The sequence below is a fragment of the Sceloporus occidentalis genome, unplaced genomic scaffold (genome assembly GCF_023333645.1).
Source record: "Sceloporus occidentalis isolate IW3139 unplaced genomic scaffold, rSceOcc1.0.p SCAF_158, whole genome shotgun sequence".
In the NCBI taxonomy this organism is placed as follows: domain Eukaryota; kingdom Metazoa; phylum Chordata; class Lepidosauria; order Squamata; family Phrynosomatidae; genus Sceloporus; species Sceloporus occidentalis.
The window spans coordinates 1495045-1639223 of NW_028317138.1; the positions used below are offsets into that span (position 1 = coordinate 1495045).

Sequence of the window (144179 nt, forward strand, 5' to 3'; positions counted from 1 at the left end):
CCCACCAAAAGCAGAGTCTTCCGACTGATGGAGTTTAAAGAAGAGACGTGAAGTTCAAGCTATTAACCCATCACTGCAGCAGCTCTCATCACACCTAACACCGCTTAACCCCTTGGCTCCGCTTAACTAAGATGTACAAAGAAGGGAAGCGAACGGGAAGCACCGCTGCCATCTGTACTGGAGGATCATGGGAAATTGAGGCAAATGCCCCTGCTATATCATATAGGAGGCAGATGCGGAAGCCGGACTGGATTCACTTATATGTTTGTCCCACACGTGTCAGCTACCCTCTAAATACCCCAATGAACCCTTCAAACCCCCACACGGGGAACATGTGTTTCTTCAAAGGCTTCAGTATCCATCATTGGGACAGCGAGGACATGCGTATCCCCGTTTGATGTCAGCGTTCCAGGGTCCGATCATGTGAAGAGACCCCAGACCCGTGTAACACTGTATCCGTGTCTCCTTACGCAACACACAATCACCTCCTGTTTTCTGACTACTTCTTGTTTATTGAGACGATGCCGTATGCGTTGTTGGAAGTGCAGATCCTTGTTCCCCAGGGAGGGGTAATTTATGTACCCCGCATGTACCCCGCATGTACCCCGTCCCTGTAACTAACGCAGAGATCTGTATTCCGCCCGCATTCGGCGCTATTTTGAAATCTAGTTAAAGACATTTTCTTTAGCAAAGGGAAGAAAGCGCGTCGGGTAACGGCTTTTCTCTGTTCATGTTGCTGGTAAAAAGTTGCTGGTAAAAAGTATTCTGGGCTTAAAAAAAACTTTTAGAATAAATGTGGCTTCTTTGGAACTTTTGGCTAAAATAATTGTGATGAGCATTATTGAAGCCCGGGGGTAAATAATTGTTGTATTCACTAAACTGGGACTTCTTCTGTATAAGAGTTGAAAAATATACATTCCCACTTTCCTCTGTATTATAGGGGCATACCTCCCAACAGTCCAGGTTTTCATCAGACAGTCCCAATTGTAAGGCACTGTCCTGCGGTCCTGGGTAGTTGCCCCCATGTCCCACTTTGGTGAGGATCAAGATCTTCTGACTAGACCTCCATTGCAGGTCCCACTTGGCCGCTTTGCGACGCTGCAGCCAGGAGGCTCTTCAGGTATGGTGGTTGGGTTGCCACGCCTCTAACCTCACTCACACCTGCCTCAGCCCTGCCCACTTCTGACCATGACCCTGCTGACTTCCTCCTTAGCCACACCCCCAACACAGGTGCCCCAACTTGGATACCAGAAATAGCTGTATACAGTGCTAGGGGGTTATTATTGTATACAGCGCTGGGGGTTATATTACTGTATACGGTGCTGGGGGGGTTATATTACTGTATACAGCACTGGGGGTTATATTACTGTATACAGCGCTGGGGGTTATATTACTGTATACAGCGCTGGGGGTATTACTGCATTTTCTTCCCATAGGTCTTCCCCTTTAAACTGTACTTTATTATAATCATTGAACACGTTTATTATATTCACCCGGGGTTTTTTTTATAATCACCACATGCACAATATATATAATGACGGAGCGGTAGCAGCACACAGCTCGTATATATATAATTTATACAAATTATGTTGCAGGGAGCTCTCCCCCTCTCTCTATATAATTGACAGACACTGCATGCTATATACTTATGAATTACAAATGAGCTGCATTGTGCAAAAACAGCTATTAAATCCTTATGTTATGTCTCCGTTCCTCTGCTTATTTTATTACCATCTGCATCTACACTCGGTGATGTCATGCAGTGATGTCATCGATTACAATCACAATGCGACAAGCAGACTTTTATATAAAAGTAAACAACCTTGTAGATTTTTTTTTACCTGCTTATGGACGTCGTGCTGTTGGTACGACGAGTTCTTTAATAAGAATTTGATCCGATCACCTTATCGCAGCTCATAAATGTTCTTCCTCCATCCGTAATAAATGTTAGCATTTAGAACAAGTGTAAAGGTTACAACATGGCATTTATTTCACGCTTTGAGGCACTTCTGAGACGGCACTCTCTTTGCCAAGGGTGGGATGGGCAACACATATACGGCTGAGGCAGCCGTCAGTCTGAGTTTTAAACATGCATGGGATAGGCATACGGCTCCTGAATCTAAGACGAGACCAACGACTGATTAAGGTTTGAGTCTTTACAGCAGGAGAAACGGGTCTGATAACCCAGATCTATCCTTAAACGCCGCAGCTCCTGCATTGTACAAGGGTCAGCCCCAGCGCGCTTCGCTTCTCCTGTAAGAAAGGCTTCAAAGCATTGATAAAAGTTCTGCGATGACATTCGAGAAGCCGTCATGCGGGGCCACGTTACGTCTTCTCGCGGTTTAACAACGTTGGGCTTTTGCCCTTCAGAATGATATCACAAACCTTAAATAATAAACTCTCGCCTTAGTGAAGACGCCCCACTGTCTACCGGGGGAAATAATGGAAGCTGAATGGAACGTAGAGATGTCTAGTCCATCTGTTCCACAGAGCTTGCAATCAGTTTCATAGGGGTTGCTCGGAAAGATCACCTTTATAATAGCTCTGCTCAAGGATAAAGCTATTGTTTTGAGTCATGCACTTTTTTTTTTTTATTGATTCACGAGACAAGTGGAGAAGACAAGGATCGTGTCTGCGAAAGGCATTTTGATTGCACATATTTTGATTTAATGAGGTTCCTTGCGGGTTGTAGAGCTTTAAAGGAATGCAATAATCCAAGGCATCCAACAGCGAACAAAAATAATACTCCTTCCGAGTTCCGACGCTATTCTATTCCACGATCAACCAGAGCCGTGGCGTTTTAATATTCAGACTGTTTTAGAACCGTTTATATCTGAATTTCTGGGTTCCTAATATCAGCCCCGGCATCTCCGTGCCAGGCTCAGGTGGTGGAACCCTCAGAGTCTCCAAGAGACGCGGAGACGTAGAAGAACACTACTTCTTCTTTTGTCTGCCAGGAATTGAAATGTAAATTATTTTCCAGGCGCCCACAATACATTCCGAGCGAGCAGCCAAGTCTCGTGTTCCTCACCGACTTCATTTGTTTGTCTTTTTTTTAGAATTTCTTGCTGATTAAATGCGAGCCGAGAGACTCTCTCACCGCTAAACCTCGCATCTGCTCCCCTGTGACTGTGTCAAAAGGCGTTTTGCAGCTCGGAGAGGGTAGGATGTTTGGGCAAAGCGTAATAATGAAAAAGGGAAAAGAAAAGTACAAGAACATAGATGCTCCTCTGCCAGAAAGACTACAGTATAACCCAACAACATGTTCTAAAGAAGAATGTTCTGGACATCAACCAAAAAAAAAAAAGTTTCAAAAATAAAACCCCAAAATTGAATAAATACCAAGATTTTCAGATTGTTCGGAGACAGGAATGGATGTCGGTCACCTCATCTGAGTGAAATAAGAGTTTATAATGTCTCCAGAAAAGCAAAGGGGTGCTGTGAGACCATTTCAATGAAAAAATTATTAAAAAAAAAAGTAATTTTTGCATAGAAATGGTGGAGAATGAAAAAAGAGAAAGGATGGAATGGAGCTTGCAAGGAGAGAAGGAAGGGTAGGAGGTTCAGTTGACTGACAGAGAGGACAGAATGGAGGATTGGGTCGGAGAGAAGGGATATGATGAAAGAATGGGTGAGAGAAGGGGTAGGATTGAGTGAAAAAGAATGGAGTCAGAGAGAAAGGTTAAGAGGAATGATTGGGTAAGGATGAAAGAACAATTCAGAATGAATAGACAATGAAGAGGTACTAGAACTGTCCTGATTGGATGTTGGATTTAATCACTTTTGTTTGTTTTGAGGATGAAGCTTTGAGATCTCAGTTCAAAAGTTTCAGTTCTAAAAAAAACCTCTAAAGGACCAGATCTCAAGGACACCTCTGTGTGAAATCAGTATCTGTCATGCTCTGGAGTTGCTGATTGGTTGTTAAGGCAGCCTTTGCAGGGGTACAGAACGTAAACGGTGAGATAACTTTAGGATATTAACCCCATGACATGCCAGGCACGTCATTGGTCCTTACCTGTATGTTTTTCCGTGACGTGCCTGGCACATCAAAGGTCGTTAAGGGGTTACATTTTTGAGGCTAACTCTGCTACATTTAACTATCAATCTCTGCTTCTTTAATGTAATATTACCCATTGATTTAACCATTCTTTACAATGATTAAAGGAACAAAAAGGTTATAGGTATTTGGAATAAATGAATGCAGTTCACGTGAAATGCCATGAAGATGACAATTCCCTTTTAACACATTCTAAACGGAGCTGATGTTTTCCAGCTAGCTAGAGGAATTTCCCTGGGCATATTTTCCGTTCTTTTAAGCCTACGAACATCTTTATATGTGCACGAAAGTTTCACGGCAAGCTATTCCGTTATGCTCACCTTTTCTGAAACGCAACCATTCTATAAATAATAAATACACCGAGAATGAACTAGGATGGCTAGGAGTAGTAAGAGTTGCTGTTAAGCCACAGGTTTGCTACATCGCTGATCACATAATGGTTTTACGATGGACACGTAGCATTACACTGCCGTTTGGGCTGTAACAATGTTTTTAAAGAACATGAATACGTTGAATAAGACATTTTTCTTGACACTTCTTAAACTGGATTTTTAATCGTTTCCACGGGAACAGTTTCTGGGCTCCTGCGCGGGATGTATTCAGGGGACATTGTTCAACGGAAATGGAAGACTTCCACACAATCGGCTGCTGTAAAGAAACTCTTTGGTACCAGATTCAACAACACCGAGCACAGTGTTGGCTTATGGTAATTTTCCGAACGCTGAGCCGTTATCAATCACAATGTCTGAAGGGAATGAAAAGGTTTACACGCTAGGCTGGTTAACCCTTACAGAACCAGCCGAATGCTGAAAACACTAAACGTATCACCATGAATCTGGCTACAGTGAAGCAACCAAGAGCGGTCTTAAAAGTAAACGAGAGCGCTTTCTGCGCATGTGCACTATGGTCTCCATAAACCGCTGACTGGCAGTAAGTATATCCCGCGGCAGGAGATGTGTTAAAAAAACATCTCCTGCATTGGACCTAGCTGGGGTAACTGCATATGGGGGATTCCATGAAAATTTAAAAGGATGATGGCTGGAGCGTCTCTTTAAACATGTAGAATGATAGAGGGGTAACCAAGGCACTCTTGACATCTGACACGCAGAGGGTTAAACCTAGTTAGGGGATGATGTTTAACATGACACATGTTCCCTGGCTGACAGTAACATGTTCCACTAACAGAACGCAGGGTCGCGTGAACATAAAGTCGGAACAATTAGAGGCAATTAACTCATCCAAGAATAAGCCCAACACCAGTCATTAATCTCTTCTCACCATAGACGGGTCTTCCGGGTTTAGCAGGGTGTGAGCCGAACTTGATTTCCAGAGGAAAGGCAGGGCGCTGGGAGACGGATACATACAAAAAAACCTTTTATTATGGAGCCGAGGGAAAGGTAACATTTTAGGATTTGTTAGAAGCTCCAAGGACAGCAATGTCTCGGGGGGGGAGGGGGGGTCACTCTTTGCTGCCTTTGGATTGATTGGCTGTCAGGGTATTGGTTACATGTTACATAATTAGAGATCTGCCAATTATATTCTTGATCCAGAACCCACCTTGTCTTGATCAGTGTTCAGTTGAAATAACCGAGCTGCCTTAAAGTGCATTGAGTCAACAACTCACAAGTCGAGCTGAACATTTTGAGTCCCCCTCCATAAGAAATGCGTAATCAAAGAGATTATAACATGACTTGTTCTACATTAGTCTTTATTTCAAAATATTATTTCGTGAATGTGGTTCCTGGATCTTGAGGAAGGTCTTCCATCATGTAATTGGATGTGAAGACAAGACGTCTGTCTTGATCCGTACAATGTGATTGATCATTCCATTCTCCCCTTGTGAGCGTTGTCTTGGGTCAAGGCACTATGTTGTACGTTGTCTTTCTCTGTCAGCCGTAAGGGACTATGGGGTACGAAGTTTTACAAGAAGCCCCCGGAGGATCATTTCAGAGAATCGTGCTCATTCTTGGTGTCCAGACGCAACAAATACACAAACTTAAACCGAAAAGTAAAGTATCACAGTTTAACCTGTAATAAGTAACAAAATTCACACAGCTGATTATTGGAAACGTATTGACAATATCACGGCTTGCATAAATCTCGAGTCCCCAAAGTGCCCGCAAGTGTTGGTTTTCTACTCTGGAGCTCTAAGTCCATCTCAGAAGATTATCTTCCTTTGCATTTGAACAGTTGACTTAAAAGGACACAATACGCAAAATAAGACAGCTAGATAAATAAAGGCATCTTACCTTAATATATGCTAGACAAAAACACGCAAATATAACACACGTCAGAACTCACTACTGGAGCCTAACTGGGCTGTCGGTGCAAAGATACATTGTAACAACCGCATGAGAACATGAAGGGCTATAAGACATAGGCTTCCATAGGCCATCAGAGCGAGAGAAAAGGCACAGGGTGTTCGGGTAGATGTCAAGTTCTTTCGTTTCTCTGATGGTTGGCAGAAGACACAGCAGTCGCTGATCATTCGGTTAAAGGCTGTATACGGTAAAACGGCAAAGGACTGTTACCAGAAACAGATGACATTTGGAGCTCAAAGCTCCTGAGGCTGACTAGAATCCCTACGGGAAACGGTGTCCACAGAAAGCCGACCAGCGGAGGTCGTCAATTCACACTTACAGCGTGTGCTTCTTCTCCAGACTTCATTACATCAGCTCCCTTCTCCATACGTATAAAGATACATTAAACTCCATTTCCCGCAAATACTGTCGCGCTATGAATATTTACAGGTCTAAACGCGTTTTGTACAAATCCTGAATATTGAAGGGAAACTGTAACCGAGCTTTCAGAACGGTGTTTGGTCTTCTCTGCCTTTTCTCCCGATATCCGCAATCTTCTGATATTTAACGTGAAGATTACCGAAACGGCGAGAAACGGGGGCAGCCACGTCAAGAGGCAGCTGTACGGGAGACGCTGAGAACGCGTAAGAATGTAACTGCTTGGGTCATCGTCATCACAATTAGAACTTCTTTTGTTCTCATCTTAATAATAAATAATAGCGATAAACAGAACAACTCGTCTCTTCTACGACTGGAAAGTAGCTGCCCAAAGCAGGTTTTACTAGCTATATAAAAACTGTATATATATATATATATATATCAGAAGACTGCAATCCCAGCCAATAAAAAAAACTTGGGCGCTACATAGTTTTCTAAAGATTATTGTCCCCTAACATTATCCGGGGCGCACTTCTCTTCAGCTAGCTTATCTCCGACTTTATCATTTTGGTTTGGGAGGTTCCCATCGTCAGGTGATGTAAAAATTCGCAGAGAAAACCTCAACTGTTATAAATCATTTCTCAGTGCTTCGTTTATCAAGCCGTGACCCCAGATGGAGACCAGCGGTTGATCGTTTAGACTTTCTCTCCTCCACGGGTCTCAATCTTAGAGCAAATATAAATATGTTCTGGAAACATAAGTTATCTTGCGAGTGAGTCTTCTGTGTGTAGAAAGAGACAAAGTGTGGGAAACCAATGGAAACGAAAACAAGAGTCAAGAACATTCCTACAAAAATATACCTCTGGAATCTATAAAAAATATAAGTACTTTTCGGCAAGTATCAAACCCATGGGACCAAACCCTGATCCGTATCGTGCTCAGTCTACATTCAGGCAATGGCTCGATGGACCATCTGTTTCGTTGTGAGTGTGAGTAGCCAAGGGCTCCAGTTCCGTGGTAGGTTGGGAATCACCTTGCGGTGGGGCAGTTTGTAAATGTTGTGTGGGGCTGATGGAGCCTCCTGTGCTGGATGGTGTTACCAGAGAGTTGTCCATGCTTGAGACACTGGCAGACCGAGAGCGATAGGGCGGTAGCTCGGTTTGGCTTGGAGTTTCCGTGTCCGAGGGGTAAGGAGGTGGTGGCAGTGAAAACCATGGTGGTCGGGAACTGGAAAAAAGATATATGTTTGTGTTATTGTGATGTGTCATATCCCCCCGGTCCTTATGTGTTGCCGCTGACTAGACCTGTTGTAGGCTCAAGCCCAATCCCTATCTTGGCCCAACTTGCCAGGAGAGAACGGTGAGTCTGACAACCCCCTGACCTTCCATCTTTGTGTCTAGAAGGGAGAAACCCCTTCATATCAGGCAGATGAGTCCAACATTTAGCCCTCTATCTCTACGGCTGGCTCTGTCATAGCTTACACACATTTAAGAAATGAGCCCTTGATTTTGGGCTGTTACAAAGTTTTATACAGGTACACTTTCCCCGGTTCCTCATCAGCTCGGTTGGGAACACCATACCACGTTGTCCTTATAGGCAACAAGGATGTCAACCTGGTGTCACCTCTTCTGAAAATCATCACCTTGCTTCTGCCCCTTTCAAATAAATCTAAAAAAGCCCCTCAATCAAACCTCACTACTTGAATCGCTCATAGGTGCCCTGCTTCACCATTTCCCATCTTGATGATAACAGACGGGTAGTTTGTGTACTATTTACCAGCTATGTTGTGCAACCTCCTCCAACCCAGACACACACACACACACACACTCACCTGTTTTCCTGCACTGCTTCGCTATACGAAGGAGGAGACTCAATGTTCACTGGCTGCTGGAAGCCCTCATTAGGCATGTACGGGATCTCATTGTTGACGTTGTAGGCAACGCGACATTGATGAGGATGGTCCAACACTACCAGCCTGGAGAGGAGCAGAGGATGCTGGAGCCGGTGCACAGGGAGGCTCATCAGATTGGTGCGCTTTCTCTGATGGTGAAGGACTAGAGCCAGCAGTCCTACCACCAGCACGAAGATGACCGAGCTGCCGATGATGGTATAGGTAATGCTGGGGTAATAGAGTAGCTGGTTCTCCGATGACACGTACTTCTGTTCGCTACCTGCTTCTGCGAAGAGATAAAGGACAAATACAATGTACTCATAATTGATGGACGTAGACATCGAGTGGTGCCAAAGCATTAAACAACACTAAGAATAAGTTTAGTCATTTTATTTGTATCCATCCACACCAGGAAAGATAGAAATTGAGCTTTGATGTCTATTCTTCCATAGAGCTGTCCCCTTAGGGGTGTATTACTGTCTAAACTCACCATAATAGAGAATATGTTAAGGACGCGGGGTCAGGATTCTACTTGCAGGCATTTCACAGAAAATAAAAAAAAAAAAGATGAGAAAAACAGCTTTAACAGAATCGGTGATTTTGATCTATTAAAGGATCCCCCAGAGTTTGGCTGCGTTCTGACTCATGACAGTGAATCTGTTATAAGGCAGTCTGCCAGACGCTGAATTAAGGTCACGAGCTGCGGAAAAGAAAGCGCGCTTGTACACAGATTCCCCCAGAATTTTATGCTGTGACATTTACATACGAGGACACCGAATAATCGTTACCTGCGTCCCTTAGCTTATAAAACAAGTTCAAACTTTTGATCTCGGATACCTATTAGCCAGAATCAAATATGTGTACACGCACACACACACACACACGCTAACACTAAGACACAGTTTGTATTTCAGTTATAAATGCCAGAAAAGCAGGTATCGCTTTAATTGTTAGAAGAATCAAAGTATGTCTTGTGTTACAGACCAACATATATTTTGACATATACAGTGTTTTGTAGACTTTTGTGTCACGAGACATCTTTGGAGGACAAACGTAAAACGTAAAGAAGCAACAGACAATCCAGCACATTGCCTGGAGACGATTGCTACGCACAGCGCCATTGTTGGGAAATGCCTACCGAGTCGTTCGAAGTCTTAAGAGTATTGCACACGCTAAGAAAATCTTCTTTTACATTTGGCTACAAAGCGACAGCAGCGTTTGTTTCCATTTGTCCACTTTTGCTCCTCGGCGGAAGACGTGACAGTCACTTAAAACGCTGCTCGGAATCTCTCTCGGAGGACGCGGCGCCATCTGCTCTGTGACACGGTGACATTTCGCCGACATGATGAAGTCAGACTTCTAATCCCAAATTTCCAAAGCAATAAAATGAAACCGAAATGGAAGTAATCTTACGGTAAAGCAGATAAGTGGGGCTGAAATATTGTTACATTGATGTGAAGTGGAAGACGTGGTCGGACCTCATCTCTTTGGCCACTGACAGGGGAACGCTGGGACTTATCTGCTCTTGGACTCGTTGACTTGAAACATTGTGGCAATTTTCCTCTTTTATTTTTTTTTTTTTTAATTATTCTCTTTATTATTTTGCTTCTAAAGATCACACGGATGCTTTAACGATCACCGGGAGGATCCATCACTATAAGATAGAAGACACCTTTTGTTGACCTTCTAAGCTCACCGACGCATCTCCTTTGCAAACGCATTAAAGGAATATCGGTTCCTTCTATAAGGTTTTGGATGAGGTGGGCAGCTTGCGTTAAATCTTGGGGTCCAAGATTTTCCTTTGGGAACCCATGGAGTCATCTGAGTAAGTCGCTAGCCCTTGAGCCCTCATTATTAAGGCTTATGGGTCCATGTATTTCAGTGGATATGCCCATTTTCACTGGGTCAGAAGAATATTATATCCCTACGATGGTTGATTAAGCTAGGGTTGATGGGTCGCTATATAACACGTTCTTTTATAGCGACTAAACAACCAGTTTTAAAATATATAAGAAACTGAACAATGGCACATCGCTAACAAAAGGTGTAAAAATATACCAACAGCTCATATTCTATATATATCTTTATTCACACATGGAATGGTTGATACAAAATAACACAGCTTGCTAATCCAATTATTAAGGTTAATTATTGTTATTATTACTGTAATTATTATTAGGACTTTCGTCTTTGTGCAATCTGTCTCTATCCCTTGGACGGTTTATACTTTTGCCTCTATAGGTAACCAGTTGCAACCCATTTAAAACCGGAGAGGGTTTTGATGGCTACTGAAATAAAAATCTTGGATCAACAGTCAATCGTAGAGATTCTATGGGGTTCATAGAGAGCCAACTGATTGAAATACAGATTTAAAGGGACATGATCAGAAGTGAGTACTCTGGGGTTATTTTAATGGCGGCGTGATGGTGGGATGTGGATGTTTGGGGTGGTTGCCCCATCTTTGCCCAATGCCATGCAAACTGTGTCCAGGAAATGTTGCCTTCTTTGTATCATTTTAAATATCTCTAAAAAAAAAAAAAATAGTATTATAATTATGATTTGTAATATGTGGATAAGGGCTATAACTCCATGAGTTCCAGTAACACATTTCATAGCACATGTTCTACAGCGCATGCTCGATAATAATTTACCCTAAACATTCTGTATCCAGCGCAGGCACAACGTTATTTCTTTTGCTGCTTGCAGGTAATGTTGCATTCGCGGTGTCCAGCGGATGGGTTACTGCCTGTCTTAAGATGTCCTTACTTTATTCTTTGTCCGTAGAGCTGGATTATTCCTTAATCGCGGTATCGGAATAATACAGCAACATCACATCTCTGTGATTCTCGGTGTCGGAGGTGATAATGCTTTCAGAATCCGTGTAAGTTCAGAAGACGGAGGTTGAACAGAGTGCAGGGCAACGTCTCCGTCTCCCCACCCAGCCAGCCGATTGCTGCCCTCCGAGTTTGCCCTGAGCCGGTGTTGAGGTAGAAGGAGGTGATAAAAAAAATCACGCTGGAAAATGAGGTTTTTTTCAGTGAAATCATTCAGTGCAAACCCCACTGCGGCGTCACCGGGTTCCCTTCGGAGGGCTCTTTGGCGATGGCTCCTTCAGTGAAAATATACTGAGATACTAGGCTCAGAATAATACGCCGTGATCACAAACGCTAATGGTAGTCACTTAAGATTTGTAAATGAAGGATATTAGAATATAATGACTTTTAATGTAAGGAAGGAAAGGACTTGCGACATGTATTTACATTCCGGAGCCCCCAAATCCCTGATGCTCCCCTTTCCTCCCTGATGCCCCTCTTTCCTCCCCCGATGCCCCTCTTTCCTCCCCCGATGTCCCTCTTTCCTCCCCCGATGCCCCTCTTTCTTCCCCTGATGCCACTCTTTCCTCCCCCGATGCCCATCTTTCCTCCCTGATGCTCCTCTTTCCTCCCTGATGCCCCTCTTTCCTCCCCCGATGCCCCTCTTTCCTCCCTGATGTCCCTCTTTCCTCCCCCGTTGCCCATCTTTCCTCCCTGATGCCCCTCTTTCCTCCCCTGAGGCCCCTATGTTCTAGGAGGTCAGAATGTTTGCTGGGTATGGGGGGGATCGCAGGGTTCTACAGCCCTAAAAGCCCCGATAATGTGCATAGAAACAGCAGGAAAATTAGTTTATACATTAAAATTGTGTAAATAAAATGCAATTCTTCTTCTTCTAATAATAACTGTTCTTCCCAGGATCACATTAACCCTTAACATACACAGGATAGATGATTCTGGCTGATGACGTCGATGTAAATGAGAGAATTCTAATAAAGGGGCAAAATGTAATTCTTTATATGTTGAGGTTCTGCACCAAAATATTTTAAAATACTAATAAAACGTATTATATGCCTACCCACTGCCCTTCTTGGGTCTGGTAAGTCTGCTTTAGCCGAGGTGTAATTTTATTTTCGGGGTAGTGAAGGAAATTTAAATGCTCTGCTAAACGGTAAATCTCAGATCCGAATTCCAGATCTCTGCGGAGATCTGCCGGTCTAATCCAAACAATTTGCAGAAAGCCAACAGGACAGCGGCTCTCTCCGCAACGGCCGATTGATATTCCGAATCAAGCTCCGGGCGTTCAGACAAAGAGAATTAACCCCTCACACGCCGGAGGTTTAAATCCCAAATCCCGGGCAGTTAGCCGCACGATATTAATCAATACGTAGCTATCTGCGCTGTGATTAGACAAAACGGAATTTGGCGTTTGGCATCACCGGCTTCGGCAGAGAATCTTGGTTTTGTTCGTCTGTAACTTTACCAAAAAATGATGGTAGAGCCCTGCGGCCGGCAGCTAAAGCTGATACGGACATTGGGCCCGCTGTACAGAACAAAGATCATTAAAGGGCATCCTCCTGAGCAACGGACGAACAATTAAATACTTTGCAATAACCTCCATATGAAATTCATTAAACCTGCAAAAAAACTACTTACGAGAAGCTGCAGCTCCAGAGCTGCAGTGCCCCGCCTCCACTGCGGTTCTGGTTCATGTTCCTATTGAAATCAATGAGAGAGGTTTCTGCGCATGCACTTGGGGAGTCTCATTAGACCTTCCCCAGAGAGCTCTGAATGCTGGCAGGTGGTAAGTGTATCACAGCTGGGGGGGCAGGGAAGGGGCTTTTGGGGCAATTCTGCAGAATCTATTTTTCAGGGGGCATCATGGAAATTCAAAGCGTTATGCATTACAGGTGGCTGAGGGGTCCCTTTAAATAACACGGCGGCAGTGATACAAAGGGGCGACACGGAGTTTATTCCTGAACGTTTGGATTGATCCTTTGGGGGCAACGACTTCATATACAAGACTACTTCATCCCAGCTTGCCCTTAGGGTTTATGGTAGTAATTCGTGTGGTCGGTCATCTTCGCTGATATCACGATCAGTTTGTATCCATACAGAGAGGGATGTGACCTTGTGAGCAGCACGCCGCGCATGTTTCTCCACTGTCACGTTAGAAAGTCCATCTGTTCGCCGTACACGAGATCTGATTAAAATCTGCTGGAAACGCCACACAGCGACGATACACCGGGATCTTAAACGGATACGCAGAGGAAACCAGCGGGAGCGATTTATTATGGAAATAACACAGAAGGGAATATATATTTGTTATAAAACATGCTTTTTTGCTATTTAAAAAACCCAAGGACCCGCGTTCCCACAATAAACCTACTGTGTGGCATAGCAATGGTTAATATATGTCAGATATAAAAGGAAGACCCATAGTTTACTCTCAGATATCTTTCTGATTTATTAAATGGTAATAACCCCCCCCAGCGCTGTATACAGTAATATAACCCCCCAGCGCTGTATACAGTAATAACCCCCCAGCGCTGTATACAGTAATATAACCCCCAGCACTGTATACAGTAATATAACCCCCCAGCGCTGTATACAGTAATAACCCCCCAGCGCTGTATACAGTAATATAACCCCCCAGCGCTGTATACAGTAATATAACCCCCCAGCACTGTATACAGTAATATAACCCCCAGCGCTGTATACAATAATATAACCCCCAGCGCTGTATACAGTAATATAACCCCCAGCGCTGTATACAGTAATAACCCCCAGCGCTGTATACAGTAATATAACCCCCAGCGCTGTATACAGTAATATAACCCCCAGCTCTGTATACAATAATATAACCCCCAGCGCTGTATACAATAATATAACCCCAGCACTGTATACAGTAATAACCCCCCAGCGCTGTATACAGTAATAACCCCCAGCACTGTATACAGTAATATAACCCCCAGCGCTGTATACAGTAATAACCCCCAGCGCTGTATACAGTAATATAACCCCCAGCTCTGTATACAATAATATAACCCCCAGCACTGTATACAGTAATATAACCCCCAGCACTGTATACAGTAATAACCCCCCAGCGCTGTATACAGTAATATAACCCCCCAGCGCTGTATACAGTAATATAACCCCCCAGCACTGTATACAGTAATATAACCCCCAGCGCTGTATACAGTAATATAACCCCAGCACTGTATACAGTAATATAACCCCCCAGCGCTGTATACAGTAATATAACCCCCAGCGCTGTATACAGTAATATAACCCCCCAGCACTGTATACAGTAATATAACCCCCAGCGCTGTATACAGTAATATAACCCCCAGCGCTGTATACAGTAATATAACCCCCCAGCGCTGTATACAGTAATATAATCCCCAGCGCTGTATACAGTAATATAACCCCCAGCACTGTATACAGTAATATAACCCACCCAGCACTGTATACAGTAATATAACCCCCAGCGCTGTATACAGTAATATAACCCCCAGCACTGTATACAATAATATAACCCCAGCACTGTATACAGTAATATAACCCCCAGCGATGTATACAGTAATATAACCCCCAGCAATGTATACAGTAATATAACCCCCCGCGCTGTATACAGTAATATAACACCCCAGCACTGTATACAGTAATATAACCCCCCCAGCGCTGTATACAGTAATATAACCCCCAGCGCTGTATACAGTAATATAACCCCCAGCGCTGTATACAGTAATATAACCCCCCAGCGCTGTATACAGTAATATAACCCCCAGCGCTGTATACAGTAATATAACCCCCCAGCACTGTATACAGTAATATAACCCCCCCAGCGCTGTATACAGTAATATAACCCCCAGCGCTGTATACAGTAATATAACCCCCAGCGCTGTATACAGTAATATAACCCCCAGCGCTGTATACAGTAATATAACCCCCAGCGCTGTATACAGTAATATAACCCCCCAGCACTGTATACAGTAATATAACCCCCAGCGCTGTATACAGTAATATAAACCCCCAGCGCTGTATACAATAACAACTCCCCAAACATAACCCCCCGTGTTCAGTTATTACTGAATACGGAGTAATGACCCCCCAGCCCCCCCCAGGGTTATTCTGGTAAACCCCCTTTTATTTGCAGACCTGGAGGCTGCCATGTGATATTTTGGGTGACTTTCTTAGCGTTCGGCTTAGTGGTTAAGACTCAGCCACTCTACTGTTTACTGCGAGGCAGCGTGATTTCAGTCAAAGCGTAATGCCGGCCGCTGTTGGTACTACGCTGCGTTGGGTACATTTAAATCGTTACACAAGGGCCGAGACATTATTCGCAGCAGCAGCAAAGGGTCTCAGAATTCTTACAGCGATCGGATATCCGCCAGCGCCAGGCAATGCCTACAAATCAAAATTTAGAATTTGAATACAATTCCAGGGGAGGCGTTTGGATAAGTCTCTAACTTTGCTGCATTTAATTAATTGTGAGATGTAATACGGCGATAATGCTCCGCTGGAAATTAAATATTATTATTATATATATTATAGGAATGTAAGGTGAGACTGCTCGGTGGATCGCGGCGCTGGGGTTTTTTTTTTGCCTTGAGAAATGAAAAAAAACAGTAATATTTTCTAGATAACGCCAGTAATTGAATTCCATTCATCAACATCCCAGATTTGAATCAGCCAATTCAGCTTCGCTGACGCTCCGTGCCTGGAGGTTTTTTTCTGTTTTTTTTTTGTTTTTTTACAAAAATAACACTTTCCTGGTTGCTAAAGTAACAAAAAAAAAGTCTGATTTCGTGAAACTCTTCCCTTGGCACAGAACATGGACGACGAGCGATTAAGAAGATTAAAGCGCTATGATTCCTATTACCTAATAAAAATGTTGCTTTTATGATGCCATTACTATTAAACCCCAGTGCTTGTGGGTTACACAAATAAACGGCTACGCGTCATCTACCCCGGAAAGAAAATTGTCCAGAATTCCATAAAAAAAACAAAAAAAATTACCAAATAAATGTTCAATAGATGTCACAACTAAACAGGGCCGATGGCAGACTAATGAAGTATATTTTATTTATTAATATGATTTATTTTATATTTATTTAAAGAGGACATTGTAATGTTCTGAACATTTTCCGAGTTATAGTACTATAGAGTTCGCTGAACATATCAAATTGCATGAATCTTTTTAGGGGGATGGCATTTTTGTACGCACACGGCACTTCCTGTTGTACAGACGAGCTACCCGCTGCGCAGAAAGTGCTTTTAAGATCGAGTGCAGAAGGAAAACAATTCCCCCGTACGGCTCCAATTCAACAATGTGAACTTTAAACATGGCAGTACTCAAAGACATAAATTGGTGCAACTTAAAATACATTCCTACAACAGAGATATTTGGTTTAGCGATAACTGTTCCTTGAAATATTGAATATTAAAGATTATAATTGTTAGATCAAATTCTTCCCTACTTTGCGATTACCGGCAGACTCGTCTTTTATATATTATTTTAGGTGAAGGGTCTGCCTCAAAGGCACTCGTGAAGTTCTCTGATTTACTCCAAAGTAAGTAATTTCACGTCTACACATTTTGGATAAAATGATAGATTTTCGCGGAGAAGGGAAAATCATTTCATCCCGTTGAGGAGAAAGATTCCTAAACGCTGATATTTTGTAGCAAACCTATAACTAGTTAGCGTTGAAGAGAGAAAGAGCCCATGCCGACTTCAATGAGGAGAGCAGCGGGGGGCAGCCAGAAATCTCCTGGCATCGAAGATAAAACCCGTCAGCGGCCGCGCTGGAAGTGGGACTTGCAAGGGACACGGAACAAAAATATAATGACGCTCGGATACACAGAGACTGGAATGGCTGCCAACGGCACTCGAAGGAGAATAAAGGAGCGTATTAACGTCTTCCATTAAAATAATTCAAAGTAAATATTCATGCGCTCGGCTTGAGCCTTGACTACGACGGAGAACGTAAGGACATTCCAGTATAGACTACTACCTATGGAGGAGACCAAGATGGCTTCTCGTTAGTAATGTTCCCGAGGGACTGGATAGTTAATGAAAGGTATCCAGGCCCTGATTACACCTGCAGGAGCTCATTATAAAGACCCAGCAGGGGTAACCCTGCAACCCCGTTTGGTTTAGGAGATTACGCAGTGATGGTAACCTGGGGGGTCAAAAACCATTACAGCCCCGCAGCCAAGAAACTCCGCTATCCGGAAGCCTCGACATTTCGCTGCCGTTTGTGCGCTGCGTTTTAAGTCAACATTTTCCAAATAACGTAAAAATACATAGAAGGCGTGTTTCGCTTCTCGTTGGAGTTTAATTCCTCGAAACCTCAGTCTCCGTCCTGTTTCCTCTGCGGCGCAAACATGCGCGTCTTCCCTATTCTTTGTGCCCATTAGTCCTTGGAATTGAAATCTTGCCTTGAATATAATTCATAAAAATCTTGAAACATGAATGATTTCTAAGGAACAGCATCACTTGGGTGGGGGGAGGGGCAGAACTGTCATCTTCACCCTTTTAGTGCAGGTAAAAAAGTAATAATTTCCTTCTTATGTAGTTTTTCTTCCATTTTTTTATTATAATTTTTTTCTTCATTGTTTTAACAGAAGCTCAGTAGGAACGGGTGGCAAAACACATTTAAGATGATGTTTTTCTGTCCTTAAGTATCCCCCCCCCCCCGCAAAGGCTGCTTGAACCAATCAACAACGACCAGCAACTTAACAATTGGGGAGAGCTAATAATAATGGGGAGGAATAATCATGAAGAACAGGAAGTTGAGACGGATGCTCCCGTACATAAGGCGGGTTTTAGGGCACGTGTACTGGTTAAATGCCATTTCACGTGTTTACATGATATACTTAACCGTAAAAAAAATGCTAAAAACGGAGAAACAATGAAAGGGTTAATAGTTAAAGAGACTCCGTCATCTGCTTCTGGGATGCCGGCGGCAATTTGTGAGCGTCGGGATTCTGCAACAGAGTGATTTGTCTATCCTGGCAGAGCTTATATTAATCCCAACGCACAATACACGCGGCACAATAGGATCACGGCGAAACGCAAGCTCAGCACTTTGTAACCGCGCGTGCCCAGAGAAGACAAAAGAGTCATCCTCCCGCTAAATACAAAGACGGGTGAAAAAGAGCAAAAAAAAATAATAATAACGAATAAATAATAAGAAATAAATCATGGATTTGGTTAAATCTGTCCCTTTAAGGACCGCCGCCGAAGACGCACACCCCTTCCTTGCCGTTATTAGCATCTTTGCTAGAGTCTTTGCTTTGTGTGTTTTAATCTTCTCTTAATGCTTACGGGGTTAACAAGTCATCGGGGAAAAAAGGCAGCAATGGAGGGGAAACATAAAAAAAAAATAAAAATCATAAATTAAAATAAATAAATAAAATAATAATAATAATAAAAGAAATTCCCGTAAGCTTCAATAGAGATAACGCGAACTTCAATTAATTTCTCCGGCAGTTATATGAAAATTCCGGGCATGCGAAGATAGGTCTGAGTGCGGCATAATTATTGGTGTTTTTTTTTTTTCCTTCTCCGAGTATAATTATGATGAATATGCATGAGGCAGGCAGGACCGAGCAAGCAATTGTGTTTAATTAAACTTTTAGCAGGCTTTGGCTTTTATGACGGATCCGTAAGAAATGATTTCGGACATCCGCAGAACGTTCGTGGATCGGAGGACGCTCCCAGCCGGGGGATCTTCGCCATGCCTTAATTCGCGCCGCAAATTGGCCCTCAAAAGCGTGATAATTGGAATAACGCAAAAAAAAATTAATAAATACTGAACACAGGTGGCGGTATTAATTGGGGCCAGGCACGAAAACAAAAACATTTCAGCACTAACCATTAGCGCTACGAATAATATCTGACTCGACAAAATTCCGCAGCAACTGTTTAGCGGCTGATGTTCTTAAAGGGGCAGTAACACCATTTTTTTCTTAGGTAAGTGCTTTTTTTTTTGCGGAAGCCTTTGTTCCAACTAAACGAGTCGCGGTTCACTTGAAATCCATCTGAAGAACGGACCTCTGAGGTCCCGGAAGCTCACAGGAGGCCGCTTGTCTCCTAGACAGGTACCTGGATCACGCGTGCTCGCAGCCATGTCCCATGCAGTATATTGGCACGCTAGCCTGTATAAGAAGGCTAATGGGCCATCGAGCTAGATGGTGGCAGGAGACTCTGCGGAGTGTTTCACATAAGAAGACTCTGCAAGAGCAAGGAGATATTGGAGAGGGTACAAGCAGACCTTCTCTAAAGGAAGAGATCCAGAAGATCCCAAGGAGTCAATCCCCGTTCTTGCCCCCTCGTCCTACGCACCATTAAGTCATGGGAAAGGCTGGGACCCATAAGAAAATGCTCCTGGAGATTTGGGACTGTTGTCAGCTATGGGTTAGCTATCATCTCTGCTGTTTGAATTGTTCGAATAACTCACTGGACCGAAGAGCAGGGCATCTTCAGAGCAATTTATTAATAAGACAGAAGTGCAGCAGACAGGTCTCCGTAACGTACGCGTTTCTTCCAGCGCGGTCGACTGCTTCCTAATATATAGAAACAGCAAAGTGAAAAAATCTCCGAGATAATGTCTGTCGGATCTCCTGCCCGGCCATAAAAAGCACATTTATCGAGGCTTTTTGTTGCCAGTAAGCAGCCGATGCACTTACAGAGTTTTCTGTAACTCCCCGAAAAAAACTGTGAAATATATCTATTGCCAGACCAGCTCGCTCCGTACAATGCGGCCGTAAAACCGCGCGCTCCATCTTCATTTCAGATAGTGTCAGCTCGGGCCATAAATGCTATTGATACCCCCTGCCTGAAAACGCAACCCTTTAGACATCTAAACACTTTCTCCGCGGAAGAGATAATGATAGATTTGTGTCGGTGTCGGTCGGCTCGGAAGGGCGGAGGGGGGGGGTTATTCTTGCGGCTTTCGCCCCCATGCTGGGCAGATTCCCCCCCTTCTGTGAGGTCAGAACAAACGGCGCAATCACTCTGTTTTACGAGGTTCAGTTTGCAATCTGGACGCATTAAAATGAAATGGATTAATCGATGCACTTATTACTTGTCCAAAGCTTTAGAAGCATATATCAGAAGCGACTATTCAATAGCTGGACCCAAAAGTCAGAGAAATTACTGTATTTGCTCGATTATAAGACGACCCCCCTTAATAAAATAAGAATATATATATATATATATAAATATTTCTGCACCTCTCTTTCCGTGAATCGTCTCAAATGTTCTGGCTCCTGGAGTACTTCCGCGAAAGGGCGGAGCTCCAGCGCGCAGCCTTTCCCCCGTTCCTCCAATCAGAGCAGAGGGAGAAGAGGGTATGCGCAGAGTCTCCGCCCTTTTGCGGAACTACCTGGGATAAAGGAGGTGATACCGAGGAGAAGCAGACAAAGAAGGATGACCGAAGAACAAGAAGAGGCAAGAGAAGAAGCAGGGCTGCGGGAAAGGAGAAAGGGACACAGAAGCGGCGCAGCGGAGAATGTAGCAAGCCATTAGGAGAGAGCGTGAATGAGAGAATGAGAGCGTGAATGAGAGAGTGAGAGAGTGTGAGTGATAAGTCGGCGGTGCCGTGTATCTGAGCTCTGAATAAAAGATGACCTAGATTAAAAGAGAAAGTAGTTTTTCAGGTGATTTTTTTCAGGAAATAATTTGCCTTATAATTGAGGAAATACGGTAATAGCTTCTGATGGGTACACTTAATCCCCATGTATATACCGCCCAACTGTCTCTGTTTAGGATAGTGGTCCTGTGTGGCCCAAATTCCTCTTTCTTCCTCTGATGCCCCTCTCTTTTGCTCCATGCTTCTTTTTCCTCCCCTGATGCCCCTCTTTTCTAGGTCAGAATGTTTGCTGGGTATGAGGGTATCGCAGGGTTCTACAGCCCTAAAAGCCCCGATAATGTGTATAGAAACAACAGGAAACGGCTTTATAAATGAAACTGCGCAGATGAAATACATTCTTCTTGTAAATGACTTACTTAGTTACATAAATGGCTGTCAAGGGAAATGAAGGAAAATCTGCATGAGATGCCCCGGCTATTCCTTTGGCGGAGGCAGATGAGATGGCTGAGCCGGAAATTATAATAAATACGTTAAAAACGATACACAAGTGATAAATTATGGATTCGGAATGTGGGAAAGTGTAATTAAATCCTGTTAACGATGCGGGGTGACCCGGTCCTTCTTGCAGGGGAAATCTACGAGGGTCAGCCTTTAATAATATCTAATTAATGCAATGAAATACAATTACATCTGCCTGCCAATCACCTCCGACGCAACGTTTAGTAAATAAGCCCCACTTATTACTAATTGTATATTTAATAACATTATAGGAAGATAAATATTTTATTCTAATAAATAAAAAAAATCTAAAAAATGTATCTTGTTAATTATTGTAGTCTAAGACGTCTTCTTCCACAAGGAGCTGACGATTAGTTTGGTGACGGTAACTTAGAGGAAGTAGTTAAGAGCCAAATATGTTCGGATATTAACTCTTGGGGATACTGTTCAAAAACATTAATTGCACTCTCTGCCATGTTAAATAAATCAACTTTTGAATTTCTTTTATTTTCTTTCCTCGGAAGGTTTAATTGCGGTAAAAAAAACCCACAAAAAAAACGCTCTATGGCAACTGCTTATCAATGCCTGCTTTTATGTCACATGACTATTAAGCATTCCCTGAAAAATCAGAGATTAAAATCATTATTTCTGAGAAGGGTTGGGGTATTGAGAAGTACGGAAAAAGCGTGTTTCTACGCGGCATTAATTTATAAAAGTGTTCAGCGCTGTGGATTATCCCGGACAAATTGCAGCACCAAGAAAAGCCACAAAGAGTTACATATCTTCTCGTTTCCAGACAATGGAAATTAAGCCTGTTGAGAACACGGAGGCTCTGAACAGCTTTTCTGCCTTTACTGCTGTATTTAATTACACTATTAATTATCTGAGAGATGCTTTCTCCACACCGCTCGGATCCCACTACGGCTCGTAAAAAACATTTCTCTCCCGGTGATATTGCAAAGCAAATGTTAGTTGGTGGCATGTCGGAGCCAGTCCCAGACCGGAACGGGGAGGAATAAGCTGTAGAGAGTATTTGGGCAGAAACAGTTATCCTGCCCTCAGCAGAACAAAGCAAAAAAGAAGACAGCGCGGGGGTAACAATGAGCTCTGTGCAGAGCGGAGGGCGATCAGCAGCACGTTTCAAAGCGAAACCCTATGTTGGGTGGGTGGACAACCCCTTCACAGGGTTAAATGTTTTCCTGCACCGACATCAAATGCAAAATAAATAAAAGAAAAATATTACATAAAGAGCAGTCAAACCTAACCGAGTTATTTTTCATTATTTATTCCACACACAAAAAAATGCTGAATCGGCGTCACTCTCTGTTTGCGCTGCATTGTGTTTCTTTCTTCTGGAAATATTATACAAAGTATCGGAATTCTTCGGGTCTTCTGGAGCGTACCAGTATAAGCCAGTAAATCACATACTCATAGAGATCACGATATACAATGGCACAAAAAGGTCGGGAGCCGGGTCGGGAGCCGGGTCATGCTCCGATTTAGAGATCTTGCACCCCAACGCCTGGTAGTGTAAGAGTAACACAGAAACACAGAACAGACGCATAGGAATCTGTGTGCATTAATGTTACCAATTTATCAGGCTGGCAAGCGATGCATTGAAACATAGATTGCTCACTCGTATGGGGTTTAAATGGTTAAATGCACTGTGTTTTGTACCGCGGATGCACGTACTGGATATTCATGGCATCTCCCTGGAGAAGACCAGAGGCCCCCCCGGAGCAGCCATTATTTGCTAGCTAAATGTCATCCTCTCCTCTCGCTTGTACCAGGGGATGTTAGTTGGCTGGAGCTGTGTATTAGCTAATGGGATGTGGGAGCCTCGGCGGTGAGGCTTCGTTTAAATACAGCAAACCCAAGCTGCCTCCAGCCGCGAGAGTGTCACGTGGCCTTCCATCCACCCACATATTTCAATTTCATACCAGAGGTCTCTCAACAAAGAGACCTACCTTATCTGTGGCTTTAATCCTGTGAGGACAGGTGTGGGATACATTAATGTAGACTAATGTTAGTTAAACATGGTCTTCATGGCCAATTATGAGGCAAACTCTCAGCGTCACTTTGTTGAACCTACTGTCCCAACTCTCATATACACAATGCTCCACCATGAGGACCTACTGTCAGAGACACGATGCTCAACCATAAGGACCTACTGTTAGAGACACGATGCTCAACCATGAGCACCTACTGTCAGAGACACCATGCTCAACCATGAGGACCTACTGTCAGACACTATGCTCAACCATTGGGACCTACTGTGAGAGACACCATGCTCAACCATGAGGACCTACTGTGAGAGACCCTATGCTCAACCATGAGGACCTACTGTGAGAGACCCTATGCTTAACCATGAGGACCTACTGTCAGAGACACTATGCTCAACCACGAATACCAAATATCAAAGAGACTCTGCTCAAGGGTAAAAAGCAACGGCCAAAACGCTGTACCCAACCATGGGATCCAACTGTCAGAGTCATTCTAGTCAACTCATTGTCCAAACTGTCTGAGACACTACAGAACCAACAACCACTACTCTCAGACACGCTGAGCTTGCCATTGAGTACCTGAATGCTTATAAAGACTGAGCGAACCAGCTCTCAAAAACACCATGTTCTATGTTCTACCTCTCCAAGATACTCAACCCGCTGTCCAAACTCTGAGATTCCGGAAGTCATTAAGACGAGGACCAACACTTGGATACATCACATCAAAAGCAACCATCAAGAACACAGTACTCAAAAATAACCCCAACTGTCAGAAGCATATTGCTTGACTATAGGTTTCTACTTCATTTCTGCGTAACAGCGGATGAAAGCAGTGCAGAACCATAGAGGCATACTCTGTAAATGGTTTATCCTGCAGTATTGACATTTTAACTGCTTGCCTTGGGACAAACTCCCTTCCAGAACTGTTGCTCAATATTGACGATATATTTAATTGTTCCTATGACACCTCGGTGTGCTCCCTGCACTGATTCAGAAGCCGCTGTAATTAAATGGTGACGTCGCCCCCAGCCTCTTCTTAATCAGCATTCTTTGGCCGGAATCCCAGGATTGTTTGTTTCTGTCTCTCTTTTATTATCTTTCTAAGAGAAAATCGTTCTGGCACAATGAGCCTCCAATCAAAGGTTTCTTTGTACCAAGCCTTGTAGGGCCCAAACATTTCCAGTTAGAATGGTTTGGCCCCAAAAGTTGAATGTGTAAATTATGTTCCTTACAGTCCCCCCCCCCCCAATCTGTTATAGGGGCTCAAAGGGTTAGGTTAGGAAAGAACAGGAGGCATTGGCTGAATGGGAATGTTTAACAACGAGTGAGTACAACAAGCTTTGCGATTAAATCTGGTTTCCGGCATCTGATTACTCGAAGTTACCAACCCGTTTCCTTTCTAAGGGAGCGTTCCTTAGGAATTACAAGTGAAAGATGTTTAGAGGTGCGTAAAAACCCTCGCCCACCTCGGAAAAACGGTGGTGCCACTTTACGCCCTGGGAAAGCTCATGTATATCTCTTCTGACCACTTGTGACACTTCAGGAAACGATGAGTTTCCGCCATATTGTGTTCTCATTGACGTTCCAACGGACGTTCCCATGGAAGTGGACGAAAAAAGTAAGCTTTTCCTAAAATTCCTCCAAACTCTAAATACCTTTGTTTATATGAGTACCGTGTCTGACATCATCATACATGGGACCTCAGTGACATCACAGGTTTTTTTTTTAATGGTTACATTGTATCAGTCAATAGCTTTGTCTCTTTGCCCAGTCTACTAGGCAAACAGGCTAAGCCCTTAATCATCGTAGCAAGCAGTGGAATGCCTCGGTCTTCAACATCTAAAGGGGACTCTCTGACTAATGGGGAAGAAACAGAATTAGCTCTGCCGTAAAGCACCAGCTCTTTGTGGTGTGTCTGTAGGGAACGTCGTCAGCCATCACCTACGACGTGACCTACGGGTCTGCGGATAAAGGAAACGTTTTGGAACGACATAAAACCCAATTTCCTTCGGTAGTTCACAACATTACTGTTTCCAACCCCGCATTTCATATTTATTCTACCCGTCGGGACATCTCCTTTAAAAACGGCTAAACAAATAAACGTTATTATAAGATCTAAACATTTTTATGCTGCTACTTCAAGCCGAAGGTGTCCTTTAATCGGTTTGTGCGCACATAAACGCGCGCCGTTACACGTTGGCAGTCACGTTCCGGGGGCTGAATGCAGAATACGGAATATTCCCTTTACGGCTTGTGATTTCATATAGATAGAGGCATACGTCGGCAAGGAGATGCAGACAGATGGGGAAGCGGAGATGAAGAGGAGGGTGTTTGAGGAGCGAGAGAAAAGGCAGCTGAGTAAAGACTGTTGAGCTCTGTACGATAGCGCGTGATGTGCCTTTTTTTTTTTCCCTCCCCAAATGCACGTAATTGTGGCATTTTTTCTCTGCGAAGCACACACCTCGTACGCCAGATCTCCGTTATCATAAACCGGAGCTGATGAAGGATCCGGGCCGTCATCCAAGAGATTAACAGCCTTGTGGTTCGGTTACTAAACATGAAAGCTTTAAATTCCGAACCATGAAATAAAAAGCGCTCTAAACGCCTTGGTTGCCAGGTGGCTCGGGGGGTATATAACAGGCATAACCTGTGAATAGGAGCTTATTATGCGCTGTGCAAATACGATGCTTAATTACAGACCGGGCGGATGCGAGGGCGCATCTGTCTCTGCTATGGAAGCATGCGCGGACAGGGAATCGGACGGGAACAAAGAGGGACTGGGGAGGTGGCCTAGATCAGCTTATTGCAGCCAAAACACTAAAGCCTTTGGAAGCGCGATCATAAAGCCGAGCGGTCGCAATCACAACACAAACGTGCTCAATACAGCCTACAGCTCGTCCGTTTTTAAGTATGAGTTTCCCTTAGGGAAGCAGGGATTGGTGGCAGCCTGTGGCAGAGCCAGCATTATCTAAGCAATCTTCTGCCCTAAGGTTCTCTCCCTTCTTCTCCCCTTATCCTTACGTGGGCTTTCTGAACCCGTGAACACCAATCAGCAACTTAACAATATGGGAGAGATGACTTGATGGGGAGGAAAAATCACAAAGATCCTAGGTACAGGAAAGTATACACAAAAGGTGGGTTTTAAATACAGAAAATCTTATCAAAATAAAATACGTTATTCTTCTTAATTTTGTGACCCGGAACCCCCGACGATGGAAACGGGCGAATGATAGGGTATGCCGCAGATTAAGCAGGGGGGCTTCAGCGCTTGCATTGCTCTTGTTTAGGCAAACAGGTGTTTGCAGCATTACAATGTATCGTCCCACGGGTTTCTGCTCCTCTGAAAAGCTTGCAATTATTATACAGATGGCACGAGGAGGTTTTATAAAAAAAATATATATATTAAAATTCCATAGTAAAAAATCTTAAAAATTCCATCAATTTCAGAGGGCAGCAGCTTTTACACTCAAAGGACTAGAAATATGCGTTTCATTTCATTTGTATGATTATTATCTTTTATACCGTTTCTACAACTGCCATATTTATTCTTAGCATAATAATAATAACAACAATAACAATACTAACATAATAATAATAATGATGATAATAATACTTACATAATAAATAATAATAATACTAATAAAACTAACATAATAATAATAATAATACTAATAAAACTAACATAATAATAATAATAATAATAATAATAATAATAATAATAATAATAATAATACTAACATAATAAATAATAATAATACTAATAAAACTAACATTATAATAATAATAATAATACTAACATAATAAATAATAATAATACTAATAAAACTAACATAATAATAATAATAATAATGATAATAATAATACTAACATAATAAATAATAATAATATTAATAAAACTAACATAATAATAATAATAATAACATAATAAATAATAATAATAATGGTATTGTCTTGTAATAATGTTACTCTCTTATAATTGTGGCAAGCTATTGATTCTAATGCTTGTATTGTGAATGAATGAAGTCACCTTTAATTATGTAGGGGATTCAGCAGCGACCGATATAGATTGTTACTGACGTACACTGCAAATATTTTCATTAATATTGGATAAGGTGGGTCCTCTAACACCCGGACTTCGGTGCTTTAAGCCCCTCTGCCTGAGATGATGAATAACGAGATGCAATGTAGGATCCACTTCTCTAGCAGCCGAGGGGTTAATGAAACGGGGCATTATTTTCAGAGAATCAGAATGCCAGAAGCCGCCGAGCGGTATTGTTTTATGGAAAGGGTCACAGATAAAATGGAAGGGGCTCCCTGCAGAGCTCCTAACAGCTCTGGCTATAATGGAAATCAGACCGCCTGGGACAGGCAGAAGTTTACATTTAATGAAAAGAAGGGCTGCGTTCGCACACATCAGCCTTAGCAAGCAGGACAGGGGGCCAAACCCCAGCCAGCCCAACCGCTGCGGGTGACAAATACTATAATTCTCATCCACACGAAAAGCAAATATGTTAATACCTCCTAAGTGTCCCCCTTCAGCAGGGCAAGTCCCTCCTTGGCAACCTAATCCCTCCACCCTGTTTTTAGGAGCTGTATACTGGGGTGTGGAAATTAATGCTGAAGATGTCCCCACGTATATTTCTCCCAAATGTTTGTGTTTAGAAGGGTCCGTCCTTCTTTGCTACCCAAATCCCTGCATCCCTCTCTCCTCCTCTGATGCCCCTCTTTTCTAGGAGCGCAGAATCTTTGCTGGGTATGAGGGGATCGCAGGGTTCTACAGCCCTAAAAGCCCCGATAATGTGTATAGAAACAGCAGAAAATGGTTTTATAAATGACATTTTATAATATATGATTCTTTTTGTAAATGTCTTATTCCACCTGATTACTGTTAATAAGTCGCAGACTGTTGGGACTTCTTTTCCCGTGGCTGGGTGTTGTGGGAACTGAAGATTTTGGGAAACCTCGGTTTCTGGCCACATAACTCCTTATTGGTGTAAAAATCATAATTTATAGCCCTCCGCATCCTCCTCTGCTGCCCAATCGTCCGGCATCGTTCTATATTGGTGACTATTTTCAAGGAATCCTTAGCGGTCTGCTCCTCGAAGTATATAGAGACGGGGTATAAAAATGACGTCTCCTTCGAGTCTGTTCGCTTTAAGGACTACTTCACAACGGGCTCGTGCTGCGCTCTCCGAACACCAAGGGGAAGGGATCTTAATTAATGCAGTTAAGCTCAAAGAAAGGCAGTTTAACCCTCAGCCGCCAGTCAGGTATAAAAAAGAAAAAAAAACTTGGATAAAAGGCAAGAATGAAGAACGAAGTTGAAATGCGCGGCGAGGGATCGGACCACCCTGGGAAATCACTCGGCTCTATGAGCAGTAGGGGCTTATTCACCGGCGGGGAAGCACCGGAGTTACCGCACCGCGCTGCAAAGAGGAGTCGACTTTGCCAATGACATTTAGTTTAATTTTATCACCAGGCTTAATGTGGTAACTATAAAATAACTGAAAAATTATCAATTTATATATATATATATAATGGGAGTGTTTCAGGCTCATTTTAGGAAGAACTGATTTTCTACCAGTGGTTTTAGAATTCAAATTAACAGTGAAAACCTATGTGCGTCATCATTATATTCAAGTCAAGACCCGGGCTTACGCTTCCCGTAAAATATGGAACCTCTAAGCCTTTTGAGATCGATGTATTGTATTTTTTTCTGAAGATGATCTTAACTTGTATAGAATCTTTAATAAGAGGCTTTTTAACAAGGCTCTCAGATCTTTCTAGATCCAGATAAGGCTTAATATGACTTAGGTTCTTCTCACCCCTCCCCCCTTCTCATTCCACCCTAATTGAAACTGTCCAATTAAGGGTTAATGTTTTAGAACGGTCCAACTCATTTAGTTCTGTACCAGTCTGTCTTAATGTGTGTTGATATTACTGTCAAGCAGTTTATTGTACGTTATAATAATAATATTACGCAACTGAATTGGTTGTCGCTCTATAAAGAAATGGAACCAAATGTATTTATTGATATCTGAAATGTAATTTATATATTTTTTATTTTTTTTTTGCTGATAATCCATTATTTGCATTTCTTTACTCGAAAGTTCATAGAATGACATTTCAGCATTCGGTAAACGTACGAGGAACCCGCTCCAATAATGCATTCTCCGGCTGCGCAGCGAGTATCCCGAAGGACGCGCCTGCACTGGGGTCATTAATGATATTTTTGCTTAGATCAACGATACCTGTAAACGACATCAACGATACCCTGATACAGACAAACGTTTTATTATTACAAAATAAAGCTTCAAAGGGGAACTTCAAAAAGCAATATAAACTACCGTTCTAAAGTTTGGGGTCACAGACATTTCCTTGTTTTTAAAAGAAAAGCATATTTTGTCCATTAAAATAGCATGAAATGGATCAGAAATCCAGCACAGGCGGGGTTAATGTTGCAAAAGACTATTGTAGCTGGAAACGGCTGATTTTTAATAGAATCTCTTCATAGGCGTACAGAGGCCCTTTATCACTCCCATCACTCCTGTGTTCCAATGGCTCTTTATCACTCCCATCACTCCTGTGTTCCAATGGCCCTTTATCACTCCCATCACTCCTGTGTTCCAATGGCCCTTTATCACTCCCATCACTCCTGTGTTCCAATGGCCCTTTATCACTCCCATCACTCCTGTGTTCCAATGGCCCTTTATCACTCCCATCACTCCTGTGTTCCAATGGCCCTTTATCACTCCCATCACTCCTGTGTTCCAATGGCACTTTATCACTCCCATCACTCCTGTGTTCCAACGGCCCTTTATCACTCCCATCACTCCTGGGTTCCAATGGCCATTTATCACTCCCATCACTCCTGTGTTCCAATGGCCCTTTATCACTCCCATCACTCCTGTGTTCCAATGGCACTTTATCACTCCCATCACTCCTGTGTTCCAACGGCCCTTTATCACTCCCATCACTCCTGGGTTCCAATGGCCATTTATCACTCCCATCACTCCTGTGTTCCAATGGCACGTTGTGTTTGCTGATCCAAGTTTAAGTTTAAAATGCTTAGAAAATGTTTTTTTGCAATTACGTTACAGCCAGAAATCTCCTTGATTTCCATGAAAACAGCTTATATCTAAGTCCCTAAGGCTAAATGCACCAGATCTTTATCTTTAATACTGACATTCTTTTTGACGTGTATTTAGGAACATCTGGGAAATATAACAATTTCTTGTTCCCACGCTGCACAGTTGCATGTACCGCAATGTTAAGTGGCCATGTGACCCCCCTCGAAAGGCTAATTGCATAGGTCATGTGACCAAACAGGGATAATCACAGGGTATTTCTCTGATGTAATATTTTGAGGTTACTTATTGCTATTATGTGACATAAAACACGTTTTAAAAAAAAAACGGAAGGAAAACCAAAAGGAGAATTGGTAAATATATTATTTTATTCTAATGATTTTATTATAATATTTCACTTTATTAGTGCAAACAAAAATTAGTGCAATTGGTTTGTAAAACAGCACCTTTTAAGTAAAATGGGTGCTATTTCAGATTGTGTGTCAAATAAAAAAAAATAAAAATAAAAAAAAATAATCAAAGTTGCTTCTGCATGGATATCGGGACTTTGCGAAGCTCCTGATCTCTGCGCTGCATTAATTCTAGTTTTCTAAGATATATTAATATTCATGAATCGTAACCACTAGCCTCGGAGTCACAAGCACACCGTGGCCTCTGATCCTCGATGTAAAAATATCTCAAGCCACGTAAAACCCCCTTAGAAAGGAATGATCTGGCTGGGTTTCTCTGCTCTCAAACGATCGTCACCTTCCCCACATTTCTCCTGGCAAATAAACACCCCACAGTTGTACATGAACTACAAATCCCATCATCCAGGAGGCTGGTTCCCTTAATTCTTGTTTAGATCACCCATTCTTAAATTCCACTCTAATAGCCCCATGCAACACCAGCATTCACCAAGAGGGGGCGTCAGTTGCTGCCTCCCTATAAAAGTATTCCTTATCAAGCCATATAGCAGAGGGGTTATTCTTGCTAATATATATATTTTATATATTATATATATGTGACCGATGTTATGGTAGTTTCTAAGGTAAATGTAGATTAACAATTAATAACCAAAAGATATTGATATTTCTTCAGCGCAACTGATTATCTAGCTTCTTTTTTTGTTTTGATCCTTTTCTATATACATGTTTCATTGTTTTCTATAGCGCCATCTTATTCCATAGCGCTGTACAATGGGTAAACAGGACAAAACAGGTACTATATAACATAACAATTTGACTTACAGAAACAGGAGGTGAGGGGGGGTAGGGGTGCTCAAAGGAGCTTACAATCTAGAAATAGGTACAAAACGCAATAGTTACAGCGGCCGGAAACAGTATTTTCTTTCTAGTAAAAAACCCAACTTTTTCCTGCCGTTTCTATACACATAATTGGGGCTTTAGGGCTGTAGAACCCTGCAATACCCTCATACCCAGCAAACATTCTGCCCTCCTAGAAAAGAGGGGCAATAGGGGAGGAAAGAGGGGCATCAGGGGAGGAAAGAGGGAGCATCAGGGGAGGAAAGAGGGAGCATCAGGGGAGGAAAGAGGGAGCATCAGGGGAGGAAAAAGGGGCATCAGGGGAAGAAAGAGGGGCATCAGGGGAAGAAAGAGGGGTCATCAGGGTAGGGAAGAGGGGCATCAGGGGAAGAAAGAGGGGTCATCAGGGTAGGAAAGAGGGGTCATTAGGGTAGGAAAGAGGGGCATCAGGGGAGGGAAGATGAATAAGGGGATCTGGTCATTAGGAAGAATTATGGGTTTGTGCTAAATTATATATATATATAAAATGACTTTCCTGTAGGCTATAAAATGTAGCAGTTGTTGAGTGGGAATTTATACCCACCCGGGACCCGCTAGATAACTCTGAAATAAAGCAGCCGAATGTGACCCGTTTGCAGTGATGTGTAATTATGGCTGAATAATTACATCAGCTCGAGTGTGTTACGAGAGACAAAGCATTTGCATTGTCACATGGGGCAAGGTGCAATTACTTCCCATAAAGACGCGTCTCATCGCACTCATAAAATATTAAGGAGCCGGAGAAGGCTTAATTAGAAAAGACAAAAATAGCAGGGAATCGGGAAAATATATCTACGGGGCTCCGTCTGTTTGCATTACGGAGGCCGCTTTGGTGAGAGGGCCGGCGGATCGGCGTCTGTGGCAACCACCCGTTGTCTTGTGAACAGAAAGGAAGGACTACAATGTATCCGAGCTTCGCGCCGAGCGCTCGGCTCCAACCGGTGGAGCGGCTGGTGGGAATAAATCATCTCCGCGTCTCCGAGATCTTTTATTTCTCCCAGTCCGAGAGACAACATAAAAAAAGAAGAATTTTACCATTTTACTAGGGAGAGGGGGGATAATAAAATGGAAAAGAGTGGGTATTTTTTTAACACAGCCCGCAAATCTCTTTTCTTTCTGATTTGCTGACGTGCGGAGATATCGGGAGGCGTTACTGCGATATATTTGTGTACATTCGGTAAGCATATCCGTGTCCTCGTTTGCAGGAATAAATTCTCTTTTTTGTTAAATATCAAAATGCGCAAGACGTGATACTTCTCGGGTGAGATAATTCTGTTTCGGGGAATAAGGGTTCTGGAAGGGGTTTGGATCCCTTTTGGATATTGGACCCCAATGTAAAATAAACAGAATATTATGAATATTATGTAAATAGACAACGCGAAGGCCGAAAACGGATTGCTTTTTTGTAAATGATAGTTGGATGAAAACTTAAGGCAGAAGAAATAGGACTGTCTCTGGAAATCCAGGGCGGTTGGCAGGCATATGTGATGCGTGAATACCAAAAATAGTTTTTTTTCGATAATCAAAACGTTCTATGGGCTTTCCTCTTGGCTATCGTTAAGTCCCTCAGCAGAAATGTTCATCCGGAGGGATGTTCTGCCCCTTCGCTGACGCCGCCTGCGTTATCGGTAATTGGGTAACCCCGGGAATGGCCGCCGCGGGGGTTGGATATCCCGCAGATACATTCCTTATAGCCCGAGGGGGGAGATTGAAATCAGCTCCTGCGATGATAATTCATGTCAAGAATTCTTCATGGAAACTGCCACGATCACCTACGGATAAAGCACTAAGTTTAACCCTATGAACGCCGCGGTACATAGTCAACTCCAGCTTTGTATTGTCCACAGTAATGGATGGCAGAACCAAACTAAGGGGATCATGTATGTCGACGAGGGATGCCGGGAATAATGGTTTGTGTGAACGTTAGTTAACAATTTCAGATGATTTCTAAATGAAAGCATAAAAGGATCCGGCACAATTAATTCTTTTAATGACCTCTGTACTCTCCGAGAGTTATGCTGGCGCGGTGTGAGGCTCGTCCGGCTTCGGAAGGGAAAGAGCCGGAGTCGCTCTGCTTAACGGCGCGCGCGCAGCGGAAAAGCTTTTAACGCCGCAGGAAGCCCCGCGTAAAACGCATTTCAGTGGAAATCAGAGTCGGTACAATTGTTTGCGCCGAGGACTAATGTCACGCCGAGCCTCTGGGAAGAACAAGCAAACTGTCAGGCTGTAAAAGAAATAAACCCGCTCAACGGGAGCTCGTCCTTAAAGGCTGCACAAACCGTGGGGACCCGTTTCCAGGCGGCTTAGTGTCCTTGCCCCGCATGCGCAACCTTTCCTTGCTCCAGTGCCAGAAATGATAATAACAGCGACAAATGATACTCTGGTGTGACCCCTACACTGTGCCCCCCCCTCCGGACCCCCGTTATAAACCACTTCACTACAAGGGCAAAGTCATCCGCTAATGACGTAAAATAAGGGATTTAAAGAATTGCTTGGGTATTAATGACATCAAATTCAATGTTACCAATACCAGTTAGCTATGCTCCTCCCTTGCCTCCCCTGATGCCCCTCTTTCCTCCCCCGATACGCCTCTTTACTCCCTGAAGCCCCTCTTTCCTCCCCCGATACCCCTCTTTTCTAGGCGCACAGAATGTTTGCTGGGTATGAGGATGTCACAGGGTGCTACAGCCCTAAAAGCAACAAAAATGTGTTTATAAAGGTTATTTGTTTACAAATACAAATGTTTAAATAGAACACAACGTTATTATGATTCTAAATCACTCAGTTACAACGATCAATAGGGTCACATAAAAAGTCCTGGTAAAGCTCCACCCCTAGCCACGCCTTTAACCACACCCACATATTAAAGGTATCCTGGTTTGACTGCTGGAAATTTTGGGTGGTATGGGGTATGTAGCTTCTCGGCCCTCCTGTGCTGGTTTTTACTGGAAAATGTTTTTTTCCCCCTAAAAAACTGCACTTAAAAAAAAAAACAAAAAAAAAAAACGCTAGCTCTTCAGCATCAGAACGACTAAAACTGTTTTGTTTTTTTCCAGTTTTCCGGAATAGGGGACACGCGCATGGCTGCGCCCCGTACGCTACGAGAGACGTACTTTGGTTGTTTTACACTCTCCGCAGGGAAATAGAAACGAGGTAAAAAACAAAAAAATCAATATCATCATATACACAGAAGACGCCGTCGGAAGGCAAGCGACTTATCCGACGGATATTACCCCAAAACAGCTTGCCGTAGAATTAATGAACATCTAAACAATCAGGCGGCACAATGGCACTGCAGCTTTATGGGTGACCTGGCAGCCTGCCAGAAGACCCCCGAGAAGCCAGCTTTATTTTGCACGTACTCTAAAAATGATGTTGCCATAGAAACTGGGGCAATTTGGACGAGTTCCAGCAGCATTGAGAGAGAGAAAAAAGGATCCCAGTGGTCTGGAACACGGCACCCCCGTGTCACACGTATGAAGAAACAAAAAAAAAAAAAAAAAAGAACACGTTACAATTTAATAAGGTCGCCGACAGACTGGAGGTTGGAAATAAAAGCCGAATTTAACCCTATCTAGGCTGCAACATCTAGAGCTTCGCACGGTAACACAAATCTGAATTAAGGCAAGATCTGGGAAAACAGAATCTGAAACAGAGCACAGAAAGGAGTTTTTTTGGGGGGGGTTCTTTTTATCGGCTTCCACTGGGTGGAGATTCCATGTATTGAAAACCCACGGATTATAACTTAGCGAGCCGAGCCCTCTCTATGTAATGTGTCGGCGGTTCTGGTTTTGTCGGACCCTTTGGATGTATCGACTGTAAGAAGTGCTGCGGAAATTGTGGGCACCGTATAAATAAAAGATAATATTATTAATAATAATAAACAAATAATAATAATGGATAAATATCTATGATGCCCCTCTTTTCTAGGAGGTCGGAATGTTTGCTGGGTATGAGGGTATCGCAGGGCTCTACAGCCCTAAGAGCCCCGATAATGTGTTTTTTTTCCGGGAGAACTTCTCTCCATAACTTGACAAGAGGGGGGCTGCGGGAGACGGGGCTGCGGGAGACGGGGCTGCGGGAGACGTGAAGGTCATTCCTTACATGACGGTGTAAACTCACGTGACCCGCACCTACGCGTGTCCACACATTGGCTTGCAGTTAAGAATCTGGCAAGTCCGCATACAATGTGCCCGGGGAGGGGGGCTAAAGTAGGCGGCGGAAGTCCAGCAAGGACCACCTCGATTATAAAATAAGGTTGTTTTTTCAGATTTTTTTTTTCCTGGGGAAAAAAAAAACTAGTCCTAAAATCGAGTGAATATGGGACATATACTAGGATTTTGGGGTGTATTGCAGAAAAATGATACATAAGCGCAATTGAATGCGAAGAGCAAAGGGCATGACAGGGCTCGAGGTGTGATAAAAGTGATAATGAGGAGTCCCGAGGAGCCGAGTCGGCCTTGGAAAGTTACGGATACCAGGTTTGTGCCTCCTTTGGGCAACGCTCTGTACGAAAAGACATCCATCCCTACTAACGAGCTCTCCTACCGCTTTCTATGATGATTCTGGTGCATTCTGGGTAGTGGCCGGCCTTTTAAATCATGCGCATATATCTTCCTCTGAAGCTGTGTTGGGGTCTGGCTAATGATCTCTCTATCTGCGTGCCAGGCAGCCAGGGGGGCCGCCAGTAATGACCCGCGTTAAGGCGTGATTGCTCGCTACATTAATCTACCATCGCAGCCGGGAATTTGTGCCATATATACGTCCCCGTCATAAATAACGCACTGATTGCGCAATTTGTCTGATCGGTAATCAACAGAGCAAAAAGGTCACCCGAATCGGAGTCATTCCACCGCACCGAGGGATTATGGGTAACGATGTGCCACGGCTTCACACAGCTCCGGTAATGAATGCAATGCAAGGAGGGATTGTGGATAACGCCTCGGCTCGTAATATACATAGCAATGCAGCAAGGTATTCTGGGTAAGAACACGGGTGCTTTTAATTAATACCGGAACATTAATCAGTAACACGGAGTTCCCGGGAGATCGACATATTTCCCACAATCAATAAAATAAATGCACGGGGAAGCAGAATAACGCTTCATCTTCCAATTTCATTCTACCCCCCGCGATCTTTCGGACCACCACCTCCTTAATATTGACCGAGGGGTGGAGGGGATTCACAGATGACAAGTTAGCTTCTAAAGGTTTCTCTCCCGATTCAGCATTTTTTGGCACCAAGTACTTCTCCGATTCGTCGTGAAAACAGGCAACATATTCAATATCTATAATTATCGCAGAAATTAGTCTCTATTCTTTCGTCGCTCACTCGGAGAAAACAAATAGAGCCGCTTGGCAGGGATGAACCTGACGGATGCGCATTGCTTTATCGGGGTAATTAACCGGGTAATTATGTAGCGGAAGGTCAGGTGTAATGTATATAATGACGATATAAACATTGCATTTGTTACATTACGCTCCGGGGTCTCACCTACCTTTGGTGCTTCTGTTTTTTCAATCCCGGAGATAGAATTAAGGGGGTTGTGATACCTGTTTAATATGACCAGTCCTTCATTGGAACCCAAATCCCTGTGCCCCCCCCATCTCCCTCCCTTCCTCCCCCCCCCATCTCCCTCCCTTCCTCCCCCCCATCTCCCTCCCTTCCTCCCCCCATCTCCCTCCCTTCCTCCCCCCCATCTCCCTCCCTTCCTCCCCCCATCTCCCTACCTTCCTCCCCCCATCTCCCTCTCTTCCTCCCCTCCATCTCCCTCCTTTCCTCCCCATCTCCTTCTTTTCCTCCCCTCCACCTCCCCCTTTTCCTCCCCTCTACCATCCTGCTTTTTCCTCCCCCCATCTCCTTCTCCCCTCATCTCCATCTCCCTCTTTTTTCCTCTCACCATCTCCCTCCTTTCCCTCCCCCCTTTCCCCCTCGTTTGGCTCCCATCAAAACAAGTTGCTTTATATAGCTTCCTTTACCTTTTCATATAAGGGTTTTATGAATACGGACTAGAATTCTAAACAATTTAACATTGAAAGCAATATTATAAACGGAAAGGGAATCTCATATTGAGAGATGTTGCGGCACAAGAATAAAGCAGCACTGAGTGTCACTGAAAATAATGCAGAATTAGGGGGCCTCTCGTGTGCGAAAAGCGTCGGGTACACCGTATGCTGCCGGCTGCCACGCAGCATTATCTGAATTAAGACCAGGAATTAGAATTTCGGCTGATTGCCTGATTTTGCCACTTTGGTTTATTTGTTGGATGGATGGGGTTGGCGGACCCTTTGTTGGTGGAAGTAGAATGGAGACTACGCTCCTGGGTCTGCATCATGTCTTTGTACCACGGCCCACCACGGCCCGCCAGGAGTCACTATTCGGGATCTGAAACCTTACCTTGCGGGTTGGGGCAGTTCTCTTCGTCGCTATTATCCTTGCAGTTGTTTTCCCCGTTGCACACGAAGCTCTTATGGATGCACATGTTGTTCTTGCAGTGGAATCGCGATGTGGAACAGAGCAAAGGGTGAGCAGCTGGAAAAAAAGAAGCAGACGGGGTGTCAGGGGTCTGTGGACAAGGATCCCAAAATGCACCTCCACTCCCAGCATCCCCATCCAGCATGAACCAGTAGAGTACTCACTGCAGTTGTCTTCGTCGCTGCCGTCCGGACAGTTTTCGAAGCCGTTGCACTGGAAGCGCCCGATGATGCAGTGGATGCCGCTGGCGCAGGGGAAGAACGTGGGGCCGCACTTGGACTTGGCTTTAGCTGCAAGGGAAAGAAAAAAAAAAGTCAAACGATGAGTCTACAGAAAAACGCAAAGATCGCAAACGCTTAATAAAAAAATGGGGAGAATGGGAAAACATAATCCCAACGTGAATAGGAAGAGATACAAGGAGGAATATCACGGATCCACGAAGGGTTACCGCGAGACGGCGTCACCGGGAAAGAGTTTGAAAGGGCAAGTTCTGTCACTATGGAAACCAGAGGCATATTCTTTGGTTTGTGTGTCATTAAGCTCTACAATAAATCTTTGTGCAGACTTACTTTACTCTGCAGTATAACATCCGCTATTTCCCATAACCGGTTAGATTTCTGTCGGCACCCCACCCCCACCCGGCTGCCATTGCGGGACGCGGCGAGGGGCTACGTTCGGTTAAAACATAAAAGCTTTCAACAGAGGGCCGTTTCTTTCGCTTACAGATTTCCTTTATACAGGGTCGGAAATCTTTGTTAGAGGCGTTTGGGAAGCGGAATAATTGGCATTAGATGCTATTTCAAGGGTGTTGACCCCTCTCTAGGTGAAAAGAAGCCAAGGAAGAAGCGATCCGACGCCAGATCTGCTCATTCCGACCCGTAAAAGGATGGATTCCCTCTGACTGTGCAGATGAAAGGAGCCACACGTGCCAGCATTCCTGGATTTCCAGAATCAGTCCTAGTTTTCACTCTTTGCCTTATCCTCTTTACAGTTATGGAATTTGTTTTCTCTTTGTTTCGTCCTGATTATGATGTCATTCTGTTGTTAATCTTGTAATGACAACATTCATTGGAGTAAAAAAAAAATGTTATTACAACAGAAAAAAAGGAGAGCGTGGAGCAGAAGTGAGACGGGGATAACCGGGCCACAGAAAAAGCCTTGATTCACCCTATTCCTCGGACAGCCCCAATTCCAGAAACAATAGTTCTAATCGAAGAGCATTTATCATTCTGTAATAAGAAGCAGCTCTTATGAAACGTATGATTGGGGGGGGGGGATAACTGAGAGGTCGTTACGTTGTATTTTATATTAAAAGGAGAAGCGGGCAAGCTATGAAAACTGAAAACACCCAAACCATCCTTTAGAGGAAACAGAATTATATAATAAGGTTTTGTCCTTCCAGAACATGCCGCGGAGAGTCCACCAATGCCGATAAATTTGATACAAAGTATCACAAAGAATATGTTTTATTAGTTTGTAGCGATTACAATTAAATCGGAACGCAGCCCGACGCCGATACGACGTCTGCGTCGTAAACATATAATGGCCGGGACCGGCAGTTACCTGTAAACAAGGATCCCATTCTCCGGTAATGTCCGCCTTTCTCTGACCCACATGAAGACAAAAGAGGAGGAAAAAGAACAATAGGACGTGACAATGAGAGATCAGATACAACTATCTGTTACAGATTACATTTCAAACAGTCTGATGCGTCTGAGGAAGCGGTATCTGGTGATGATGGGACTGGAAGAATAAAGACGTGTTTTTTATGTATAAACAGATTCCACCTGGACAAGAGACCTCTGAGGTCTCTAAAGCTTATATAACTTTACATTGTTTTATATCTTGGTCCAATAAAAGGAATCAACCTTTGCTATAGACTTTATTTTTTCTTGGGCTAATATGGCCATATTCATGTTTCTTATCATGTAATGACCAACATCACAAATAGAATACAACCAGGGGGGAGGGACTCTTTAATATTACTTATATTAATCAATATTAATGTCCGACAAGTTAGAACTTCAATTAAAGAGTAATTCACACCAAAACAACAATGGGGGTGTCCACAGAGGTGCTAGAGATCCACGTTATACCCAAATGAAACAAATGCCTCTTCCGGGTTTAACGCCAACATTTGGGAATTCTCTGATGACAGTTTCCATGTAATTGCCTAATTATCTATAATGGCAATGATTATACAGTAAATGATACAGTTTGATGTGAATAAGAGAGTGGGATGAATGAACGAAGCATGAAATGAGTTGAGGAATAGCTCATTGAGTGGCTGGGGGTATTTAGGATGGATCGGACGACATACAAGTGGTGTATAAGGGTGGTGTAAGGGTTTCATTTGTTAGGGATGATGAATAAAATTATGGAGGCCTTGACAGTTCCCTGCATGTAATACATTTTAATCCATCTGCTTTAAACAGAGTGATCTGCCGAATTCACAGCCTCTATCAACAACACTGCGAAACGGTTATTCTGATCAATGCAGTTCTCTAGCTGGCCAGAGGAGGCAGCAGAGCTTCACCCGGGTGATTGTTAATGGACCATACCATTGTCTATGAGCAAAAAGCAAGAAGGTTAGTAAATGTTCGGGTGTGTGATATACGGAATACATTGAGAGTTTTGTTACAAGTCCAATAGATCTTTGAATGACCGACATTCCATTTACGATGGAATTCCAAAATTCTGTTTTGAAAATGTCTGTTTGACTGTATAGTTAACAAAAACTCCAACGAAAAGTCACAGAGTGAAGTTTGTTTCTTTGTCTGCTTGGGATACTGTGTAGAACGATTATCTACATCCACCCATGAATTGCATTCTGGGTGATATTTAGGTAACTTTGGAACCCAATCAGCTTAGAACGTGTTTTTCTATCTGTATCCTTCTTCATTACAAAAACTCTCTACGGCCTTACTTTACCTTCTTCTAAAAGCAGCTTGCACCTAGACAAACACTACTGAGTGCAGGTCTGAAATACGCTTAGGTGATCTTTTCTGTCACTAAAGCCCACAAGGGAGAGCAAGACGCAGGAGGTAGAAGCCCTCAAGATCGTTTATCTGCTAAACCTTAGTAGTTATTACCTAGGAAGGACAACAAATACCCATTACTCCCTCTTTAACCCTACCAATAGTGTTAATGGAACGCATCACTTCAAAGGATACCCTCTTATAGATTCGTTCGGCTAGCTTTTGCTTTGGAATTTCCTGTGCTACAAAGTAACAAAGCTGGTTTATTCCTGGGTTGTCCTGCTCAACGGCTTATTAAACAAGTGCCCTTGGAGCAGAACAACAACTCTACCTCTGGGTGCTCGTGAGCTAAAAGCTTCCAGCGGGGAAAAGCAGTTAAAAAATAGGATGAATGCTTAAAATGGCAGAGGAACTTGATGATGGTTCTAACGGAAAAGTTCTAAGCAGGAACGGCCATTCAAAACATATGAGTGGGACGCTTGCCAAAAACAAAATTAGGAGGAAGGATTGATTAATGAAGCTGTCCAAGCAAAGACGATGCATACACGCAGATTAAATAAACATATTCTTTAATAAACCCAAAAATTGAATTATACCAAATGGGACCTGTGATTTCCAATAAGAGAAGGAGGTAGCAAGGATTTTGGTGGATGGGCTATAATTTCATGAGATAATAATGAAGACCGTGCCGTCTTTAAAGCTAAAGAAATCCAGATCTTATTATCCTCTATAAATATTAGGAGAGTTATGGTCGCCACACCAAGTACAGCCAAGATTCTGTTTAATCTTCTGAAGAACGACGCTAAGAATTTATAGTAATTTCTTGGCAGACCAAAATTCTCTGTCGCACGTATCCTCACAGGAGGTCGCGCTAAATTTTTAAACCTCGGAAAGTCACGGTGGCAAAGCTCTGCAGCTTGGTGGACCTTCATGGATAAGGCAAATCTAAATTTGAAGACTTGCGTAACTTACGGCATTCTTTCTCGTCGCTCTCGTCAAAGCAGTCGAGTAACCCATCACATTGCCAGGCGCCGGGGATACATCGCCCGTCACTACAGCGGAAGCTGCCGGGGATGTTACATTCTGTGGTGAAGTTGTTTCCAGGTAGGAGCTGGCTCTCCGCTGCAAAATAGAGAAGAACCCATCACTTTATAATCAAAGATTAACTTCAGTACCTATATGTGTCAACTGGTTACAATGTTGGATACAACCCAGAATTCAGTATAATCCACATGATGGGACACCTGCCAGTAAAAAAATCTAAAATGGGGAAACTGGTTGAACAGTATAGGATTTCTAGAGAGCGGTCTGAATGGTGGAGCCTACGAAGAGTCTGAATGGTGGAGCCTACGAAGAGTCTGAATGGTGGAACCTACGAAGAGTCTGAATGGTGGAGCCTGTGAAGAGTCTGAATGGTGGAGCCTACGAAGAGTCTGAATGGTGGAGCCTGTGAAGAGTCTGAATGGTGGAGCCTACGAAGAGTCTGAATGGTGGAGCCTACGAAGAGTCTGAATGGTGGAGCCTACGAAGAGTCTGAATGGTGGAGCCTACGAAGAGTCTGTATGGTGGACAAATGCCTACATTGGCCATTGAAGCAGTACTGGCTACATACATGATTAAATGGGATATTTTACAGGAACCAAACTCATTTATTGTATAAAAATGGTACTTCCATTATCGCTATGGTCCGAAGTTCTCCGAGTGCAGTGTTTTAGAAACTAACAATCTTCTAGCTGCTGTCAGCGGCCCAAGTCCTGCTGTGAAAAAGAGTTGCCATATTCCTCATATTGCCCTTGTTCATTGCTCCGCGAAAGTGAGTGGCTAAAAAAAAGAAATCCCAAAGCTCCGGAAGTGGGGTCAAAGCAGCATGAAAACCATGAGGATGATGGGCGAGAGCAGATTTAATTTTTAAATATTAAGCTAAATAAAAAAACATTTTCTAATCATTTGTGTAACACTGGCATTGAGGCCCGAGTGTGAAAAATCTGAAAGGAACAAAATTGGAGGAGCAAGAGGCAGCACAAAGCTCTGCATGGAAAGATGAGGCCACGTGAGGCTTCAGAAGTGCAGAGAAGGCCATGCGAGGTTCCGCACAAGGATCTGCAGAGAGCCACGAGGCTGTACGGGGATCCACGGGGAGCCAGGAGGACCCACAAAGCCCAACTGGGAAAGGCTCCACGGGAAGACATTTCAGGCAAGGCTCTATAGGCAAAGAGGAGGCTGTACAATGCTCCACCGGGAGAGAGGAGACATTGAAATGGTCCACGGGGACGGAGGAAACCACATAAGGCCCTGCGTGGGATAGAAGCCTCCTCAAGGCTCCACAAGGAGAGAGGAGACCGTGCAAGGGAGCGAGGAGGCTGCTTAAGTAAGGCTCCATAGAGATGGAGCATGTATACAAAATAATGTACTATAACAAGGTCAAAAGAAAATATGGATAAAAAGGAAAGTAAGCGTAAAAAGCATGTGCTAAAAAGTACTTCCATGAATCACTCTGCCTCCCATTCCATCTCCGCAGCTAATTAATTAAATATACACTACCACTGATATATGGTTTTTATTACTTTAATTAAATATATAACTCTAGGCTAGTAAAACAGACTGAAATATGAACTGTGTTAAATAAAATTATGGCTTTTAATTTGCCAAGTACAAGGGTGAGCCATGAGTTTAGATACAGGCCATAAAACGCGCGGGGGAGAGCAGGGCACAACGGCAGGCTTGCTCTGCTGCGCTTCTACTACTACTCAAACTATCCGAGTATGTGGGGTGGAAGATTTTTCATTCAAACTACAGTAAAACTAGCAGGGCTTCGGAAGACACGGCATTCGTCTTTAATGTGGTTTAGTGAAGTGATGCATGTATGACATCATTTGGCAAGAGGTTTGCTTCCTCCTGCCGAACATGCCTACAGGACAGGGGTGGAACAAAATGGAAACAGTCGCAGTAGTTTAAATATATTAGGGGTAGAATCAGCTGTGAGGCTTCATCACCTGTCTGCCCCGTCAGCTTCCAGTACATGGAGTAAAAGCAACACTGTAGCAAAGTAGGGGTGCAAAAAAGTTTACAAAAAAAATCTCAAAAGTATGCCAGTGGGAAATTACTATTTTTTAAAGGGGTCTGAAGATATATCACATGCAATGTATCACCTGCACGGAAATAGCTGGGGGGGGGGTTTACATGTTGAAATAAGCAAGGATAACCCCCCCTTATGTGTATGCAATGGAAGAATCCGTCTTAATTTCCTGTTCTTGAGATCTGCATATCTCTACCTCCCCATCTCTCCCCGACGGTAAAGTCGCTGATTGTTGTTGATTAGTTAAGGCAGCCTTTAGAAGGACGGAAAAGAGGGAACGTGTGGATAGGAGATAAATTAGCGAATGCTGTCTCTGCCACGGGCTGCTTCTGGTCTACTTGTAACGTAAATCTTTAAACTATATCTCAAAGCCATTACACCGATAAACAAATAAAAATTATATGAGAACATTAAACTGGGTCCTAAGCCGCAAATATCTTTTGAAAGATTAAATAACTCAATTATCAGGATCCATAAACCCCATTCAACAATTCCTTCAAGTTATTATGTATCCACATCAACGCTGCTTTTTCAACTATTTACTATTAAAAAAAAAACTGTATATTACCTTTCTTCTGCTTTCTTTTAATATATTTTTATATACTAACTACCATTTAAAAGTTTGGGGTCACTCAGCTTCTTTCATGGAAAACAAGGCAATTTCTGGCTGTAACGTAATTGCTAAAGGGTTTTCTAACCATCAATTAGCCTTTTAAACTAAAAGTTAGATCAGCGAACACAATGTGCCATTGGAACACAGGAGTGATGGGAGTGATAAAGGGCCATTGGAACACAGGAGTGATGGGAGTGATAAAGGGCCATTGGAACACAGGAGTGATGGGAGTGATAAAGGGCCATTGGAACACAGGAGTGATGAGAGTGATAAAAGGCCATTGGAACACAGGAGTGATGGGAGTGATAAAGTGCCATTGGAACACAGGAGTGATGGGAGTGATAAAAGGCCATTGGAACACAGGAGTGATGGGAGTGATAAAAGGCCATTGGAACACAGGAGTGATGGGAGTGATAAAGGGCCACTGGAACTCAGGAGTGATGGGAGTGATAAAGGGCCTCTGTACACCTATGAAGAGATTCCACTAAAAATCAGCCGTTTCCAGCTACAATAGTAATTTACAGCATTAACCCCGTCTGCGCTAGATTTCTGATCCATTTGATGTTTTTTTTTAATTGACAAAAATTGCTTTTCTTCAAAAACCAAGAAAATGTCTAAGTGACCCCAAACTTTTGAACGGTAATGCATAGTGATAACAAACAAGCCGCTTTATGCCAGCCGACTCAGAATAATATTCACTCCTGCCGGTTTGGTTTTTTAATGTGGATTAAAATGCAAATTAAATTAGCAATTTTTTTGGAGTGATGTGGAGGATCTTACGGAATTCTTAGCTAAATGGTTAATCAAACAAAAACTTCAGAAATGCGGACCAGAAAGTATTGCGATAATTGCTTTTTTATTGCTTCTGGGATTTTATTTTTCTTAAGACGATCGGCACGTGAGATTCTCAGGTGGGATTTAACCGGCTCCATGCAGGTATATACATATATATATATATATATATATATATATATATATATATATATATATATATACACACATAGCTGACTGGCTTCTAGCTACCTTGTGCTAGCAATTATGTTTAGATTTTTTTTCTTATTTGTCATGTCTTTATCTTTTCAGCGCTCAATAAAAAGAGCAAAAAAGAATAAATGAAGCACAGAAGATGAAAAATACGCCTCATTTCTCCATTACAGTACAAACCGCTACATTTTATGGAAAATCACAGATGCCGCCGCAAAGAAAACAAAGTGTATGAATTTTCTTTGAGACGCATTTAAGATACATCGAGTCCATCTGTCGCTTAATGGGTCCTGCGGTTCTCCTTGGTTGGCCCGCGGAGAACGGAGCGATTCCGTGTGATAACGTGAACGAAGAAAAAGGAAAAAAAGTTACTTTTTTATTATTTTTTTTTAAAAGCGTAAAGGCTGCTGTTTTAATATCCTCTTTGCTTCTGCTTCAGTGGATTGTCTGCACACAGAGGAATCTCGATGAAGCTTCTGATGGGTCTTCGCGCATGTATCCGTCACCTATGATGTGACCCCAGTTAGCGGAACCCAAACCACGAAAGCCGGGGTCTGAACATCGGGTCAAACGCAGATAAATGTCGTTATTTACAGGGTCCGTGACTCGAGCTTCTGAGACCCGATTAACCCAACAGGATTACACGCCTCGTGGACGTGACAGACGCGTTTCGCACGAAAGGCCAAAACATCAACAAACGCATTAAAAGCATACGACGGAAACAAAGACTCGTAGAAGACGCAGATTCTGTCTGCAAGACAATTAACTGGCCGGGCCGGCGGCCGTATGCAGGAGCGTCGCGTGCTTTTAACTTGGTCCTGAGAAAATCGCACTAGTGGAAGGGTTTTTTGTAACCTGTGCGGGTCAAGGCTGTCCAGACGAGTGCTCGAGGGCCAATATGAGAATATCAAAGAACCAGCTCAATGTGGAGATGAGAGAAGGGAAGGATAGTAGGGCTGCAATATATATATATATATATATATATTATTTTTTTATTTATTTATTACATTTTTATTTCAAATCTAAAAAAAATAGGTGACTTTTCAAAATATTACCACAATCTATAAAAATCTGGGGGGATAAAAATGACTAAGAACCGCTGGTGTGAAACGCGGAAGGGGTTTGGTCCTTTCCTCTCCCTGTATTACGTACACAAAACAATCAATTAATATAGTCGTCGATTCAATTAAGTCTCCATCAGGTGGGTTTGGCACTTTCATTGTGTGACCTTTTAAGATGAAATATGTAGATATTTCCTAAAAATATATTTAAAACGCGTCACACTGTACTTTCCCTGCACGTCAGGTGACCTGCGGCAGAAATATTTTGGAACATCTAAAGACAAAAGGACTCAGACTTTCTTTACTCTTCCCTTTTTGTTTTGCCTAATTTTTTTTTTTTCCATTAATAAGATTATTTCTTTAAAACCTCTGACGCCGTGAACGCTGGCGGGCTCCTCAAAACAGCTTAGTGATAAATAAATTCCGCACTTTATTGTTTTGAACCCTCGTGATATTAACGATCCAAGCCTTGTTTGCTCTCGGGGCTCGCTTTTCCCGGAGAAGACGGAAGTAATGTTTCCGGCAATCGCCCCATCTCCGTGCCGTAGCGAGGTCCCTGTGACGTTGTGCCCTTCAATGGCCGCACATCAATAATTTAGCCGTCGGAGACTTTTTTCCTTGGCGCTTGTGTTCATTATAAAGCTCCCTTTCATACCCTCCTGATAAAAAAAAAAGAAGCCAAAATTCTACTTCTAGTTAAACAAACCTCCTCTGTTCCGAGCGCAGAACGTGTTTGAGTCCCGATGAGGTCCTCTGCTCGCCCCTCCAGCTTGGTCTTGGCCACTCCGAAAAGACGAGAACGTCAGGACCAAGCGAGCTGCGAATATAATAATTACAAACTAACCCCCCGCTATGGAAACTTTTAACAACCAACTATTTCACTTAATTGCCCCCGTTTTAGATTTTTGAAGGAGGAAGACTGGATTTTCAAGGACTCTCCGTTGAGGTTAAACTCCGTCGGAAGATAAACGCTTCTCCCAGTCTTCGGACGGCGAACGTCCCCCGGAATCGGCAGATATACACGGATATAATGTTTAATATTTTAATAGACAGAACGGGAGTCCGGTTCACAAGAGAGATCGCAAGCTTATTAAACTTGACAGCCCACTCAAGTCGTTACCTGGGGGCATCAGCCTCATCTCCTGCATATATTACCAAATTGTGCTCTCAGAGCGGCTTAACCCCCTGCTTGCCGCGGTTATCCTCACGGTCGGCTCGGCAAGAAAGGAATGGCTGCGAAGATATGAAATCTCTTATTCCGGGTTCTTTATTTCTTCGAGCTGTGAATAGTTCCGCGTCAAATATCGGCGCTGATTGCTTTTAGGGAAGATGAACGAGATACGATGGTTCGTGCCAATGTTTGCAAGAGAGAAGCTTTAAAAGCCAGACATGGAGAAGAAATCAAGACCCGTTAGGACAAGGGCGTCCAACCTGCGGCCCTCCAGCTGCTGAAGGACTACATCTCCCATAATGCTCTTTCAGCTAAGGGGCTGGCTGAGGAGGATGGGAGATGTAGTCCTGCAGCAGCTGGAGAGCCGCAGGTTGGACGCCCCTGTATTAGGATATTAATGGAATAATGAGGATATATGATGATGATGATGTGGATTATACCCGGGTTGATGTTTTATTTGGGGTATGGATGGGCTCCTCGTTGAGACAGGAATACTGAAGACGCGGCTCTGAGCTCTTTATATGTAGCGACAGATTACTTTGTAGGTATATGCCTATAGTCCACTACCTTCAAGGGGTCCTGAGCCCACTGGATAATTTGGGGGATAGTGCAGTATGCTGTAGGTTAGCAATCCCTTAAACGCTTCCATCTTAACCCATTATCGCATACCAACCACATGCTCCAATATATGACATCATATACTGCCATGTTCCGCAAGTAAGTCCATCGTAGACTTCATGGGATCACTATACGTGGCTCCCTCTGTACCTAACCAAAAGGGAGTAAGATCCTAAATGCCGCGAGACGTAACCTCATGCTGCATGCCTGGCAGCTCGATAAATAGTTTAAAGGCGTTATACAGCTCCATCCGGAGCACTGCAGGTGCTTTAAATACGAGATCCAAGAAGAAGAGTCACAAGAGTCACAAAAGAAAAAAATGGGAAAAAGTAGAGGGAATAGTAGGGAGTGTCTTGTTACAGAAGGGGTTGTTGATGCATGGCGCAGTCTTTCAGCAGAGGAGGGGAAGGGGGGAAAAAAAGAGTATCTTCACACTGAGCACAATTAACAAAAGATTCTGTGCTTCGAATACAGGTGATGTGTAATCTTCAAACGCATGTCAATCAAAACCCATTGATGATATTCACACAGATCTTTACTGGGGCTAATTATTGCAATCAGCAAGAACAATACATCAGTCGCTATGGCGATAGCACCAGTTTTTTACCACTATGCACTAGCTTTTTTTTTAATATCTTGCAACCATAGTGTCCCCAGGCCACGGAAAAGCTGCTACATTATTAAAAAGAAAGAAATCTAGATTTTTCCCCCCCGTTATTATTTACATCTCCATCTTTAACCCCATTCTGCCAGCGCAATCAGGAAATTATTGTTGCCGGCTCTATTACTTTTTTTCTTTTTTGCCTCCGGCTAGCAAAGTGAATTAAAAAATACTCAGCGAACGGCTCATGTGATTCCCGCCAAGACGAGAGACTGCTTTAATATTATAAAGCGAATCCCCCCTAGGACTCCGTCCGCTCTCAAAACATAAGCCGTTTGGGTCTTTTTTATTATTATTATTTTTTTTATTTTTATTTTTTTTAAATTGCAACGTTTAGAATTTTATCACCAAATAAAAGCGCCAAGCGTGACTGTAAATCACATCATGCACGTAAGCCGTTTCACAAAAAGCCTCTGCTATTATACTAAAATTAAAAAAACAACAAAAAAAAAAAACACTATAGAACACGGAAGGGAAAAAAAGGGACATATATCTTAAATGTGGGCAATTTTTGTAACAGATGCTCCATTGCGTTCGGCAATCCCGCTGGCCGTGCCTCGTTTATAACGGACGCCACGTTTTAACTTCGTAAACGCGTCTCATCAATTTTTTTAATTTGGCTAAAAAAAAATTACATTTAAGAGAAACACAGAACTTGTTCTTGATGCTGGTGATAAAATATATATCCCATTATGGGAGCTATAGCCATAGAGTGTTAAATCACTGAGACTTACACATTTATTGAGTTTCTTACAAAGAGGAATTGAAGATCGGGACAGTGCGCACGTACTAATACCTCAGCATATCTTAGCATTTCAACTCGACTCAACAGAGAGAGCGTTATTAATCACCAAACATCTCTCAGGTTCTACAAAATGTTTCTAATGGGAACCCAACGCAGAAATATTAGATTTTCCTAAAAGCTGGGAAACTCTTAGACATTTTGAACAGATATTTTGTTTCTCCAACTATAGAGTTGCCCTCTCCAGGTGGCCTTTAAACTTTAAATACCCCAAGACACAAATGACCATATCAACACTATATCGACCCCAATGCCGGGGGCCAATTTAACCCAGAATCTGCCTATGACTACTGGGTCTCAGAGGAGAATGATGTCTTCTCCAGGCACTGGACGGCCAACAGAGCTCTGCTCTCTACCCTTTGCCTATCCTGATCTAACTTCTTTACTCTAAGATCTCACTGACTTTCCAAACCCTTCTCATTTTGACCAAGACCCATTCCATTTACCCCAATATAAACGTCAATGTCTTCACACGTGGTCACTAGCGTCTACGTCTAAAGCGTCTTGGGTAAAGTAAGTCCTCCATCTCGTCGATCCATCAATATCTCAGATGTTCTGTTTTGAATGTTCCTTGTAGTTAGAAAGTGGAGTCTACGATAAGTTGGAAACCAGTCGGACACAAATGGATCCGTAATGAGCCTCCTACGCAGTCCCTTTTAGTGATCGCGTGTGCGTTCAGCGTGCCGTCTGGCAAATGTGTTTTCGTCAGCCATACCTGGGAACGTTCTGTAAAGCCGATTACCAGAACTCCAGGTTACTGTATTTAATGAAAAGGCAAGGGAGCGGCATTGGACCGTGTCCAGGTCCCAAAATATAAGGTTCAGGAGTGAAAGGGGTCCAGGGGCCAGCTCTGGGAAGAAGATCCCTGGTATGCCTATGCAAATTGACAATTTTACCTCTAGGATGAGCCACCCAGACCATCTGTAGTCAGACAGATGTATAAGTCCTTCGATACCATCTGTACCATGTAACACTCGGCTATTGTTACTGTATCTATTAAAACCTGATTAGATAAATGCATATAGCTACATCAGCCCAAGAGAAAATTGAGTCTTTAGTTAAAGTTTCAGGACCTCGGAGGTCTCGTCTTCAGATGGAATCAGACAACCTGACAGAATCCGTGCTAATCAGTTAGGATCATTAGGGGACACAGTGTTGTGCGCCGCATAAAGAGCCCCCATACTTTTTAACGCTTCCTACAATCCCTGCTGTCTCCGAGAGCCCCGGTGACAGAGGCTTTATGTGAATGTGTAGCAGATTTAATTAAAATAACAATGGCTCACAGTCGTCGTGTCTTTTAATGGAAATGTTAATGCATGAGGTGTTGGGATGGAGAGAGAACGGGAGGGCAGGGGAGAAATCTGCCTGCAAGTCAGGGCTGGGGAGGCAGATACGTTAACCCTTCTAGTGCCTGAAGGGTATATAACAACATGCGGACCACCCTCCTCGCTCTCAAAAGGCTAAATGCCACTCGCAAAGGAGAAAACTTGGAACTCATTACCATCATAAACACATTAATGTATATGTAAGTAATGTATATATGTAAGCTGCGTGGTCCCTTTAAATGCCCCTGGATATGCATTTCCCCCCACCTGCACCCCAGCTATTCTGCACGGAGGAGATCTATGCGGCCGAGAACATCTCCATGAAAGCGATACACTCAGCTCTTGTCAACACCACCGGTGAATGTTGTAGCGGGGGGTCTATGCGGACCTCTAAGAAAACACGCAGAAAGCACCCCGATCGTTTTCAATGGAGCTTTCCTTCCACTGATTGGCAGACCATGGATGAGGAGGGCAGCTGCAGCAACAGGGCTGTAGCTTCTAGGTCAGGTGTTTTATTTTTATTTTTTTCCGTTTGAAAAATGCAGACACAGAGCGCCCGCAGACTGCTTTAATATGAATTCTCCTTTCATGGGAATGTCAGGGACATTAAACATCCTTAAACAAATTTAAAAAATTAAAAAAACCTCACAGAATAAACGTTTATTGCCTATTGTTGACCTCGGTAAATACCCATAAAGTGACCACAAGCCTTCATGTCTACAAGCAGGTTTATATTTTTTCTCTCTCTCTCTCTCTCTCTCTAAAAATATATATATAAATATATAATTATAATTAAATATATATACACACAAACACTTTATATATATATATATATATATATATATATTGCTACAAATAAGGGTAAGGAAATCCACCCTTACTTACGACCTTTCATAGAGATTATTCCTCGGCTGCCTCTTTATTGAACATTCGCCATGGACTGTGACTTTGAAACGATGATCGGAACGTTCATGCAGAAATATATTTGTTATTACTATATGAATGGCCCAGAATCAGCCATACATGCTGTTATGAGAAATCATTTAATGGTCCTTCAAATAAAAAAAAAAATCTAATACAGGTTTTTGGTACGATGTAGTTTTCAGGATTATAATTTCTTCATCTTTACATTTATTGTATTTATGATGGTTCATTTTTATATGCATACAACTGCGATACGAATAATACAAATTGATGCGGGCTTATGTGTCTCTTTTTGTAGACGGTAGAAAATTACTTTTTAGTTCTAAGGGGACATCATACGTTTTGCATCATAGCGAAGTGTTAAAATAATCTGATGTGAATTATGACATTTTTACTAAATAAATGAAACACCTATAGGGCGTCTGACAAGTAAAGCACTGAAAGGCTGATTGCCTACAAACAGTCTTGTTTTTTTTCAGCAATCTAGGGAGAGTCTTACTTTAACTGCGAGCAATGAGCGACCAGGAACCTACTCATAAAACCAACACCTTTCAGGTGCCCCTCTTTCCTCCCACTGGTACCCCTATTTCCTCCCACTGGTGCCCCTCCTCCCCCCCACTGGTACCCCTATTTCCTCCCACTGGTGCCCCTCCTCCCCCCCACTGGTGCACCTCTTTCCTCCCACTGGTGTACCTCTTTCCTCCCACTGGTGCCCCTCCTTTCCCCCCCCCACTGGTGCACCTCTTTTTCTCCCACTGGTGCACCTCTTTCCTCCAACTGGTGCCCCTCTTTCCCCCCACTGGTGCTCCTCTTTCTTAGGTGCTTAGAATGCTTGTTGAGTGTGAGTGTACCCAGGGCCGGCCTTTGGGGTGTGCGACCTCACAGGGCCCCACACACCAGAGGGCGCCGCCGCCGCCGCCGCGGGGTCCGCTGCTGCCCCCTCTGCACCTAAATGAAAACATTGTTGGTTTATTTTGTTGTTTTTTTTAACTTTATTTAACATCCTCCATGTTAAAGTTTTTTTTTAAACTTTATTTAACATGGAGGATGTTAAATAAAGTTAAAAAAACCAACAAAAAAAAATGTTTTCATTTATGTCCCGGGCAGGGGCGCCGAGCGGTTGCTCGTAAAGTTCTCAGCAACCGCTCAACGCCCCTTACTCTCCGTGACTCCGTCGCGGTGCCGGCATTCCGGCGCTCAACATGAAATCCCGGCAGGACTCCTCAAGGTAAGTTAGGATAAGGAGAAGTAGGGAGGGGGGGGGATAGTTTGAAGGAAGGGGCAGGGGGGTTAGTTTGAAGGGGCAGGGGGGGGGTAGTTTGAAGGGGCAGAGGGGGGGGTAGTTTGAAGGGGCAGGGGGGGTAGTTTGAAGGGGCAGAGGGGGGGTAGTGAGGGGGGGGGGCCAGAGGAGTAGTTCGCACAGGGCGCCGGAACACCTAAGGCCGGCTCTGAGTGTACCGCAGGGTTCTATAGCCCTAAAAGTCACAACAATGTGTATAGAAAACAGCAGATCTCAGTGAGCTTCTTCTGAAAAGATGGGTGAGCTGACCATGCAATATGAATTGGTATCAAGGAAAATCGGGTACAAAAAACGGAGATAGGGCCACATGGAGTGGAACAAGGACCAGGTACAAGACGATGAACCAGACACCCCGCAAAAGGTTTTATATTGATCAATGATTTGGTTTTCACAGCCACTGATGTGGTTACTGATAGTAAAACATGAAGAAACTGTTTGGAGGTTCTAACGCGTCTACTCCTCACAGCTCACCTAAAAAACCTTCAATGTCAGAAACATGCCTGGGCAGAACCTACTCCGATGAAGAAAGAAGGGTATTGTACTGCGGGAGGTAGACGGATGTGCCGGGAATCCCCTGGTCTGCCGGCGGAATGTGGAATCTAGAAACCGCCAGCTAGAGGCTCAAACTGAAATGTAAGGAGAGCGTCTGAATGTCAAAGTCTATCCAGCTTTTTCAGCTTGGGAAGTAAATTTGGTAGCTGAAGGTTCCTTCTCACTAGAAATGATAATTTCAGCTTCATGTAGACCTAACCTAGAACACTTCAGTGTTCTAAGATTTAACACCTTTAATCATTTACCCAGGAATCAGTGTTTCTTGGCTATTCATTATTTTAACCACCCAACTATCAATGGAGAGCACACTTATGTTTTGACATATTACATACGTAAAATGACCCGAAATAGGTTTCCAGAAGCAGACAGTTTGTTCAATGATCAGACTACATCAAAAGCAACCGTAAGGAGGAAACCAGTAATACTTGTTCGTGACAGACCTGTCACCATGACTAAAGTACTAAACCATCCACCTGCACGCACTTTCAAAACAACGTAATCGCCCAAGCGTCTGCCCACCGTAGACTTTGGGTTTTTTGGGTTCTTTTGTACCAAATCTTCAATTGACAATTTCCAAAATATGTTATCATCCATCAAAATGAACGACTGCTGAAGAGACACAAACCACAGCGGCGTTCACATCAAACCACAGCCTACAATGTACCCCGGAGCTTGAGAATTGCCGATTTGGACCTTGAAGGAGCTTCCAAGGACACGGAACGGATGTAGAATATGGATTTTATCTCATCTCTAACAGACGAGGCGAGTCATTCTAACCCATCTGACCCAGATGACACCATTTAGGAGAGGAGATTGAAAGAAGAAAAAAACAGATTCGAAGGACGACGACACAAACAATCAACATCAGTGGAAACAAGAATAACGAGAGGGGAACAATTTCAAGAGCTTCACTTTATGAGCTATTCTAACGGACACTTCTGAAAATGCTCAGACGCCTATAAAGACACAAAAAAGCAACAATACGAACTAAGGAAATATCCAGAGAAGCCAAAATGTAACAAAAATATATACAATAAAAGAGTTCACTAATAATTAGGGATCGGACAATAAAAAACATTATTTGTTACTGTGTAACAGAATTACGTTCCGGGCGATCCATTCGTTCGCGTGACCGCTATGGGTAATATAAATAATAATACAAAATTAAATATTATTAAATAACTAGCTCTATTTAGAGTGTGTCATATTTTAGAATTATATTTTATAACTCCCCCAAAAACAGATAACATTATCGGCCGGGTGAGAATCCTCTGCTTCACAAAAGATACCAATCAGAAAGCGAATGTCTAGAATTCTACTTTTAAATACAAAATATTTTATTATTTAGGTTGTGGAATAAAAAAGATATAAATTTAACCCACTAACATATCTTTGTTGCAGCATTTGATTCACCTTGCAGCTATAGACTGGGAAAATAATTGGTTCTCCTTGGAGCAGCTATCTATCTGCATGGGTGCCGGGTCTGTATTCAGTAGCGCGCATGCACACGCTTCCACCAGGGGAACGCATTAACGGCACTTCCTGCACAATTGTGCTTTTTAAATCCTAGCGACAAAATATTAAGTGCGTCTGTTTACTTTATGCCGCAAAGGAAGAGATGACAGACGCCAGGCGAAGAGATGCGAGGAAACGAGCCAGTTACAGAGCGATTGTCAATTTTATGATAATTCCAAGAGAACGCTGTCACTTCTGCGCGGCTCCGATGCCGAAAACGTCCCGTATAAAAAAATGCACATAATTTATAGGGAATGATTGCTAATTTTCATGTTACAAATCTGTGGTAATGAATAAACAAACCCGGCCTCCTTTTCGATTTCTGGATCATTCATATGAGATCTAATCTAGATCACATAGAATCAGCCGGCAGATCGGCCCCCTTCGGCCCCCGTCTCTCCTGCTGTAAAGAAGAGAGAAGAACAAGAAGAGAAAAGAGAACAAGCGGAGCTGCAGAAAAGGAGACGGTGACTCGGAAGATGTCAGCAGAGAAGGTAGGGAGACACTGGAAGAGAGCGTGAGATAGCGTGAGAATGAGAGAGCAAGTAAGAGTAATAGTGTAAGAATGAGTTAGAGTGTGAGGGAGTAAATACTGTTTTACCCTTCTACTAACGTGCATTTTCTCTGAAATGGCCCCAAACTATAAGGGTGCGGCCTATAATCAGGACAATATGGCGTGGTCCCTTTTCACGGTGTCCCTGGATGTCCCGATGAACGGAGGCGATTCTGGAGAATCATTCGCTTAATGTTATTAGACGCAGCGTATGCCTCGTTCCAAAATCTTGCAAGAATCACGTGATTATCACTCGGCATATGGCACGGATCGAAAAGTGGGACAGCTGGCTTGAATTCACAGGCAAACACGTTAACTTATTAGCCAAGAATCTTTCAGCTCATGTAAATTATTTTTTTTTATTTTTTTTTTTTATAATCACTGATTTATTTTAATGGTTGATTGACAGAATAATTTAAAAAAAAAATATATATATATTTTTTTTAAACTTTTGCCCCTACCATAAAAGATAACAATAATTAAAAACACAAAACGCAGATTAAAAGATAAAGCCCAGAAAACGTTCTACATTCTATAAAATAAAAAAGTCAAATTTCAAATTAAAGTTAGAATTTTTGGCCAATAGACTAAAAATAAACTCCAAATAAAAAACAAGTAGTATAGAATTTTTTCCCCGCTGTAAAGACGCAAACCCTAATCAGTCGTTGGTCTCGTCTTAGATCCAGGAGCCATATGCCCTCACTGGATTACCCTCTACCACTTTTGCTGGGAAGCTGTTCTGTGTATCTACCACTCTCTCAGTAAAGCAAAATATATTTGAACTTTTATAAATCAGATGTTTCTGGTAAACCCGATAAAGACTTGATGTCTCTTTACTCCCTCTGATCGCTTCTTAAGGCGATTCCGACAATCTGTTCGTGGCATCCGTAACCATAGCAACGGCAAACCGGCATTGCTTAAATGAAATAATAATAGAATGATTCCGACCCGCCTATAAGTTAAGATCCCTGCCTATTTCTTAAACAGACGGTGATTAGAGGCAGTTTGGCAACAATTCCGCGAGCTGGGCCAACGCTGGGACCTTAGAAAGATGGTTGGAGCAAGCAGCTTCTTAACGTAACGCTCAAACACCAGACCCCGGAGGGTCCAATTTAACGTTATACAAGATAATTCTAGGAGATGCCACCGTGGGTGGAACTGGTGAATAAGAGGTGGAACGGCATTGAGGTCCAACCTTTGGCAGGGGCAAGAGGGGCTCCATTCCCCGGCGCCATTGCTTAGTGCCCTCCCTGGTGATGTGGAGGGCTGAGTTATGATGTCATATCCCGACCCTAACTTTTCCCTCAGACCTGCAGAGACCACAATCGCTCTAAATAACACCCCCCCGTAAAGGCAAAAGAGCCCCCCGTATATTCTTCTTGCCCGAGCCCCCCGCAGACCCTAAGGGCAGTCCCGGCAAATCTACAGAATATAAGATCTCAGGCGCCAGGGTCGTCGCCACCAACATGGACCTTCCTACGCCAAGACCCACAGGTGGATAAACACAAAAGGTTCACTCAACAAGACCAAAGGCAATAAGGAACACCTGATCGCAAGCAGCCGACAACCCCGCCGTTCACAGTCGGGAAGCCCATCATATGGTGAGGGGACACAACGCGTTCTGGAAGCTTCACTGGGAAACCGGGGACGGAGAAATGAAAAGATAGCGAAAGAGATTAAATACACGGAGACAGAGACGGGGGATGGAGACAGACAGGTCTATGAGGGGCTCTACTCAGTGAGGTTCAGGGGGTGACCCGAGTTATAGTGATAACACCCCGAAAACACTCAAAAACGATGAAAAAAATTCAGAAAAGAAAGAAGTGGCCGTGGAGCTGCGAGACGTGCGGACCATGAGACTGCCGAGGTCCGTCTTCTGTGACTTTGTAGTCACGTCTCGCCGTTAAATTCGGGGGGTAGTAATCTAGCTCGGGGTGAATCTGCCTTCTCCTGGGGTAAATTTTTTGCAGAGTTGAATTATTGCGGGAAGGCTTTGCAGCCGTCTGTAAGTGAGCACTCAAGCTGACTTGAGTCGAGGTGACCTGAAGTGGGATCCGTCTGCCGGCCGAGTCAATGAATCCGGCCCGAGCGAGACACCAAAATATATACGAGACCCCTGAGAGACAGATGTATACAGAGGGGGAAAGAGACTGGAGGCGGAGGGGGCATGACCCCCCCCCCCCCCACCACAGAATGATAAATAAACCGACATGATCCACAAACAATAACACATGTACCTCTCGCACAATTACCCCACTGTCACCCACTAGTGACAAAACAGGAGCCAGAGACAAAGTATCACCCAGGGGCAGGAGGGGGCTGAGGGGCGGGGGGTGACGGGCTGGGGGGGGGGAGGGCAGAGACACCCCCCCCCCGAGTACCCCGCACTTTAAATATGTTTGTATTCCGGGAGAGGGTCTGTCCGCCCTCTGCAGGGAGGGGCTACCGGGCCCTCGTCGCCTGGAGCACGTGACCACACAGAAGCATCAAGCGGGGGCAACAGATGGGGGACGTGGGGTAACACGGCACTTACCCACGGAGCCCAAGAGCAGGTACAGGAGCCACATGTCCCGGAGTAGGGCGCGGGCCAGGCCCCTGGCTGGGTGCTGGTGAGGAGCCGGGCCCCTGGCGGGGTTCGGGGGAGAAGCCGCGTCCATTCAGCGCAGCCGCCGGGGACTCATTCCTGCAGCCGGGGACTGAGCGTGTGACACGGGCTGAGAGGGTGCGGAGCATGCGCAGAACAGACGGCCTGTACAGATACAGAGCACGCATAGACGGCCTGCATACACTGCACATACACACACACTGCATGCACAACACGCACACACACACACACTGCATGCACAACACACACACACACACACACTGCATGCACAACACACACACACACTGCATGCACAACACACACACACACTGCATGCACAACACACACACACACTGCATGCACAACACACACACACTGCATGCACAACACACACACACTGCATGCACAACACACACACACACTGCATGCACAACACGCACACACACACACACTGCATGCACAACACACACACACACACACACTGCATGCACAACACACACACACTGCATGCACAACACACACACACTGCATGCACAACACACACACACTGCATGCACAACACGCACGCACACACACTGCATGCACAACACGCACGCACACACACTGCATGCACAACACACACACACTGCATGCACAACACGCACACACACACTGCATGCACAACACACACACTTCATGCACAACACACACACTGCATGCACAACACACACTGCATGCACAACACACACACACTGCATGCACAACACACACACACTGCATGCACAACACACACACTGCATGCACATCACACACACACACACTGCATGCACAACACACACACTGCATGCACAACACACACACACACTGCATGCACAACACACACACTGCATGCACAACACACACTGCATACATACAGCATGCACAACACTCACTGCATGCACACAACACACAATCTGCATGCTCAAAACACACTGCACAAAGACACACTGCATGCACACAACACACAAACTGCATGCTCAACACACACACACTGCATACACACAACACACATTGCACATACACAAACACTGCATGCACAACATACAGTATACATTACATACTGCATACACACACACAGCACGTAAACACACAGATAAACACACTGCATGCACAACACACACTGTATACACAGACACCGCACATACTGGCACTGAACACTCATACACAACACGCTGCACATACACAACACACAATCACACTGTATACACAGACACTGAACATACAAACATGTCCTGCACATGCACAACACACCGTATACATTACATACTGCATATACGGACACTGCACATAAACACACGGATAAACACACTGAACATACAGACACTGCATACATACACAGGTCACACACACTGAATGCACAGACGCACACATGCACATTCTGCCCCCCCTGCGAGTTTCCACCTGCTTTATGCAGTAACGCTCAGCTTTACTGCGCACACTGCATTCACAAAGGCACTGCGCACACACACACACCGACACTACATACACACTGACACTGCACACACACTGACACTAAGTAGGGCAGGGACATTTGGTGTGTATCTTGAATGCCCCTTTTATGATAAGTTATTATTAATCTCATAAACACTGCAGACCTTCCTTAAAATATTTAATAAATCAGATTAATATCTGGCTGCCGTGCCGTGTGTCTCGGAGCCGTCTTACAAGTCCTTTCACTTTGTTATTGGGATGAAGAAGTGGATGCGCATGCCTGATTTTTGGACACGCTCCAGCAGTTCTTCGTAAATACACATACATGAGCAAAGAATCTCCAGTACAGACTCCAGTGCTTTCAGTTATAAATCCCTTCCCATGCGTCATATGTTCTGTCTTGGAACAGCACACGCTACATATGTTGTGGCAATTAGCGTACAGCCTTTTGCCTAATTCTATGAGATATTCCGCCAACGAATGCAAAAGTATCAGCAGCGTTCACACATCTTTATTTTACACACCAATGTTCAAAGTTTGGGGTCACTCAGCTGTTGTCATGGAAAACAAGGACATTTCTGCCTGTAACATAATTTTCTAGCCATCAATTAACCATCATTGGAACCCAGGAGTGATGGGAGTGATAAAGGGCCATTGGAACACAGGAGTGATGGGAGTGATAAAAGGGCCATTGGAACACGGGAGTGATAAAAGGGCCATTAGAACACAGGAGTGATGGGAGTGATAAAGGGCCATTGGAACACAGGAGTGATGGGAGTGATAAACGGCCATTGGAACACAGGAGCGATGGGAGTGATAAAGGGCCATTGGAACACAGGAGTGATGGGAGTGATAAAGGGCCATTGGAACACAGGAGTGATGGGAGTGATAAAGGGCCATTGGAACACAGGAGTGATAAAGGGCCATTGGAACACGAGCGATGGGACGCCTATGAAAAGATTCCATTAAAAATCAGCCATTTCCAGCTACTATGGCCATTTTCAACATTAACCCCGTCTGCACTGGATTTCTGATCCGTTTCATGTTGTTTTAACTGACAAACTTTGGTTTTCTTTCATAAACAGGGAAATTTCTAAGTGACCCCAAACTTTTGAAAGGTAACGTATGTGCAGCTTCCTCCGTGGTCCGTGTGCCAAGATGTGACATCATGTGCTCTCCAACATGTTGACCAGGCCACCACCACACTATGGTGGCTGTTGAGGTGGCCCAAATGACAGCTCAGGCCCTACTTTAAAGATGGCCTTGATTTATTTACGTTGAAACAACATAGTTGCAGGCAGTTCAGGATTTGGAAGCTTTGTCCAGTGGGGAGAAAGATTGTGGAATCGCTAGATCCAGTGTTCTCATCACACTTCTAGGACAACCATTTTGGAGACGTTTCTGGAAGCTCCTCCATAAGTCTTCTTGAAGCTGGTGATCTAGATAGTAGGAGACCTTAATGATCAAAGTAAACAATCATCAACCATAAACCAAGCCTATCAAAACCTGCAATTCAAGGTGTGACTAGCAGAAACTGAACAAGCGCTTAGTGATTATAACATAATTTTACGCACAACAGCTTCTTATTAAAAGGTTACATTGTTTCCAAGATGACTACGTTCCATTAGAACTGTTTGTATGAAGATACAAGTGATTTTGTCACAGAAACGATGACCTCTTCTCCATCTCAGGTTTATTTCTCCTAAAGTTCCGTGTCAGCGGTTTCCCGATATCTAATGGAGCGGAAACGCAGGACAAATCACTAGCTACACGTCTTGGCTTCGCTCGCAACGGTTGCGTAAAAGCAATCAAGGAAAGTTGTTTGCGAGAAAGTGAAAGGATGCTCGTGGGATCGATAAACGGCCAGCGCCATGAATCCACGTCTGCGAGTTACACCGAAGACTGTAGCTTCTAGAGGCCGTTAGCCACAAATATCTAACCAATAAATCCTGCGCGGGCCGAGTAACTTGTCACGTGTCAATAGATCTACTGCTGCGGAAGTGACCGGAGCCCGAGGATGAGACACACTCCAACCTTATTGGGGTTCTCCATCGAGAAGACCGGGTCAGAATTCTTCGATGAATTGTGAATGAGATGAGCTGAAGCTTTTCTTTATTACAAAACACTACAGTGGAACTTTGTTACATCTAGGGCTGCAACTAACGATTATTTTAATAATCGATTAGTTGGCCGATTATTTTTTCGATTAATCGGATAAAAAAAAACAATATGCAAATTTTTTGTTTATTTAAAATTTAATGAACTGAATGTTAAAAAACAACTTAAAATTTACATTAACATTTTTATTTTGTTATGATGTAATAAAAAAACAATATGTACAAAGTACAAAAACCCAAACACAATATTTATGAAACAAAATAACCCCAAACATTCTGAAAAGAGGTGGACTATTACTGTTCAAGAAACTTTGCACCCACCCCTGGCACTTTGCACCCAGCACTTTGCACCCAGCCCTGGCACTTTGCACCCAGAACTTTGCACCCAGCCCTGGCACTTTGCACCCAGAACTTTGCACCCAGCCCTGGCACTTTGCACCCGGCACTTTGCACCCAGCACTTTGCACCCAGCACTCAGCACTTTGCCCCAGCCCTGGCACTTTGCACCCAGAACTTTGCACCCTGGCACTTTGCACCCAGCCCTGGCACTTTGCACCCAGCACTTTGCACTGTGCCCCTGCACCCAGTCTCCAACTCTGCCCTGCACCCAGCCCTGCCCCCACATTCTGCCCTGCCCCCACACTCACACCCTGCACCCACTCTGCCCTGCACCCACACTCACACCCAGTCTCCAACTCTGCCCTGCACCCAGTCTCCAACTCTGCCCTGCACCCAGTCTCCAACTCTGCCCTGCACCCCCAGCCCCACTCTGCCCTGCACCCAGTCTCCTGCCCCCACACTCACACCCTGCCCTGCATCCCCACCCCCACTCTGCCCTGCACTCAGTCTCCTACCCTGGCCTGCCCCCCCACCCCCACTCTGCCCTGAAACCCCACCCCCACCCCCGCGAACCGCTCTGTGCGAACGGAGCCACACGCAAGCGGAAGCGGGGAACGCTCGCGGAGGTAAGTAAAAGGAGCCGAGTGCTCCAACAACGAATCGATCACTCGATTAATCGATAACGGAAATCGTCGACAACGATTTCCGTTATCGATTATTATCGATTTTATCGATTTGTTGTTTCAGCCCTAGTAACATCTTTCTGGGCTAATACCCAGTTCTTCATGGGTTTAAAAACCAGAATTTGTACATTTTGAGCTTTGTGACTTACATAGAAGCATATGCCTCTATAGCTGGTACAAAACATTCCATTTTTTTGGCCATAGAGGCCTCAAACCGCATTCGTTCCTCTGTCTTGTCTTCAGAAACCTTATTCGTATACCGTGTATGTTTAACTGGATTAACCTCTACCACTTACGCCGGGAGGCTGTTCCATTTATCTGCAACGTCTCAGCAACATAAAACTCCCTTACGTTTCATCTAAGCCTCTGACCGAGATCTCTTGTTCTAACGTGGTCACCTTGTCTTGTTCCACGTTGGGCATAGGTAAGGAAAAGTCATGCATTAGCACAGGGGCGTCCAATGTGCGGCCCTCCAGCTGCTGCAGGACTACATCTCCCATAATGCTCTTTCAGCTAAGGGGCTGGCTGAGGAGTATGGGAGATGCAGTCCTTCAGCAGCCGGAGGGCCGCACGTTGGACGCCTCTGCATTAGCATTCAATTTCCCAGGTAGACCACCGAAACCCCCCAAAGTAGGTTTGATAAAATAATTTAGTTATAGTTAAAGCTAGAATGGCCAGAATTCCCCCCTAAGCCCTTAAAATATAAAGAATTTATCGACTTCTTAGAATTCCGTCCATCGATTCTGTCGATAAATATACGGGAACGTTTCCTTCTATATTGGTGAATGTGAAAACATTTGTTTTTCACATTGCTATGGTTTCTACCTCACCCACAGTTTGAAATTTATAATATAATCGACAGCAGGAGAGGAATTTCCGCTGGCAGGTTTGTAGCAATGTTTGTTTCTTTCAGGAACGTTAACTATGCATTTAATCCGCGGGAGTCCAGAACATCTCTCTGGGACGTGGGAACGGCACAAGGACGGAACGCTCTCGGGTAGCTTTTATTTCCGGCGCTTTTCGTTCTGTGTCGGGAAAGGTATGAAGGTATCTGTGTGCCCACGCAGACCTTGGCGATCCGTCTGGCAGAGAAAGCTGGGCCGTTGCCCGCGGGAATTACAATGTCAAAGGAAGAAAGAGTCTGAGTGTCTGTTTCATCTAATGATAGCACTGATGTAAATCCAGCGGCGAGTCAAGGACAGGCAGATTAAATTACCTTTGGCGTGGATCTGTCTCCTTCCTCTCTGCCTTTCTAGCTGTACGGCAACACTGCCTGCTGTGCTGCATCAACTTCAGGTCTGCCAAGATAAAAAGTAAAGAGTCTTGTAGATGTTCAAGACGTTTCAGGCACCATATTAACGTTTTCTGTGCTTATTGGGAAGGTGGCCTCCTTGTATCACTCGTCAGCACCTCTAGGTCTCGCTCCTCAGGACAGCGTTGTAAGGTCGCTTCTTATGCTCTGACGGGTCTTTGGCGCGTCCCACATTGTTCATGCGCATCTTCTCCCCATGCGTTGGTCGTCATGTCTGGCATCTTTTTGATACGGACACCACGTCCAAGCGCCTTCTTAAGCCGGTGTAGTGAGCCTTTGGAGTGATCAGTGGTGTACGGTTATTCTAGAATTAATTCTACATCTCTCTTGCTTTGTAAATACTTCACCTGCCCCACCCTACTACCAGTCTTTTGGACTTCAATTTAGGTTTGTCCTAAGCTTCATCTTTCCAAGAGAAGATTCTAGGTCCTGACGGTCCCAGTACCTAGAGACTCAACTGGAACATGAAAGACATAGGTAGAACGCGTAGGCTTCCAGCAGTCATCGTCGACCTGGGGTCCAGTCGCTGACCAAGCATCGTAACAGAGCACTAATGATTGTAGTTGGGGAACTCTTCCAGCTGGAATTCCCAAACCCACACAGTGAATAGTAGGTGTAAGGGCTGGCTGAATCAGTAGATTATTTTTTTTCTTCTTAAATACCGTAATACATTTTTAGGCGCCTATACAATGGGCTGTATAGAGAGTTTCCTTGCATCGCATTCCTACATGTAGCATGCTTATTACACAGTATGTATTATACCCAAGATTTTACAGGACTTCCCTTTCTCGGCTATCGATAAAAGCAAGTTATCCTTTATTATTTACAGTTAACAGCTAGACTCAATGTGTTTTCCAATAGAATAATAATAATAGTGGGTAATGGGGGGCTGTGATAACCGGGGAATGAAGTTGGAATCCCGTGTCCTTGATGTATAGTATAGTTCATGTCTTTCACCCCTGGAAGCCCTCTGAAGAACCCTCTCCTCTATGTCGCTACGCTGTCCGGATCTATGAATGAATCCTTGTTTCTTCTGAGAAGCAGCTGATTTGGATTAATTCAAATTGTCAGATTCTTTACTCCAGTCAATGAAATCATCCTAATGATCTTAAAGGCAGGACTTTTGCAAACGCCTCCAGCGTCTACGTCAGTTTTTGCCTTTAGTGAAAAACTATACATGGAAACAACTTTTTTTCCCCTGATTTAACCTATATTTCACTTTCGGTTATATCAGTTATTGTTACAGTGTTGCAGTTTCTCTGCTTACCGATTGTTTTGTATGCAAAGGAAACTTATGGGGGTGTCCATATCTGTTTAGTTAGTCATTGGATTGTTGGAGGAGACAGCTGCTACTGGGTGTACTTCCGATATGGCCTTTTTTAGGGTGCCTGCCAGGGCAAATTTGGGTATTAAATAAAAAACCGAAATCTATAAAAATGCAAACAAATCTGAAAATAAATAGTTTTTATGTGATGGCTTCACCCTCTTTATGACATTTGTGAGCATAATGCAGATGATCTACCATCATGAAGAATGATGCATCATTGTTAACAATGAGTGTTGAGGTCAATGAATGAGTTCCAATGAATAGAATTACCAAACTTCTTTGAGAATATCATTTTAAACTTACCATTGTTTGAGTGGCACTGTGGGCATGCCCAATGTCACTCTCCTCCATGCTGAGCCTTGTTGAGTGTCTACTTACCCAAATGACTTACTACACAATGACACAGTACAGTTGAAGCGCAAAAATGATGGATTCGCAAAGGTTGTAGGCCTCCATTGAGCCACTTTAACCAGCCGTACTTACATATGATGCCAAACGCATCATCATCCTCATTGGTGACATCACGACATGTGCTGTTTCTGATCACACTGCTGGTAACACAAATGATCGCAGAGGAAGCAGGCAGAAAGTGCTACATTATAACATTTTTTGGATATGGATGAATATTTTTGGCCAGCTACTCCTATTAAAATAAATTCCTCTTTTTGCACTAAAGTAGATGGGATGCTGACGGGTTCACAGAAATAACCTTCTTAAATGACGCTTTTTAAATGACCTTCTTCGTCAATAGCTGGGTGTTTTATTTTATAATTCCTCCTTAGGTGGAAATTTATGTAAGAAAACCTGAATATTAAACTCCCATCATGGGGTAAATGGCTAGGATAAATGGGCTCTTTCAGATCATCCGTTGACAACTTGATAGTATAATTGACCCAAATATTTTATTCCCGGAAGACTGATGGGAAATAATGGTATTATGATCATTTCAAATTCTTTGCTTTTTTTTTTCCGCTACTACTGATATATTTTAATGGAGTAAAAAAAAAAACCTGCCCTCTATTAGAGCCCTAAAGATTTTTTCTCCTAATGTTCTCGAAGCTCTAAAGGATGTCCCATGAATGCAAAACCTCCAGGCTTCGGTAAAGCATCACACTGAAAAATATATTCTTTCACGCGAGTAAAACAACTCGTAAAATCCTTTAATAATATCAACCATATATATCCTAATTTATAAAGCAGCTTATGGACAGATATGCGGATTATGTCAAATTGGGCTTTTGGAAGCCGGAGATAATGGAACATTTAGAATGCATATGTATCTATTTTGGATCCTTTTTTTTTTTTTTAAACTGGGATACGGATTTTTATTTTTAGGGTTTTTGAAAGATATGTTTTATTTCTTTGGAGAAAACAAGAACCTTGAAACTTCCGGTACTTTCTATTTTTGGTGGTGAAACGACCACATCTGAAATGAAACCAGAATTAAATCAGGCACTGAAACCCATTAATCGCTGTTGCGTTTATTATTATTGAGAATCTAAAGATGAAAAAGATATTTTTATATTAATACTTTCGTGGAACACACAAAAAACTCCCACTTATAATATGTTGTTTGTGAATTTGACTTCAATTAATTTGTCACGATATGTGGGTTCACAGCTCAGGGAAATACAAAGGAACCACATCCACAGTGAGACTTCTTCCAGAATATAAATCATTTTTGATGTTTACTAAACTTTTGATCTCAGAAGGTCCTAGGGGAGAGGCCTTCTTTTATCCTTGGGCGTGGAGACATTGGGACTACATAGTAACGCAATCCTCGTGGACGAGTGTGCTTCAAAATAAACCGTGAGATAGCTCCAGAATTATTTCCAGCATGGGAACATCTCCTTGAAACCACAAGCAAATTAGGAAAATGCAGTTTCTTGTCCTCAACTTGCCAATTCCCAATACACAGAAGTCCATATTAGACCAGAGAAGCCAACACTTGAAAGCTTGAAGACCCAGAAACATGTAATGACCTTCGTTAATGTTGTAAAAGTAATGTATTGTTTGAGACCCCCTGCCCAGGGCTGCCATCATTAGAGGATGCTTCCATGTATTTTTTTGCAAAATCCTGTATTTTTTCCCCAAAGCTTAAACAAGTTAGAAGAACCCAATCCAGGGATTCCTAACCATCAGCACTTCAGCTGTTCTTTAATAGCTGGCCAAACCTCATCTGAACACTGGTCTAAAAGGTGATGGATCAAGGACTATCCACTACTGCTATAGTCCCCATTGCTAAAATATATTATTTTCTGTTTGTTCAGAATCTGTGTGCTCCTTTCCCTGTTCAGTTCAGACAATAAAATAATATTATTATAATACATTTTGCAGCCAACTATTTCTAAAGAACTTTTAAGCTAGGTTTAATGCTCTGCTGTGTCTTTGTTGTCTGCATTATTCATGTGGTGCTCCCTAGAATAGAGAATACAATCCAATTTGAAGGACTTCTTTACTTGGTCTGAAGGCGCAACTCAGGCTCTCTACTACTGGGTTGTACACTTAATGTACTCTGGACTATCTATAAACTGAGTTTAGCCGTTGGATCCCATAAAGGCCACTGGCAACTTTGTTGAAAGCTGTGAGTAGGGAAAGTTAGGAAGACCCCATCCAGGATGAGCTCCAAGGACCATTCCTCAAACCAAAGCTGATCTATCTCAACAGAATTGTTAGGTACACCCATTGCATGTACATAGTACCCCCTTCTTTAATTGCATCCCTTTGTCTGTATTGGAATGTCAGGGGTCTTTAGTCCTAAAAGGTCAAAAACAATGGAGGAAGAGGACCTCTCCCAGCTCTGAAGAGTAGTAGATGAAAGCAGCAGGATACAAGGTTACATTAAATGCATGACCAACAAGATCTGCACCGTCAAGCCAGACCAACTTGGTAGAACTGGGGTCAGACCACCCAAGCCCCTTGTGGCACTTGGTCAAATCTGCCGCTCTTTACGTTTTAAACCCATCACCCTGTTTTCTCTCGTAGCGACCTAAATGTATAACCAAGTATGTCGAGATTGCTCTCTTTTAAAATCACATGTGCGTATGTTAGTTTTACCGTTGCAAATTTCGATGCCTCGCTGGCAATTATTTTTTACTTCAAAGCTTTGTGATTTCGATGTATCCACGCAACATTTGCAACAGTAACAGCATCCATGTAGCAATAAATGAAGATGTTTCTGCAGAACCCGAATGTTCCGTCAGCTTCGCTGTGTGACTCGTCTAAAAATAGTCCTGGCAATCTAATTAATTTCCTCTCAGCTATTAAAATCTATTTGTCAGTCTTGTGTATAATGAGATATCCGTCAGCTACGACAACAATATGAAATTAAAGGATTTGGGCTTGTTTATTCATGTCGTAAACTAATCCCGAGGAAGACCTAAGAATAGATCAAAAGGTAGATCCGTATTAACAGGCTGTGTCTACAAGGGGCTGCCTGCCGCACTTTCTATATTTAGAATGCGCAGATCTTAAATTTTAGTTATCCGACACTTTGTATCCCCTGTAAACAATTACCGAGCTGGGCTTTAATAGTCTTTATCAAACCGGTCTTTTCTTTCCAGTAAAAATATGTTTTGATGTGTGTTTCTTAACCCCTTAATGACAAAACCTGTACAAAATGCATTCTTTTCAATGGATTTAGGGACCGCCCATTGTCCTTAAGGGGTTAAACAAGGGACAGTCAACAGAGCTGCCATCAGAAATCTTGGGACCCTGTACCAACCTAAAGATAGAGCCTCCTACCCCCTTCACACCCCATACCCTTCCTTCCCCATGCCTTGACCCATGCGTGCAACAGGGCCACCAGGCCCTAAAGCTCACAATGACGCCCCAAGGGCCCAGACACAAGTAGTGGACAGAGAGGGACCCAGTTCTGGGTGGAAGGCAGAGGCGGCTCTCTCTTGGGTAGCTGTCCACAAGGGATAATGGGCGGCCTCCTTGCTCACCCAGTCCCATGGGTACTGGTTGACCCCCCCCCCAAATGTTGGCATTTACACTTTAAGACGGACTTTTAAGACAAGGATGTGTAATATGGAGATGTTTTTTAACCAGAACTGGTGGATGGTGGGGAGAGAAGCTACTGGTATTCTTATATATGGATGATGATGAAAATGTGTCTGCAAAACCGCAGCAAACGATGAACAGAAGGCGATGTTTGGATGCATGGAGCCTCCGGCAGGGACGAGGGTAATCTTGGGTCATTGCTCTGGGAAGATCACAATATCTGGTGTAATAAAAAAACTCCCAGAGCTGCTGCTTCTTCCTTGGGCACCTGTAAGAGGTCGTAATATCCGATGTCTGGGAGATGAACCACTTCGCCCCAAAGCATCACAACACAGGGAAGGTTATTGAATTGATCTCATATTCACCACACAGCAGTTACGTAAAGTTGGTGAAAATATAATGTAATGTAAACCTTTTTTTGAATTTATAAACACAAAATCTCTTAACAAAGTTCAATTTAAAGAAAAAAGGGATGCTGGTCCTGTTCTATACGAGTCCTCACTCCAAATTAATTTGGATTTCAGACCAGATGGTGTCCTAAATGAGTCACTTACTTGAGGACGTTTTTTCTCTTATTATACAGTCTGTTGAAATTCTACCATCCTAATGTCCAAATTAAAATACTCTAAATACATGGATACTTTGTAACAGGCTCGTGAAAAGGGCAAGGGCGAGTTTAAAAGGGACAATTTATTGTCTCGTGCTGCTCTACCCATGAAGAATAAATTAGTACACGTTCTTTTAACCTGTAGGGGGGGGAAATACTTTTAGGAGAAGCTGCAGCTCCAGAGCCATAGTGCAACAACCCCTCTGCGGTCTGGTTTTCGTGCCACTTTTGGCTACATGAAGCGGTGGCAGGAATGGGCTTCCATTGCAATCAATGGGTGGGCTTTCTGCGCATGCGTAGAGCGGGTCTCGTTAATAATGGCTGGAGTGCCCCTTTAGACAGAGAGTGTGAAGCGTAAATGCTGCCTTTTGAATAATGGCTGGTAAATATCAAGAGAAAGGTTAAGACGTTAAAACAAAAATAGCTGTCTCAGCATCTGTAATTTTCCTACCATATAATGCGATAAAAAAAATTCTACTAACAATTTATTTACAATCCATCAATTTCCAAAAGTTCTATTTAAAAATGTAGCCAGAAGTCATATAATAAATAAACATCACTGGATGATATAATGAATATAGCGCAGAGAAAATCCAAATGTTCCCACAAACTGAATCAAGAGCTCAGAGGTCTCTTCTTGTAAGATGTAAGGATGTCTTGTAATCCTCTGCAACTCAAAAATATGCATTTTGTGTTAAACTGCGGTATGAAAATCTGTCTCTCTGTAGAGTTATATACAGCTGCCTTATCTCTAGCCATCTGTGATGTCACCATGACCTCACATGCAAATTATATTATATATTATATTATATAAAGCTTGCGAGCCGGGCCTTCTTTACCTAATGTATCGGTTTGTCTTTGTCTGTCAGTTTTACTTTTGTCAGACCCTTCGAATGTATGGAAAGAAGTGCTGTTGGTGCTACATAAATAAAATATATTATTATTATTATTATTAATAATAAATAAATAATAATAAAAGGTAAAACATTTAAGCTATTTGACCTACGTACGCACTTATTGCTCTGCTTTCTTGTGGGTACATATTTAATATTTCTTAACATTGATCTTTTTTTTCACCTTCTCATCCTCGGGAAGAATTGGCAGACTTTGGGTTATTTTAAAGATCCTCTTTTATATTCTTTAACTTTTGCAAATGATACCTTGGAATAAAAGCTTTTTTTTTTATTATTAATAACTGTATAAGCTATTAAAATTTTGTATCAATTCTAAACCCCCTATATTTTATCCTTAGCTTTTCTTTATATTTTTTAGTATAATGTATAGGATAGCTTTTAATGCTCTCTGCCCTTGACCCATACATTTGAGCAATCTTGGAAACATGATAGTTGTTGACTTGTGAATTGAGATTTGTACTAATTTTAATTTTTTTTTACGAATTTTGCTAGGTTTGTTGATTTGTACAAATGTCTGAAAACGTGGAGGGAGTCTCAACAAAATAAAGGTAAATGAATGAGAAAGCTCCGAATATATGTTTGCTCCATACTCTCTCTCACTTTCTCCAGCTTCTGTGTCTCCACTTTCTTTCTCCGCTTCTCTCTGGCGTCATTCTTCTCTCCTCTTTAGTGCTCTTCTACAACAGAGTGGAAGCTCTGCACACACCATGGAGACGGGGTAGTGGAGACATGGAAGCGGTTGCTGGAGAAGGTAGCGAGACAGAGTAGGACAGAGTGAGAGAGTGTTCTCTCTTTATTTTTGTACCCATACAATAATAGCATTTCTGATTCAAGGTCTCGATCCATATGGTGCATTAATAATCATCTTCATGTTGCCTTTGGGGTAGATTTGGAGAGTTTTCCCCTCTAGAACACACTGCCCTTTGTAGGTTTTGCTTACACCGCAGACGTACTGTGGTTTGAAGCCAACAGACCCATTCCGGGGTTCTTCTGCTTTCCAAGCACCCCCTCGCTGTGTTAGCTGCCTTGTGCACGACAACCAACCTGAAAAAAATTAATGAAAAACTGGAACATTTTCACAATTTCAGGACAAAATGTTAAATGTGGACCCAGTGTTACTGATTGTTACTTTTACCCATAAGTACTGTTTATAAATAAGCCAAATGGGTTGTAAAAAACATTTCTGGAGCATTTAGTTGCTATGGAAGCATTGATTCTAAAATGATTTGGGAACATGACTAGGACGGGTGCAAAGTGGTACAGCCTGTAAGAATGTAAAGGTTTCTAAGTAGGACCCCGGACTTCTATTGTGTTATTTTGTGTAGACTGAGTTTCCTGCAATGACTGTGACCCCAGGGTGTATTATGGGTTGGCGGCTCTTTATAACCCTCGATCGGGGTCATCCTGTGACACTTTCTACAGAGCGCACTGAGACCTCTAGTGGCACCCAGGGGTATTGCTCTACCATGTGTTAAAAGGTCTTCAATATAATTGTTATTATTTATTGATTTATATGGTGCCATCATCTCAAAATAGATTTGTCCTCATATGAGGATATGACATCATCAGTACATGACATCCTCAGTAAAGCTGCAAATTTTACACCTACCCTCAAACACCCTGACAATAGAGGTGCTCTGTCTTAATCACCCAACAAGACACTCTGACTAATGAAACTCTATGAAGGAACTGACTTCATTAGCATTGCCATAAAGCATCAGCTCAGTGTGGTGTCTGAGCAGGAAAGTCACCCAAAATATCACATGACTGATAACAATGGCGGCCTCCAGGTCTGCAGATAAATGGAGTTTATTAGAAACAAAATGTGAGAAAACCAGTTTTTTGTCACCAACAGGCATTACCGGAGGGGGGGGGGAGATATTACTGTATACAGCGCTGGGGTTATTACTGTTTGCAACACTGGAGGTTATATTATTGTATACAGCACTGGGGGTTATTACTGTATACAGCGCTGGGGGTTGTTACTGTTTACAGTGCTGGGTGGGTTATATTAGTGTATACAGCGCTGGGGGTTATATTACTGTATACAGCGCTGGGGGGTTATATTACTGTATACAGCGCTGGGGGTTATATTACTGTATACAGCGCTGGGGGTTATATTACTGTATACAGCGCTGGGGAGTTATATTACTGTATACAGTGCTGGGGGGTTATATTACTGTATATAGCGCTGGGGGGTTATATTACTGTATACAGCGCTGGGGGGTTATATTACTGTATACAGCGCTGGGGGTTATATTACTGTATACAGCGCTGGGGAGTTATATTACTGTATACAGTGCTGGGGGGTTATATTACTGTATATAGCGCTGGGGGTTATATTACTGTATACAGCGCTGGGGGGTTATATTACTGTATACAGCGCTGGGGGTTATATTACTGTATACAGTGCTGGGGTTATATTACTGTATATAGCGCTGGGGGGTTATATTACTGTATACAGCGCTGGGGGGTTATATTACTGTATACAGCGCTGAGGGTTATATTACTGTATACAGCGCTGGGGGTTATATTACTGTATACAGCGCTGGGGGTTATATTACTGTATACAGTGCTGGGGGGTTATATTACTGTATATAGCGCTGGGGGTTATATTACTGTATACAGCGCTGGGGGGTTATATTACTGTATACAGCGCTGGGGGTTATATTACTGTATACAGTGCTGGGGTTATATTACTGTATATAGCGCTGGGGGGTTATATTACTGTATACAGCGCTGGGGGGTTATATTACTGTATACAGCGCTGAGGGTTATGCTCAAGGAGAAAGCATTTTTCCATGAGATTTCCCCTTTAATTATGACTTCATGCAGCTCTCTTTTGCTTGCTGGGCAGAATGTGACCTTCTGCTCTTTGCAAGGTCTCTTCCCTGAGAATTCACACATAATCCTCATAAATCTGCACTAAAATCATCAGCTGTCAGCCCCTGGGCGCTAAGGGAGGGGTGGTTATTTCAGGGAACCCATAATAATAATAATGCCCGGGACATTCCAGGAGTGGGGGTGGATAGAACATGTCCATTACTGACATAAAAATAGCCGATATTTCTCCCTGACACTCGTCTAGAATTACTTTGTTACCAGTAAGGAGAACATCTGCTGGCTTCTAGGACCAAAGGGGTTAATCCTCTGAAAAAGTAACTTGCTATTATGAAATACCAGTATAGCACCAGTAACTGGCACAGATGGCGCAGCTTATTAACCCTTTCCATTACAGAAGGGTGATATTGTTTGATACAGCTCACCAAGGGGTTAATCTACTGCTCCCCAAAATCAGACATCCCATTAATTCACCCTAAATCAATAACGGTGATACACCAGAGAGAAATATTAATTAGCGGGTGAAAAAAAAACACCTCTTTTTATCAACTGTATCACAATCTTACAATTTGGAAGTGAAAAGTGGAAAATAAGAATTGATATTTTTTAGTACAGTTATTAATTATTCATTTATATAGCGCCATCATATTCCGCAGCGCTGTACACCGTGTATAAATATATAAGTATATATATAAAGACCTGTTCCATTGTCTGCACACCTTAGAATGACTCAAATTTTTAAATAATGCTTAAAACATATCATATACGATCATTCTCGCCCCCAGATTCCCCTCTTTATCTTTGCATCGTTTGTAATTAGATTTCAGTTCCCGACGATGCGATGTAACGGACTTTGTAGAGAACAAAAGCCTTTCTTTACTCGTTCTTTCCTCCTCCTGCCGTTCACATCTGCAGGACCCACAGTGACGCAGGACCCACAGTGACGCAGGACCCACAGTGAGGCAGGACCCACAGTGACGCAGGACCCACAGTGAGGCAGGACCCACAGTGAGGCAGGACCCACAGTGACGCAGGACCCACAGTGAGGCAGGACCCACAGTGACGCAGCACCCACAGTGACGCAGGACCCACAGTGACGCAGGACCCACAGTGACGCAGGACCCACAGTGACGCAGGACCCATAGTGACGCAGGACCCACAGTGACGCAGGACCCACAGTGACGCAGGACCCATAGTGACGCAGGACCCACAGTGACGCAGGACCCACAGTGACGCAGTCACTTACCCATTCATGCTAACACACACTGATTCACGCTAACACTCAACACTATCTCCTGGTTGTCCATCTATGGAGCTGATGGATTTATGCTCCAGCAATTTACACCAAGAGGCCGTAATCCTAAACTAGAGGGTTAGATGGAATGTAAGGAAGTTTTACTTTACTGAGCAGGTGGCAGATAAATTGAACAGCCTCCCAGCGGAAATGGTAGAGGCTAATACAAGAGAGGCATTTAAACACGCATGGGATAGACATATGGCTCCTAAATCTAAGGTGAGACCAATGGGGCCGAATGGGGCCGATTTACTGGCAAATTCTATGTTTAAAATGAGAGATAAATTCAGTAGAATGACAGGAGGTCACTGATTTCACCAGCATTACACATAAACATCTCATTAAAATAAAGGTCTACAGATCCTTGTTCTGTCCAGAGTCCAGTTTTGTTACCCCTTACCGTGAATTCCACTTTATGGCCTCCTTACTGAGCCAGAATCGTTCCAGCCTCACCATGGTGGTTCCTTCAAGTAGAAGATATGATATCTACCTTGGGTTTTGGGTCTAGACCTTTCTTCTTGGTGGGATTAGTTTGACGTTTTCATTGAGATGTCTCCTTGACAATGGCACAAGTGATCACAACTGCGTCAGACTTCCCATCATGGGGACTTACAGGTGGACTGACTATTTATTGACCGTGACCCGTTTGGTCTCTGAGCCACTGACATGTTTCTGAAGACTCAAAGGAATCTACCCAAAAGCCAACAGCAGCCCAAGCGTGGACCTTCTAGTTCTCCAGGGTCACAGCTCAATAAAGTCTGGCTTTGTTGGCTCGGTGGCGCAGACAGGACTTGCCTTACATTTTGGGTCTAGACTGTCTTTATGGGCGGATTAAGATCTTTTCCTCTATAAAGGAACAATTAGACAAAAATATGAGTCCGGTTTGAGCAGAAACCCACCGCGGGAGAAGCTTCACTGGATTGGCTGCTTGTCCTCGGCTGAGTTGGCCTCGTTTGAGTTTTTTGGAGGTTGCTCCGTACCCCTGAGCGCGTTTAATGCCTCCGGAAAATGAAAGTTATTACGGATATGAGAAGCCGCTCGGTCTGCGAGGGTAATTACTACGGCGTGTGTGGTTTCTCCATCCAAACCGGACGGCGACTGACACCGCGTGATGGGAAGGTTATTACCTTCCGAAACCTGTGTGGGGTCTTCAGAGACTTACGGAAATGTATGGGATTTATACGGCTTTTGGGGTAGCGGGGGGGGGGGGGGGGATGTTATTTTAACTTTTAATGCTCACAAAAATATAATAATAAGAATTCTATTCAATATAAAATTCCTGGTTCGTTAAATGTTTGGCCGGAGTCCTATAAATATGATTTTAATGCTTCTGTGCGCATTTTACATAATTTTATATAAATAGGGATATTTTTCTGGTCTGAAAAGCGTTTTTATAGAAATGGCCGTAAATACAAAACGTGTTTTATGTAAAATCAACAATAACGACAATAGGAAGGACGTGGAATCTGCTGATCGCTGCAAGAAGCCGTGAGGCTGAATTACATCTCAGAAGGCAACCTGATGTAAGTTGAGTCTGCGATGATTTATCTTAAGTTCAGGTCTAATATGGGAGAACTGCATAGACGGAACTCATAGAAACAAAGAATCTGCCGGCAGATCGGCCCCATTCGGCCCCCGTCTAGTCTGCCCGTTTCTCCCGCTGTAAAGACTCAAACCTTAATCAGTCGTTGGTCTCGTCTTAGATTCAGGAGCCGTATGCCTACCCCATGCATGTTTAATCCCCTCACTGTATTACCCTCTACCACTTCTGCTGGGAGACTGTTCCACTTATCTAGCGCCTTCTCAATAAAGTAAACCTACTTTACATTGCATCTATACCTCTGACCCTCTAGTTCTAGATGATGAACTTTTGAATCACTTAAAATGATGCAAAATGGGGGCCCTCGCTTGAGCCGGGGATACTTTGGAATCCATATAGGGCTTTCCTAACGTTCTAAAATACCTGCTTGAACACAGGTAGGTCATTTGAGCTTTTATTTTATTCATACCCCTGCAGCTCTGGGCAAAATTCCATTGGGTGCTTTACGAACTCGGCATGATGGGAGTTTAAATCCACAGCTGGAGTGAGGGAAATTCCCCATCTCTTGTAAAAGACAGAATCTGACCATGCGCAGGAAGCCTTTCCGGCCCCCCTGGGGCATTCAGTGCAATTATTATTTTTTTATTACCCCCATTGTCCTAAATATCGCACGTTATATTGAAATGTCAGATACTTTGGGGAATTTTTCATTCATTTAGGAACAGACCTTTTTTTTGGTGTTTTTTTTTTTTATAAAGAAGACTCCAGTGACCTGTGTGTGCAAAGCACTGGTTACAATGGAATTAACCCTGCGAGGGCTGTTTATTGTTCGTGTCCCGACAGTTAATCTGACGCCAGGTGCTGACTCTCTGTTTCATTATTGGGCTTTAAAAATGCCGGCGGCGCATGCTGCGAGCTGCTGTCTGCGCATCGCCAGGAATCTGCGTAATCCTGCAGCTCGGCTCCGGGGCGAGTCGTCTCGTGTCTCTTGTGTCTGACTGCCGGAGAGGAGCCGCGGGGGCTAATGTTTCCATAGGGCACAGCTGCCCCGTGGCCACCTCGAGACTCAACAGAGACAGAACGTCTCCCTGGGAGCCCTGATAGAAATATGTTTAATGTCGTTACCACTCTGTACATGTCTGTTCACTAGCTTAATAACTTACATAGAAGCATGCATGTTTAAATTCCCTCACTGTATTAGCCCCTACCACTTCTGCTGGGAAGCCGTTCCACTTATCTACCACCCTCTCAGTAAAAGTAAAAGGTGCTGTATGTTGATGGAATGGCATTAGACATACAGCTCATGGCCGTTCCGTACAGGAAGGGAAAGCCATTGTACCCAAGATTGTAACTCATGATTAAAGATGCAGTTCCACTTGAAGTGTCATTTCCTTCCGAAACAACATAGAAACGTTAAAGGAGCTTTTCTGGTTTCTATGGCAATGACCTGTCAGGGCCTGCTTTTGTGTCACATGACACTGTATACAGTAATAATCCCCCAGCACTGTATACAGTAATATAACCCCAACACTGTATACAGTAATAACCCCCCAGCGCTGTATACATGAATGACCCCCCAGCGCTGTATACAGTAATATAACCCCCAGCGCTGTATACAGTAATAACCCCCAGCGCTGTATACAGTAATAACCCCCAGCACTGTATACAGTAATATAACCCCCAGCGCTGTATACAGTAATAACCCCAGCACTGTATACAGTAATAACCCCCCAGCGCTTTATACAGTAATATAACCCCCCAGCGCTGTATACAGTAATATAACCCCCCAGCGCTGTATACAGTAATAACCCCCCCAGCGCTGTATACAGTAATATAACCCCCCCAGCGCTGTATACAGTAATATAACCCCCCAGCGCTGTATACAGTAATATAACCCCCAGCACTGTATACAGTAATATAACCCCCAGCACTGTATACAACAATATAACCCCCAGCGCTGTATACAGTAATATAACCCCCAGCGCTGTATACAGTAATATAACCCCCAGCGCTGTATACAGTAATATAACCCCCAGCGCTGTATACAGTAATAGAACCCCCAGCGCTGTATACAGTAATATAACCCCCAGCACTGTATACAGTAATATAACCCCCAGCGCTGTATACAGTAATATAACCCCCAGTGCTGTATACAGTAATATAACCCCCAGCGCTGTATACAGTAATATAACCCCCAGCGCTGTATACAGTAATATAACCCCCAGCGCTGTATACAGTAATATAACCCCCAGCGCTGTATACAGTAATATAACCCCCAGCGCTGTATACAGTAATAACCCCCAGCACTGTATACAGTAATATAACCCCCCAGCACTGTATACAGTAATATAACCCCCAGCGCTGTATACAGTAATATAACCCCCAGCACTGTATACAGTAATATAACCCCCAGCACTGTATACAGTAATATAACCCCCAGCGCTGTATACAGTAATATAACCCCCAGCGCTGTATACAGTAATATAACCCCCCAGCACTGTATACAGTAATATAACCCCCAGCACTGTATACAGTAATATAACCCCCCAGCACTGTATACAGTAATATAACCCCCAGCGCTGTATACAGTAATATAACCCCCAGCACTGTATACAGTAATATAACCCCCAGTGCTGTATACAGTAATATAACCCCCAGCGCTGTATACAGTAATATAACCCCCAGCGCTGTATACAGTAATATAACCCCCAGCGCTGTATACAGTAATATAACCCCCAGCGCTGTATACAGTAATATAACCCCCAGCGCTGTATACAGTAATAACCCCCAGCACTGTATACAGTAATATAACCCCCCAGCACTGTATACAGTAATATAACCCCCAGCGCTGTATACAGTAATATAACCCCCAGCACTGTATACAGTAATATAACCCCCAGCGCTGTATACAGTAATATAACCCCCAGCGCTGTATACAGTAATATAACCCCCCAGCACTGTATACAGTAATATAACCCCCAGCACTGTATACAGTAATATAACCCCCCAGCACTGTATACAGTAATATAACCCCCAGCGCTGTATACAGTAATCTCGGTCGGTGATGTTGGTTTTATCTCATTTTTCTCCATTAGACTCCCTTTATCTGCAGATCTGGAGCCGCCATTGCTGGCAGTCATGTGATATTTTGGGTGACTTTCCCGGCTCAAACACCACACTGAGCTGATGCTTTATCGCAATGCTAATGAAGTCCGTTCCTCCATAGACTTTTATTAGTCAAAGAGTCCTGTGGGTGTTTAAGACTGAGTCATTCTATTGTTCCCCACAGGCAGTATCATAAGGAATCAGGGGGGGCTCAGATAACAGAACGAGAACTCATACAAACGGCTAATATGCAGCTGCCTGAAAACATTATATTGAGGAGCAAAAAACGACAACTGGTTTAAAAAAGAAATAAACAAATATTTTGGAAAACATATTCTTAATCTGATTCTAGGAATAAATAAATAAATAAATGGTGGGATGAAATACTAAGTTGAAACAATGTCGCCGTTCTTGATAAACATGTGGAGTTTGATTGGTCGGGATCCTCTTGTTTTCTGGATCTCGGTATTATTTTGTATTAAGCGTCCCGGCGAGAGGCTCTCACGGCAAGCGTTTATTTTTTTTTTCCTTTTCAATTAAAGCTGCGATAATGGGAGGCAGTGAACATACAGGTGTGATGAGAGTTTGAATAACAGCTTGTTACATGTATAATAAAACTGTTAATAGCCCACAAAGCGCCGCCGCCAATTAGAAATTTGCAGCGCTAATTGCACCGAGATTCGGGGGGGGGGGGGGGCTTGGCACGTATTGAAAATACAGCAGAAAAAATACATCTAGATTTTCAAAAAAAGAGAGAAATTATTATCATTTATTTCTTTTTCTAGATTGAGAAGTCATTAACACAAGGCATATCCAGGGAAATGCCAGGCTCTCCAGCTGCTATGGACTACAACTCCCATGATGCCCTGCAACTGGGTGGGCAAATGTGGCATATGACTGTACATATTTTGCTCTTTTTTTTTACCCATTTTTTTTCCCAGTAGATTAATCTCCCTCTGCGAAGTATTAAATGAGTATTTTATTTGTGCATTTGACTTTATAAATTAACCCTTTCAGCAGGAATTTTTTATTTTTTTTTCCATTGTTCTTTGGGGTAAAAAAAAATTAAATAAATAGATTTTCTTTTGCTATTAAGTGCCTTTTTACCCGTACCCACCGGTGTGACCTTGAATGTGAAACGAAAGCTTGTGATTGCCTTCACAGAGTAATTCAATATAGCAGTTGATTGCGCAGTGATTAGCCGAAAACTCCCACTGCCTTAAATTGGGCTTTTATTCAATCAGCCGAGGCTATTTCACAGAGAGCCTCGTATCAAAACACGAGTCCGTAATGCGGAGTTACAGCCAGAATGGCTCGGGGAAATTGTGACAATATTATTACAGAAAAGAGGGTTAGATGATCCCGTAAATAACCTCCCGCCAGTCAGCGAAGAATCGGAATACACGACGGTACCTTATATAACAAAAAACTCCAATATTCCGAGGCTGCAGAAAATGCAAGAAAGGAGAATATTCCATTATAATGAATTTTACGGAATAAAAAATAGGTTCTTGGTTGTATCTAAATCATACAGTTTCCCAGCATTGTTTGGGTCTGCGGCCAAATTAAATTAAAAACATAGAATCTGCCGGCAGATCGGCCCCATTCGGCCCCCGTCTCGTCTGCCGGTTTTTCCTGCTGTAAAGACTCAAACCTTAATCAGTCGTTGGCCTCGTCTTAGATTCAGGAGCCGGATGCCTATCCCATGCATGTTTGCATTCCCTTGCTGCATTAGCCTTTACCACTTCTGCTGGGAGGCTGTTCCACTTATCTACCCCCTTCTTAGTAAAGTAAAACTTCCTTACCTTCCATCTAACGCTCTAGTTTAGGATTATGGCCTCTTGGTGTGAAGTTTCCTGAGCATAAATCCATCAGCTCCATAGATGGACAACCAGGAGATGGTGTTGAGTGTTAGTGTGAATTGGTGTGTGTGTGTGTGTGTGTGTGGGGTTAAGTGATTGTGGGTCCTGCAGATGTGAACAGCGGGAGGAGGAAAGAACGAGTAAAAAAAGGGGAATCTGGGGGCGAAAATGGAACATATGGTTTTCTTGCGTCTCCTCTTCTTAACACCCAACGGTGTCCCCCCCATTAACACACCCTTATACGTTGAAAGTTTCCAGCGCTGCCCCCAAACATCTCCTTCCGATAAACGCATCTCTAATGGCATGAAAGGGAGACTCGTGGATGACAAACAAGAAGTTTAATTCCATAATATTAATAATGCAACAAACACTAAAATATAGATTTTCTCACATTTTCTAAGTATGGCGTCCTTTGTTCCAAAAACAGGAACCTTTTCCCCCAGGATTACTTTCTTAGACGTACTTTTAACCCTTACAATTTTCTGCTATAGGATTTTTTCGTTTTATAAAAAGAATCTTGGAATTCCGAAGCCTTCCATGCGCATTCAATGCCCTTTCAGTAAATACCAGTGGAAATAATTAACTTTTCAGTAATAAAATATTTAAAAATAGCCCCTCCCCCAACAATACACAAAAGCTTAAAAGCCCCAGTTTACACCATTATTTCCATTTTTTATTGTGTTTTTTTTTTGCTTTGATATCAACCTTTCCGGATGGGAATGTCTGAGTCCCTTAGACCCGCTGACGGCCCTTATTATGTTCCTTTGCTATGAATTGTCTGGTCCAATTAAAAATTCAAGATGGCCTCCATCCTCAGTAAAAGCTCCTAGAGGTCCATTAAACTTGCTAGGAAACGTTGAAATATGTATCACTTTATTAACGCTCTTGATAATGTAATCGTTCTGTTTTTCTTGTGTTGTCTACTTGCAGAAGGATCGAGGCGATGGTGGAAGAGGTCCAGACGACGGCGGGGGGGGGGGGGCGCTCGAAGAATCCGCTCCCTGTTGGAAAAAAATAAATAAATGGACATTAAACTATACGCAGTAAGTGATGGCAAATCCACACAATGGAGCGCTTGTGACCGACCAGCAAAGACAAAACGCTATCTGTCAATGTTCCAGAGTCGCCCTTCGGTAACCAAAGGTTTGGCAGAGGAATGTCCTACAAACTGAGGCTTCTATTGTGTTTCTGCGACAGAGAGAGGAAAGAGAGAGAAGAAAGGAGAGGCAGAAATGTGACCAGAGACTTATTAGCACAGGACACAAAGAGATGCTTTATAATAATAATAAGGGAGAACTGAGGACATCCCTATGACACCAAAACCCGATGTACATCATGAGCAGCGTTACATCATAGAAGGAAGGAGATACAGTCCCGGCATCAGACCCAGAGATCTAAAGATCCAAGGGTAGCCATCTTGGCCCCATCATTCTCATAATTGTTTCATTGCAAAAAGGAGCGGGGGGGGGGGGGGAATCGCTCCATGGGTTGCCCTGATGTGATAATTTTAGACCAAACCCTTTAAGCGGTTACGCTGTGACTGGATCCTTTCGTCTTCGAGAACACGTTGGACAGTATTTGAGTCACCTTAATGGAAGTTGTCCAGCTGCAGTGAGCGAGACCGGCCGGGCGCTAAGGGTTTTCTGATTGATACTGATATTCTTCATTGTGTTCTGCATGTTGCCATTCATGTGTGTGGCGTCCATACTTTTTGCCAACCAATTACCGCTGTATTACGCTAAGGCATGGTTAGGCACCTGATTTATTAATTCTAGGCCAATAACGATAAAAGGTCACCTCTAGGGTCAGAGAAGATGGTGCATGATGTGGTCTTATTGTGGTGGTCAGATGGTCCCTTTATAATACCTTCTGGGTGTTGTCTATAAGGTAATGTCTCTTCACCACGGCCCGTTTCCCGGCGGAGGATCAGACATTCGTGAACCGGAGCTTCCTTCCGGCGCTAAGTCGTTATTCTCTCTTAAACAGAACAAAATTATTCATTAAACCCCCAAAAATCGGCGCTAGTAAGCAGCATAAGACAGAGAAGCCATAGAATGGAGGAGCGGAGCTCTGAGTGATATCCCGACAGCTTTTATTTACTGGAATTACTTCTTAACCTCTGCGAGAGTCTAATCCAGAAAATTAAAGAAGGTCTATTGATCGAGTCGGGGAATTTATGATTTGACTTTGCGTTTTCCACTATGAGCTTCGTCTTACGAGTCAGGGGAGAAACAGAGAATTAACCTCAAATCTCTGAAGATCCGTCAAAATAAAGCGACATAAATAGGGATTGTTACTTTGTAACAAAACAATATGTATTATTCTCTTTGGTCATGTAAGAGCTGCTTTGAATGTAATAGTTTAAGACAGGGGTGTCCAAGTTTTTTCTGCAGTGGGCCACTTCATCAGAATTGTATCCGTGCGCGGGCCGCACTCATTTCTCACTGTGAGAAATTATGGCCTTTAATAAGATATGCAGATTAAAATAAAGTAAATGACACAAAACCTTTACTTTTCCTCTCACTGATTTCTGGGCCTAGAATGTTTTGTGACTACAAATTCAGGATTCTGGATAAGTAAAAATGAAATAGTTCTATTTATTTTAGGGATGCACCGAAATGAAAATTCGGGACCAAAACCGAAAATTCACCTTTACAAATAATAAAAAAAATCCCACACTTTTAATAAAAGTAAGTTACACACCAAAATTGTACAAAAAAATTATATATTATGATTGTTAACAGCAATCTCAGGCATACCCAGATTCCAGCATGTACTGGTTGGCTGGGCATGATAGGAGTGTGATTGCTTTCAACAATCATATATAAATTAATAGTTATTGTATTTTTTGTACAATTTTAGTGCGTTAACACACCACAATTGGGAAAAAAAAATCAACGATATGACTTGGCATGATAGGAGTCTGATTGCTAACAGCAAACACACTTTTTTTATACCCAGGCAACCAGTAAATGCTGGAACCTAGACATGATGGGACTGTGACTGTTAGCAGATTGCTGTTAGCTGTTAGCAATCACACTCCTATCATCCCAAGTCAGCCAGTACATGCTGGTACAGGGTGGCTGTAAGTGCAGACCCCATACTGCTGGCAGCATCAATACAAAAGGGGGCAGCTAGCCAGGTTTCAGCATGTACTGGCTGACTTGGCATGATAGGAGTGTGATTGCTAACAGCAATCACAGTCCCATCATGCCTAGGTTCCAGCACTTACACACCCATGCTATCACACACACACGCTATCACACACACACACACACACACACACACAAATTAATTCATTCACAGATTCATTCCCTCAATCAGGCATACTCATTCAAACACCCTTCCCCACCCCCTTACCTGAACTACAGCTCTCGATGCCACTCACAGACTTCAGCAGGGGGCGCGGCCTCCCGCTTCCTCTGTGCAGTACAATAGACCCTCACACAAGTAAGCAGCAGGGCTCTTGTGATCCTGGCTGCCGATCTTCTGCGGGCCGCACCTCGAGGTCCCGCGGGCCGCACCTCGAGGTCCCGCGGGCCGCACCTCGAGGTCCCGCGGGCCGCACCTCGAGGTCCCGCGGGCCGCATGTTGGACGCCCCTGGTTTAAGATAAGTGGAACAGCCTCCCAGCAGAAGTGGTAGAGGGTAATACAATGAGGATATTAAACATGCATGGGATAGGCATATGGCTCCCGAATCTAAGACGAGACCAACGACGGATGGGCCGAATGGGGTTGATCTGCTGGCAGGTTCTGTGTTTCTATGCAATAAGCCTGACAATAACCTCCAAATCTGTCCTCCTGTATCCGTCGCCCTCCGTCTTTCCGCCTCTCTACATATCAATCCTTCATTGGCAAGGAATGTTTTTAATACTCGCTCCGTTAGCCGGATCGCGCAGCAACTTCTACATTAACACCGCCTAATAATGAACGAGGTTTAGCACAAGCTCTAGAGCAGAGCAAATCCAGAACGCCACCTGGCAGTGACAAGGTTAAAATATTAATTAACGAAGACAAATTAACCCATCCTTGAATCTGTACTATGCACGCTGCAGATCAGGCTGATGCACGCAATGCCTAAAATAACACAAAGAGCATAAAGATATGTATAGAAGGGATTAGCTGCTGTTATAGATATATGTTACGGATGCTCAAAAATGTAAAAAAAAAATCTACAAAAGATGCACCAATTTATAATAATTGTTATTATTAATTTTATTATTATTATTATCATTAATGTTGTTGTTTTGCCTTTCCTGAAAATGTATTATTATACATTATATATATATTTAGATATATAAATATATATATGTATATATATATAAATATATATAAAATATATATGTATTTTGCAGGTCATTTTGCACACTTTTATTTATCTTTGTAAATCCGTTTAACTCTTTGAGCTCCAGGCTTGTTCCTTTATAATACATGGGTTGAAGACCCATTTCATACAGTATTAAATTAAAGGAGCGCAAACAGCAAGTTCTAAAATGTTATACTATCCAGTTCCCATAACCTGTCGACATACTTTACGTAAAAAAAAAAATATATATATATTTTTTTATTGACTGTATTTTTTTCGAAATTCTGAAAAAAAACCAATAAAATACAAAATATACGGTAAAAAATAATCGGTGTTTAGAGATATGATATAGTTTGTGATATCAAGTGCATTGGAGCAGTATACATTTACAGAAAGATCCCCAATTAAAAGAGAAATAGGGTCACTGTTAAACTTGTAAGCGCCAGCACAAGGTATGACATCATACCCTCGCTCAGTAGCTGCTCTATTGTACTAGACAAATGGTGTGGGGGAGGGGTGAGATTGGCATACAAAAGGCAGTAGTGCAGAACGTGATTAAGGGCCCCTCTTAGGTCGGCTGCTGCAAACTTTGAATCCTTTATTACTCCTTTAATTCATTTTTTTTTTTACCCCTGAACGGAAATTGGTTCTTTTATTATTTTTAATCGGACCCGGGGGTCGGCTTTAGTTTTGAAAGCATTTCCAATTAGAGTCCGTGTCCTGTTGACGTCCCTCCGCGGTGATAAATGGGGTGTTATCGCTGCCTGGACCCGGCGGACGTGAGCGGCGTGTTAGGAACTGTCACCGTCATGTCACCTTCCCAGGGACAGCGCAGTACGAGCACCCTTTGAGTGCTGGAGGAGCGGCGCATATTATTACGCTCATTTAACCGGAATAAAGGGACCCGGGAGATGAGTTAAATAAGATTAAAAAACTTTTATATTTAGAGGGCTGGTAATATTAATCTGAAAAAAATTATAATAAAAAAAATATTAATATTATTAATAATAATTATTATTATTAATGCTAATAATATTAAAATTAATAATAATATAAAACAGATGGTGCTTCATATGTTTTTTTGTCATATAATTTAACGCCCCCGTCGGTTTTCTTCCTATATATCTCGATATCGGTGATTATTTCCCCCCGGGGCTAACAATTTTGTATGGCTGAATGATGTAATATTACATTACCGGATAATATATACGCTGATGTGAACGAGAGAACATGACAATATGAAACAAGTGCAAGCTCAGCAGCGCAATAATAATAATAATAATAATAAGAAGAAGCCCAGTCCCTAAGATAGTAGAAACTAGTCCCCCCAGTAAAGCCAGTAAAGTATTACCTTATACAAAGGGCCGTAGATACTTGAAGTCAGGGCCGGATTGGGGAGGAATAAGCGACACTGGCACTTTAAGGCCAACTGGATACATGTGGTCACATGTTACTTTTTCATACAACGCGCAGCCGTGCCTATCCAGCGGGTGTCTGCTCACTGCGGGGCCTGATATGCCGCCGGAGCCATAGTATGGGAAACGGTGATGGAGAAAAAATAATGTAATAATTTGGGGTAAGCGAAAATAGATGGACGTGTTGATTCAAAGGTCATGGCTGTCCCATGAAAAATCCGGACTGTTGGGAGGTATGGATCAGGGATACCACGGTACTCGCCAGTGGTAACAAAAAGAAAGGTTTGTTCCCTGCACCAGGTTTGAAACGCAGTAACTGGTTAAACCCATCATATCTACAAACTCTCTCAACCGGGCTGAACCTGCTCTCCCCTGATTGTTTCCGTATTTAGATGCCTGCGAGACAATCCCTTCCACCAAAACATCTGCTGTTGCTTTTTTTTTTTGACAAACTAATTAATCTTCTGTCTGCATGGCTGAAAATGTTCCTCTGAACATTTCTATAATTTGCTCCCTCCCCTTCGTGTCTAAAACCCAGGCAGAAAACCATCCCACGCCAGCTTAATGAGTCCCTAATGAGGCCGGTGGCACTGTGGAGATTCTTGGAGTCTCTGGCCCATGTCTCCTGAAAGACGAAAGAAACAAATATCACGTGCAACCTGAATATCTGATTGATTGTATCCACAAAAAGGATGACTGTGTTCCATAACGATAACCCAAAGTGTTGAAATTAAAAATTTATGGAACATTGTCCCACTTGGTGAACATCTCTTGACCTTTGGCCAGTTGACTGGATCGTCCAACCCCAAGAGAGCATTTTACAGACCGACATTATGCCGTTACTGGAATATGGAGCTATGAAAATCCAGATGGGGATCACCTTGGACACAAACATTGGTGGATTTTACATTTCCAGAGACCCTTTTAGTGATCACCGCAAGTGTGGTGGAGAAGTGGACTTTCCTTTCCGACGTCATGGTGGAGTTAACATAAGCCGACATAGGTTACAGCAGGTCGAAAAGTGAGACAAATCACTCTTATCGGCCATCGGAGTCTCAACTTGGTGTCATAATTCTTTACACTTTTTATACAGTAGAACCAGGAAAAGGGTCTCCCAATGTCAAAGGTCTCTAAAACCATCTAACATATCTACTCATGGAATAAAACAACTTCATTAAAATCCCTTCTTGCGCAGGAACGAAGCTGGATCCTTGATTCAGCTCAACGATAAAATGGACTTGGTCTTCTCGACTTTTCAGAGTTCAATTAATATTTTAGCTCAAAATTACCCAAAAACAAAAAAAACAGTCAGCACATGGACTATAGCGGACTATAAACCACTGGGGGAAAGCTCCACAGACCAAACAATCGTATTTGAAACCAAGTAAATCCTTGGGGACCATCCGTCATCAGGCCATTTGGGGGTAATTTAGGCTAAATATATCAACACGCCTGGAACACATGTTTATATTTACATATAGATGTTGTTTATATATTAAAATATAAATTATTTCCTCCGAATATCTATAGGATCATTTATCATGTTTCTTAGCTTTTGTTGTATCCAATTAAATGAGGATTTTTCTAAGTAAAAAAAAAAAAAAAAGAAAAAATCCCTAAATCACAAATAATGAGGATAAGACTGCCTTAGAAACTGGAGATTAAGAACGCTGGGGAAAAAAATGGAATTACTAAAATGGGGCCATTTTTCAACAAGCTGATATTAAAATAGTGACTATTTCAATAAAAAAAATTCCATTCACCACTACGCATAATCCTCCAGCAGAATATATAAATATATAGCGGCTTATCTTATTTCCCTAGAAATGAGCTGAAAAATATATCATTTTTTTTTTATATATGTAAGGGGATTGATCTCCATACATTTCCGCAGAAGATTTTTTGCATCTGCCTGTGTTAAAAGTCCTGTCTCTAAGTTTTCCACTTTAATTATTAAATAAATAATGCTATAATAAATAAATAATAAATAAACAAATAATTTTTTTTAAAAATGAAAAAAAAATCCAGGAAAAATCCTGTAACCATTACAAAAATTTCCCTCTCTCTTTCTCATATGACACAGAAATAGGCTGTTGCCATATAAACGGAAAAAGGTTCTTAAAAGTTTCTTTGATGAACAAATTTTATTTGTTTACATTGAACAAAGTTAACCCCCCCAAACCGATTGGACTAGAAGACCCTCCGACACTCATCAGTGATGATGAAGTTGAGAAGAGACAAGCCGAGTGGGCCGGGGTCCTAAAAAATTGGCACAGAGCCCCCCCCCCCCCCAGAAAGTTATGCTGCGACCGAATGCCAGACGTGTAAATCCAATTATTCTTATTTACAAAATATTTTTCCTAATCGCTTGCCTGGCGTCGTGGGGATTAAGTGCATTAAGAGACAGAGAGATTGCTTTCCACCTTTTGCTATTTGTGATACGGTTAATCGGCGTTTTCCTGCCTGTCCCGCGGTTTGCCGTTTCTGTCTGCTGGCACCGTGTCCCTGCTCGCCGTCTTATCACTGGGAGCAGATGCGCCGCGCTCAATGCTTTCTTTTTTTGCTTACGCTGTGATATCAGGAAGGAAATTACAGGGAATTCTTAATGTAGGAAATGAAAGATAAATGTCCTTTTATTCGCTTCAAACTTCCTTCCATACGCAAGATCAGGTTATGCCCAAAACACGCCATATGCCACCGATTAACGCCCGGTTCCCATGGCTTGGCTCCCGAGGGTGACGGCTGTGACATCAAATTCTTTTCAAGTTACTTCTTTTTCATCTTTAAAACTTCAAGGTGGAAGCTTTCTAAAAGTTGAGGAAAAGTATCCGTTAAAGAACAAGCACTGAGATCACTAGTGAAGTTGGAGTTATCTTAAAGGTTAGGTCAAGTCGTTGAGGGGCTGACCCGGAGTTGTAGGGTTAGAGGTAGAATGGGTAGATTATCGGGTTATCAACACTCCAGATTAAGTGAGTACCTATGAGAGAGGGAACGTTTTCTTCTGGCTTTAAGACAGGGCAGGTCTCACGAAGTTCGAGGTACACTTTGGGGTCCCCTGGGTTGGTCCCCTGGACACTCATCGTGTGATGTGGTTGTGTGAGGACCTGCATTCTTTATATTTTGTCCCCCACATTTTCAATGCTCTGGACTTTGGCTGCTGGTGGCGGTGGAGAGCTGGGGCCGGATAATGGCACCTTTTGCACGCGTCACATGGCGCTTTTTTTGTTGGTTTCTTCTACGTTCTACGTGTGTGAGGAGTGGTCACTTGGTTCACTGGAAATGCCACACCGGAGCTTCTTGGCAGGGGTGTGGGATGGACCTTTTCGGCTGCCACCCATCTTTGAAGACTTCATTGGATCCTCTCTTGCACGAGAGAGGAACCCTAGAAGATACAGACCTCTTTAGGCCTCAGTCTGGGAGTTAAGGACCCACATATCCCCTCCGTGGAAGACCGAGGACCTGGTGTCCATTGTTTCCATTCCACTTATGGAGCACCAAGTACCTCGGGCTTCAAGACAAAAAAGAAAAGTTGCCAACACTCCTAGCTTGGTAATGGCAGTCCTAACAGAATGACTTACAATGCGTCAAGCCTTCTTGACCACTTTGATGATGTAGCAAAATTGCTCCGAGTTATGTATCTGCCACAACTGTTTGTCTCACAAACACACAAAACATGTTTAGTAAATCTGGTGGCTTTGCGCGCGTGAAACCCGGTCCGTTTAGGGTGATTTTAACCCTTTTACTAAACATCGCAAAATTCTGATTTCTACAAGAATAAGAGCATCCTGATGGACCATAAAAAGAGCTGAGAGGAAGAACAAAAAAGCCTGTTAGATGCAGGAATTATTTAAGGTGCAAAAATAGATTAATGTTTTATAAAGCCGAAGAGTTTTTAGAGACAAGCAGGTGAATATCCGAGAGAGGATAATCCTCCAGAGCGTTACGCAGCGCAGAGACGACAATTCAGTTCTCACCTCTGTAGAAGAGGGGGCAGCTGTTTTTTTTAAACTGTTCCCTTCCAGCATTTTGTCAGACGAAACACGAAAAAATAAACACAATTTCCCAAAACAGAACTGAGCGGGGAGATCGCGTTCAGAGGAATGGAGGAAAATGAAAAATGATAGAAAATGAGCGAGATTTGCTTCTCCTTGTTTTACACAACCAACCACCCCCGATTTCCAGGGCCGCGCAGTGTGGACATCATATTCCTCACGGACTTTACTGAGCATCTGAAGGAGTGTTAAGCTTATTAGTCTGCCCTATTTAGGATTCCTGCTTGAATACAGGTGTATCACAGGGTAGACTGCAACAGGATCCGTGATGGACATTTCAGTAGAAAACCCAGAGGACCAATATCTCCTAAAAACACACCGTCTATCCCTAGTGACTTAGTAGAAGAAAGAGAGACCATCAGCCGACCAGACCCCAAGCTTTCCCATCTGTTCCTCTACTACTCCAAATAGCCCTGAAGAAGCTATGCTCCTGCCGGTGATGGTGGAGGACACCTTGACCACATTTGCTCCTCTAGGAGGACATCCATGGATCCAGGCATCTCAAATGAACACTCAGGATGCTAAATCTCATGTAACTGTTAGAGAACTTTATCTTCCTGAGTATTCCACGTAGAACTTTGATATGTGCTATGATATGGAGAACATTCCAGAGGAACCTTATAGGGTTCCAGCGAAAAACGGTTATAGCCAAACAATGACAGGTATACCAAGGAACAAAAAGTTAAAAGATTCTTCACTCTGCATGACCGTTACCCATAAGGCCATGGGGTCTTTGTGCATGCGCGTACTTTTAAATGAATTTCATTACAAGGAAAAAATTGGCTCATCTCTACTAAACTTGACAGCCACCCCAAGAGGCCGTATTGCACGCTTAGGCGTTAAGGCTGTTTTAAGAAATGAATTCTAGGGTGGAGAATGTAACGAGGTTCCTGAAAGTCATTGCAAGCACCTCTGCGGCACCCATTCATCTTTCTAAATGTTGCTGTCTCCCTGCATAGCTAAAGGACGCCTTGTTTATGGGGAAAGGCTATAGGATCTATACATCAAACTCACACGGCTGTCAGCGTGATGCATGTCACACTAAGAGGCTTACACTACTCGCAGCAAATTGGAAACGGCGTCTGCCGGACGGAGCTCGTCGGCTGGGCGCGCCGGGTCTACAAGAGGCGAAATGTATTAAAGCCAGCGCGACGCTTATCTTCTCCGCCATTTAATCCGAACACGGGCCGGTCAACCAAACAACTAATCAATAGCCAATGAACGCGTGTCTATTGTGCGTGATGTATGTATCAGGTCCTACTACGGTGGTAACAAAGTATTTATTCATTTCAACATGCCAAGGAACTGGTTACGTTCGAGGCTTCCAAGTACAGAAACTCCCCGATGTAACATCCTTGAGTCCAGCACCAGTTAAAACTAAGAAGAGGGGAGGGAGAGGCTGGAGCATAAAAAGGACAATTCTAAGCACAAGACCCCCCAAAAAGTAAATATCTTTTACTAACGTACCATAGAATCTGATGGCAGATCGGCCCCATTCGGCCCCGTTTAGTCTGCCTGTTTCACCTGCTGTAAAGACTCCGTCCTTGGTCTCAGGAGTGATATGCCCATCCCATGCATGTTTAAATTCCCTCACTGGATTAGCCTCTACCACTTCTGCTGGGAGGTTGCTCCACTTATCTACCACTCTTTCAGTAACGTTAAAATCATAGAAACAGAAAAAAAAACCCCACCAGATGTGGCTAATTTTCACACTCAGTTGAATAAGGTCAGTGTTTTTGGTTTCAGGTCCCCTTGAAGCTACCACAAGCGATACAACATACAACATACACTAAACACCAAGTTTTAGGCTCAGATGTAACGGGCAAGTGATTCTTATCTTCCATCATAAGATATCGGGGGTCCAGCTCTGTGATGCTCAACATGTTGTAATTCAAAGGGTTAATTTAGCAGCGGGCACTGGATACATTGTTACCCATGGTATAAAATTCTTCTACAGTCCTAGAGGTCTGTAACAAATGATCAAATACAGATTTTTATCGTGTCCCTGAACGTTTCGCTCCAGAAATAGTCTGAGTTGGATTGGTTTTTTTATGCCGCGCATCTCGCAGGGATCTCAGAAGGTGTCTGGAAACAATCAGACTCCCCTTTCTGCTCCATTTATCTAATGAGGACACGGAACGAAAGAGTAACTCTACTGACTGTAAGTAACTCGATTTGTAAATAATTTAACAGAAATAATAAAAAAAAATATACCCTGATCATTGTACCTCCTGCAAGAATTCGGAACTATTCGGATTTTTGTACTCTTTTTTTCTAAATCAAATTATTACTATGAAATATAATTATTACTGCATATAATTATTATCTTTTTCCATTTATTTATTTATAATTTATTTATTTTATTTATTAAGCGCTAACTTATTTATTTAACGCTGTACAAATACCGGCTGGTTGGAAAATACGTCACAAGTATACATTTACACATACAGAAAATAGGAATTGCGGATCATTCTGAGATGTATTGATGTTTAACCCCTTCAGGCTATTTCCCAACCTAAAGGCGGAACCGAAACCTTTAAGGATTTTTGCAAAACTAGATTTGTCACAATTATATATAATATGGTGTAAGATATATATAATATATATATATATATAATATATATTATATACACCGTATTTGCTCGATTATAAGACGACCCCCCAAAATCTGAATATTAACTTAGGAAAAAAAGAAAAAGCCTGAATATAAGACGACCCTATAGGAAAAAAGTTTTACCAGTAAATGTTAATTCATGTAAACTATTTTTTTAAATAAAAGCTATGATTGAGAAAAATATTTTTTTTGTTTTTATTTCCTTGTATTTTCCAACCTGTCCCCCAGTTACACACATCTGCCCCCAGGCTGGCCACACCAATATGGCACTGTGGCCCATGATGTGCCTTTTAACCCTCTATATGCCACTCTGCCCCATGGCATGCCTTTTAACCCTCTATATGCCACTGTGCCCCATGGTATGCCTTTTGACCCCTATGTGCCACTCTGCCTCCAGAAATGCCTTATACCCCTATATCCCATTCTGGCATTTAGGGGGTTAAAAGGCATATTATGGGGCAGAGTGGCATATAGGGAGGTATAAGGCATTTCAGGAGGCAGAGCGCTCTATTAAATGCACCTTTAACGCCACTCTGCCTCCTGAGATGCCTTATACCTCCCTATATGCCACTCTGCCCCATAATATGCCTTTTAACCCCCTAAGTGCCAGAGTGGCATATAGGGGTATAAGGCATTCCAGAAATGCCCTATGCCCCCATTTAACACACACACGCACACACACGCACACACACACTTACCGGTGCTTCCAATTTCCTGCTGTATTGCCGGGGCAGCGGGTTGACGTCTGCGTCCGTCGCGGATACCTTCCCCGGCTGTCAGAGATCAGAGTTCCCCACACAGGTGCGGCACCGGTGCGGGGAACTCTGATCTCTGACAGTCGGGGAAGGTCTACGCGACGGACGCAGACAACCCCCGCTGCTAGCCACACCTCTTTCCAGCTGCAGCGGACGTTGTCTACGCGGATCGCGTAGACGTCAACCCGCTGCCCCGGCAATACAGCAGGAAGCACCGGTAAGTGTGTGTATGATGGGGGGGGGGGGGAGTCGGGTGAGACAGGAGGATCCAGGTCCCCTGCAGCGGTGCGGGGGATCTGGATCTTAGTCTCATAATCAGACCTCTATTTGAGGTCTGATTAGAAGACGACCCCGATTAGAAGACGAGGGGTATTTTTCAGAGCATTTGCTCTGAAAAAAACCTCGTCTTATAATCGAGCAAATACGGTAATACACATATATATAATATATATTATAGAATATATATTATGGATTGGACCTGCTACCATCAACTACTTAACTTCCCACCCTAAGGTTTTTTTCTTCCCGTACTCTTAATAAGGCTACCTGGGCCAATCAATAACAAACAGCAACAACAGGAGAGAGATATCTGATTGGGGAGGAATAACCATGCAGAGATAGCTGCCCCTGTGCTCTTTGCAATGTAATTTATAAAAGGACAAAATGTTTCTATAAATGCCACAATTTATACACTCAGTAGAACTGCCCCTTTAAGGAGACCATGGCCGATATACCAGCAGATCACGGAAATATAATTTATTCTCACCCCGCCAACCAGTTTTTCAATAATGACCCTGTTTAATCTCATTAAAAATGCCTGTTTGTTGTTCTCATTGTCAGAGAAGGCAGTATCAGTATGAAGAAAAAAAACCCCCTTGATATAATCCCATCGCTAACTAGCTGGGAAAATGACTTTTCCAGCAGAATTATTTTGTCAGTCAAGTAGCTATTCCGCAGTAATTAGCTGAACCCGTTAGAATGGCTCGGTGACCCCGTCAAACCTTCAGAGGAACAGTAATCATCATTCCTCAACCCGGCTCTCACCGGGGCTTCTCGTCTGGTGGTTAATGAACTAGACTTTGAATCCAAGGTGTGGACAATGCATGTTAGGGAAAGGGTTAAACCCTGTAGGCCGTTGAAGTGAAGACTTCGGACATCTTTCCAACCTTAATTCTACTTTCTATAGCCCGTTGGGATTGAGTGAAGTCTTTTCTGATCTATAGTGGCTTAGAATCAGGTTGATTGAGACCCCTTAACTCATCATGACTGGTATTGACCTAAGCTGTACCGATAATGGCCAACATGATTTACCAAGGATCAATAATAGCCAGAGGTCAAAATATATCAACATATATCTAGAAGCTGAGCGATTGCTGCTTTCTAGCAGATCTATTCCATCAGAACATCATCTCAACGAGAAAAATAATCTGTCATCGACGTCAACGGGACGTCTGTTCTGCGCCACCTTCTAGCTTCTAAGAAGGAGTCAACGTTGTATTGAACCACCCAGCCAGGTCTTTATCTCTTGGGTTGAGGTTCCTCCATAAGGAAGACTAAGCATCTCATGGGAGCACCGTTTTTGGAGGAACAGCAGAAGATGAAAGAGGGACTTAGTGAGGATGAGCTGGGAGATCGGCACATTATCTACGAAGCCCGTCCAGGTCCTATCTATCCACTACCTCTAAAGGCTTTTGGATTCAAAAGAGTAAGACGAGGATAGGAGGCAATAGGAGTACTAAGTCTAGTGTACGTCTAGGACTTTAATGGGGCTCGACCTTCAGTGTAGGATACAAACTTTCCTTGCCCCCCTCATCTGCCCAACTGTAACTTCTTTAAATGAAATCCAGAGTTTGGCAGCCGCATACGCCCCGTGACCCCATTTTATATCCTTTCTGGTCCGGGGTAGTTACATTCCGTCCACGGCCTCTCTGGGTAATGTTATCCACGCACTCTCTCTTGACTTTCTTGTACAGCAGTTGCCCGTGTCCTATGGTTAGGTTCTATTATTAGGAAGACATTTCTAATACCAAGCTGTGTGGTGTGCATGCGCAGCCTGATATCTGGAAAGGGCATGTAGGGTTATATCAGCTCCGGACCATTTTTTTTTTTTTTTTACATTTCACACTTTTTATGAAGATGCTTTTATTTAAGCAAGATCTGGTTCTACCTTTAAACTTTGTTTAAAGCCTCGACCTTCCAGTCGAATAAATCCCATTAGTCCATAATTCCATATTTGGAATTTTTTCTAATCATTTCTTTTTTTTTTATTCTTTCTGGCTGGTCGTGATAGGAATTGTAGTTGCAAATAGATAGAGCTCAAGAAGCTGCCTGTCTCTACTCATTACGAGTGAACGATATAGTTGTTTTTTTTTACGGTGGAGAAATGCTATATAAACGATATTTTGTGCAGGTTTATTGTGCATCAGTCTGTAGCGGAACATATAACGCTGGGACCCCCTCCTATAAGATGTGATGCAGTCTCCCCCGTCCATGCGCATATTCTGTATAGAATCCGAGTAAACATGTCGTGGGTGGCCGCGGATTTGTAGCGTCGGCTATATCTGTTAGCGGGTTATATGACAAAAGCAAAACAAATTGAAATGTTTTACCCCAAAATAAATCACTGATCTGATAACAAACACTTTGCACGTGGCTAGTAATAAATAAATACAGATGTTAAGAGGTGGAGATGTGATTAGTGCCGGCTCGTATAGCAAGAAGTGTAAGGGGCTCCTAAAAGGAATGTATTGTACAGCGCTACGGAATATGATGGCGCTATAGAAACAATAAATAATAATGGGGGGATCCCCTGCACTGTGGGGGGCCGCAGGGGTATGTATTGTACCACTCTATAGCCTACGCTGCACCGACGGGCTCTCTGATATACTCAAAGCTCTGCGCCTGCACCCCCCCCCCCCCCCGGTCTATACGTCATGCGTTAAGATCAAGGAAGACAAAAAACCGCCATGAAATTCCACCCACTGACAGCCTGAGGAATCAGGTCACATCCCAGCAACCAAAAAAAAGGAAAAGACAAAAAAAATCCATCCGTCTGCTGACATCACAGCTTTCTGCTCTCCTTCGGCAGCAGCCGAGACTCTCAGAGTCCTCTAATGCGCATGTTTTCTCCGCTTAACCCTTTCTACCCACCCAACCTCATTGCATTTGGCTTTTTTTTTTTTTCCAGAGCAAAGGTTACCAATACTGTTTAAATGACTGGTTTTAACATAAAATCTACCCTCCAGCTTCTGGATATCTGCTACCAACGTATAAATTAATATAAAATCATATTTATTATTATTATTACTATTTTTTATTGATATAGCACCAACAATTCCCGCAGCGCTTCTTAAAGTCCATACATTTAAAGGGTCCGACAAAACTAGAGCCGACAGACGAGCTGACGAATTAGGTAACAAGGGCTTGGCACAGAAACTTACAATCTACATCTAAATGTCACCGATCTCTACAGCCTGACACATAGGGGTTAATCAGCGCGTTAGAGCACAGCCAGCGCTTAGCTTGGGAATTCCATGTTTGGCCTCGTTCTATACTCCGTCTTGGAAAAGTTACAAATATAGACCCTGAATTCCTGTCTTCGCGAGGATTCGGCAGGTTGAGCCCTCTCAGGGATTAGAGCGCCTGGTCAGACAGGGGGGTGCGGGGGTCTCGCCCGCGCGATGGCGGATATGCTGGTGATGGCACTTTTAATAGCGCGCGCTCTTTATGGGGGAGCGTGAATGCACATTGCTCGTTGGAGAGCGCCAAGCTTAGCGATAATGGATTTAGTCATGCGATAGCCATTAGAGGCAATTAGAGGAGAAAAAGCAGAGAAAGGGGGAAAGAAAAAGACGGTTACTGTATAAACCACATGAAGCAGGTATATATATATATATTATTCAAAAGTTTGGGGTCACTTAGAAATGTTTTTGTATTTGAAAGAAAAGCTAATTTTCCCATAAAAAAATCATGAAACGGATCAGAAATCCAGCGCAGACGGGGTTAATGTTGTAAATGACGATTGTAGCTGGAAACGGCTGATTTTTAATGGAATCTCTTCATAGGCGTACAGAGACCCTTTATCACTCCCATCACTCCTGTGTTCCAATGGCCCTTTATCACTCCCATCACTCCTGTGTTCCAATGGCCCTTTATCACTCCCATCACTCCTGTGTTCCAATGGCCCTTTATCACTCCCATCACTCCTGTGTTCCAATGGCCCTTTATCACTCCCATCACTCCTGTGTTCCAGCGGCCCTTTATCACTCCCATCACTCCTGTGTTCCAGCGGCCCTTTATCACTCCCATCACTCCTGTGGTCCAATGGCCCTTTATCACTCCCATCACTCCTGTGGTCCAACGGCCCTTTATAACTCCCATCACTCCTGTGTTCCAATGGCACGTTGTGTTTGCGGATCCAAATTAAAGTTTAAAAGGCTAATTGATCGTTAGAAAATTATTTTGCAATTATGTTACAGTCCAATGGAAACAGCTCAGTGACCCCAAACTTTGTTACTTGTCGTCTTTCATTTATAAAGCGCCCGTAGATTTGGAAGGACTGGCCAGAAACGGCCATAACTAATATGACTTCAGAACGCTACGGACAGCGAAGCTGATCTAGAATGGAGATCTGCTGTCAGGTTCGATGAATCCGGCAGTAATGAGAGCTTTGGCTGATATAAAGATCTCTCTATCACAAACAGGCTCGCTAGCGGATGAATTGAATGAAGCATCGCATCGACCCGTGTTTATTACGTCCTAATCAAGGTTCAGCCATATCACAGCTGTGATGCTGATCAATACGTGGCTGCGGGATTTATCGTATTTGATGATCTGCACGTTTGTCCTTCAGTTCTTTCCTCGGATCCCCTTTTCTTTACACGCATCAGAAAATCAATATTTTAAGTTTCCTTAAAGAGTATCATTTATAGTGAATATAAATTCTTTTTTTTAATGAAAAATAATCCCAGTTTGACGATGTTTCTTTTCATTTTAACCTTCTTAGCATGGCGTGCGATGTGCGTAGCACCTGAGTATACAGGACTGCGCTGAGGTCATTCTGGAAAGGTCTTACATATTGTTACAGGAGACTTTAAGTCATCTAAATCCTAATTACAGAGAGAATAAGCTTTTGCATGAGGTCTCTAGTTTATTAATTAGTATTATCGAGAAACACACTGATTTTAAAGGGACAGTTTAATGTCCCAGGCAGCCCCCCCAAAAGCATATTTAAGTACTTAGTGCCTTATTATTATTATTATTATTATTATTCATTGTTTTATATAGCGCCATCAAATTCCGTAGCGCTTTTAACATGCAATCTTCAAAAATTATAAAATAGTATTAAGAAAATCCCTTCAGTTAAGTAGACTCGAAGCCCCACCTCCTCTGTGGTCCAAGGATTCTCATCACTGATTGGCTGCTTGAAGTGTCAATCAGTAGCAGGAAAGCGCTTGCACCGAAATCAATGGGAGCGCTTTCTGCACCCGATCATGAAGGTTCTCTTTGACCTTCCTTGTAACGTCCGACGAGCCAGTGTATTTAGTACGCTGAAGACAGCTCCCTGCACGGAAATAGCTGGGGGGGGTGAGGAAAGAGGAAAAGAATCCCCCCCCGATAATGCATGTTATATTCATTAATGTGAATATAGTGGCTGAAGTGTCCCTTTAATTTTACTTTCAGGACTACAAAAGCCCTACAGAAAGTCTTGTGTCTGCCCATTATATATATATATATATATATGAAATCTCAGTGCCGCTCTCCGGTGATAGAGATAAATAAAGGTTAACTCGGTACTTCACCCTCACTGGTCTACACGCTTAATGCCTTCTCCTGGGAGACTCTCGACATATTCCCATCCGAGAGATTAGCGGCCGAGGCTATCTGTCTAATTCTCCAAGCCGGGGGAAGAGCTGAGGGATTCGGTAATGAGTTGTCACGGTGTTGGCAGCGGTATTATGCCGTGCGCGGGTAGTGATTTACTGACGCTGTCCGCGGTATCCTTAGAGGACCTGCGCCCCAATCACCGCCTGACCTCTCAGAAAGCTGGAGGCCAAGTAATGCCTGAGACCAGCAATACTTTCTGGGCTCGTTATAAAGCGTCAATGAACATCATTCCCCCTAAAAATCACGTTAATGGTGTTAACGGTCAAAATGTAATTTATTAATTTATTATTTTGGTTATATATTAAAACAATATCCTCCACTCTTTGTGTTTTGTACTTCTGATATTTTTTAAGAGAAGCAATAATATTTAATAATAATAATAATACTAATAATAATAATATATATATATATTTATATATATATATATTTATATATATATTTATATATATATATATATTTATATATATATATATATATACATATATATTTTTATAAATATATACATATATTTATATATATATATATATATATATATATATATACATATATATTTTTATATATATAAAAATATATATATAAATATATATATAAATATATATATATATATTAAATAAGAGCTTCTAGTAACCTCTGGGACATGTTTATAGAGTTAAATGTCAGTATTATAGGGGGGGTTAAAATCAGCCTCCTGTATGAATAGAAGTCAAAACCCCACCGGTAATATACACTAGATCACCTTATTGAAATATAATAAATAGCCTCTGATACTTTGAAACAATTGATCCGTGGCAAATGGTGGCAACACCAGCATAACAATCTCTTATCCAGAACTTCTCTCCCTTCTTCTCTCTGCAAACCCTTAGAAGGCTGCCTTGGCCAATCAACAACAATCAGAAACTTAACAATAAGGGAAACCTAATGGGAAGGGATAATTGTGCAGATCCCAACCAATAAAAGAGTTAATATACCTCCCGCCATAGTGTAGTCATATTGCAAGCACGTTTGTACCTTTGACCTCTTCTTCATCCCATCAAATGCTTTTCCCCCCATTAGACTCACATCTGTGGGCAAGACCCACATGTGGGACCAGATGCTGTCATTGGGTGTTTTTAAAAACAACACATTAACCCCTTTTATCCTACGTCCTTGGTAAGTATTCCCAGATGTTTTAACAAAACCGTGCAGCTATCTAGAAGATAACCCTCTAGAAATACCGGTGCAAAATAACAGGAGGAGCGTTAATGAGAAGGAGGAATGAGACGGAGGAATGAGACGGAGGAATGAGCCGAAATTCAGCAGAACTAGCAGGAGATATCCCCAGAACTGATACATTTCTTAAGAATTTCGAACTCCCAAAAATGTTTACGTTCCGCTGGTGTCTTGGGAAAGAACACTTCCTGGCTTCTTGTTCAGAAAGCAAATACATCCCGATTGTTTATACACATCTGTCACATCTCCCCGCATTCCTTACGCATGAGGTCTAAAAGACTGCAGCAATTAATTAAATGCACTAATTCTAAGGTCAATAGAGTTTTTGGTCTAAAATACTTTTTTTTTTTAGTAAATGTATATAAACCCTGGAAAAATGTACCAATAAAAAGAGAAGAGATTGCGTCACAGAAACGCTTTATTTATTATATATATATTATATATTGTATATTTTATTATATATTTTATTATATTTTATACACTTTATTATTTTTATTATTTTTATTAGTGAGCAAGTTAGTTATTCTGTGAACGTTCCAGACATTTTTTTTTATAAATAATGAAAGTGATAATTAATATAAATAGTTAATGGATGTGCTCACCTGGAGTCTTCTTCTGGGTTCTGCAGAGACAAAAGTAAAAGAATAAAACTCAGGATAAGTAACACCAAAAACAACCGCTTCTTAATCTGCCCCGTTGATGCTTCTCAACACAAAATCTGCCCCAATATCTGGTCTACAAAAATACAGAAGCAGATGAACAAGTAGATGAGTTCCAAAAGACGGCGCCCCGAAAAAATTACCCAATAACTGGGGCAATCACCCATTAACTAAAATATAGCCTCCTACAATGGCCACCCAGATAACCACCAGAAATACTGCATAAGTTATCCCCCAATCTTGAATTCTCCTCCCTTGGTCTCATCTATCCAGTGCTAATTAGCTCCCATGGGGAGGACTAATCATGTAGATCCTCAGTACTGGAAGTTAAGATGGCCATTCCCATGCTATATATGAAAGGTGTTTTTTTGGTCTGTATACACCATGTATCAATATATTAGATTTGGAAAAAAATGTACTTTTTACAGTTCCTTTAAAGTGATGCTGGTGGAATTTTTGGCTGATATATAATATGTAATATAGACTCAAAGCTTTACGAAATAAATGTTGGTATGTTGAGAAACATCAACTTTTACATGTAATCGGAATCACCAACCAGGAGATTAGGTGCAGTTTAGGCTCAAATTACCTCGGATTTTTCATTCGCCATCTGGTTAAAGCTGTTCAGCTGCCGGGTGATCTCCGCCATCTCCGTCATCAGTTTTCCCATGTGGACATTAAGTTCTGCAAGGACCTCGGTAACGTGAGCGGAGGCCATGGCCTCCTGGAGGTCCACAAAGTGCAGCGCCCTCTTCTCCTCTTCTTGTACCAGGTCCCTCATGTGATCAAACTCCTTCTGAATAAAGCTTTTCAGTTCACTGCGGGATACCTGACGGACAGAGAACACAGGGTTAAACAATACATTTCTAAAGAGCCACAGGAGAGCCCAGCCACAAGCCAACCGCTGGACACGTCAGGTATTAGAAGGCCATGGACGTTGGTGGTGGGACTCAAAATAGACCACAAGAGGTTTTACTGCTGGTAAACTTCATGTATTCCATATCAATGGCATGTTAGACCTTAGATCTTAACTGAAACTTTTATTTGCTTAAACTCCAGGAGACATTTCCAGGCAACAAGAATCTCAACTGGGAACCATCTCCTGAACCAAACAATGGGCCACTCCACTTATGCTGACATGAATTCGGACTAATTCAAATTGGTCAAATAGCCAATTGGCCAATTGCACTGGTCAAATAGCCAGATCATAAGATCATTCTTAGGTCACAGTAACCCGATATTTCGATACAAAGAAATAAAAAACGGCCAAGCTAAAACACACCAAGTGTAAGGGTGTGTGTGTGCGCGGTGCTTGTGTGTGTGTGTGCGCGGTGCTTAAACGATATGCGTAAAGACAGGCAGGATGTGCAAAGGGTTAGGAATCAAAGTCAGATACATTGTATCCATATTTCCATGTCTTCTAGAATCTTTAAAGTTTTTTTGGAAATGTTGCACATTTTAAGATTCAAAGCTACATTGTTTCTGGATTTGCCCATATCGATACACGTGTATTTTTATTTAATAAGAACAAAAAACATTAAAAATAAACAAAGAAACGTAGATATTTTCCTATCGTTTTTCTCCGCCGACCCCCCCCCCCCTTCCGAAAGCCCCCTTAATCTATATGTGTTATGACGGGAAGGCTTTTTACAAGGAAACAATATAAATAAGACACAGAAAGTATCTGTTACACAAACTCTTCTAGGGTTCCATTTGTGACGCTTCAGATCCCATTACAGCCCCCCAGGAAGGAGGTCATAAACCAGGTACCCACAGGGCACAATATTTCAGTGGAATGGCCACTAGTGAATGTTCTGAAAGGGCTTGAAACTCTAGTATTCTATAGATATTTTGACAAAACTTTTACAAGTTCACGGAGGGGCAAAAGCACTTAGTGAAATGTGATATCGGGAGCCACCTATTTAACTACTTTTATTAAAATTCCTTGTGTTTGGCTTGAAGAAGAGCTCAGCTGAGCCCCTAGACACCTTCTTAGTTGAACCTCCTTGAAAAGCCAGCCCTGATCTTCATCTTAGAACATAATATATACCAGATTGGGTCATACTTTATATATACATTAATATAGTCCATACTTCATATGAGAACTCTCAAGGCTTCACATGTGTCTCAGGGTTTTCATCTGAATCTCAGGGTAAGATCTCCACACGGCATGGATCTAACTTCTTCATGTTCTACTCTGATTTAATGATATGTGAGCATCCTGAGCTTTTCTCACTGCTACATCACAGCTAAAGCCCCTACTTGAAAACAGGTGGTTTAATACATAACTTCTTAATACATACCTTTTTGGTTTTCACAATAATCGCTATTAGACCCATTGGGTTGCCACCATCAGTGAGCCATAGCTTCATGATGGACTTTTAAAGGGTTAATGCTGGCAGAGCCTTAACAAATAAGCCAGATGGGATTTGTGAGCATGCTTGATCTGACCCCTATGGTTAAATAATAATAATAATAATAATAATAATATATAACAATATTAATACTATGAATATATCAATATAAATATTATTTTATTATATTATTAATAATCCATTAACTATTATTATTAAGTCTATAACTTACAGCTAGCTCCAGTAACAGCTACCTTGAAGCAGCTAAAGATGTGATCTATGGCAGAACATGAGCCGAGTCTCAATTATGATCTAGATACCAGGGTCCTAATGGGTAGAGATGGGTGAAAACATCGCATGCGGCAAGGCGTTTATGGCTTGTGACATGACATCACAACACACGCAACGTTCCGGGAAGTAAAGAGAAATGCATGGATTGTAACATCAGGCAGCCTATATTCAAGGTTACTGCATTATTACAGCTGGCAACAATGTTCCAGCAGGAGGTTCGGCAGAAAGTAGAAAAGTCATGTTTTTCACGACTACTCCCACAGGAAGAAAATGTGATTTTTCGTCCAGCTGTACTCACGAGCATCCATCTGGCCAAAAAAAGAGAAGAGGAGGAGGCATCTTTACCCAGACTGGCTCACGTTCCTCCATAGTTGGATCAAGCCCACACCAGCTTGCCCATCTCAAAACATTTGGAATTGAAGAATAACCTGGTTTGAGTGACTAGTAGGACCTAGCGTACATAACCAATCCCTCACCTGATCCATGCGGCAAACCATGAGCTGGCCACCTTACAGAAACCCCCCTGAGATCCTACATTAGATAAACGCAAACACTCACTGCCAGAAAATACATCAATTAAGAACCTAAATTAACATCAATTGGCGGAAACCTTTCTCTCTCGGAGATAAATCAAGTAATGAAATGACACGCTGAGCTCTCTCCAGTCCAGTCGTTCAGAAAAACAGAAGTTAATGGCATTATTGTAATGGGTAATGACGCCGAACAGCGTGTGGATGAGACGCGGAGGGGCACCGCAATTGTATATATAAATTATTACTCGGTAAACGCCAGTTGTCAACCAAGGGCAGAGGAAAATATCTGCTTGTTGTTAGCAGGGGCAAATGATGCGCTTTATTTCCCAAATGGAGCAGGTGTTTGCAAAGCAGATTATTAAGAGCTGGCAAGAAGGGTTCGATTCATAGACACCGAGGTCACGATTAGAACGGGCTGAACCCTCCATAAAACATATTATACCCTCAGCATGGGTCAATGAAACCAACACCAGCCCTTGTCCTCTCCATCTTTCTTTCTTACCCTTTTAAATTATTGTAATAAAATGGTATTCGTCACCTGTCAATCAATTTAAGTGGTTGGATGGCAAAAAAAATAATTCAGCGGAGGGGCAACTAAGCAGAAGGTGGGACATTATTGTGGAAGCCCACCACCTCTACGTAGATGAAGTGCTCAACCAGGTCAGGACTGACCATGCATGTTATGCTCCTGTAATCTGCGGCCGGGCATATCCAGCTGGTGGCCACTGGAGCGGCTGATCAGTTGTCTATGGAGCGATGTTGGCCAAGCGGCCCACTGAGTGTTTGCCCAGTGTCCAACATGGCGCACAACATTGCCCATCTGCAACTCATCACACCTGTCTGTGACTTCAAGGTTTCCATTCATTGTGAGGAGGAAAATACTTTGTAGAAAGCCCCCAACGGGTTAAAGCAGTAAATTGGACCGGCTCACAGACGCTCCCTTCCCATAAACTGGCACACATCCCTATTACGCCGGATTAATTTTAATCTCAGTGATAGGTAATGCTGCGTGAACCAGCATGAGTCCGACTCAATGGACTGTACACATCGCATCCTCTTGCAGCTGGAATAAGCGGGTATCCTCTGTTCCTTAGCGACAGAATAAAAGAAGCCATTAATTACGGAGAAAAAAAAAAAAGACGCCAGCCGAGCGAATCGAATCAGAGACGACGGCGTGATGGTGTCCAGGACTGTAAAAGCAAAACGCACCATGAATGTTCACAAAGAGAGCCGAAGCAGCCCACACAGGAGAACGTAGATGGCCTCGTAAGGCTCTTTGGGGGAATCATGGTTGGGGAGGAAAAAGGGGGGGGGGGGAAGAACGTTAATGCGCGTCCCGCCATTCACTCACTACTTACTCTAGGGTCAGCACACTTCACCTTCAGCTTCTCCACCATATCACCCATAGCCAGCTTCAGGTCAACTGCTTTTCTGTTCTAGGGAAAGGATGCCAGAGGTCACTAAAGCATAAGAGACGTTAAGCGGCAGGGTAAGGCTGAAAGCCGGCAGGGTGCCGCGCAAGTTACGGTAACCCCAATCTGAGCTCCACCTGTCCCTGGAACACATACAACGCACCTTAAATTTTTATTTATAATTAGGCATTATTGTACAATTTTACGATATAGAAAATATTAATGAGATTTTATTAAATATCTAAGAAAAGGTTAAAATATTTTAAAAATATACAATAGAAATACACAGTTTTCCTATATACTAGTATATAGCTTTTACTTTAAGTGGCTGTTCTATTTTAAATCGTATAATTCTTCATTTTTCCCCTATGTAATTATCTATAATCTCCCCACCCCCGTTCCTTTACGATGCTGAAGCCCCTCCATTATCTTGCTTTAAAAGGGTAACATAATGACATGAAACAAGAATAGCTTACTTACAGAGAACCTTTCAAACCAGCAGAGATACCCTGGAACTGGGGAGTAACACACATGCCACACATAACACGTAACATACATACCGGGCTCCCATACCTCCCAACTGTCTCACTTTTAGTCGGAGGGCCCTGATTTTCAGGCACTGTCCCGCTATCCCAGGTAGCTTCTCCTCTGTCCTGCTTTTGTGGGATCATGGGTCAGTTGGGGAGATCCTCTAAGGTCAGTAACCCCAACATATCCCCAAGTGTCTTCATTTGCACAACCTGAAATGTTGGGGGATATGGCTTCCATTGGCAGATAGTATTGGCAGGAAGACCAAAAAGATGGCGGACTGAGGATGATATGTCGTAGGTGCATGGCACCAAGCGCTCAGTAACCAAGGCACCCAGTGGGGTGGGGTGGCAGCGGCACGTAGAGTATGAGCTGTAGTGAAGGCAGGCCACTGAAGAAGTAGGAAGAAATGGGAACTGTAGGAACTGCGGTGATGGTGTAAGAGAATGAGAGTGAGTGTATGTATGTGCAAGTGCATGAGTATGAGTGGAAATGTATGGTGTTGGAAAGTGGGTGTATGTATGGTGTTAGAATGGTGTTGCTGTATGGCATTAGAGTGTGCATGTGTTAGTGTGTGGTGTTAGCATTTGTGTGAGAGCATATAGTGTTAGCATGTATGTATGTATGCATGGTGTACATATGAGTGTGTGGCAGCATATGGTGGTGTTGTGTGTGTTAGAGTATGTTGTTAGCTTGAGTGTGTTTGGTGCAGGCATGTGTGTTAATGTATGGTGTTATCATGAGTTTGTGTGTTAGTATGAATAGTGTGAGCATGTGGGTTGTTGTTAGCATGAGTGTGTGTCAGAATATGGAGTGTCAGGGGCTAAGTGTGAGTTTTTTTATGGAGTTTGCAGGGCTGCGTGTTAGTATGTTCATGTGTTTTAGTTACAGGCAAGGGGGCCACGGAATAAATACCACACTCAGGTACCACTAATCCCTGGTAACGCAACTCACACATTCTTTTTTCTGATAGGCTCTCTGAAACTCATTTTTTCCTGAAAACAATAAATTATTCAAACGTAAATCATTCAAAGTCCACCATCGCCTAAGATAAACTTTCCACCAAGGTGGACTCACAATATCATATTCAACAGTGTTTCTGGTATTCACCAATCTTTCAACCTGACCCGAGTTGGGTCCTTGTGACTTCACTGGCCATGGTGGCTCTACAGAAGAACTTTGTGGGTACTCCTTGCTCCAAATAGTCTTTGAGTTCTTCTTACGACTGGCTGCAATGGACGTCTTTAAATCTCATTATCATTTAATGCAGTCTAAGGTACAGAGGAACCCAACCAAGATAATGTTAATTCAGATTAAAACTGGTTCAACTAAACTTCTAGTGATCAGGTGCCCCGTCTCCGGTAAAGAGGGACCCAGACAATTTCAGCTACCAGGCTGAGCCCCTTTTGATGTCACTTTCAACAATCCCCATCTCAGACGCTCTCAGACGCTCTCAGAACGAATGACATTTATTAATTATACTCTCGCTTCTCCAAGACTGACTTTTAGTGTCACGAAGACGGAACGCCCAGTTATTTCGGAAGATTCTTTTGCAAGAACTTTCAGAATTATTTTCTATCATTGGGTTTTTAGCCTCCTTATCAGTTAATTTCCTATGAAATATGTATTTCGACGACCGATCCTCACGTATCAAGAGCCCCGCTTACCTTCATTTGCTGGTAGGCCTCGTTGAGGGTTATGAGTTGGTGCTGTCGGTGGTCCCCGGCCACCGCACACAGCACACAGATAATCTTCTCGTCCTCTCTACAGTACAGCGTGAGCTCCTGGTTGTGTAGAGGACACTTCTTCTTCTCAGATTCCTCGTTTTCCTTCTTATCGTCCCCTGGCTCCTCTGCCGATGCTGTCAGCTTTTCTGCCGATGCTGTCGGCTCCTCTGTCGCTGCTGTCGGCTCCGCGGGGGAGGGTTGCAAGAATCCCCTGACCCTGTGTCCTGCGAACCTCTCTGCGTGTTTGTTGGCGTGAAACTCACAGTACGAGAAACCACAGTCATCGCAGAATACCAGAGCTTCACATGCCTCATCGGGCTCGCAAGCGTCACACGTTCCGTCAGTGGGAAGTTGGGTGGCGTCCTCCGGAGCGAGAGCCATCCTAACAAGCCCTTACCCCTAACTTCTTGGTTTGCCTTCACTTCCAGAAGCTCTACAAAGACCTACAGAGCTGTAGACTCTGGCTGTCCCCTTTCCACGCGTGATGTCTCTTCCCGACCTTCTCTCGTCTACTTGGACCCAGCTAATCTTGTCCACCTGTCTCCGCACCTTGTTTTAGACCTCCTCGTTCACTTGCTGATAGGCTGTTCACCACTTCCTTGTAGCCTCCTTGCCGTGTGCATGGAAACCTCGTTGTCCTCCCCTCGGCCAGCTTGCCCTCTCGTCTTATTTAGGTCTCGGCTGTGCAGCTGATCCTTTTGTGACTTTGTCGGTCTGAACAATCAGGATTTAAGAGCCTCCCTTCTCCCTCCCTGCGAGGAGAGGCTCTCGCTTTCCTTTTGCACGCTGCCTTGTTTTCCTTCCTGAGTCAGCAGCAGCACAGGAAATGAAACGTTTGCTCCCAGCGACGGTCTCTTTACTTTCAAAACGATGTAAGCAGGGCGTCTCGCGGCTCTTTATCTACTAACCTTACAGCTCAATAGAAATGCTGCGTGTCCTTAAAGAGGGACTTATGAGACCTTTAATAAAAAGAGCCTAAAAACTGCCTATGTCATCATTATTATTATAAATATTCAGCCCTGCTTTACAGCAGGTGAACGCACAAGAAACGTATGACATTTACTGCTGTAAAGACTCAAACCTTAATCAGCCGTTGGTCTCGTCTCAGATGCAGGAGCCGTATGCCTATCCCATGCATGTTTAATACCCTCGATGTATTACCCTCTACCATTTCTGCTGGGAGGCTGTTCCACTTATCTTCCCCCTTCTCAGTAAAGTAAAACTTTGTTACTGTTTTTAGATGATGACATTTCTTCTTCTTTAAAATAAACATCCTGCTGTACTTTGTTACTTTGTTAATACTTTAAGTATCGTTTATAGTGTAACGGAGGTTCTTCCTTCTCTGCTTAGACAAATATTTTGTAGCTCCCAAGTGAATTGCAAAGCCAAATGATTGGTGAATAACAAAGAGTTAACCAAAAATGATGTCATAAACATGACTTCAATGGGTGTTGGGTGTATTCGCAGCCTGCAGCGCTTCCCCTAAACCTGATTTACCGCTTTAGTGCATTTGTAGATAGATAAGGAGATAAAAAAAAAGCAAGAACAAAAGCTTAGGAATTTATCGGGGGAGGGGGGGGGGTAAATTGAGCAGCAAATTTGCGGCCACATTTAATATCCAATTACATGAGATTTTATTATTCCAGCCAGCCGATGCACTTTAGTGGGACTATCCTGTTAAAACTGGGACACTTGGGCGGTATCGTTGTAGGAAAAATGTTCTAGGCTCAAGAAACAGATCAGATAAAATAATAATAATAATAATAATAATAAAATAATAATAATAATAATAATAATAATAAAATAATAATAATAAAATAATAATTGAAAAAAAATTTTTTTTTACTTGGCAGGCTGACTAGAAGTTGGTAAAATGAAAAGCGTACCGCCCCTTTAAGAGATTATTTGGCATTTTGACAGCTGTATAAAGGTATAAAACGTTAAAAAAAAAAAAAAAGTCAGATTAAGCGGCGCATGCATTCCCGCAATCATCATTATAAACCGTTCTCGGGTTAATTGTGCATCCAAATGCGATTGCATCTGCCGGGGCACAAACATTTCGCAGCTGCCTCTGTATCGCTGCGGAGAGACAGGTAACCGAGGAGTTTATTTCAGGAAACCTCCGGTCTCTGGAATTTAACACTTTCCACCCCAAAAAACCATATGACCAAATATGGATATATTTGTTTTAAGGAGAATAACTGATTTGTGTATACTAATTGGGATCTAACCGTAGCATTGTAGTTATGCACAGAATGAGGTGTCTGAGGATTATGGGAGTTGTAGTTCAGTGGGGTTTTTTTTGTCATTTCACATGGAACCGAAGAAAGTGAGTTGGAGCGGAGAGCCGCGCTGCGATCTGCAGACCCCCCCCCCATTACGAGACGCACATTAATGCCTCAGCAGAAAGGGATTTAATTTTATGTTCCCGCACATATTTCTCTCGGGCCTCGAAGCTGCCAATAATACAGCCCCCCGCTCCAAAATGAATCGCCGTAACCCAACCCCTCATTGTGTCCCTGCAATGCGCGGAATGACTGCTCGATCTAATGGACTTTTAAGCTATATTTAATAAATGTGTGTTTTTGTTAGCGGTGGGCTGGAGTTGGCTTCTCTGGGTTTCTACTTAGTGAAATAACCCACAATGTGCGATGAATTGCACATCATACCTACCAACAGTCCCTGTTTTCACAAGACAGTCCCTGATTTATGGACACTGTCCTGCTGGCCCGGTTAGCTGGTTGGCGAGATCCTCTGATCTCCCATGACTGGCCCGAGGAGCCATCCCTGGTGGTCCTCCGGGTAAGGTGGGTGGTTACCGTGCCTTTGACTCCACCTACTGCCATTAGTGGCTACACCCCTCGTTACCTTTTACCGCACACTCCAACGGTGTTATGTGACGCTCTTTGTACCGAGGAAACTCGTTTCGCCCAGAGACCCCAGGTCACGGCACTCAATCTCTCATTAGACACGCCCACTCCCCGCCCCCTATCCCCTCCCACCTCCATAAAATGTAAGGTGTATGAAGCTAGCCCTGCCCATAAATATGGATAGCCCCTCCTAGTCATGCAGGTAACCCCACCCATATCAAAGCCACTCCCCTCCCCCCTAAAGATGGAGGACCCCGGACTGCCAGAGCCAACAAGTTCACAGGTATGTTGTTACATTCTGTTGTACTGCGCTGCGGAGTATGATGGCGCTATATAACTCAACTAATGATGGAAAAGCTTTATTATGATTTCTAGTGGGGGATTCGCCGCTCGCAGGAGGATAGCATGTTGTTTTTATAATGAAAATATTGATTTGTTCCAAAAGTCAGACGGAATGAGGCCAAAAACGCAATTTGCGAAAAAATTACACCCATTGATTGAATACGGCGCATGTTTACAAACTGAAGCAATTTCATGGAACACAAATATATATATTTTTCTTCTTTCTTTTTTGTTGGAGAAAATTGGCTTTTGGGTCTGACGGGTAATCTTAGCGCACTTTGGCCGCGTACTTCGCAGCTTTGTAGGGTGATTTAACCCAAACGAGCGGTACTTCAAATCACGCTTACACCATAATAACAGCCTTCAAACGATATTACCCTTTATACGCCTGCTTTTATTGTGTAATACGGTCACTCGTGGCGGTCAATTTTATCGGGTCTTTTTTGGTGCAAATTTTTTTTAGTCCTATCATAAATTTTCTTTTTTTTTAGGTTTTTTTCCTGTTATTTTTTCCTGCGGTATCTCAACATATCTCCCTATTATGTGGGCTCAATGCCATTTTTACTAAACGATTTGCTGCTTGCACACAGGTGACCACATAACTTTAAGAAACTACATTTAGCAAGTCTTTGCCTGTCCTCCTTGTTTTTTTTTTTTTTTTTGCTATTTTAAATAATAATTTCCCATTAAAAAAACGTCTCAGCGTAAACTCTCTCAGTATTTCATTAAATCAGAGAATTCTGGATGTCAGCAGTGCTTCCAGAAAAGCTCCTGCTATACGTTTCTTGCGCCTGCCATCTGTTTGAGTTCACATTTAGCACACATGGAAGCTTTTTGGGAATCCGCTTCCCACTAACCCCCCCACCCCCCCATCTATAATCCCAAGAAGGAGGAGAATTTCAAGAATTCAGCCATCATCGTCTGGAGAGCAGATCAAAGCGCTCCTCCAATCAACTCCAGAAGAGGAGAATTTAGTCCAAGACACACCTGGTCTTCTAATTGTCCCAGAAAGCAGTAGGAATCTAGATTCTAGAAGCCATCTGTTCAAGGGGCAAGTTAAGTACATTCATAATACTTGGAAATACCCCAATTACTAGGATGGAGGTAAAGATTATCCTCTAGAGGTACTAGATGGCTGTATGATCACGCAACATTCTATTTTAACCGTCCAAACATTCTACGGCCTCGTTACTAGATGATACATGTTGGCGTTTGTGTTAAAACGTATCAGATGAGCGACTGTCCACATCTTCGTTGTGTTGGGGCTTGTGTGACGTTTCAGGACTCGAGGTTCCTTGCTGTCTCTGCGTTCTTCGGTTCATCAAAGTTTCGCTTGCTTTGGCCGCATGGATTCCGGAGAGAGTATTTCATTTGAGAATTCCGGTTTTCTTTTTGTTCTGTAAAGTATATCTTCTATCTGGAGCTCCGTATGCTGTGTGGATAGGATTTTATTAGAGGGACCATATGCTCGGCTGGATGTTCTCCAAGAAACGGGCTGCTGATCTGAAGACTAAGGGGGGGTTGAGCCAGGGTTAAACCGCAAGCCTAGCTTGGCTGAGCCACCAGGGTCCAGAACCGTCATTAGATCAGAACCATGAGTGGGTCTCTAGGACATGGACAAGGACCTGTCGCTCTAGAGCCAGTTTGTGATGAGTGCGGGCTCCAGAATCCAAGGTCTGGTTTGTCTTCATGTGTCCATTCTACCCCCTGTACATCTAGAGACTGGGTAGAAGTTTTGGGAGCCCTGGTCTAGATTAGTCTTTCCCTGCCTCTTAGTAAAAATATAGCATATCTATTTCCGGGGTTCTTATAAAAATTAAATGCATTAAAGCGATTATCAGTGTCCATAATGAAAGGGGCCACTACGAGGCAGCTCCCCTAGTCTGGATTGGGCTTCCTCCGCTCTTAGCGCTCGCCGTAAGGCTTTTATATACATTGGCAGGTAAATAAAGCCTGATTGGCACTGTGAGGGCTGATGCAAATCCCGCCGCGCTTTACAATATAGTGTCACAATGCGAGATTTATAACGCCGGCGGATAATGCCTGCCTCCCCTCTGGGGCGTCCGCATGGCCCGCTATTACCTGCATGCTTCATGCCTCCTTTATGGGGCGTCAGTGTTTGCTGCTGTTTATAAATAATATAAATAGTGAATGTATGAGGTGCTCACGTGGAACGTATGTTCATATGGTACATGTGCCTGTGTTCTGTGCATGTATACACTATATATATATATATTCCCTATAGAGCAGGGCTCTCTTCTCCATCAGTACCCATACAGTATATCTTAATGTGTGTTCATTGTATCATTTATTGGCACTTTCAATGTTACTATTATTTTATACATGTATCGGGAATTGGTGGATGTTTATGAGGGGCCGTTAGAGACATTATTTATTTTAGTTTTTTATTTCACATATATCATAACATAATGTCCCTAACGGTCCCTCATAGGTTTGTATATGTGTGTATATATATATATAGGCAAATATTAGATGTGTATGTGTATATGGTATATAGGATGGGAATGGTGTTGTATATGTATATAGGCAGATACTGGGTTTCTATGTGGTATATACTGTATATACTGTATATAGGATGGTACTGGGGTTGTATGTGTATATAGGCAGACATTAGAGGTATTTATGGTATATACAGGCAGTTACTTGGGTTGTATATGGTATGTATAGGCAGGTACTGGGTTTATATATGTGTTATATACTGTATATAGGATGGTACTGGGGTTGTATACGTATATAGGCAGGCTCTGGGGGTGTTTGTGGTATATAGAGACAGGCACGGGGGGGGGGTATGTGTGAGTGTGAGGATCTGCTGAGACTGGGAGTCTGAGTCTCCTTACTGGAGTAAATGGTGCCGGCCAGACCCCGGTAGAAGCTTTTAGGGGACATTTTATAAACCCAGGAAATAGCGAATGTGCTGAGGACTGCAGCAGAACTCCTGGCATCTCCGCGGGAGACGGATATTTACCAGAATCGCCCGCAAAAAAAAAACCACTTAAATGTACAATATTTAATGGGCTCTGCTGTCAGTACAAAGGGAAGAAAATGACTCAAGTGCTCGCAGACGAGCTTTATATCCCATTCCTTCTGGAACAGAACCAGTAACAGAGAGACTAACGGATAACATTAACCCCTCGTAAACCTCCGCCCGTCCCCGTCAAATGGTTAAACCCGAGTAGGCGATTCCCTTAAAATGATAAATATTCCTTAAATTAGCATCATATAGGGTTTTTCGTTGGATTACATGTTTTGTAAGCAGAACGCAACTATACGGTGACGGCAGATTTTAACCCTTAAATGGCCAGAGAGGGTGGTAAGCTCTTTCTCTGTAACCCAATTTTTGTTTTTAAGTATCGAGCAGTACCTGAATTACAACTCTCATTACTTTCAGCCTGATTTCTCCACTGCTAATATGCTGAAATCCTACGAATTTAATAATCTTTGCCAGCACAGACCTCATCACCGCTGTATGCCTCTGAGCAGGAAAAGGTTAACCATTTTCCCTAATGGAGTATTCTTGTCCGGTATTACATTACGGCAGCATGTGAGACGAGTTCTACGGAGATGATAAATGATCTGTTTTATCTAAACTATTGGTTCCGCTATTACTTACAGAAGGGATGAAATCAAAGGATATTTATTTGTCTGCCGATAATTTCGATCTGCCGGGAGCTCTCAGGCACCGCTAGCGTCAGACATCCGAAAAAACAAACTCAGAATAGCGTAAGGACTTTGAACGAAGCGCCGTTGCATATAACCCGGTTTTATCTTATGTTGCCCCAATAAACTCCCTTTATCTGCAGACCTGGATGAGGCATTGGGATATTTTGGGGGACTTTTCCGGCTCAAACACCACACTGAGATGATGCTTTATGGCATTCCTAATGAAGTCCGTCCCTCCATAGACTTTCAATAGTCAGAGAGTCCAGCTGGGTTATTAAGACTGAGCCATTCTATTGTTCCCCTCATACAGTATGATAAGGAGTCGGAGTGTTTAGTAGATCGGGGCTCAGATAACAGAGCCACAACTCATACAAATGGCTGATACGCAGCTGCCTGAAAACATCATATTATATAAAAAACTGGTTTAAAATAACACTCAAGGATTTTCATATTTTTTTTTTTTTTTAAAAAAGCATTATTGCATTTTTTGTTCTATATGCCAAAAAATGAAAACCTTAATATTTCCTTATATGGTTACATGTTTAAAATGTAAATATCTGGGATACTGCCATCTGTAGATGAATATGAATTTTCAAAACATGCCTAAATCCCCAAAATCCTGGATATTCTGCGCATCACATGACCACAACTTGTATTAACCCTTTGTGTACCGGATGGGAGAGGGTGCACCGTGCTGTCCAAAGGACATATTCACTAACTTGCGAGCTTGTAGTTACTTTTAGGTGGGGGAATTGAAACATTTCTTGTCACATTTTGTATTAACCTTTTATGTGCCAAAGTGGGATGCTCTATACAGACTCATAGTACATTTTCTGGGAATTCTTTGGCAGCTTGTTACGGGAATCGCCCTAAACAGTTAAAAATCTAAAATACTGCAGCAGATTTATTTTTAATATATTAATACAGATTAAACAATAAACACAGAGTTGAAACGAAAAAAAGCAAGTTACTTTAATGTTCATTGGGTTTATTCTGTACATTACAACGCAATGTCTGGAAAACAAACACAGATCGGGTAAACATTTACAAACAAACTGTACTTTTTGTATAAAAATAAAAAAGATAAAGTGCATCAAAATAATCAGTATTTATGTTAAATTACTATTTTCCATTTTGATAGGCGATGTTATGTATGTGTACAGCACGCTGGGTGGCACTTGGGACAGGTGATTCCCTGGGCTTGGAAGATATTCATGTTTTGGGTCACTATGGAGGCTTTAGAGGAAGATGCCGACGGTATGTCGCAAATGTTTCATTTCTCCTCGTTCGAACTTTAAAATGTTACAACAAGAGGCCATAAGCTAAGACCAGAGGGTCAGAGGCTTACATCCTGTACTGAGAGGTTGGAAGATACATGGAACAGCCTCCCAGCAGAAGTGGTAGAGGTTAATACAGTGAGTGGTTTTAAACATGCATGGGATCGGCCTATGGCTCCTGAATCTAAGATAAATGGGCGACTAGATGGGGCCGAATGGGGCCAAACTACCGGCAAATTCTTTGTTTCTATTAGGTATAATTTTACGCAGGATCCCCCAGATTAGGTTCATCCTCGGGTTACTTACTTTCTTTCTACCCTCACATAATTGCCATGTATGGAGGAAATTAAATAGGTGAGATTTCCAGCTCTGACCACATGCAGTGAATAATGAGTTAGTTTATTGCTTGGCATGTAGCCCAGAGTGAATCACTTGCCAACAAGTGCCCCAGTCCAAAACCCCCCAACCCCCAATGTAACACTCTTATCAGACCAAGTTGCATTACAATGTTAAATGTGCAGCATCAACACACATTGTGGACCAAAAGAAACAGTAATACTTCAGCAAATCTATGTGCAATCATAATGTTTGAATAACGAACGCATTGACCTCAGAATATCTGTTCTTCGACTACAGCTGAGAGCCATAGAGGTTCTAGACCTAAATCATCCTATAGGGTCAATAAGTGCAATTAGGGATCTACATGATGATCCTAAATTGTTGTGTTCATCATAGAAAACAATGGGATGTTTGAGCTGCTTGCTCCATTTATTTAACCCTTGGTGCTTCTGGGGCATGACCTTCTTCAGCATCCCCAGAAGAGGTTAATGTGCATCAGAGGCATGAAAGCTCCAAGCAGGGGAGGTTTACTGTGGTTCTTGTAGGGACAGATCTGAAATGTGCTTTCTATGCACTTTCCAAGAAGATTAGCTGCTGACAAGCAGATGATGGAGCTCAGAGAACAGGCATATACTGTCTGTGTCCAGAGCAGGCTCCATAAATCACTGTCACAAGCTGCTTCTGGATGAGGATGAGTTACTGATCTGGGCTCAGGGGTCAGCAACACTTCATTTCTAACTGTGCCCATTTATCAGGGATTTCCAGCCACCATAACCACATTCAGACAACCTCTGGCACTCCAGCTCCTGCGGACTCCAGGTCCTATCACCACTACCAGCCTCTCTGTAGGTCTGATGTGACTTGTTGTCCACATCAGCTGGAGGTCCTTGACCACGGTAAGAGCTGAGAAGGTCCGATCCCTGCTTCATATAAAAACCTTGCTACTTTATATATAAATTATATTTATTGATTAACCTGTTAAGGACAAATGGCAGCAACATGGGATTCCAAAGAACATGTCGTGATGAGAGATTGTATCAGCAAGTAGGATTTTCAGAGGTGGAATGGAGTCTGAAGTTAGTATTGGACCTTTATGGTTTCCAAGCTGTCTAATATATTTCACGGCTCCTTGGTAAATAACAAGCCATGTACTATTTTTCTAAATAATATGATCACACCTTTGAATTTGGGAGGAAAATTCATTTTAACATTTAATTCACAGCGTTGCAAATAAAAAGTCGAGACATTAAAATGCTACAATTATTAGTGGAAGGTCATAACGTCTTAAAGCAAAAAAATCTCATCTTAGATTCTGGATCTCATGTATGTTTAAATTCCCTTACTGGATATTTTGGCTTTACCACTTCTGCTGGGAGCACCCTCTCAGTAAAGCAAAACTTCCTTACATTGATAACTTTGATATTTGTTGTATAAATATGATGAGCATCAAATACTAAACTATCATAACTTTCAAGATAGCCTCCCATGAGCCATTCCAACAAGCTTTGATAATAAGTCTGCCATGTTCCGGCATGAAACTCCTGACTGTTTTTAGATCAACGCTGAGGAATCTTGCTTTTAAAACAACATTGGGAATAATGGCATGATGGGGGTGGTATCGGAGGCGGGTGCGAACCACATATGTATGTAAAATGAACAGACGTGTTCAGACAAAAGTAACTTGCATGTATCACTGCTGCAAAATATGTTAAAGGCTACCCCCATTAACACAGTGGTGCTGGACTCTGATTCCCATCATCCAGCCCATAAGCCTTAAGGTTCCAGCTATGGCCCGAGCTTGGTGGATCACAATGGAAGCTAAAGTCTACAACATCTGGAACCGATTGGCAAGACATGATGAAAATTAACCCTAAAGCAAACTTCCAACTTAAAAAAATATATAAAAAATCCAGTGTTTTCCATTAATTTCAAAACATATATTTTTTTGTAACAGTTACTATTAAATTAGCATTAAAGTTAGTATTAACAAGCCAGACCAGCTTATTCACATGGTTGACCTATGACACATGTGCAAAATATATTAGAAATCTATTACAATGTACTTTTTCTCATAGATGCACCCACATTTAACCCTTCATCGATTCAGACCGTTCATCACACTACGCGCAAATCACTGGAAGTAAAGTCTGTGTTCTGTATCAAAATGATGGTTTGGTCACTTTAAGAGAGGTTTTTTTGGTCCTGAATTCAGGAATTAAAAATATATACCTTGAATAGATATATGATGGAAAGAATATGTCTAAAAAGATCACTTAATGGAAGAATGTACATGTGGGTAAAAGGCTTTTTGATCTTTTAGGATCTTAGATGATCAAAAAGTTCTAATTTAATGACATGGATGTTTTCAATAGAGAGATACGTTGCCCGATTAACCAATATTTAGTCATTTAACCTACAGTTTTTGTAGGGTCTAGAAAAGAGACAGGTGTGGGCAACAAATCAGATGCAAAAATGTGAGTTCAATCCCTATCTAGGATAATGGGCTTTGTAGTCATACAATCACTCCGCTTGAAAAACCCTGTTTGTTACAACATTCGGTGTTACAGCATTCAATGTAAAATCTAAACTGTATAAAACCCAATTTTAGGTGGATTAACTGCAAATCCTCTAGAAAGATTGGAGTATGAAAAAATAATGGGAATCATTTCAAAGGTAGAGGGAGCAGTTTAATCTAATATATGCTGCTCTTTGATGGAGAAATACTCAAGCCAGCGCCTTCTGCCAATTCTACTTCTGTAGAGAGCTCCCTGAGCAGAACACATCTTAAGTTCTTAGAGGGTTCAAAGCAGGGGTGCACAACTCTAGTCCTAAAGGGCCACAAACAGGCCATGGGTTTTGGATAGCCCACTTGGAGCACAGGCATCTCAGTAAAAAAAATCAATTAAACTACATGTTTCCAGGTAAGGATACAGACAATTCCTGGCCTGTTTGTGGCCCTGGAGGATTGGAGTTGGGCCACCCTGGTTTAAAAGACAGACCAGCTAAATCCAGAAGGGTCTCTTATTGCGCACCAGGACAGCTCAAGACTTAAGTGGACCACCAACCCATGGAACTCAATTAGTACAGGGGTATAAAAGTTATATTACATTCTGGACTGGGTGTGGAACCATTGGCCAGTACTTCTTCTGATGGGGCAATAATAGCATTTAGTTTTTTCTGGTTAATTACTCTGCTCTCTACAAGTCTATCAGCAGGCAGCCTCTACCCAGGAGTAACCCTCAGTTGTCAGTATAAATAAATGCCCTAGCCATAACCATGCTGGTCCAGCACTCCTGGCTAGACCTTCAACATTGGTCCCATCAGCTCTACATAACCTGCTTTTTTTCTCCTGAAGCTCCACAGAACCTTGCAGTGTCCCTTCCAGCTGTACTTGATAAGGTTGACCACCTTCCCAGTTGTATTTCTCTAATTTCTTTCTCTACAGCTCCTGTTGTCATATCAGTTCCCTTCATATGTACAGATCCTAACAGTGGACATCGTGGAAGTCACAATCCAAACTACCATCACCCTACCAATTTATTTACCTTCCTTATCTAAATGTGTAGTACTAACCCTCTCCACCATCCATTCCCCAACCTCACTGTGGACCCACTGACCACTTCTGGTAGTCCTTAACTCATCTGTACCTGTCCTGGCAGCTCAGCATGTGGCTGTATACAAGTCCAACTCTTTCCTGCAAGATTTGAGCCTCTGGCTCAGATAGGAGACCGAGCTCTTCGGCCAAGGGCTCAGATCGCAGGTACAATGCGTGTAGTTCTTTTGCAGCGCTCTGCTCCGCATTTAACTCCATCAACTTCCTGGTCACACCCCTGCGGAACATGCACACAGTGTCCAGCAACTGTTGGTTGTATTTATCCCATGTGTCCCTCAGCCGGTACCCGTGGACCAATCCAGCCTCGTTATCTAGCAGTACCAAGGTCCCATCTGGGGTGCGGTGCAAGTTATTGGTCCCCCTTAACATGACACGGGGGTCCCACTGGAGACTAAACATATTGCTCACCAGCCGGTCGAAGTTTGCAGTCAAAAAGTCAAACACAATAAGGTCTCCCCACTGAGCCAGTTCCACCAGATCCTCGAGGTTTGAGTTTAATTCCCCACGCAGGGGGCGGAGGTAACCGTCCTCCGCTCGCAGGGCTGGGGGAGGTAGAACAGCACTCAGGTTTTGGACCCAGGGGGTCAGGGTAACTATAGACCCTGGAGCCCACCCTGTACTCCCCAACTCAGCTCGCACTGGAGCCCACTGTGGACTGTCCACTTGTGAAAGCACACACGGAGGAACCCCACGCACACCCAGCATGCGAGACAAGTAGAATGACAAGATTTCGCCCAGGATCTGCTCCGAGTTGATTCCGTACCGCACGCAGACCCGACTCCCGTCAGAGAGGGTGGCCAAGCGATTAGTGCTGCGCCCGCAACCCCGCTCAAGGCTCACAATCCGCGCATTGCGGGCGCAGTCCTGCCAGTTCCACGCATCCTCCTCCGGGAAGGCACGAGGCAGCGCCCGCTCCACCACCCGGGGCCAGAAAATGCCCTGCTCCAGAGGGCTGGAGGAATCCGTCCTAGAGGGTCCCAGTCCGGGCGCGCTGAGGTTGAATTCCGCCTTCGGAGCTCCTCCGACTGAGCGACCCTCAGCCACGGGTGGGCTTTGAGAGTTGAGTTGCCCCGGAGTGCGGGGTGTAGGGGCAGTAGGGCGCAATGCACGAGCCGATCTATGAGGAAGGTCCCCTGGCTGCAGGGTGGGGTGATCTCCTCTCCACCCCCATAAAAATCCCCCCACGAGGAGGAGAAACCCTGACGGGATCAGAGCAAGTGCAGCCCTCATCCTCCAGGAGCATGAAAAGCGCCCACTCCGCTGATCCTGCCCCGGGGGTAGTTATTTGTGTCCTGACGCTCAGTTCTGCAAATCCTCCATTGGGCTCGTAACGCGCTCCCTCTTTGTCCTGATGCTCAGTTCTACCCGATCTGCACGGGGCACATGGGGTGGATTCTTAACACCCCTCACTGGGCACATCCCAGGGGCATAATGATCTGATGATGACCCACCTCCTGTGTTCCCCTGGGGGTATCTCTTTGGCTGCTCAGTCCTCACTGGTCAAATCCCAAGGTTTTTGTTGTTCTCCTAGAGACCAGTCCCCACTCCAGGGGTATCTGTAGTCCACTTGATGTCCACTTTTGCCACACAGCTGGGCACTTCTTCTCCCTGGATCTCTGTCCTACACACCAGGGGTTAGCTTCTTGGTCACTCTCCGGGTCAGATAATTCCTAGAAAGTTGAGAGCAGCATCTTGGTATCCAGAAGAGCTTCTCATTTCTCCAGGTGCTCCAGCTCTCCACTTCCCACCCCAAACTTCTCCCTCCTCAATGCATTTGGTGGGGATGCCTCCTTCCTTATCTCTGTTTCCTTGCAGCACTCCGATTTCTTCCCTCCCTGTCTCATTTCTCCCTACCCCTCTCTCTCCCCTATCCTCTGTGAGAAGCTTTTTACATGGCATCCTCCAGATGAAGGAGAGAATATTCCCACACCCCCCACTCATGACCCCACAGCTCCTCCTCTTAAAGAGACAGGCACAGAAATGCTATCCAAACCAGCCTGATGAAAATTAGACTAGTGGCAATAACACGATCTTAGCCCCAAATGCTTTAAAATAGAATTTCCTTTCCAGAGATAATTCACTTTCATTGTGGAGCCCTTTTGGGATATCAGAGGCTGATCATGAAAGGGTTAATGCAATGTTGTATTAATTATACATTCTGGAGCTGGCATCTCTATTGTTATTTAGTATCAGTTTATGCTGAAGTGATACATTTTGCACATCACTTTCTTTGTGGAAGGAAATAATTGATGTGAACTCATGTTAAACAATCCAATTTAAAGCACCGATTTATAAATAGGGTCACCATCTCAGAAAGGGTTAAAAAAGGGGTCCATGGAGGTCACAGCCATTTCTAAAAAGTCCCCATTCCTTGTATTTCCACATTAAGACCCTCCTTGTATCTGACCAAAGCCCATGGATGGAGAAGAAATCAGGGTCGCCATCTACTGGCATTTGTTGGAATTACAGCCCAGACATGATATGGTTCCTTTTGTTCCCAGAATGGGTCAGTGCCACCTTAAGATGGCATTTTAATTCTTAGAGTTCACCCTACATATGGAACACGGTTAAGATTTATAGAAAAATACATAGTAACCTACAGGCAATTGATCCCTAGGTATTGAGGTAATTAAGGCTGCTATACATTAATTAGCTGGGATTCATATGATTAAAGAGGGTCTTTTCTTTGCCAAAAGCTTGGGGGCATCCCATTCGATCTAAATGCATAATAATTCCTTTATAACTATAGCCCTGCAACTATTAGGTTATATTTGGTTAAAAAAGGTAGATTCTAAAAAAGTATTCTAAAAAAAAATCTTTAATTAAGAAGCCATGATAGGATCAGCATCCTTCTGCCTTCAAAAGAATTCTTTATTGTAACAACATATTTTCATGACTACAAAAAAGGAAATATTTTAGCATTTTGTTACAATAAAACAAAAAATGATGAATATCATTGAGAACCTTGTCAGAGGGGTTCTGTCTTGAGGTTTGTGATGGGTCCCTAAATTTGTGATGGTGGCCCTGCATGTGATAAATATGGGCAATATGGGAACCTTATACAAAATGCTATGTTTCGGGGGTAATTCAGCCAGCTGTGTAATTCCCCACCCCCAAACTATTCTGTTGGGGTCTCCTTAACCCCATATTCTGTACTATTGACAGGTCACATGGTATATGACTTGACATTAGTGTCCCCATTGCCATAGCAGCACCTGGTTTTCTAACCCCTTCCATTTTTTTTAATATAAGAGGGAAATAAAGAAAAGTTTTTCTTCATTTTCTAACTTTGACACGCTCCGGCGCCTGTATCATAATGTTTATAGGAGGCTCAGCATCTTTAATAGGCCTTTTCCTTTTAACTAATAAACCAAAATGAAATTAGTCTGAGATCTTACGACTCCAGCGTGGCACATATAATGTGATATTAAACATTATATCACTGTGCGTGCTCCACAAGCCACGTTTAACGATCATACAATGAAAGAAGATTACATTTACCCGTCTTGGGAATTCAGAATAATAACAGTACCCTAAATAACCCATTTTATCTCAAATCCGATGTAAAAATATGGAGAAATATCTAAAGACGTGAGATCATTGAAAAACCTAAAAATTTAGAACAGAAATAGGTGAACAAAAATGTTTTATTGCATGCTGCGAGAAATTTTATGGAAACCATCACCTTCACAGCACAGACTGGCCCTCTAGGATGCTGGGCAAATGCCCGGTGGGCTGCTGACTCAATCAATCTGCTACAGTGGCCGATATAATTGATTTTTATAGCGCCATCATATTCCGCAGCGCTGTACAGTGAGAAACCATAATACACCCCTCTCTCTCTAGGGCAGCCACAGGGTTATGAGGGTCTTTTAATAGGGATTCGGGCCATCTGAAGCAGAGATGCATCGTATCACTCAATTTTATCCATTTTGCCCCCCCCCATAATTTTTTTCATTTATTTCTTTGAAAAGTGTTTATTTCTCACAATTGAGACATTTTTGTGCTGGATTTTTTCTTCTCATCCAGAAAAGAGAAAGACCTTTGATAGATCTGATTGATTTCTTTTTGAGCTTTTTCTGTAACGCTGTACTGCCCCCTGGTGGTAGAAAGTGGAATTTCCACCTCTTAATAATATTAATAATGTAAAACTCACTTTTTATCATCAAAGCAAACCAAAGGTTGTTTTAGATCCACTTTTTTTCCCCTCTAGTGAGGGAGAGCACTCCACTTATTAAAACTATGCTACAAATCCATGGCACTGATATTACTCTGTAAAATAATTAAAAAAGAAAAAATATGTTCATTATGATTAAATTAAAAAAACAAAAACAACCAAAGTCTGGAAGCACCAAACACACAAGGGATACACAAAATTACAAAACCATGGCTGAAAATTTAATATATTTAATATATTTTTATTACATTCCTCCAGTGGTGGGGAAGTGTAAAAATTCATAACACCGAATTATCTGGCTCAGTTTTCCATAAAATACATTCCTTTCATTATGTTACAGAAGTGGAGCTAAAAGCTATGAGTTCCTGGGTAAGATATTTAGCAAAGAAATCTTTAATACATTTTCTAAGTGCCTTTACGCAAGAAGAGAATCTTGTGTTTACAGTGGCGTCGGCAGGGGGGGCCAGAGGGGGCCATGGCCCCCCCTAAATCATGCTGTGCCCCCCGGTGTGCCCCCCCAATTGAAACGCCGTCTTTTTTTTTTTTTTTTTAATAGATCCGGAGGAGAGAGAGAGAGGCGCCTCTCACTCTTTTCTGCGACCGCGAGGCCTCTGCCTTGGTCGCAGTGCCGGCATTTCAAGCCGAGCGCCGGTATATGATGTCATATCCGGCGCTCAGCAATGAAGCCGCGCACACTGCGGCAGAACCAGGAAGACAGAAGCAGGGTGTAATATTTCTATATATTGTCATCAGCAGGGGCTAATATTAAAGAATGAGAAATAACTGCCTAACGTGTGTGTGTATATGTGTGTATATGTATATATATATATATATATATATATATATATATATATATATATATATATATAGTGTATATGTACCGTTTTATAATTGGCCCCCATACTTTGGTTCCTGGCCCCCCATGTGCCCCCCCTAAATATGAAAGCTGGAGACGCCACTGTGTGTTTAAGATGTACCCATCTGCTAAACTGGAGAGCGGCAGAGTATTTTAAATAAATGCTCACATAATGGAGAGGGTGGTGGAATTTAAACATGCATGGGATAGGCATATGGCTCCTGAATCTGAGACAAGACCAGCGACTGATTAAGGTTTGAGTCTTTAAAGCAGGAGAAAAGGGCGACTAGACGGGGGTCGAATGGGGCCGATCTGCCATTAGATTCTATGTTGCCATGTTGCTATCTCACAGTAAATATTGCCATATGTCATCATCATGGTGGGACAGAGAATGGGATCTCATAGAAGAACCTTAGGGTTTGGTCCATAGCGTTTATTGGCTTCAGCTTGAATGAGTGGCCATTGAAACAATGTTAAAAAAAAGTATCGAGGAGTTGAAGAGTCCATACATCTTCATTAGATCTGAATCCTTACGATACTTTTTAAACTCAATTTGTTTTTATTACGTTGAAGGGCTCAGCGGACCCCGCATCGCTGGACAAGGGATTTATCATTTTCAGAGGCAGAATTTGGGTGAATCTTTTGAAAATGATTCAATTGCATCATCGTCATCTAAGGCACTTTTAGCCACAATAATAACACTAAAGACCATTGTGTGTGTGGGGGGGGGGGCGTAAGCAGGCAAGCAGTGGATGGCGGATGGCACTGGCTGGGACATTGGTGACGGATCTGGGGTGTAAAAGGGTAATATTCATGCAGGTTGACTTACTTTTTGCTGCATTAAATATAGCAGCTCCTGAAACTTTCAGAAAAAGCAAAGATACAGCAGGTTCTTGGACCATAATTCCTTAAAAATACAAAAATACTTTAGCTCATCCATTAGTCATGGGACTAAACTGAAAAAGTCACGTGGCCGGATCGACCCTTCGGCACACACTAACACCAACTGCTTGGAACAAAGAACTGGAACGCAGAATGGCGCAATATCTGGAGTATAAACTATTTAGGCTGCCATAGTTACGGGGGAAAACACGCAAACAAAAGAAAGTCACAGTTTGGTGAAAATAAAAATCCAAAGCAAACAAAGGAGTTGGAACGTTGTAATTATTAAAACTATTTATTGACTCTCTATGTCACAGGCCAAGTTGTATGTTTCTTTAGTCAAAACAACAGCATTAGATGACCGATCAGATCATTGGATTGCCTCATAGTAACATTCTTATACTGTTAACAATAAATTAACACTTTGGGTGCCAGGTTGAGGCGCAGCTAATGTTTAGGTCCTATAGAATTGAGCGTTGGGACACAGCGTTGGGTCACGTCTACTCTCTAGTTCTTCAAGCGCTCATCACTGATGACCTGATGCAAATTTCTGCAACGTCAGGATCATCTTCTAGTTAACCCATTGTTTTCCCATAGATATTATTGTGATTGTATGTCCAGGGGCAAAAATATATAGCATGAGAACCTTACATATGGAGTCTGACTGGACATCGCATCTGTACGCCATTGGTTTCACTACAACTTCTGTATCCATTTGTCACTTTGTACATAGGTTGTTGTTCGCCGTCCGTTTGGAGGTTTGGCCAGGTTTGGGCTCCCATCAACCCAAGGAATACAAACTAAAGGCACCCAACACTGCAAACACATTAGTATGGATAACTCCCATTGAACCCATCCTCCATTATTGACTCCAGGATCACCCCTTGATCTTCAGATAAGTACCAAATCTTCTTTTGTACCCTGTTTATATCATAGGCTGGTTTAGACTGGAGTGATTAAGCTCATTCAATGACACCCAGGAACCTTTCAACAGGGAATAGCCAACTATAGGGACAGATGCTAGCCAGTGGATCTCAATGGACGTGACCATCGCAGGGGTACCATGAACCCTTAGACTACCTTAGAACCGGTATCAATACGGGGAATTAGAGACTTACATAGAACCTTCATTTTGAATTTTTTGAAAAACATGTTTTTGCTCTGTTTACCCTTTGTTGTGTTGTTTATAGACAGAAGGGTGAGAAGGATGGATTTCTTGTCCCTCAGGGTCGAAGAGATGTAATCCAGGTCTTAAAACCAGCGTCTCTGTTGTAAATACTGCCCAATGTTTACCCTTTAGGTCTAGGAGTCACCAGGAACCCCCCAGGGGGTGTTCTAGAGGAACAAGTTCCCCATGACACATTCTACCATTTATTAAACTGAGTTGCCATGTGAACCCCAGAAGGGAGAGATATACCTTTTGAAGGGTTAATGGTATTGATTGCTACATACTCTATTGCTGCCTCATTAGGCAAAAACATTCCTCGCTTTCTAGGAAATCCATATTTTCCCCTTTCAAGCAGCCCCCTGAGACCACAAACAAGAAGAGGACCGGTATCTCCAGGATGTCACGAGACTCATTAACACAAAAATGTGTTTGTTTGTTTTCGAGTTGTTTGCTGAGTCCTTTTGTCCCAGCGTTTCCTGCCAAAATATTTGGAAACGTCTTTGGAACAGAAGAAATGTCGCGAATGCCGGAATGCATTAGATAAGTCAGAGGTTTAACTCTCTTTCCTCCTCCTTCATGGATCATGGAGATCATCGTCAGTAAAGCAATGTGTAAAGAAAGATAAACTGAGTCCACGTGAATGAGTGTAAGCTGGAGTGAGGAGGATCCAACTCTGGCTTAAGATAAGCTTGTGTTTTCCAAATGTTTTTCCAGCTGGCCATTGTGCTTCTGTTGACACAAGACCAAAAACTGACCATCAGTGGAGTCCTCTTGATACCTTCATGGAGTCCTTAACTTGGGCTCTTGGCACCTGGTGGCAGGCCTGGTCTTAGGTCCAGCTATGACATCATACCCGCTTCTGGAATCGAAAGGCTTCTCTGGGACGTTGGTGCCAAGTGGCTCAAGTGTGTCCCTCACCTTGCGGCTCTGGGGCCAGCAGCCTCTCTTGCCCCATGGTAGACACTTCAGACCAGGACGAATAATTAGTTAATAGGAGCAGCTCTGTGGCATCGTAATGAATGTGGAACCATCATCTTGGAAGCCATTGGGATATACAGTAAAATATAGGACACTTGACGTTCAGAACTAGGCTGCAGAATTGCAAATCCCCGATGTGTCCTCCTTCCATTGTGTATGAAGAACCCCAGCATCCATCTTCCCTTCAGACCTTCAAGCATTTAGTGATCACTCGTAGGTCTCCGTAATGCTCTCCAAGTCTATATACTGTCTAAACCAGGGGTTCTCAAACTGCGGCCCTCCAGCTGCTGCAGGACTACATCTCCCATACTCCTCAGCCAGCCCCTTAGCTGAAGGAGCATTATGGGAGATGTAGTCCTGCAGCAGCTGGAGGGCCGCAGTTTGAGAACCCCTGGTCTAAACAGAGCAGACAGATAGGCTGAGATCATGGGATTGTGGCTTCCCATCATAAAAGGACCGAGGAGGCTCCAGACATGAGAATAAACATCAGATAAGCAATCGGACGTTCGGTTAAATTCCTTTTGACCTTGAATCTTATTACATGGATTATTGAATAGCGTAGTTTATAAACTGCTTTACCGTTTAATTTACCTGCAGCCCAGCAACACTTACTATTTTTTTTTTTTACATGTTTTCGAGCAATCAATGCTCTTTTCTTCGGAGGGGAAGTATTTCTAGCCCAGAATGCTGCATAAACAAAATTATTTAAAAATTAAAGCGGATATCGAATATATGTCATATGGCGCAATAAAAAGAGGGCGATTTAACCTTAAGTAATGTTTATTGAAAGCACAGGCTGACATTTCATACCGCACTCACTATGGTGTTTTCAAAGAAAAGCATTTGTTGAATATTGAAACTGTAATTTTGTCCCATTTTAGGAAAAATCCCTTTTTCCTCCCCGATACCGTTCTTTCCTCGGCTGAAGCCGCTCTTACCTGCCCTGTGCCCCTCTCTCATCTCCCGATGCCCCTTTTGTTCTCCCCCGATGCCCCTCTAGTCTAAGTGCTCAGAATGTTTGCTGGGTATGAGGGGATCGCAGGGTTCTACAGCCCTAAAAGCCCCGATAATGGGCATAGAAACAGCAGAAATTGGTTTAAAACATTACGTTTAAATAAAATGCACTATTCTTCTAAATGTCTCACTCAGTTACATAAATAACCATCAATAAGTCATTTCCATCAAATATCATAAACTCCTAGAAAAATGGCATATCTGGGGACCACTAAGGGACGCACAGATTTTTTTTTGCCCCATGGCAGGACTGTTCCTCTTAAACAGAGACACTTGGGAGTTATTGTAAGCAAACAAAAGCCATTAACTTGGTAGGAACATGAAGCTCCATTGGGGATGAACATTGTATTTGTTTAAGTGATTGACCCCAAATGTGGCTCACCCCGGCACAAACATTAAGAATAAATTATTATTATTATTCATTTTTTATCAGTTAGGTTTTTTAAGTATTCCTCCAGCATGCATTGGGTTAAAAATTCATAGAAACCCTGCCTAACCTCTCCAAAAGATCTTGCTCGTAATAAATGGGACAGCGGATATTCTGTGAGCCACTAAATAAAATCTGACAGAGAGGGGAAAAAAAGAAAAAAAAAGAAAATTCCAGAATTTCTGGAAATTTCCCCAAATCTGGCTTGTGCGTACAGAGGGCATCGATCTAAGTTTAAATGCCCTGCTCCATGTCTAGCGAGGGCACCCCACCAATTAGCTTCTATGTGATGAGCTCTCGTGATGGCGTCACTGATGAAGAATGTATGTTATTGCAAACACATGTACCGGGCAGGGAACAGTTCATTTTTCCAGACTACATGCCAGGTCGGGGACGGGGGCTGCGGAGAATATTATTCAGCGTTAGACTCCCTGCTAGCTGACTCCTTTCCTAAAAGCTCTCTGGTCTCCTTGCAAGACACCTAGAGGATCCTCCAGCCATTAAATCCCACTTTTCGGTGGCTGCGAAGCCCTCGATTGTCTTATTTTTTTTTTTTGCCCCCTTGCTTCGCTTTTTGCTTCGTGAATGATCTCTGATTTTACTCCCCTTTCTGGTTTCGCCCCTCAGGACAATAAATACCCTTGTTTGTTCCCTGCAGCCCAGGAGGGGTTAAGTATTTTTGGGGTGACGTAGCCTACCAGAAGCGTTCCTTGAAGTTGTCCACGTTTGTATATAGTGGTTTGGTTTTTGAAACCGGAGACGCAGACGGAGCGAGTCTGTCCCGTGCCGAGTCGAGGAGACTGAAGACCCTCCAGGCTAAATTCAAAGGACCCCTGGCAGGGTTAGGGACTAAGGAATGGGCTTTTCTTGCTGTGGACCGGTGTGGCTCTTTCAGTTCTGCATCTTTTACAGATCTTCGCATACCCAAGAGTACCAAGTAAGTGCCCCCCATTGGGGTAATTTGGAGAACTTTCTCCCTGCGCCTCCTTATAAAACTAACATTTCCAGCATTAGCAAACTAAGTACCCCCCAGCTACTATTTGGGGGGTTTCATTCTTCAACACCCCATCTTTGTCCAGTTAATCCTGCTGTGTCTAACACTTCATTTTCTGAATTTTGTCTTTTGGTTTTTTTTGGCTGGGAACACCTAATTGTCATGTGGCACATAAGCAGTCACTGATAGGTTGTTGCCATAGAAAACTGAAAAATTACTTTGTATGTTGTGCTTATGTAAAAAAACCTACAGAGAAGATGTCAGATCTTCTAAGGCTTACTGGCTTAACATAATATAATAAAAGTTTAAAGAGTGGAACAGCACCCTAAAAAAAACATAGTAGCAAGTTTGTTGTGTTTTGGTACGTCTTAAGGCAGAAAGAGCACAATTTACTGATCTCTGTGAATTTGCATTTTTTTTGGATAGCTCATAACGCCTCCATTTTTAAAGTACCCGCTTTTTAATACATACAGAGAAACTTGCTCACCCGCACCCCACCTCCCACTGCCGGTGCCGGCACGATATATTCCTAATCCTCTGCATGTCCTTCCCACGCTTACCAGTTCCTCTTACTGGGATTCATTCTTTATTTTATGGGCAGCATTAAACAATTAGTGGGAAAAAAACCAAAACGTTTTTACTTTTTTACCGTCTTGTTTATTGTAAATAGCAACAAAGTTACAATCCAATGAAAATATTTGTGAAGTCAATTTATTAGGAATTCCGAGGCAGCTTCTAACTACATATATATATATATAGTGTGTGTACTGTATATATATATACTGTGTGTGTGTACTGTATATATATATACTGTGTGTGTGTACTGTATATATATATATATATATATATATATATACTATGTGTGTATACTGTGTGTGTATATATAATATATATATATATTATATATATATATATACTATGTGTGTATACTGTGTTGTATATATATATATATATATATATACTATGTGTGTATACTATATATATATATATACTATGTGTGTATACTGTGTGTATATATATATATATATATATATATATATACTATGTGTGTATACTATATATCATATATATATACTATGTGTATACTGTATATATATATATATATACTATGTTTGTATACTATATATATATATATATACTATGTGTGTATACTGTGTATATATATATATATATATATACTATGTGTATACTGTATATATATATATACTGTGTGTGTATACTGTGTGTATATATATATATATAGTGTGTGTATACTGTGTATATCTATCTATCTATCTATATCTATATATACTGTATATACCATATAGAGTGATGTCTATTAGAGTTGTATAAGTTACTGCCATGAAGATGATGAAATAGTTTATCAGGGAATCTTTTGAATGTTTCTTACCCAATATACACGGAGCGCTGGTGCCATATTTCAAAAACTCTTTAAATTTTCTGGCAAATTGTTGAATACGGAGCAATCATCAAGAAAATCAATGGAACGTCTTGCTGATTGCTTCATATCTAGAATTGTTTATTATTATGATTATTTTATTATTATTATTTATTGTTTTATATAGCGCCGTCATATTCCGTAGAGCTGTACAATGGGTAGACAGGACATAACAAGCAGTATGTAACATAACAATTAGACTTACTGAAACAAGGGGTAAGGCGGGGTCCTGGTCAAAGGAGCTTACAATCTAGAAGTTCATATCCAGAGTTGTTTACGTGCGGAATCGTCTTCATAGAATACTTATCGCTGTCTCATGTTTTTTGTACAGAGTACACGGTCATAAATGAGAACTGTCCCGGAGCCGAGTGGAACATCATGTGTCGTGATTGCTGTGAATATGATCAGATCGAATGTGTTTGTCCAGGGGGCAATTATAAGGTGGGCTACACCATCCCCTGCTGCAGGAACGAAGACAACGAGTGTGACTCATGTCTCATACACCCAGGTAATAAGACCAAGATATTATATGAACTTAGACTGAGTTAATATAATCTTAGTAAAGTGTGTTTGGGTAGGAAATCCCATTTTTCATTAAGAAAGCTTTATATACTAGTTTATAAATATTTTATATTCGGAAACTGTTAATAACACTTTAAACACTTCTCCTGTGTAAAGCTAGAAAGAGTTGTTTTACTGAGAGGGCAGTGGATAAGTGGAGCAGCCTCCCAGCAGAAGTGGTAGAGGCTAATACAGTGAGGGTATTAAACATGCATATGGCTCCCGAATCTAAGACGAGACCAGCGACTGATTAAGGTTTGAGTCTTTACAGCAGGGACATTGGGGCCGAATGGGGCCGATCTGCTGGCAAATTCCATGTTTCTAGGTCTCTCTATGTCAATTTCAGGATGCACGATCTTCGAAAACTGCAAGTCGTGTAACAACGGCTCCTGGGGAGGAACACTGGACGACTTCTATGTGAAAGGAAGCTATTGCTCCGACTGCCGGATCGGCTGGTATGGAGGCGACTGTATGAGTAAGTAGAAGGGGTATTTTTATATAATATTATGATATATTTATATTTATACATTGATATAATTCCCAATACTATCAATAACCGGGAACGAACCCAAGAATTCCCGATCACTCTCCAAAACTCCTCTGCCGGACTTAGCAAGATCCCCGCGGGGCTCCAACCTCAACTTTTTTTTCAAAGTTCCATATTAATACGGACCTTAAAGCACCAAAGATATGGGGGAACTTATATAAAAACTATAAAAACCATAAGCATTAATGTGTAAGCGTTTCGATTTATTTATATAGATTTCAGTGGAATGAAAACTTTTACCCGTACATCTGAGCTTTCATACGGATTCTGACCGTAGCTTGGCTTTTTCTAAATAACAGTCGGTTTTAGCATAAACTGTCTGAATCATCATAAATCAAGCGGTTCGCTTTATTCCATTATTTTTCCCAAAAACGTCATCTCTCGCGCGCAAAATGGATGTTTTTCTCCATAGAGACGAATTCTCAAATCGCACGGATCACGCTGACATCATAGAACGCTTACCCTCCGCAATCACAAACCGCTGTTAATGATCCACAACTCCTATCATGCGTTCGGCTACTTGCAGACTACGATATCCATCATGCGCAACCACATGGCCGAGCATGATGGGAATTGCAGTGTATAGACGATTGATCAGATCGCCAGTGGCTGGGATAGATCGACTTGCCTCCCGCGTGCCCCCACGTGCTTCAGGCTTCCAGAGATATTTGGCTGAGCATGATGGGAGTTGCAGTTTCTAGAAGATTGGAGAATTCTTTTCACTATATGGAAGACAGACTGGTTCTACCTTCAGGCCTTTTATTTAAAAAAAAAAAGGCAATTAATTAGCTTTTTTTTGCCATCCTGATGGAGCAGACAGATTTTTTAATTGCTTACATTCTAACAACTAATTATTCTTGATCAGGCTGCCGTTTTTCTGCGCTCAGGACGTGCTGGCACGGGACGAGACAAGGCTTTGGAAGGTTCTTTGCCGCACTGGCCGTCTGCTCACCTTGGCAAACCACAAACCATTAAATAAATGGATCGTAGCAGTTTAACAGATCGCACAAAAGCGCAAGAGTTTTGCATGCCACGCACACTCAAAAAAGTGCGAGCTAGAACAGCATTTGAGTGCCTTTTCAGCGTCATTCTATCTCTCCAGAGATCCTGGTGGGTTCACTTCACTGCCCCCATTCTTTTTCCTTTTTATTCATACTTTTCTTGTTAAAAAAAATTATTTTCATTCCAACTGATGTTTTTTTTGGCTTCCTAATTCTGACAGTTCTTCATTTATTCACGGCTGCTTCCCGTACTTAAACCCTTTCAGTATAGAGCATTCCAAGAAAGTTCAGAATGTTGTTTTTTTTAATATTAGTAAAAAAAGGACATTAACATTTTTGTAACTTTATCACACTTTGAAAGAATATTAGGCTATTTTCACCCACGGTCATTTATACTGGAAAAAACGGCTCCACGTACAATCTAGCAACCTACTAAAGAATGTTACCGCAATTATTGGCTTAAAAAGAATAGAATGCTTTCCTTCCAGCTCTGTATTAGAATGACAGAACAGGCAACAATTTGTGGTTTCAGTCCAATCCAGCTTGAGAAGCTGCCTCATACTCTACGGAGGCGTCTGGATGACAAAACCAATAAACTATTTTTTTACAGCCAGTCTCAGGTCAGACAGAGGCCAGCCGCACGTGCTCTTTTATGAGTGCATGTGTCTTGTTTTTGTGCATTTGTATCAATTAAATTAAATTAAATGGCAAGATCTGAGCACCGTTAAAGGTGCTACTATATTAGAAGCCATAAATGTTGTAGTTAGCCCAAGATGGGTGCCGGTGACGCCCATCTGGAGATCACAGGGCTTCTCTGGGCTCCTCAGGGGCGGATCCGAGTTCCTAGGTATGATAATGTTACATAATAACAATATATTATGTACAAAAAAAATTGCATGTTTAAACATGCATGGGATAGGCATATGGCTCCTGAATCTAAGACGAGACCAACGACTGATTAAAGTTTGGGTCTTTACAGCAGGAAAATCGGGCGAACTAGAAGGGGCCGAATGGGGGCCGATCTCCTGGCAGATTCTCTGTTTCTATAAAAAAAGAATAATGAACCTTTTTTATATTTTTGTACAAAGTGATGACATAAAGAAGTACGGACCCCATCATCTCTATCATCTCCAGGGAGAACGTTCGATAAACGCAAAGGGACTGTTTAGCTGCCAGAGGTCTCAAGGGGGCGATGAAGAATGCATTTTAACAAATCTATTTCTGTGTCGCTGTTATTTATAGCAAACCTTTCATGAACAGCCCCGTTAACCTCTCCCTCCTGCTCCCCCGAGGTACTAAGAAAGATATGGAACATCATCCGCCAATCAGGCAGCTCTCCTTTTTTTTTTATAATGTTGCCCCTGTTTCCATGGCAACAGCCAAAAAAAAACCCCAACCCATGAAAACAGCAACATCCTCATTTAATGAGGATGTGAACCGCAGGAGATAAGAGAAGAATGTGCGTGGAAATTCTTTATCTCCTTAGAGACTGGAAAAACATCTGATTATTATTTTTTTTTTATATTTATCTTTTCGTTTGATGGCAGCGACAGTAAATCCATTAAATATATAAGATTTTTTTTAATGTATAATACATATTTTTAAGAATTTGGATCCCCCCAAAAAAGGGGTGAAGTCAACAATGAATCCCTTCTATTTTAAGCTGAAATTTTTTTTTGAGCCGCCATTGCCCTGATTTAGGAAGAAATTCCAGTAGTGATTTAATATCACAAAGATTTATCCTTGATCCATACATTTTGGAGAAAGCAGCCTAAAAATCTAAATCCTGATTATATTACGTAATACATGATAGATCGTATCAGCTACCCATCTTCCGACACGTTCATTTAAACTTGGCTTTGAAACTCCCTTGCTCAGACTGGTTGGCAGCTACGGGGTTAAGTAAGAAATCCGTACACAGTATGAACGCTGAAGAATTGTGACACGAGGGTGATGCGGGGGACATAAAAGCCTGCCACGCGAGTCAGTAAAATGTACAAACACAGTCACTGCCTCGAGTTTAATTAGCTTTTCTTTTAGATGCGATTAGCCCAGGGAAACAAACATCAAAAGCCAACACAGAATACGGAGGTAGCCGGGAGAGCGATCCGGGCGGCACCGTCACTCTCTTTAGGAAAATATATCCACCCGTTCTTGTTCAAGTTAAAGAACAGGCAATCCTCGGGACTGAACTCCCACCATTACCGTATACAGCGCTGGGGGTTATATTACTGTATACAGCGCTGGGGGGTTATATTACCGTATACAGCTCTGGGGTTATTACTGTATACAGCGCTGGGGGGTTATATTACTGTATACAGCTCTGGGGTTATTACTGTATACAGCGCTGGGGGGTTATTACTGTATACAGCGCTGGGGGGTTATATTACTGTATACAGCGCTGGGGGGTTATATTACTGTATACAGCGCTGGGGGTTATATTACTGTATACAGCGCTGGGGGGTTATATTACCGTATACAGCTCTGGGGTTATTACTGTATACAGCGCTGGGGGGTTATATTACTGTATACAGCTCTGGGGTTATTACTGTATACAGCACTGGGGGTTATATTACTGTATACAGTGCTGGGGGTTATTACTGTATACAGCGCTGGGGGGTTATATTACTGTATACAGAGCTGGGGGTTATATTACTGTATACAGCACTGGGGGGTTATATTACTGTATACAGCGCTGGGGGGTTATATTACTGTATACAGCGCTGGGGGGTTACATTACTGTATACAGCGCTGGGGGTTATATTACTGTATACAGCGCTGGGGGGTTATATTACTGTATACAGCTCTGGGGTTATTACTGTATACAGCGCTGGGGGGTTATATTACTGTATACAGCTCTGGGGTTATTACTGTATACAGCGCTGGGGGGTTATTACTGTATACAGCGCTGGGGGGTTATTACTGTATACAGCGCTGGGGGTTATATTACTGTATACAGCACTGGGGGTTATATTACTGTATACAGTGCTGGGGGTTATTACTGTATACAGCGCTGGGGGGTTATATTACTGTATACAGAGCTGGGGGTTATATTACTGTATACAGCACTGGGGGGTTATATTACTGTATACAGCACTGGGGGGTTATATTACTGTATACAGCGCTGGGGGGTTATATTACTGTATACAGCGCTGGGGGGTTATATTACTGTATACAGCGCTGGGGGGTTATATTACTGTATACAGCACTGGGGGGTTATATTACTGTATACAGCGCTGGGGGGTTATATTACTGTATACAGCGCTGGGGGGTTATATTACTGTATACAGCGCTGGGGGGTTATATTACTGTATACAGCGGCATCCAAAAGATATTAAAAAGTAGTATTTTCCACACTGTGAAGACCCCTACTGGAACAAAGATCCCGTGGTTGTTTACGGCGTGTACGTTGCGGGTGAGGATGACGTTGTGATGTCCGCACGTGGAAATCGACAGTTTTCTTTTCTCCACTTTCAGTCGCAGCTACTTCTCTCGTTATAAGGAAGATCGGAATATATTTTGTTAATCGCTGTAACACTTTCTATGTTTCGTTGTTTCTTTTTAGGGTGCGGTGAGGTTATTCAGTCGCCCCGCGGGGAGATAATGCTGGAGAGTTACCCGTTTAACGCACACTGCGAGTGGAGCATCCAAGTGACCCCTGGATACACAGTGGAACTTAGGTACATAAGGACCTCATTTTAAAAGAAAGACATATTTGCCAATAGCCTTGATTTGTTTAGAAAAGTCCTGTTGTCAGCACTAACGGCAACAACAAAATAGGGAATGTACATGCGCAACCTGGGCAGGAAAGAGGCAGTACATGGGCTTACCTTCCATATAAATCATATACCTTCTTCTCCAAAAGCTTTGCACATGTCAAATAAAATAAAACTGAGCTTTTAAGACCTCTGAGGTCCATTTTTCAGATGCGAGCACTTAATAGGAGGGCATTTCTTAAAAGGTGACCTCAATTCTGTTTTTATTGTCCAGGAAACGATGAGTTAAATCTATGCAATGTGGCATAGAAAAGGTTAAGGCAGTAAAGCCGTGTAGGAGAGAGCAGGCGGAGAGCGAGTCCCAGGTCTGATTATCCTGCCGTGCCCCTTTCAGGACAATTACTATGATTACACGTTCCAATTTATACAATTGCTTCTGTAAGCTTTGAAATGAAATTTGGCGTCGGAACGCGTGAGATGCCTTCACCTGCTCGATGATGGGAAGGGACCTCCCAGAAAATGTGCAGCTACAATGCGGGGAGACCTCCACAGTCTCACCTCATTATCACCTCATTAGCCGAAGCTATTTTATTCTCATTTACTTTAAATGTTTTTTTTTTTCTCCAAGCGTTATTTCACCGGTTTCACCAACCTTCTGTAATCCAGATGCACAGCAAGATGCTAATCAGTGAAATGCGTAGGGGGGGGACCCCGTTACTTTCTACAGATATTATGACACCGCAGCGTTCAGCTACTGTGTTTCCAGCAATGTAACTACTACTAGACTTCCCTTGCTCTACCACATGTTTTGTTGATGATGATGATGTAGTGGGAAGTTTCTATTCCCGTGCTTCCCATTCATGGTCCATCTCTGTTGAGACCCTGGGTGATTACCACAGAGGCAGTCCCTGCAGTTACCCCAATGGATGAGGCAAGCCAATCAAGAGACTGCCTGTGAGGCAATCTGGGCGCCAGAGTTTGTTGGTGATTTTGGGCCCTTTGGTTCTTTTTTGAATGATATTGAGGGCAGAATGGGTTATGCATCAAGTATCTTAGTCCTACTGTTCATAGCTGAAAGTAAGTGTGTGTGGACACCTCAGGGGACGGTGTTCCTAAGAGCACAACATTTCATAGGCTGCTCTTATCTGTCATAACCACACCCCCTCGGAACCTTATAGTTGCAGCCTTGCTATTAGCAACATATATTTCTGATATAACTAAGTCTATTCATGTAGTTTCGTATAGTTATGCAGTTTGACTGACACTGCGGGAGTGGTTGGTATCATAACTGAAATGTATATATATATATATATATATATATATATACATATATATATCTTTTTAAGAAGAATCATAAAATGCTTGGTCCAGTGTATAGTTTGATGAGAGACGTGAATAGAGTGTTTCATATTCTAGTAGAAGGATGTATCTTGAGATGGATTCCATTCTTTTGTTTTTGGAGCAGTAACAGGTTTATAGGAGTCAGTCAGGTGCATTTTAGCTTTCTGTTTCCAAAATAGTTTAGGAATATTTTTTTTTTGAGCTTCGTAAAACTCAATTCCCTGGAAAGTGGATTTCTCAAGACAAAATAAGCTTTTACACCATCATTTAAATGCTTGGCCCCGTTAGTGCTTGTGGCCTGGATCTGACGAAGGGTTAATTGGTTTCAAAAAGCAGTTGTGTTTAGTTAAGGAGACGGCATCTCGTCGCTGAACTTACCTTGGCTGCGTCTTTCTGCTCTTAATTAAACACCTCCTAAGCGGCTCTGCGCCGTATTAATAATGACACATATGAATTATTAAAAGTCCCCGGCTCGGTACTGAGTCATCGCTTAATATGTGGTACATCGGGATCAGATTAATAACACGCAGCGCTCGCAAAGACGCCGGGAGATGAGAAATGATACAGAGAGGCCAACGAAGGATCTTCGGGTCCTTCAAGAAGCTGCCGCCGAATCTCTCTTTTATTAAAATCGCAATATTAAGTTCGCTGCAATTTACGCTTATCCGTATCCGTCATCCGCAGGGGTTCAGTCCCTCATACAGCCAGAATTTGATTTCATGCCATGCACTTAACCCCTTAAACTCCCGCTGGTTAAAGGGGAACCGTCATTGTCCTCAACAACAACAACAAACAGCAACATTAATTACCAGCGGCGGAGAGATTAACAAAAATGGATACTTGTGGTGGGATTTCCATTTCCAATACGTATGTTTTTTAATTTGATATATAAACACTATTACATAGGTATATTGTAGGTATAGAAATGTAAAATGTAAGCTTTTGGTGGAAAGTGACGAACGCCCCCTTTAAGAAATAAGTATTATTATTATTATTTTTTTTTTTTTTGTTTGTTTTATATAGCGTCATCAAATTCCGTATTATAGCGCACTCAGGTGGACTTTAGATACAAGTCAACTGAAATGTCAAGAATTGGTGACAGCCTTAAACCCAAGTTCACCCATGTCAAGCTCACGTTAATTTCAGCAGAGACATGGTAGTTCAATTGAACATTATCGTTCAATTGAACATGTGGAATGTGCATGATCTGAGTTGTTGAATTTTGTAATTCTACCTAAATTTAGGTGAAAAATTGAATGTTTTGCCATTTGCTGCCTTCGAGGTTCGAGAGTTTGGTCTTAATGGGGACCAGTAGGTAGATATGGGTGACTCAATGGTTGTCTTTGGCTTCATCAAGAGATATGAAAGACAATTATATTCTGTAATTCAACAGTCTTGTTGACAGTCAGCTTTTGTGGTTGGAACAAGTCAATATGACTTAATTGAAACAATCTCACTAATGCATTTGCCGCTTTGATTTGGGACAGGTTTGCGATGCTGAGCATAGAGTTTGACTACATGTGTCAGTACGATTACTTGGAGGTCCGTGATGGGGATAACGTGGACGCCAAGGTGATCAAACGTTTCTGCGGAAATGAGAGACCTCTGCCTGTCCGCAGTTCTGGGAACTCCTTACATCTCCTCTTCCGATCGGATGGATCAAAGAACTTTGATGGATTCTATGCCACTTTTGAAGAACTCACAGGTGCCTCTGACCAAATGTCTCAAGGTATTAAGTAACGAATACATTCTGGGGTATGTCATCCTGATTTCGAACACATGAATAGCAGAATCACAAATCCCAGAATGGTGAAGGAATGGGATCTTCTTCAATAAATTAGCGGAATAACGTTCCTTCTCGGACAACTGCATTCTTTGATCTGAAATGGAATTAATAATTAGGATTCCAATATTAACCAAAGTTGATGAAATGGGGATTCCGTCCATCTGAACATAGCATGATCCTTGTGGTTTTCTGGTATCAGTAAATGTACTCTACTGACTTCTGATGTAACCAAGTTAGCGTGAGCATTGGAAAACCAACTGGTTGGCTAACACGTGATTAGTAAATAGCAGTTAGTGGCTTAGTAAATATAGCACTATGGGAAATGATGTGATTCCTGGGGTTCTAAAGCCTTGTGCTTCCGGCTGGATTGTGAAAATATAAGTTTGACTGTTTTGTGTGTTGCAGTGTGCTCATCCTCTCCGTGTTATCATGATGGTACATGTATTATTGAGAAGGCTGGCTCCTATAAGTGTGCATGTCTGGCTGGCTACACGGGAAAACACTGTGAAAATGGTGAGTTTCATACACAATATATTGAGGTCACCCTAATGTTCCATGTGCTAGGTGATAGAAACCATTTTTTCAGTTTGGCAGCCAATATTGGTGTCCAAACCATGAAAGATATACCAAGGACAGCTACACCTGTCCTCAACCCGTTATTGACTGCTACAATGCTAGGATGAGGACAAATTCCAACTGGAGTGCTACAAAGTAACCTTTCCTTCCCTACGTGTTCCAAACTCAAACTCTTCCATTTGAGTTTAATGAGCTGCATTCTCTCGATGAATAGGTTAATGAAAAATGTATTTAGTCGTAAACTGTAGGGCTTTCAACATATCAAACGATCCAAAAGGCCACATCTTGGAGAGAAATGCAGTGTTCCAGTCATGTCCGCCATTACTAATGTAAATGCATAGCCCCTTTATTGACTTT

General features: G+C 42.7%; 4 protein-coding genes across 4 annotated transcripts in view; 1 reads left to right on the forward strand and 3 right to left on the reverse strand.

The window, feature by feature from the left end:
* Positions 1 to 7673: 7673 nt before the first annotated feature.
* On the reverse strand, positions 7674 to 44383 carry LOC149280178 (low-density lipoprotein receptor class A domain-containing protein 3-like). Its single transcript, XM_089500747.1, has 6 exons — positions 44356 to 44383; positions 42335 to 42484; positions 38549 to 38674; positions 38307 to 38441; positions 8567 to 8912; positions 7674 to 7962 (listed from the first exon to the last, which is right to left on the reverse strand). The coding sequence occupies exons 1-6, from the start codon at positions 44381 to 44383 to the stop codon at positions 7674 to 7676; spliced, it is 1074 nt and encodes a 357-aa protein (XP_089356873.1).
* An 11943-nt stretch (positions 44384 to 56326) lies between these two features.
* LOC149280179 (tripartite motif-containing protein 44-like) lies at positions 56327 to 110619 on the reverse strand. Its single transcript, XM_089500748.1, has 7 exons — positions 110179 to 110619; positions 107930 to 108007; positions 103983 to 104222; positions 103337 to 103356; positions 59051 to 59266; positions 58370 to 58467; positions 56327 to 56367 (listed from the first exon to the last, which is right to left on the reverse strand). Exons 1-7 carry the CDS (start codon positions 110617 to 110619, stop codon positions 56327 to 56329), a joined length of 1134 nt encoding a protein of 377 aa, XP_089356874.1.
* An 11765-nt stretch (positions 110620 to 122384) lies between these two features.
* Positions 122385 to 123590, reverse strand: LOC149280180 (four-jointed box protein 1-like). Its single transcript, XM_089500749.1, has one exon. The coding sequence runs from the start codon at positions 123588 to 123590 to the stop codon at positions 122385 to 122387; it is 1206 nt and encodes a 401-aa protein (XP_089356875.1).
* Positions 123591 to 134672: 11082 nt separating this feature from the next.
* Positions 134673 to 144179, forward strand: part of LOC149280181 (inactive serine protease PAMR1-like) — a 16736-nt gene continuing 7229 nt past the window's right edge. Inside the window, exons 1-5 of the mRNA XM_089500734.1 lie at positions 134673 to 134802; positions 135202 to 135330; positions 139969 to 140083; positions 142948 to 143165; positions 143652 to 143759. Of these exons, the coding sequence (XP_089356860.1) occupies positions 134673 to 134802; positions 135202 to 135330; positions 139969 to 140083; positions 142948 to 143165; positions 143652 to 143759 (700 nt within the window). The remainder of the gene's footprint in view (positions 134803 to 135201; positions 135331 to 139968; positions 140084 to 142947; positions 143166 to 143651; positions 143760 to 144179) is intronic.

What these genes read in the sequence shown, in the direction of transcription:
- LOC149280179 (XM_089500748.1), bottom strand. Translation starts at nt 110,619, where the DNA reads ATGGCTCTCGCTCCGGAGGACGCCACCCAACTTCCCACTGACGGAACG. An exon ending in AGGCCTACCAGCAAATGAAG is followed by an intron (nt 108,008 to 110,178) that starts GTAAGCGGGGCT and finishes TCCTTTCCCTAG; the next exon opens with AACAGAAAAGCAGTTGACCT. An exon ending in TGAAGTGTGCTGACCCTAGA is followed by an intron (nt 104,223 to 107,929) that starts GTAAGTAGTGAG and finishes TCTGTCCGTCAG; the next exon opens with GTATCCCGCAGTGAACTGAA.
- LOC149280178 (XM_089500747.1), bottom strand. Translation starts at nt 44,383, where the DNA reads ATGTACTGGAAGCTGACGGGGCAGACAG. An exon ending in CAGCGACGAAGACAACTGCA is followed by an intron (nt 38,442 to 38,548) that starts GTGAGTACTCTA and finishes CTTTTTTTCCAG; the next exon opens with CTGCTCACCCTTTGCTCTGT. An exon ending in GAACTGCCCCAACCCGCAAG is followed by an intron (nt 8,913 to 38,306) that starts GTAAGGTTTCAG and finishes ATCTCTTCGCAG; the next exon opens with AAGCAGGTAGCGAACAGAAG.
- LOC149280180 (XM_089500749.1), bottom strand. Translation starts at nt 123,590, where the DNA reads ATGAGGGCTGCACTTGCTCTGATCCCGTCAGGGTTTCTCCTCCTCGTG.